This window comes from Camellia sinensis, chromosome 11, assembly GCF_055761805.1.
Source record: "Camellia sinensis isolate YWXY chromosome 11, ASM5576180v1, whole genome shotgun sequence".
Lineage (NCBI taxonomy): Eukaryota > Viridiplantae > Streptophyta > Magnoliopsida > Ericales > Theaceae > Camellia > Camellia sinensis.
This window is the reverse complement of record NC_138971.1, coordinates 51,412,065-51,556,243: the sequence shown is the minus strand read 5'-3', so window position 1 is coordinate 51,556,243 and position 144,179 is coordinate 51,412,065. Positions and strand designations below refer to the sequence as shown.

General features: G+C 39.2%; 1 protein-coding gene, 1 long non-coding RNA gene and 1 pseudogene across 4 annotated transcripts; 1 reads left to right on the top strand and 2 right to left on the bottom strand.

The window, feature by feature from the left end:
* The first annotated feature begins 31,241 nt into the window (after positions 1 to 31,241).
* Positions 31,242 to 51,463, top strand: LOC145788954 (geranylgeranyl transferase type-2 subunit alpha 1-like; annotated as a pseudogene). The gene is made up of 5 exons (XR_014344566.1): positions 31,242 to 31,307; positions 43,411 to 44,124; positions 44,239 to 44,499; positions 45,836 to 46,022; positions 50,951 to 51,463. The product of XR_014344566.1 is annotated as a geranylgeranyl transferase type-2 subunit alpha 1-like (transcript).
* A 2,408-nt stretch (positions 51,464 to 53,871) lies between these two features.
* On the bottom strand, positions 53,872 to 87,280 carry LOC145803124 (uncharacterized). 2 transcript variants are annotated; one of them, XR_014345235.1, is made up of 4 exons: positions 87,170 to 87,280; positions 86,635 to 86,955; positions 54,298 to 54,428; positions 53,872 to 54,109 (listed from the first exon to the last, which is right to left on the bottom strand). It is a non-coding gene; the product is annotated as an uncharacterized LOC145803124 (long non-coding RNA). The 2 variants fall into 2 exon arrangements; XR_014345234.1 differs by lacking the exon at positions 53,872 to 54,109 and having other exon boundaries at positions 54,141 to 54,428.
* A 10,122-nt stretch (positions 87,281 to 97,402) lies between these two features.
* LOC145802326 (receptor-like protein EIX2) lies at positions 97,403 to 99,574 on the bottom strand. The gene has a single exon (XM_082895021.1). The coding sequence runs from the start codon at positions 99,572 to 99,574 to the stop codon at positions 97,403 to 97,405; it is 2,172 nt and encodes a 723-aa protein (XP_082751147.1).
* Between the last annotated feature and the right edge of the window lie 44,605 nt (positions 99,575 to 144,179).

Below are 144,179 nucleotides of genomic sequence, written 5' to 3'. Positions count from 1 at the left end.
TAATTAATTTGAAGAAAAGAGGAATTAAATTGAGAATGTCGGAATTGGATGTGTATGGAATTAAAGGGTGTAGTTAGATTCATTCATCGCTCACCTAGTTGAAATGTTGATGATATATCCATTTGGTGCATTTATTTTCGGTTTAGAAATAACTGCTTTGGGCTATCGGTGGAGGATAGTCTTGATTGTTGTAGACAATGCATGATGATTAGGCAAACTAAAACAAATCAATTAAGTAAGCCATTGAATATGGTGGTTAGTACAATACAACACTAAAATGTGTATTGATAGGTTGAATTTGTATGTGATAATTATTTATATACATTGTATTGTGTGGGAGGAGAAAGGGGCTATACTCCACGGTTTATTGGAAGAAAGGGGCTGGACCTCTAAGCCGAATTTTGTGTGACAGTGATACAACACTACAATGTGTATTAGGCTGCGAATTAGAAGTGTTTTTGTTTCATTAATACAGCACTACAACGTGTATTATTTGAGACTTATGGAAGTGTTTGTTTTGATTTGATATAGCACTAAAATGTATATCATTATCATTCGTGAAATATGGAATTGTTTATTTGATTTGATATAGCACTAAACTGTATATCGTTGAGAAATATGGAAATGTTTTGTTTGACTTAGATATGACACCAACATGTATATCCATCATGAATTTTGAAAGTGTTCTAGTGGGGAATTATGATCTCATCAAATGATTTGGCCAGGGCACAGAGCCTTGTTTTCAAACTCTAAGTTGAATAAGAAATGGAAAGTGAATTGTAACATGGACACGAATGCCATGGAACAGTAATGTAAGGTAAACGAGTGTACAAGTGTTGACCATCTATCAACTGCTAATCTTTTAGTCATTGTTCATAACTGGTTTAGTGTATTTCTGCTGGGCTGTGGCTCACCCTTTATGGGACATCATTTTCAGGTACAGGTAGCATGCCACCTCCAAGGACATAGCCTGGGAGGCTAGAGGCAGACAGACTGCTTTTGCTGTTTGCTTTATTTTGATGTATTACATGTAAATTCAAGCCAAGGGCTTAATATGTATTGAGTTAGTACTCTTCTCTTTGTAACCAAGTGTTAACTTGGAAAGCTGTAAGCCCGTAGGGCATTTGCTTTTGTTGTTAACATGTAATACTTTTGTAAGAACTGCCCTGATTAATGGAAAGATGGTTGGTTTCTTTGTATCAATGCATGTCTAAAGAGATGGATTTTATGTATTTTTTTTAGGGCGTTACAGTTGTCGGTCCCTTGTAGATTTCCTCAACTCAAGTTGTGGTGGCGGTTCTTGAGTTGAATGCTTTTCCTTAATTTCTGGCTCAACTTCATTAGGATTAGCATCATCCTCTACATCTTCAATAGGTGGCTGCACATCTCCCCCATTTTCATCATCAACTGAGGATGAAGGAGATAGATCCATGTCAATGAGATCACTAGTTTTTGGCTCCGGTTGATCACCTTTGCCAAAGTCTTCAATTGTTTGGTCTTCAAGAAACACAACATCACAGCTTCGAATGACTTTCTTATCGACCGGATCCCACAATCTATACCCAAATTCATCACGCCCATAGCCAAGAAAAATACATTGTCTTGACTTATTATCAAGCTTGGACCTCTCATCTTTTGGAATGTGAACAAAAGCTCGGCAACTAAACACTCTCAAGTGCTCATAAGATACATCTTTACCGGTCCAAACTCTTTCTGGAACATCACCATTCAAAGGATAGGAAGGAGACAAATTGATCACGTCAACCGCTGTCTTCAATGCCTCACCCCAAAAAGATCTTGGCAATTTAGCTTGTGAAAGCAAACACCTTGTTCTTTCCACAATGGTGCGGTTCATCCTCTCGGCAGCTCCATTTTGTTGAGGAGTCTTCTTAACTGTCTTTTGATGCCGAATACCTTGGCTGTGACAATACTCATCAAATGGCCCAATGTATTCACCACCATTGTCAGATCGGATGCACTTCAATTTCTGCCCTGTTTCTCTTTCAACCATGGCCTGAAAATGCTTAAATACTTCTAGAACTTGATCTTTAGTTTTTAGTAGAAAAGCCCAAACTTTCCTTGAATAATCATCAATGAAAGTAACAAAATAAAGTGCACCACCATGTGTTCTAACTTTTAAAGGACCACAAACATCCAAATGAATCAACTCCAACACATTTTCTTTTCTAGAAGCAACATTTTTATGAAAAGAAACTCTATGTTGTTTACCCGCCAAACAATGAACACAAGTTTTGAGATGTGTACCTTTCAAACCAGGTAGAAGCTCTTTCTTGAACAATGTTTGCAGCCCCTTTTCACTCATGTGGCCAAGCCACTTGTGCCACAATTCGATAGAAGTATCATCTTCAAGTGCATTGACAATACCTTTACAAATTTTTCCTTGCATCGAATAAAGTGTATGAGTCTTCTTGCACTTAGCCACTACCAAAGAACCCTTTGTGAGCTTCCATATTCCATCACCAAATTTGTTGTTGAAACCTTCATCATCTAGCTTCCCAGTAGAGATTAAATTAAGGTGAATGTCGGGAACTTGCCTCACATCTTTAAGCAACAACTTGCAGCCCAAATTTGTTTCCAAGCAAACATCACCCATGCCAATAATCTTGGACAAACCTTCATTACCCATTTGAACAAAACCATAATCTCCTTCGGTGTAGGTAGTGAAGAAATCAACTCGACAAGTCACATGAAAAGAAGCACCAGAATCAATCACCCAATTACTCTCTTGGCCCACAAAATTGATACAATCATCTTCACAAAGGACCATGAGATCATCGGTAGTAACTGTCGTTGTGTCTTCTTGCTTCTTGTCCACACTTTTGTCATGCCTTTTCTCCTTATTCTTGAGCTTTCGGCATTCCCGCTTCATGTGCCCTTTCTCATGGCAATAATGGCACTCAATGTCTTTCTTTGAAAAAGAACCATCTTTTGATTTGTCACCGCTTTGATCACGACCATGAGGAGTCTTACTCCTCCCCCTTGTTTTGCTTCGGCATCTCACAACAAATGCTTCTGAATGAGAGGAACCCGCTGATTTTCTTCTAGTTTCTTCATTCAACAAGCTACTAGTGACTTGGCCTATTGTGACAACTCCATCGGGCGCCGAATTACTAACTGTCACAACCAAAGTCTCCCAACTTTCGGGCAAAGAACTAAGTAGCATCAAAGCCTGCAACTCATCATCAAAAATAATTTTCATAGAAGCAAGTTGGTTAACAATACTCTTTATTTCATTCAAATGTTCTGGAATGGGGCTGCCATCTTTGTATTTTAAATTAACCAACTTATGAAACAGAAAAGCTTTATTTGTGGCTGATTTTCTATCATAAAGACTCTCTAATTTTTTCCATAAATCATGTGCCGAAGTTTCAGTAGCAACATGATGAAACACACTATCATCAATCCATTGACGGATAACACCAACGGCTTTTCGATTAAGCCTCTTCCATTCATCATCTTTCATACCCTCGGGTTTGCCACTATCACCCTCAATAGGCCCATACAAATATTTTCAAAATAATAGGTCCTCCATTTTAGTTTTCCAAGTTACCCAATTGCTTCCATTGAAGCTAGACATAGGGCCCACATTCCCCTCCATTGATTTACACAAATAAATAGACTCAAATAAACCGTAAGCTCAAATACCAATTGTTAGGGAAATTCAATGATTCCCCACAAGTAAATCAATCAATGGGAATAAAAACTAATGCGGAAAAATTAAATCGAAGGCAACACAAGAATTTTTACGTGGTTCCCTCAATGTGAGGTACGTCCACGGGATCGAAATCCGATTCCACTATCAACCAAATAAGTTTCAAACGATTACAAACGAGACACTAATAGTCTCACAAAACCACCCTTAGGTAAATTCTAAATAATCACAAATAAACAAGAGGAAAGACCTCACCAAATAGATGAACAAAAATCTTCAGAACCAGAGTTGTAGAAGATCCAAAATAACGAACCAAATCAACACCGAAAACAAAGCAAAGAACCACCCAAATTAATTCCACTGTTCACACACCCAAAAAATTGATTTCACCAAAGTAGAGTATGTGTAGCAGCCGTTCTCTTCACCTCGGGATGAGCAAAAACAAAATCCCTAAAATATTGTGAATCTAGGGTTTATTATCAAACCTTAGTTGTTTCCAAATTGGATTGTGTAACAACCCTCATTTTTACTTAGACATGCTTGCATACATTTATGTGTGTAACGCCCTCAAAATAATAACAATAAACCCATCAGATAAGACATGCATTTACATTTAAACTAACCGCATTCCTTTCATTTATTAGAATTCCATTACATAAGTATTACATGTTAACCTCATAACAAAATGCCCTACGGGCTTACAGCTTTCCAAGTTAACACTTGGTTACAACAAAGAGTTCTAACTCGTTTACACATTAAGCCCTTGGCTTGAAATTACATGTAATACATCAAAAGTAAAACGACAAAAACTATGCCTGCCACTAGTCTCCCAGCTATGTCCTTGGAGGTGGCATGCTTCCTGCACCTGAAAATGATATTCCCATATAGGGTGAGCCACAGCCCAGTAGAAATACACTAAACCAACCATGGACAATGACTAAAACATTAGCAATTGATAGTTGGTCAACACTGATACAATCACATAAATAACTTATTTATGTCAACGACTTACAAGTCCCAATTACTTTTCATTTTCCCTTTTTCAACAGATAAGCATGCTAGCTCTATCATCATTTCCACAGATATGTATAAAAACTATATCTCACATTCAGATAAGCATAAAAGCTATATCCACATTCTCAACAGATATGTATATCAACAATATCCACAGATAAGCATACAAGCTGTATCCACATTCTACAACAGATATGTATATCAACAATATCCACAGATAAGCACACAAGCTGTATCCACACTTCACAAAGATAAGCATATGAGCTCTATCTTCACTTCTCTAGACAAGCATATGAGCTCTGTCTACGGAGTTCATCCCCTATCTCCTCCCAATACCTATCCGGTTTAGAGGTACATCCCCTATCTTCCCCTAAACCGCGGAGTACATCCCCTATCTCCTCCTCTACACATAACGTATATAAACACATTGGTTCTATATACAATCACACAATACACACAATTAATGTATTCTATCAACCGTCAAGTTCCATGACACATTCCATTGATTAGTTTCAGTTTACCTAATCATCATGCATTGTCTACAACAATCACGACTATCCTCCACCGATAGCCCAAAGCAGTTATTTCTAAAACAGAAAATAAATGCACAAATGGATATTTAATCAACATTTCATTTCTTCATTCTTCTCAATTAATTATCCCAATTAATTAAACAATGTAGTTAGGGCAATTCCCATAATTAACATTTCAACCCTTAGGTCCCATTTTCATCAATGATTCAACAATCATTCCATTCTTTTCATGCCAAACATGCATCTAGGTTTATTATGAATAAAACCCTAACTTTTGTAAAATTACACAAAAGCCCCAAACTTTCACAAAATTACCAAACCAAGCCCAACATCTCAAAATACCAAAATTTAAAGACAAAACCCATAGAGAGGAGTAGGATATCCCTACCTCAAATTTGGAGTCCCAAAGGAGAAGACAACAAAACCCAACGTGCTCCAAAACCCGAGATTTTCAGATTAAAATGAAGCCCTCGACGATCAACAACTTTTTTGTAAAGGCCAAAGGTGAGTAAATCACTCCTACTAGATCAAAACCTAGAGAGAAGGTAGAGTCTAGAGTGAGAGGCTCAACAATGGTGATTTTGGAAAAGTAAGAGAGAGAAGAGAAAGTGAAAAAGTGATTTGAAAGTCACAATTTCGGAACTTTAACCCAGGTCTCCGCTCGAGCGTAAAACACCCCGCTCGAGCGGCCACTCACAGACTTCCGCTCGAGCGGCCAACCTCCCGCTCGAGCGCAGAATGCACTCGCCCAGCACTTTTGCAGAACCAGGCCTCCGCTCGAGCTCCCAACCATACGCTCGAGCGGCACTCAGACAACCCCGCTCGAGCGGCCAATACCACGCTCGAGCGTACAACGCTGCACAGGAAAATACTGAATGGGTGTATTACCCGCTCGAGCGCCAACACCTCCGCTCGAGCGTACAGGCCAAAAATCTGGGCAACTAGGTTTGGTTTCTAAACTCAACCAACCTGAAACAAATCCGCCCAACACATCCTATAACTCAAATACGAAGTAAAAGGATGTAAACAAAATAATAAACAACTACCAACATCCACGGACACATGTCCGGATCACGGTATAACAAGGGTAAACCCGGGATTGCTATAATGTGTGATCTTGTTTTTGATATGTGCATTTGCAAATCTTGTCTTGTTTTGCTCAAATGTTGCTCGCATGCTTTGTTCTTGCCTGGTGTATTGCCGTGGTTATCTTGAGCCTAGACCCCTTGGAACCTTTCCACACTTAGAACTATCTTGGAACCCTATCGGTTGACCTCCATCTCTACCCTGGCATATTGGCTGAGATGTCACCATCTAGGCCGAGGTGCACGTCGCCTAGGCCAAGATGTGCATCATCTAGGCCGAGATGTTAATATCTAGGCGTTCTAGATCCGTGATCCTTGCATTAGTGATTTTGCTCCTGGAATGGTATGACCTAGACCGAGGTGTGGCACATCTAGGCCAAGGTGTGCCACAGTTTAGTCAAGTGTTGTCCTTTCAAGCTGATGTCCTTGCCCCTTGATTGTCGGAGTCATGTTGTTAGCCGATGTCATTACTTGCCGGTGTGTTCTTGACGTCTAGCTTGTTGAATACACTTTGCCTTGGTCTTGTCTTGTCAAGTCAGTCACCTTTTTGAGTAGAGCCAACCAGCCGATGCCACGTGTCCCAGCAGAGGGATTAAGTCAGTGACTGTTGGGAGAAACACATCATTTTGTATCAAATCTTGCCTTTTAGATAGAGAAACTCTAGGAAGAAGAAGGAGAAGTTAGAGCAAGAGAGAGCGAACTTCCAAGCTTGATCGTTGGAGCTTGAACCGTTAGATTCGAGTTTTGAGGTTAGAATCTTAACCTACTCTTGTTGTCCTTATTGATCATCAAGTTGCATTGCACGATCAAACTTGTTCTACACGTCATACATTGATTTAAAATTGGTTTTAGAAAGAGAAAATGGTTTTCATGTGTTCTTGAAGAAAAGCCTCGTTTGATCCGAAAGTTTGCATTAAGGCTCATGTCTTTGTGTTTGTTTTGATAAGATCCTTGAGTATGGGTACCCAGGTCCATGTTTTTGAATTCATAGCATGAAATCTCAGCTTTAGTAATTGCAAGTTTTGATCTTTGCATTCATCTTCCTCATGCTCATGTTCTTCATGTTTATCAAGAGGGAAACCCAGATTTTCCCGACTTCGCTTTTGAATGTGGCCATCGAGGCTACACCTCGGCAAGGAGGTGTGGGACCTCGGTCTAGACCTGGTAGTTGCCCAGCATGTTTTTCCAAAGATAAGAAACTGTGTTTTGATTTGATTTGACTTAGTTTTTGAAGAATGCCGAGGTCATTTGCATGTATGCTAGGCTTGTTTTGAGTAGTGCATTCGATAGACTTTGCCATGTGTTTGTAGGACTTGGACTTGCCTTGACCCCGACATTTGTAGAACTCTGTGAGTGGTATTTTTAATAAAGCTATGTTATCAATGTTTTGATGAGTTCTGCTTTGCTTTGCTTTGTTTTGAAAGGTATTTGTTAAGCATGAATGATTGTCCCTAGTCTTGTATCCCGTATTCCACTTGCTTTGAATGACCTTTTCGGAAAGCCCCTTATGCTGGAGGACTCTAAACTTTCGCAGTACATCTCGTTTGAAAAGTCCCTTGTGTTGGAGGACTCTAAACTTTCGCAGCACATCTCGTTTTGAAAGTCCCTTGTGCTGGAGGACTCTAAACTTTCGCAGCACGTCTTGTCTTGAAAAGTCCCTTGTGCTGGAGGACTCAATACTTTCGCAGCACTCTCGTGTTAAAAGGCTACGGGCCTTTGTAACATAGGTCCCTTGTGCTAGAGGACTCTAAACTTTTGTAGCACCCTCGTTTGAGATGTCTCCCTTGTTTTGTCTTGTTTTGCCACTGACAGTTTACCGCGTGGATATGTTTGCCGGAATGTTATCATTGTAATATGTTGATGCTAGTAAGCATCCCTTGAAACTTTGAAGATTTGTTAGATGGACGAGGTCCATCCCTTGTTATCTAATGTTTTGACTTGTATTGTTTTGAAAGGACTTCGGCTATTATTCATGCAAACCCCTTTATTATTTATACCATTCGCTGAGTATCCAAGCTCACCCTCTCTATATATATGTAGGTGATGAGCAAGAAGGCGATGACGCCTAGATGTGATTCTGGAGCTTGTTTTGGATTTTTGATTATGTCGGCTTGACTTGTATTTACGTCGGCAGTCTTGAAAATTATGCTTCTCGATTTGTAATACTTGTATGTTGCATACGTCGGCTTGAGAAGCCTTTTGATCAAGATGTGTGCTTTGTATTCATGTTATGTCGGCAGTGAGGATGTCGGCAATCCTGAAGATTATGCTTTTAGCTGTATTTCATGTATTTTGTTTATGTCGGCTTGGGAAGCCCTTTTGTAATATGTATTTTTGGTACTCCATTATATTTGTATTTAAGTTGTAAAGCTATGTAAAGTTGTATGCCATTCCATCTAACTTATGCACTGCTCTTATTGACTAATCTGATTTGAATGTATCGTTTCCGTACTTGTGAGCCCCATATAATTATACTCTATTGTGTGTGGATTTTGAAAGTTGGCCTTTGGTAATCTCGGATTACTGACCATCACGGCACCAAACTACTAGGGGCGGTTTGGGGTCGTGACAGATTGGGTCTCCACAAATTAAATATAATATATAAAAATATATTATAATTAATACTAAACCAAATTAAACTCTTTTTCCAAAACCAATTGGGTCCCACACTCTAATAAGGAGGTATACCCAACAGAGAAGACCAGAGACGAACTTGAAATATGAGATTTCCAGGTGCTGCAAACCAGATGCAAATGAAGAAATCTGATCAATTCGGGAACTTAATTTTGATTTCAGAGAGAAAAACTAGTTCGTAATACAAGAAGCAAGATCGTGATGGCTTTGGATCGCGACTACCAATTCTAGGTTCAGTCCTTGATTGCGAAGTCAAATCGAAAGTCTTCGGCTCGACTGGCTCGAAAGTACGTTTTCTCTCTCCTCTTTATCTCTTTGGCTTTTCTCTCTTCTCTTCTACTGTATTCTCAAATGAAAAAAAGGATTGAAACACTTATCACTATCACCTCTCTCTCTGCTCATCCACCTCTCTCTCTACTCATCCCTCTCATTCCAAATATCACTCTCACCTCTCTATCTCTACTCATCCCTCTCATTCCATAGATATCTCTCATCCCTCTTGTCTCTGGTAAACCTTCCTATCGCTCTTTGGTTGTGGTAAAAGGACGAACGAACAAGGACAGATGATGACGGAGCAAGACGAAGAACGACAAAGGACGAACAACGGCCTACGGCAGCAATGGCGGACGAAGGCTTAAAAAATGTTTGATGTTTGATGTTTTCAAACAAAGTAGTTTTCATTAAAAAAAAAATTGGAATCAGTTCACTGATCTGTGCATAAAAAATGGTCCATATATGTAACTTGTGAAGAAAAAAAGAACAATTCTTGAACCCCTTCAATAGGTACCAAGCACAATTCTTGAACCCCTTTGTTTTGAAAATTTAAACACTTAACTGTTTGATGTTTCCTAACAAAGTTGTTTTCATTTAAAAAAAAAAAATTGGAATCAATTCACCATTTGGAATCAGTTCATCATAGCAGAAATGTGTTTGGTAATAGCTACCTCTCTCTCTCTATTCTACCACACGGTGCTCTTCTCTCTCTCTCTCTCTGTGTTCTATTTTTCTTTTTCTCTTCTTTTTTTTCCAAATGAAATGTCTGGGTGTGTTGACCAGCAACAACAAGTTGAGTACAAAACTAAATTCGGGCCTCTCGAGCCATCACATTTTCGAGCTACGTAGCGGCACCGTCAAGTCAATCAGACTTGTGATGGCAACTTTTGGTGAGACGATCTAGGGTTCGCACCCAAGAATTAGGGTTTAGATCCAGAATTAGGTATGTACAATTAGGAACAACTAAAATAGGCCAAAAAAAAAAAAACAAAAAAAAAAACAAAATAAAATAGATTAAAAAATTAATAAGATAAAATGTCACATCCAAATCATAATCATTTTATTTTTTCTTTCACAAAAGTAAAAAAAACTCATCCTAAATCAGGCTTTTTATCCCTGGACTAAAATAGCTAAAAAACCAAAAAGTCAACTCACATCCCAAACGAACCCTTAGTCTATTTATTATACTACATCACCTTAGAGCATCTCCAACAGTGTATTTCTTTTTTTTTTTGGCACCAAATTTGAGTAAAAACTCCATTTGATATCAAGTGTTGCAATGGAGGATTTTGAGCTTCCATCAAAACACCGATTGACCGTGCGAATGTTCAGTCAATCAACCGGCCAGTTTATTTTTTTCACAAATTCTTTCTAAAGGTGGTCATCCGATGGGACATTCGAGGGGACATCCAGTGGTGAAAATCCAACACCTATGAACAGTGATTTGATGAAAGCTCCCAAGCGTCCTCAATTTGATGATAGATTTTTGATATCCTCGATTTGATACTCATTTGATGAAACCATTAGAGCAAGAAAAATATTGTTTTTTCATCAAATTTAAATTTGATGTCAGAATTGATGAACCATTAGAGATGGTCTTACATACTAATAAAAGCCAAAAAAATAGAAATATTAAAAAAAATAAAAAAAAATAAAAAAAGCATTTACACTCTACTTTTAACATCTCATACTTAATTTTTTTATGTGATGTAAGAAGACTCTCGGGAAAAAAATGTATAATTCTATACATACTAATAATTTTACTAAAAATACAAACGTTCAAATGCGATTGTTGTAAGATATTGGGGTTTGGCCCAATGGTCTAGTAGTCATACCTTAGGATGTGATAAGGGGGATGTCATACCTTAGTATGTTAGGGGTTCAAGCTGATGGAACAGTGGTGAACCTTTTTAGTTGTAATTTAACTATACCAACATACTAACATTATCTTTTTTATAAAAAATATATATATATATATATAAATAAATAAATTATTGATTGTTGTAAGAAAACTATAATACTTTAGAAATGCGATTGTTCCATATTTATCAACAATGAAAATTGTCCATAAATAAGTGTGTGGTGTAGATGAAGAGTTATTGTGTTGTGGACCATATCCAGAATTAATTTTATCCACACAATTTGAATCTGGATAAATTCTATTTGTTTGTTTTGTTTTTGTTTTTGTTGTTTTTTGGTGGAACTATAATGTTGCTCATAATATTTAAACCTCCAATGATATTTGGATATGAATGCTTTTAGTAAGATTATTTGTAAGATTTTAGGTATATGTAGCATTGCTAAAAAAAAATGAGTCAGTGTATACAATGATGTTAGGCATCATGAAATAAGTATCATGAAAAGCCTTTATAAAGATTCTCCACTCTATTGTATATTATGCAATCACCCTTTCCCTTGAATAATTTGTAGTGTTTATTGTATGTTATGCAACTACCCTTAGATTAATTTCATTAAACTTTTCATGATACGTAGCATTACTCTAATATGCTTGGTCCAGGAGGACCAAGGGCATTTGTTTTTTTTAAAGAAAAATTCTAATATACACCCCCTAAAAAGGGTGTATCATATATACACTTAGTTATGTCATTTTGTTTTTTAGTTATAATTAATTTTCTTCTTTAGTTATGATATTATTTTAGTTATGACTCGTGAGTTTTTTAATTATGCCTCATGGTGTGTTTAGTTATGACATTTTTTTTTAAAATGATAACTCAAAAAATATGAAATTATGTCATTTTCTTTTTTAATTAGAGAAAATTTGTGATAAATCTAATTTAGAGGATATCCAAGGCATTAGATTCGATGCATTTTTTTTTTATTGGCGAGAGATCCACGCTTTGTAAAATAGTTTAGTAAGAGGTCCTTTTACTTGTTTTGAAAGATATTTTGTTTTCAATTTTACTTTTTAATTTATCTGTTGACTTTTTTCATCTGTTGACTTTTTTGTCTATCTGTTCAAATTATTTTCTATCTGTTCAAATTTTTCATCTATCTGTTCAAATTTTTATTTTCATGTTCAAATTTTTTAAGTATTTGTTAATTTTTTTTTTAACTATCTATTCAAATTTTTCCTCTTATATGTGCAAATATCTGTTTAATTTTTTCATTTATCTGTTTAAATCTATTTATTCCAATTTTGTTATCTGTTCAACAACAATAACAAATCTATCTGTTGAAAATCTAACAATAACAAAAAAATCACTCTGTTAAAAATCTATATCTTTTCTTACTATCTATCTGTTCAAATTCAACAACTCTAATCGATCTTTCCTTACTGAAAAACCACTAACTACCTGTTCAAACCAAACATATGGATCTGCAATATGTTTTATCAACAACAACAACAGCAACAACAACAACAAATTATCATAATCATTATCAACAATAACAACAACAACAATTACCAGGAAAAAAAAAAGAAAAAAAAAAGAGAGGAAGATCTGGATGATTATTGTACACACACACACACACAGATGATTCTTTACCAGATGAGTTCAAACTTATAATATATATATATATATATATAAAGATCTAGAAAAATCATATATATATATTTCTTATATTTTTTTGAAATATATATATATAAACACAGATCTCAAGGATGATGAAATAGATTTGAGATCTCAAGGATGATGAAACAAATCCATTTTTGAGCTTTGAAGATGATGATGATAACTCATAGCACTCTTCGACTACACGACGGCGAAATAGAGAGGCGGTGAGACGATTTGAGAGCTGATAGGCACAACAGCGCCCTTATTTTAGCCGCAAGATAATAGTGGACGGTGGCGAGATATACGATCGACGAGATGATCTTATAGCATATCTCGAGTCCTGGCTAGCTGCTTCGGCCACAATGAAGAGGATGGTGGACGACAGTGAGATCGTCAGTGGAGAGATATAAGAGAGAGGGTTTGAGACTGTAGGTAGATGTGAGAGAGTGAGAAAGAGAGAGAGAGAGAGATAGTTTAGGAGTTTAGGACCGTGGTGTGTACTATATATATGGAAGGGTATTTTAGTCATTTCATTTGAGCTTATCTTTTTGGACAAAGTGTTTCAATGCCTGGGACCTTTGGACAAATAAAAGAGTGATTCTACTTACACCATTACTTTATCTCTTTACACCCTTCATATGAGATGTTTTTTTGTTTTTGTTTTTGTTTTGTTTTTTGTTTTTTTCTCCCAATTTCATCTATGCGTGAAATTATCTTTAAGGACAAAACATTAAAATTAAATATATTTTATTATCTCCTTATACCCTTTAGTCTTCAATCTCTACTTCTCTTCTTCCTTTCTCAGTTTTTCTTTTCTCTTACACGTCTCTTTTTAAAAAGTGAGAATCATAGTGTTTTAATCATAGAAGAAAGCAATGGATGAAGAAACGGTGGTGAATAACCATCAAAAAAGTGAAATTATGAGTTTTTTTTATTTGTTTGGTAGGTTTTTTTTTCGTTTTTCTAGACTATTCTTCTACTTTTATTTGGTGTTTCGAAATCAAACAAAATAAAACAGTCCGTCATTACATTGCCGAACAAAAATATATATTTGGTAACCAACTGTCGAATAAAAGATACATTTCCGATAACCTAAGACCAAATGTTTTTAATTTATTCGGCTACTCATTACCGTATATTTCTAGTTTCATTTTTTTTTATTTTTTTTTATTTTTTTGCTTGGAATGATTATGCTTCTACTCATTGCAACAATGTAAGTACCACATTACTAGTGGACTCCAGTCATGAATTCATTATAAGCGAGGTTTGTTAAGTTTTTTTTATGAATACATTTTTTTCTTGTAACGCCCCCAAAAAAAATGCAACTAATCCAACTCATAAGAGAAGTGAGTATAATAGAATTAATATGCTTTCATTCATCAGAGTTCGCATTACCAAAGATAATACATGCAATATACATTCATAAATGTTCATCCTGAATTTATAGCATGTAATACCAGTTAGTAGTGAACAAAATAAATATCTTACGGGCTTACATATTTCCAAGACATTGCTTGGTTACAGGAAAAGGAAGAGTCTAACTCAATACAACTTAGCCCTTGGCTATACAAAATAAACAAAATAAAATGAAGCTCTTGCTCCAAGTCTCCCCAAACTACTGTCTAGGTAGAGGCATGTCTCCAACACCTGAAAATGGTTCCCAAGTAGGGTGAGCTAAAGCCCAGTAAAAACATACTAACATACTAACACAATATATAAGAATTAACAAGATATAAGTCTGATGCACATGTTCATTGTCCTACGAAAAAATCTTTATAATTCGTTCCAAAACCATGTTATGCCAAACTCAAATCTCAATTCATTCATTTTGATTCAATAGACACCTCTACTGCATTTAATCCATCAACAGAGGTTACACCTCACAAGTTTCCAACAGATAAAATCATCATACAAATACATTCACTTCTATTTGTCATTTTACGAAAATTTCGTCCGCGGGAATCAGCACCCATGTATACAAATGGTTTTTAGATTCCATGTTTTACAAACACTTTCATTCAATTTGAAACTCATAAGTCAATATGCATTCCTACCAATATCTAACATCTCCCTTATTGTAGATTAATGACCATCCAATAGCTCTCCTTATCTCAACAACGACATCAAACATCCATCGACCGAACCGTAACCCTTTCCTGAGACACTTACTCTTCCTATTAAATCAAGAAACCAACCTAACACAAAATCACACAGCACATAAACAATTTTTTGGGCAAGAAACCACATAATCGAGTCAAGTCTACAAGGACAACCACTTGTCCCGGAACTTCCAAGGAACTCCCATTAGAAACTACGTTGATCAGACGCATTTTCCAATGAGATCTCGAAGCAAGTTAGCCGGCTACAAGAATTATCCATGAAGCTTAACCCATGCTCACATAATGCAACACATAATGTCCTATACCTCCTATTTCTATATGCAAATATCCTCACCAAGCGAAGCCAACCCATTGTGGTAAAAACCACTTCCCACGAGCTCCAGGTATTCAAACCTGGTTAGCTCTGATACCAAGTTGTCACGCCCCGAATTTTAATTACACGAAAACATTACCAAAGCCTGTAAATTTAGGTCCATATTTTTTTATTTTTTTTCTACATATACAAATATCTATTATACTTGAGTAACAGAAATACGATAATACATGTTCTCTCTCTCAATGAATACAACAACAATAATACATGCCAATGCTTCTGCCGCGAAGCTACAAATAAATGAATACAAATACAAATCCACTTCATTTACAACTACCATGAAGTTATACAAATGACTCAAGAACTCCGTACATCTTCAATCAAATAATCGAAACATTCTTCCTGTAAAAAGATACAACAACAACGGGGTGAGCACTAATGCCCAGTAGGAATCTCACAGTTCTAAATCAATAACTAACACACAGATAAAAATGATCATGCATGCTGGGTGATACCATATAGTAGGGTGACATTTCATAATCTCAAAATATCATAAGTAAGGTATCTTTTTCTCAAAAACAATTTAAATACTTGTAAGAAAAACCTTCAGTAATTAAAAATCATCCTTTAACTTTAGAAAAACCAAAGATCCTCGTGAAACAACCGTATTTAAGAAATAACATCATTTAAAGGTTAATAACCCATTTTCCAAAATATTTCTCATTTAACTTCCATTTTTAATGTTCCTCTTTTCCTTTTATTCTACTCTTTTACTCTTCATTTTTAACTTAAAACCCCATAACTTCAAGTTCAAGTTCTTTTTTGATTTGCCAACAATTCTCCTATACTCAACTCACCCTGTTAATTACACCTGCAAAGTTTCATTTCAAGATAACACAATGTTAATAAACCCTTCCAAGCCAATCCTTTATTTAATTAAGGAACAACTCTCACAATTTACTTTTATTAACACAACTACTTCGTTAAGTTTATCATCATAATCTATAATCCTCATATCTATTTTTTTGGTTCCCATTATTTACAAATAATGCCCATGCACATTTCCTCTTTAAACCAAATTATACATCAATATGAAATTTCACAAATTCATCACAAGCAACAAAAAAAAACATCATTAACTCAACTTACCTCTCAACACATAGCTCAACACAACCCACCTTTTGCCAGCTTACTACGGTGGGATGTGGACTCCCAAAAACCATTTTCGAAAACCAACCATTCTTTTAAAATAAATTTCCAAGTTCTGTAGAGTATTCTCACAAAGTGTGTACATAATTATGCTTTTTCCTCAACACAAAAGTAAATGTAAATGCAATGCTATGCCAAGATAAATTAATGAGGAAAAACATCAGTTCCAATGCATTGTTTCAAAATCACCATGTTCTCAATGTCATCATATGATTTCATCAATTTCAAACTTCCATCATTACTTTAAAAGGGGCGGTAAATACGACACTGGTAATCCCTAGGCTGGTGTTTGCAAGTAGGCTCAACAAGCACTACCAAACTGTCATTTTTACCGGTGCTAACCGGAAGGCTCGACACCTATCTGCGCGACTTTCGGATCTTTCACCCTGGACACTCATGGCCAACTTATCAAATCAACTACACCCCCTATCCAGACTTACCACGTATTTACCCCATTCGCATTTCCATATTTCTTATCCAAATCATTTTCTATCATGAATGCAAATCTCTTGGATTTAAAACCACAATGCACAATGATAAATGATATGATATGCAAATGCAAAAATCTCCATGATTCATAACATTCCTTCTCAAATCAACCATATACCATCAACTTTCTCATTTCACAAGTCAAAGCAACATGGTCCCACCAAGGACTACACATAAAGTTTTCAAAACCATTTCTCCAACTCAATAAATTTAAAAGATTACCAATCTTGCAAAACACATTATGGAATTTACACCCATTCATCTTCTATTCAAAGAAAGAAAAGAGTTTTATGAACATTTCCATGTTCCCCAAAAATCTCTAAATTTCTAGTGTTTTCACCAAAAACCAAACATTTCCATCCCCATAAAGAAACCCCATTAAATCATCCACTTGAGTTTCAAAATAATTAAGCAAACCCACTAGGAATTTAATAAAATAATTTGAGATTAAACCCGTTTTGGAAACTCTACATTTTAGATCACAAAAACCAAAATCAACATGATTCAACTCAACACCATTAAATATAATTCAACATATTTCAAGAGAAATTCTTAAATCCCATTTCAACATTTCATGATCGAGTTTATGTCATTTATATCATTAATAAATCTTTTCCCCCAATTTCCTTTTCATTAAAACATGACTTACAATGCTCTTAACAAAGTTCATTCGCAAATTTTAAAAATAATTTTCAAGTAGAACCAAATTCTAATTAAACTTGTACATATATAATTCAACCTACCAATTTCATGATTCAACTTTCAATTTGGGCCAAATCATTGACTATCATCATAAATCAACCTAGGGTTTCAAGAAAAATCTAGAAATTTCAAGAAAAATCCAAATTTCTTAACCCATTACTTTTTGTTCCAATCTTTCCATTTATTATACGCCCTAGGTCCATAATCCATAAACCATAATCTAAACCCCATAATAGAACCCCAACATTTCAAACCCTAACCCCAAAATTTCATGATTTACACTATATGCCCAAAATATAGATTTTGCATTTATATATTCCAAAATACCACAAATCTATCTATCAATGTAAGCATTGAAGGAGAACTAGGACCCCTACCTCAAGATTCAAGCAAGAAAAGCAAGCTTTGAGAAGAATCCTCCACAAATTCGAATTTCAATCGGTTGAAAAATGTTGATCCTCTCTTGTTCTCCATCCTTGATGCAAGATCCATGGTAGGTTTGTTGATAAAAGTGGAGGAAATCAAGGTTTTGGGAGCTAGGGTTTCGGACATGGAGGAGGGGAGAAGAAGAGAGGAAAAGAAAATGTAAGAAATGATCCAAAAATCACGTTTTTGAGCTGCTGTCCCGCACAGCCCGCACGTGTGCCGCTTTTTCCGCACGTGCGGTCCTGCTTCCAGCACAGATATGAAAACTTCAAACATGCGTAAGTCTCTCATCCGGACTCCATTTTAGGTCATTCTTGTGTCCAAATTGAAGCCTCGAAAAAGGGCTTTCCAATGGTTCTAACCTCACATCCAAATTCAAAGTGTGGAAAAAGAAAAGGGCAAAAGAGTGATGGCTGATCGTAGGCGAATTATTCGAATTAAAGTTTTTGGTCCAATCTTACTTTACCATCATATTACCACCTCAATCAATACCCCAAAATAAAATAAGGAGGCTCCAAATACACTAATAAAAATGCCAAAAATGAATCCACGTGCCTCAGAAATTCAAACTCAACTAGGCGACCCGCTCGAGCGTCTAACCTTGCGCTCGAGCGCTCAGACCAACAAAGCCGTCCACTCGAGCGGAAGGAAAAATTTCTAGATCGTTACATCCTTCCCTCCTTAAGAAATTCCATCCCCAAAATTGCATCCGCTCTAACAAAATAGCAACAACCTTATACTCACCAATTCTTAACAACCCCTAGTCCAAAAATAAAGCATGAGAACATCCACAAATATCCACCAAACCTTGACAACTTTCAATTACACCTCACTTCAATTCTAAACCCAAAATACAAAGCGTTATATAATGGATGGGAGAAAGCATATATTACTTGTATTCATTAATTCTGTACATTTGTCAGCCCTGATGTAGTAACTACCAAAATTATCAATATAGACAAATTATGATAACGTGTTTGATTAATGAATGCAAATAATGACAGATTTTATGAATGTTTTTATGAATGTTTGTATACTTGATGTTTTTATGGATACTTTTTTATGTATGATTTTATGGATGCTTGAAGGAAAAAATAAATCTTTCAATGTACATCAACAGGTGGCTAGACAAATCTATTATAGTTTGGTAACATGACACTAGAGTAATCTAATTTGTATAGCAATGTATTACCGAACAGGCACTTCACAAGTGCCCCCGAATTAATTTCTTGTTATCATCCAATCGAACGACAACATATTGCTGAGAAAAAAAAAGTTTGTCTGGTAACATGGTACTCGATTAATTTAAATTTATTAGTATTGTATTACCAAACAGGCCCGGCACAAATTTAAAAATCATTGTTTGGAAGAAAGTGGCTTGTAAGTGTATAGCAACAAAATGCTAGAGAAACATATTTTTTCTGACAACATAACACCGGAGGAATGTAAATTGTTTAGCACTGTATGACCGAACAGACACTTCGCTATAGGCTACACTCACTGTCTTCCCTGCGTCTTTCTCTATTCTCTTATTCCCTCCAAAAACTATTAGTGTAAAGAGATAAAAGTGTTTTGAAGAATCTACTTTAAGGCTAGTTTTGGTAAATATAATATGTAATAAAAATCATATTTTTTTTAGTAATGTAATGAGATTGAGAGTGTAAAGAGGTAAAGCAAGGGGTTGTTTGGGGTGTCGTAAATAAGTGTATTTTTTGTCTTTTTAGACTAAAAAGTTGAGATTGAAAATATGAATGTTTGGATTAACTTTTTGACTTTTTACGGAAAAATGTGTATTAAAAAATTGTATAAATTAATGTGTAGGAGAAAATTAGTATTGAGAGTTGTACAGTCGTAATTGTTGACTTTTGGTGAATAGTGATAACTTTTTAACTTTTTAAGTAACTTTTTGGCTTTTTACCTTTTTTGAGACTTTCCAAACTTGGCCTAATTGTGTAAATAGAATCACTCCAAATAAAATTAAAATTAAAATTTTTAGACCATTCTTTTAATTATAAGGTACAAACACTTTTAAAAAATACTATTTAACCTAGATTTTAAATAGTTTTTACTTTGCCCCTCTTGGATATTCTTCTTTCCTTACCTATGAAGACAGATCAAAGTATGTAATCTAACCTTTGTTCTCTCACGACTGGCACGCGAGCTTTCAACAGTCCAACACTCTTTGCCCCCCTCCCTCTCTCTCTCTCTCTCTCTCTCTCTCTCTCTCTCTCTCTCTCTCAGCACGCAAAATACATGGTCGTCCTCACAAAGCCCCAACTCCAGAAGAAGAAAAAGCTTTAGCTCTCAAAGCTGCTAAACTACGCCCCCTCCAATCTCACTTCCTCCATTTTCATCACAACAAAATGTGACTCCTCTCTCTCTCTCTCTCTCTATATATATATATATATATCTTCGCTGTATGTATGCTTCGCAATGTATTTTATTGTATTGAACTCTGTGATCTAAACGCTGTTAAGTTTGAGCAATCTTCTATTTGTATTGTGAATTATGTATTGATCAAATTTGACATGCGAGTGCAAAATTATGTATTCGAATTGTGTTGTTTTGAACTCTGTGATCTCAACATTGATCATTTTGTACAATCTTCCATTTGTATTGTCAAAATTGTCAATTGTGTAAATTGTCTAGTAACCGGTTCAAATTTTGGCGTATTATAAATTTCGAGGCCTTTAATTTTGGGGCCTTTGCACAATTTTGAGTCCTAAAGCACATGTTTTACCTGCCTTATGCTTAAGCCAGCACTGATATGATCTAATAAACACTGATAATTTTGAGCAATCTTGTATTTGTATGTGCAAATTGTTCAGTTACACGAAAGAAGCCCTAGCGGTCATTGCGAAGCTTCTCGAGGCCAATCCTGAGTATCTCACAGCTTGGAATTACCGAAAATTTGCTGTTGAACACATTCTCAGTCATTCTGAGACTGATACAGAGATTGATCCAGACTCCATTAAATCTATTTACAGTGAAGAACTGAGAGTTGTACGTTTGTCGGAGCCACTCATATGAAAAAATATATCTATTTTTTTTTTCTGTCCATGTATTTGATGCTGTTTGGTTGCTGAAAAACTGTTGGAAAAGAAAAAGAAATTCAGCTAAACACAAGTCAACTGTGCCAAATAGGACTATTTGGTTAAATTGCGTTCAATGGAAAGTTTGTTTTGAAATTTTAAAATTTTAAATCATGAGATTTTGAAATATTGCGTTGCTTTCTTTTCTTTGGTTTTTTCAGCGGCCAGTTGTAATTATGTTGTGTATTGTGTTTGGATTCAATTTATTTTGAATTTTATGAAAGAACTCAATATATATGCAGACAGAGCGTGCATTGGCAAAGAATTATAGGTCTTATGGTGCCTGGTATCATCGTAAACGGGTCCTAAGCAAGGGCCATTCATCTGTAGATCACGAATTGCAGCTTCTGGGGGTGTTCCTGAAGAAAGATACAGGAATTTCCATGCATGGAATTACCGGAGGTGAAGATTTGGGTTCGATTTACTTTAATATATTGAAGGACTGTATTTTCAAATGGTCTAATTTAGTCTTCATTTTCAGATTTGAGGCAGCATTAAAGAACAGATTAGATGAAGATGAACTACACTTCACAACTCATTTGATAAACGAGAACTTCAGTAACTATTTTTCTTGGCATAATCGTAGGTATGCTTGTTGTAGACGTCCCCGAACGCCCCGGGAGGATGAGTCCCGTTCTGTTCATTTTGGGCTCACTACAGTTCGAACTCTCAAATTGTCACGGTTCTTAATCTGAACCAAAGAGTCCAAATCCGGCAAATCGTTTTGAGAAAACAGATTTTTAGAAAAGAAGTGCCAAACATGGATTGCTTTGCCAGATACAGAGTCGCCACCTAAATATTTTTTATGGGGGAATTTAGGAAACCCTGACTCGGTGCCAAAGGCCACGTGTCCGTCATCACCAAAGTTGCCTCGGCTCGGGAACTTGGGTACGATTGGGGAAGGTCACTTCGTGAGCACCCTCGCTCGCCCGATCCGAAGATCGGCCTATACTAACCGTGATATCCGTTTTTGAAAACGTTATGTGTTCTTATTCCGGTTATTAGCCTACAATTACTATGTTATGCGCACAGCAAACAAGTATAGACCAAATCGCCTAAATTGGAACAAAACATTTCATGCTTGGTTTGAAAATGGTTTGCTACTCGCAAGTAGGCTAAAAATGTAGATTTTGCCACCCTCAAGTGGGCTCTAGAAAAGATGATTTTGCCACTATCTAGTGGGCTTGAAACTCACAGTTTTAATGCGTTATCCCAATTTAGTTAATTCAACCTCCATCCACAGGCATTCAAGCAGTTATATCACATAAGCAGCTAGCCTCATGGTAATCATGCTATTATGGCAACACTCACACGCATGCGGTATGCTAAAGCATAAATGCTTACCGAGTACTCCAAGCCAGAACAGAAGCTAGTTAGTAATCATGTGCATGATCCTAGTTCATGTTGAGATGGCTAATGCAACACATACAAGATGCAACTACAACAGGCTCGGCTATCCTAATGATGGCATGTGAAATGTTGCAACTAACAGGTATTCAACTTGGAATTGAAATACAAGTGCAGTTAGTATGATGTACCGAGCCCGGTGCATGTAGGACAAATGTATGGATGCACGCATGCATAGCATAAGGTATGCTAATTTAAATATGCCCTAATACTAACCATCAAAAGCAGGTAAGTAAATGGGAGAAAGAAGTGGGGGATTGGAAGACATGCACACACGCACCCACACTTATTACAAGTTAGCCTTCACTCGGAGGGACCGAAAGAATAATACAATTTAACTAACTAACAAGCTAATTAAATATTACAGACCACCTAATTAATTAAGCAAATTAATTAATCTGATTTAAGCAATAAACAGCCTCGGGAAGAGGGTCCAATGCGATGCACGCTCGATTCCGCTCGGAAGTCACTGCCATGCACAAGATGCCTCTGCTTTGACTGTTCTGCTTCTCTGAAGGCTGCACAAGTCCCAGGGTTGCTTCTCTGAGTGCTGTGGAGCACCACCGGCCATGAGGAATAGTCACCGGCCATGGGGAATGGTCATCGACCATAAATCAATCAATTGGCCACTATGTGTGGCCGGTCGGTACTTAAGATGGCAGGCCGGCCAAATCTTCCAGCAAAAACTGGTTTGACAGCAGCAGAGGACAGAACTTGGCATGGCAATGCATTTCAAGCAATGTATGCACCAACCACACTCCTTATCATATTTATGACTCAAAGGAGGATGGGCCTCGATTCTCGGGTCACCAATCACGCATTTCCATGCATGATGGCCCAAAGAATCAAGTGTGCATGTTAATATGGAATGCAATGCACATAATCAAGAAAATTGAACTCAACCTCTATCACAAGCAATTCAAGAGGCGAAGCATGCATGCCAATGCAATGCAATCCTAAGCATGTCGACTAGTATGCAACGTGGACAATGATAAGAAGCATACAAGGCATACAATGGTCGTGCAAGACATAGGGCATGAGACAATGCAACTAACAAGTATACAAGGCACAATGTGGGTGTTCGAGCATGCAAGCAAGCATGTGACTTTATGCAATCATGCAACTCCAATCATGCAACAACACACAAATATGCAACAGCATACAAGGTGGGCATACAACAACATGCAAAGCGGTGGGCTTAAACTATCATGGGTAGCTTGCAAGCTTGCTAAAATCAGTGGCCAATACTATGGAAGTGAGGTCCAACACACACACACGCATGCATGCAAATATGGTCCAACACTTAAGCATATGAAGACAACTTGTAAGCACAAAAACATGGACTAATGACATGCAACATAAGCTCTGAAAATCATGTTAAAATGGTGCCAAACCAAGCCAACAAGACAAGCATATGCATGCAATTGGAGGTCCAAAACTCAAGGCAAGCTAAGGAGGTATTGAACTACCCTTAGCAAAACCAAACATGGCATGAATTAAATGACCAAAAACAGAGTTTTAGCATATTAAAACAAAGCCTAAAGACCACTTAGATGGCATCTAAATGACTTAAATTCAAAGGCATGCACAATGACCAAACATGAAGCATAAGGCACAACCTCATAAGGCATCAAAGAGGCATCAAAGGTAAGCATGCAAGCATGTCATGAGGACTGAAATGATGCTATAAGTGGTGTCAAACCACTGAAATAAATCAAACAATGCATGCTCAACACTTCACACTTTTAAAGCCTACAAGCTAAACAATGTAAAGGGGCTATGCAATGCATGCCATGGTCGACCAAAACAACTAAAGGCAGACCTTAAGCATGGAAAAACAAGTACAAAAGCTTCACAAAGCAGGGCCTAAAACATGCTTGAACAAGGGTCAAAGCCTAGATGCATGTTAAGGCTAAATGATGACATTACAAGACATGTATGCAAAGCATGCAAGGTGTGTCCAAACCAACTAAAAATAGAGGCATATTATGACATAATAAGCATGAAAATCAGCTAAGGCATGGACGACACACACTTAGACTAGATGCTCCCTCAAGAGGCAAAAAGGGGCCCTTTTCAAGGACAACAAGGGGAGGGGGTGGCCCTCTCCTTCCTAGGACCTCAAGGCACCATCCTCATCACTGAAATCCCTCAAGATTTCAGTGGTGAGGAGGCCCAAACGCAATGGTCCCGGAGCTCAACCAAAATGGCACAAAACAAAGGCCAAACAAGCCTTAAGAGGGGTCAAACGACCCCAAAGCTTGAAACACCCTTAAGAAACTATTTAAAGCAAGTAAAAACACAACTTTTATATGTTATACACTAAGCTCAAAAATAGATGCAAGATAGGTAAATAAGCTATGCAAAAATGGGGGGAAAGGGGACAAAAGTCTTACCCTTGTAGACCTCCTTCAAAAATGGTGGACTAGCTGGTTCTTTGAGCTCAAAACCAGCTCCAAGACTTCAAAACAACCCTCAAGGGCCTCAGCTCCAAGAGAAGGTGTGATGGTGAGTGTTTGTGTGTAGAACTAAGGCTAAATACACACACAAAACATAAAAGGAAGAGAGATATAGATATAGGATAGATACAAATCCTAACCTAAAACCAGAGCTCTCTAACAATGTTCTCTAAGTTGTCTAACCCTTCAAAGAGGGAGAGGAGGCCTCCTCTTATAGAGCTTCAATCTTGTAAGCTTACAAGACAAGCTAGCTAAGGGGGAAATCCCTCCATACACGTGTATGGAGGGGAGCCAAGTGCATGCCAGCTGCATGAAAATATCTGCAAAAGCAGATGCACAGTAGTCGGCTGGCCAAAAGTGAAATTGACCAAAAAAAGATAGCCGACCGGCCATCTATAGTGCCGGTCGGCCAAACATTTGGCCAGTGGAAGCAAAACACAGCCGGTGGCCTCAAGCCATGGCCGGTGATGGGTGGGGATGGCTCACAAGCCATTCCCTGCCCCTCCAAGGCAAAACACAAGTGTTTGGTGCAAAACCAGACACAAAACAGTCGAGTCAAGAGGTCCTGAGGCAAGGCGCGTAGCCGACACCTCCAGGAACTCAAGACGAACACAAACAAGGATGATCCCCGGGTGTTCAAGCGGTGACATCCAAGTCTTGAGGACGGTCAAAAATGAGGTGTCTACAGTTGCCTCTCTTTGACAGAACTCGAAAGTCATAACAATGACGGGAGTGAATGTCAAAGCCCAGAGACGACCCATTTTTGACAAGGCCGAAGACTTAGACAAACATGCTGGACAAACAAGATATGCGCCCAAAGGCAGGGCCAAAATGCAAGACAATGCACAAAGCCGAACATAGCTTATGATCATGCAAAGAAAGCTGTAACGAAGCGTAATAATGTAACAGGTTTAAGCTAGCATACATCAAAATACACTACAATGTAGAAAGGATGTAAGAGAATTATGCAACTCTCAAACGTCTCACGCAGAGGATACAATACCTGTCCGGTTCGTCTGGTTGCACCAGCCTCAAATGAACCGTACATACAATATCGTGCCTGAAAAGAAACCAAACTTAACAGGTACAATATCGTTAGCAACATGCATAACATGCAAAATGAATGCAAAATGATATGCAATATATACAAAACTATGTACAATAATACAAAAGAAAATGCAATGCAATTGGATCATGATCCAATCATGAGTGGTTCAAAACCACACAAATGTCAAATAGATTGATGGAGGTAACAAGTCCGTCTACCATAACAAAGGTCACACAAAACTATGAGCGATGTAGACGGACACAAGAACAAGTAATTGGGTGGAATGACACAAGTGAGGAATGATCCGCTAATGAAAGAACATGATCCTAATGCAGGATGCAAAAATTACACTACAATGTAATATGGATGATGGATATGGTGCGCGGGCCAAACCAAATCTTGCCTAGGGAAGGCATGGACACAAACAAACCACGTCTAACATAGAACGGCCATACAGAACTATGAGTGTATAGACGTGAAAAGTATAGGCACATACCAGACCAAGCTCAACAAGGAAAGGCACAAACCCTAGATGGAGCTGATGCAATGAATGCATGTAAGCTACAGTGCAACATCTACAATATGCAATAGAATGGATATAGTGGATTAAGGCCTACGGCCAAACCGTATCTTGCCTAGGAAAGGCATGGACACAAACAAGCCACGTCTAACATAGAACGGTCATACAGAACTATGAGTCTATAGACGTGAAAAGTATGGGCACATACCAGACCAAGCTCAACAAGGAATGGTGCAAACCCTGGATAGAGGTGATGCAATGAATGCATGCAAGCTACAATGCAACATCTACAATATGCAATGGAGTGGATATAGTGGATTAAGGCCTACGGCCAAACCGTATCTTGCCTAGGAAAGGCATGGACACAAACAAGCCACGTCTAACATAGAACGGTCATACAGAACTCTGAGTGTATAGACGTGAAAAGTATGGGCACATACCAGACCAAGCTCAACAAGGAAAGGTGCAAACCCTAGATAGAGGTGATGCAATGAATGCATGCAAGCTACAATGCAACATCTACAATATGCAATGGAATGGATATAATGGATTAAGGCCTACGGCCAAACCGTATCTTGCCTAGGAAAGGCATGGACACAAACAAGCCACGTCTAACATAGAACGGTCATACAGAACTATGAGTGTATAGACATTAAAAGCATGGTCACATACCAGACCAGGCTCAACAAGGAAAGGTGCAAACCCTAGATGGAGGTGATGCAATGAATGCATGCAAGCTACAGTGCAACATCTACAATATGAAATGGAATGGATATAGTGGATTAAGGCCTACGGCCAAACCGTATCTTGCCTAGGAAAGGCATGGACACAAACAAGCCACGTCTAACATAGAACGGTCATACAGAACTATGAGTGTATAGACGTGAAAAGCATGGGCACATACCAGACCAAGCTCAACAAGGAAAGGTGCAAACCCTAGATAGAGGTGATGCAATGAATGCATGCAAGCTACAATGCAACATCTACAATATGCAATGGAATGGATATAGTGGATTAAGGCCTACGGCCAAACCGTATCTTGCCTAGGAAAGGCATGGACACAAACAAGCCACGTCTAACATAGAACGGTCATACAGAACTATGAGTGTATAGGCGTGAAAAGTATGGGCACATACCAGACCAAGCTCAACAAGGAAAGGTGCAAACCCAAGATGGAGGTGATGCAATGAATGCATGCAAGCTACAGTGCAACATCTACAATATGCAATGGAATGGATATAGTGGATTAAGGCCTACGGCCAAACCGTATCTTGCCTAGGAAAGGCATGGACACAAACAAGTCACGTCTAACATAGAATGGTCATACAGAACTATGACTGTATTGACGTGAAAAGTATGGGCACATACCAGACCAAGCTCAACAAGGAAAGGTGCAAACCCTAGATAGAGGTGATGCAATGAATGCATGCAAGCTACAATGCAACATCTACAATATGCAATGGAATGGATATAGTGGATTAAGGCATACGGCCAAACCGTATCTTGCCTAGGAAAGGCATGGACACAAACAAGCCACGTCTAACGTAGAACGGTCATACAGAACTATGAGTGTATAGACGTGAAAAGTATGGGCACACACCAGACCAAGCTCAACAACGAAAGGTACAAACCCTAGATGGAGGTGACGCAATGAATGCATGCAAGCTACAATGCAATATATACAATATGCAATGGAATATATTACAATGAAATGCATGACATATGCATGTTGATTTTTTTTGTTTTTTTTGGTTTTGTTTGAAATGCATGTAAATGTGTGACAACGCACATCTTGTGATATGCATGACAATGCAAATGATCTTGAATGTGTGACCACGTGTGTCGCTCGAAATGCTTATGAACTTGATTGCGCGACGACGCTCATCGCTTAAAATGCATGATAATGCATGTGAACTTGAATATGCGACGTACAATGCAACTTACCAAAAGTCATTCGGGCACGACAAACACCGAAGGACTTGCACCTTCAAAGGATTTATGGTCTCCTAGACCAAGCGTATTTAAGGTCTCGCCAGACCAAGCATATTTAAGGTCTCGCCAGACCGTGGCGAATGCATAACAATGCAAGCATAATGACGTATAACTCAAACACGTGTTTGAAAAACAACGTATGTGGGGCAACTTTCGAATCTTAAAAGAGACAAAAGGATACAAAAAGGATACACCTTGCACATATTCGAGTGCCATGCACAGAAGACACGGTCTGAGGTCAAAACGGAGGCCGGTTGAGCTTTAGAAAGGCACTGTCTTGCACTATCTTGAGAAATAAATACCCCAAACTATACATCTGACCTAAACAAGGTTATAGGAGGCTCACCGGCCATCAGGGGAGGTCATCGGCCATCCACCGGCCATCAAAACATCTCACCGGCCAAATATTTGGCCGACCGGCCAAAAATGTAGCCAACCGGACAAATATTGCTGAATCGGGGCAGTTTTGTCCTTTCGCCTTGGGTCTTTTAAAATAGGGTTTCAAACCCTATTTTCTTACTTCCCTCTAGCCGAAATTTCATCCCTCTCTCTCTAGAGAATTTTTCTCTCTCCCATTCGCCGCTTTCCTCAGTTTTAGGGCCCATTTAGTTGTTTGATTCGCGAAGTTCATCGCGTTTCGAACACTTTTATCCGATCGAAACTTTGTTTCGGTGTAGTTTTTTTGATTTCCGCCTCTTGGGGTTTGTTTCCCCCAAGTTTTTCTTGATTTCATCACGTTTTCCACATTTTGGCTTTTCCGGCCATTTTCCACCCTCTCGGGGTTGACTTTTTGTTGACCTTTCGCATTCTCATCCGGTTTCCACCTTCCCAGTCATTTTCACACCACCTTTGACATGGCGGATGATATTCTATGGGGCGGGACTCCCCCGGATCACGAGGTGGACCCAGAGGCCGAGCTCCTCCCCTTGAGCGTCCGCCCGTTCGACCCGGCGACCTACAGGCCGGCGGTTCACGTGCTTCCTCCCGACGGACTTTGTCAGTTTCGGAGTTTTGCGAGAGGCGTGCCATCAGAGTTCCTTCTGCGCGAGCTGGAGTCACACCTATCATACGGCGCTTCCGAGGTATATTCTTCCCCGTTTCATTTTCCGCAATGTAGAACACTTAACTGCCATAGTTGATTTTGTTCTTTAACTGCTTAACCCGGATACATCGATACACTGTATGTTGTAGTTGACTGTGAACACACTTGCACTTGATGTCTGTTTGAATCTGAACACATGCACACACGTTGCATTGTCACTGAACCACCCAAACACACTGGCACATCGCGTGTTGTAGTTCACTATAAGCACACCGGCACCCGATGTTTGCTCGAACCTGAAAATGCATACTCACGCTGTATCTATACTGGACCACTTGGAAACACTGACACGTCATATGCCGTAATTTACTTCGAGTACACCGAAACCTGATATCTGTTTGAATCTGAAAACGTGCACGCACGCTATATTTGCATCAATTTTTTACTGTCCTTCAAAACTGTACATTGAATATTGCTTCGCAACTATTTGCTTTTGAACAGGGAGATTCCCATACTGTCCGCAGGTATGGGAATATCGCCGCTAGGGATTGGTACATGGAGTTACCTGACGCAGTTCGCCACATCATGGATCAGGCCGACTTCGGCACATTCTGCAGGGGACTCTCCCGGCTTACTACGAGCAGGCCTCTCGTCGCCGCTCTGGTGGACAGGTGGTGGGACGCCACCGACTCATTCCACTTTTCTGTTGCGGGAGACATGACGATGACTCCCTATGATTTCTCAATGCTCACCGGCATCGAGGTAGGGGGTGATCCGATCCCTTTCGACACAAACATAGACGGGTGGGAGGCCGCTCAGATCTACTTACTTGGCGAGATGCCGCCTCTCGCGCGTCCTGGCTTCGTCAGGTATTCATGGTTCGAGGTCTAGTTCAGAGTTCAGCCGGCCTTAGTTGAGGAGGCTCCGATGACCCAGGAGGTGGTGGAGTGATATGCACGCGGCTTCCTCATATTTCTGCTGGGGATGACTATCTTCGCCGATCGGGCGAACACCGTGCCCCTCTGTTTGTTGAGCGCACTGGTGGACGTCACACAGATTTTGCGCTTCGACTGGGGTGGCGCTGCTCTAACCACTCTATACGGATACATGAGCTCAGCCTCCCGTTGTAGCGGGCAGTTACTCGGGGGTTACTGGCGAGCTTGGGAGGTACACCTCTTTCTCTGTTTTACATTTCTGCCTTTCATTTTCTGTACTCTGTACACTGCACACACTACGGTCTGCTTCACACTGAATGTACACTGCACACACGGCGCACATATACCCTGCTTTACACTGACTGTACACTGCACACACTGTATACTCTGCACAATAAACTGCACAATACACGGTTTTGTAATTTCTGCTTTATTCTGTATTCTGCTTTATCTGATAATCCTGCTGGTATTTGCTCTGCAGTTGTGGGTCTACGCCTACTTTTCGAGACTCACCCCAGTGCCAGACGTGGAGACCCCTCTCGTCGTTCTGTTCTCGCGCCGCTTTGGCGTGAGGTGCATGCGGAGGCCCCGGGAGACGTTTATTTTCTTCCGCCACTACTTCGACACCATCACTCCCGCAGAGGTATGTTTTACTTGCAGTTCATTTGGCTCGGCTTTACATTGTATTTTCAATAATAATAGATAACAAACTGCATGTCATGTACAGATCACTTGGCAGGCTTGGGCTCCATTGCCTGCGATGATTCGAGATCGATTTGCTAGTGCAGAGGAGACTGCACGTTTCAGGATTTTGCTGGAGGGCCCGGTCTGTCGGGCTTGGTACCTGGGTGAGCGTTTCCTACGCCAGACCTTGGGTTTGCCGGAGCAGATAGTTCCGGGTCCGCCTCCTACCCACATAAGGGACACCGAGAGGTGCACTACCGAGGAGATGGTCGATTACACGATCGGCTGGGACGCGGAGGGCTTTAGGGGCGAGGGTGACTACTCAGAGTATGTTCGGACGTACATTATGCGGCCTCTGAGCGGTGGCCGTCGAGCTGAGAGGGAGAGGCCTGCGGCGCCGGTAGTTGGAGCGGGAGCAGGGGCAGGGACGTCGAGGACAGCTCGCGTCCGTGGCAGAAGTGGGGCTCGGAGGGGTCGGGGGGTTAGCTGGCCAGTGCTACCCACGATGATGACATGTAGAGGACGGGGCGGGGCGACTTACCAGATTCCCATTGCTCCCCCTCCGGCTGATCATGAGGTGGTCGGGTTCTATGACTTACCTCCGATATGTACTACTTCATCTTGCATCTGGCATTGTCATTTTATTTCAGTTTATCGATATTCCGCAGAATACTGATACATCTAATACTTTCGCAGGCCTCTTCTAAGTACACTCGCCAGTCCCTAGAGCTGACTGCCTCTATGATGGGGATGCTCCAGCAGAGCCTCAACCTTCTGGCGATTTACAGCATTCCGGTATGTTCCTCTGGCCGCGATCTCAAACCATACATAAACTGTTTCACACAATCTGATGCACAAAACAACACTGGATACACTGCCCTCACGGCATTCATACACTGTACTCATACACTACATTCTGCACTGATAAACTACTCATGGCATTCACACACTGTATTCATACAACTGCATTCTGCATTGATACACTGCTCACAGTATACTGATGTGTTTGCCTCTTATACTTTTCAGCCTCCTTTCCAGATTCCCACTGTGGGAGGTGTTCCAGCCAGACCTTCGGTTCCAGCCGGAGGAGATGGAGAGGGCAGAGTATTCCCCCGCACCAAGGCGGGGCACCCTCACGTCGGGAGTAGCTCGCGGGCCCCAGTCCTTGATGACGATGACGAGGAGTCAGAGGCGGAGGCAGAGTCATCGGAGGAGGAGACCGGAGACGGCTCGGACTCGGACTCATATGACAGCGCTGATGATGCTCCTGGACCTTCGTCCAGGAAGAGGACTAGGACGGGCTCCCAGGCCTGAGATCCTTTGTCATTGATCCAGATTTTTGCTGTTTTTCTTTTTCTTTTTCTTTTGTACCTTTTGCTGGTAGCTAGAGTACCTTGTACTGCCGCAGGCAAATTTTTATTTCCAAAACCATGTACTTGAAAAAGATGATGCAATGAAACAAACTTTTTGTCTGAAAAAGTGTTGCATTTGTACATTTCATATATTGCATCGCATTGCATCATGTTGCACCTCAATGTAAATGAAATTGATCCGCTGTCTGAAAATTGAACACTTGCATTGTAATAATCAAATAACAAACTAGCCAACAGCAAAACAACCCATACCAACCACTCCACATTCTGAACACTCGGCTCATACTCTACTGGGGATTAATCTGCATACAGCTCATAACACAGGGCTTGGTTCATTTTGCACACAGCGGATCCTGAACAAACAGCCCAATCTGACAAGACAGACCATGAAGGTTGAATCTACTGAAGTTGAAGCACACTCAGATGCGATCAGAAACCCAGAAGCTTCAAAGAGGCCCAGGTTTTTCTGTTCACACTTATCGGGGGTGGGCCCTGCAGTTGTATGAAAGAACCAAATCATGTTTTTGCACAAATGTGGAGAATGACACACATTCTGAGCACAAAACGATTATTTTTTGAAATTGAAGAAGGGTATTTTTTTTTTAAACCAGGGTAGTGAGCCTACAACTGGACAAAGCGAGAACGACTCAACAACGGAGACAAAAAGGTAAACAACCTAAACACAACGAGACACACTCGGAAAAGACTCAAAACAAAGGTTGAGGTAAACAAAACAAAAGACACGACATACAGACGCGTTAACAAAGACGGGGGACCTCAGATCACGAGGAGCCAGTTTCTCTGGGTATTGTTTCCCACCCTTTTCTCATTTGTGATTCTCACATCACTCTGGCACTCAAGCTCGGTTTTTCTCTCAAAACCCTTTTTGCTCACTCTTTCTCTCAACTTACACCTCTCTATTCTTTATTATCTCATTTTTATCCCTCCCCAGGATTTTTTAATGGATGAATAGGAAGTTGTGGGTTTACGCCCGACATAGTTAGCTCACGGCCGTTTTTCTGGTGGCGTTTGGTCAATGCCCCAGGTAAAGGGAACGGAGTACCTTGATCCCTTCAGATTCGTGCTTCGCACTTGGTTTCATACCTCGTTGCTCGGAGGTTAAGAGAGCTTTCAGCCCTTTAATGACAGCTTCAGTTGTGCCCTTTCTTGGCATGTATGTTGGCGATGGGGGAAAGACAGAACACCTGACTCAACTGTGCCCCTAGTTCATCAATATGACCATTTTTCTTTTGGTTTTCTACTAAAACAATTTTGACCAATGTGAGAGTTAGATTAATACACTTGTTCCATTTTTGATCTGAAAACCATGCAAGTCAGGCTATGAGCACTGAAAATTTTCCTTTTTTGGGTCCCAGAAAATGGTCCAGTTTTGAAAAAAATGGAACAATTTTCGAGAAAATTAGTCAACTTCAGTAAAAATTCTCAAAAACTATTTTTTTGGCAAACGGCCGCAGCCCAACGAGCGCGTAACTTACTCTCGAGATGCATAACCTCGGATCGGAGGCAATGGAAAATTGCCCCTTGTTTGAAGGACGCTGCACGGCAACGGAAAGTTGCCCCTGCTTTGAACGGCGACTCATGGCAACGGAAAGTTACCCCTTGTCTGGATAGTGCCGCAGCATTTTACAAACAGTCATCATTAGTGATGATCACGACCAAACTCTCAGACACGGAGAAGACGAAGATGGTCAAAACCAATATATGGACACAGTCACTTTGAAAGTGCGTAGGACTGGACTTCAGGGCGAAGCTGCCTAGATATTCCAAACATGGGAATCAAGGATGATTAAAAACCATTGCATGGACACAATTGATTTAGAAGTGTTTGTGGATGGACTTCAGAACGAAGTTGCCTACGTATCCCAAAGATGGGAATCAAGCCTTACGTAGTTCGGGTTTAAGGTACACTCGGGTATTAACCTTCACTTTTTAGGCTCTAACTTTTGCCAAGGCGCCCGTTGCGGGTTTTCGACCTTACGAGCTTTATTCTTCTTTTCTTTTCAATTCTTTTGTATTTTCTTTTTTCTTTTTCATCTTTTCTTTTTATTTTCTTCATTTTTTTTGTCTTCTTTTTTTTGCATTCTCCTTTTTTGTATTTTTCTCTTGCTCTAACTTTTGCCTAGGTCGCCCTTCCGGGTTTTCGGCCCAACGAGCCTCTCAATGGGTAAAAGTGTAACAAGTCCATGTCAAATGGTTTTGAGATCCTGAAGTCATCTGAGTCCAAGAAAATGGTTGTTATTCGCTAACGATGCAGGAGTCCATCCAATAGGGGGTTGAATTTTCCATTAGTGTTGCGGATAGGAACTCAGTTGTTCTTCAGCAGAAACTGTCTTCTTTGCTCCCTTCTGGGATTTGGCATTCTTGCCAACCTTCTTTGATTTGTGGAATGATCCATCTTCGGCTCCTCGAGCACATTTGAAATCCTTTGCCCCTAGTTTGAAGGGTGCTTCTGATCTAGCTTTGCAAGCTTCTTTTGATGACATCTGATCTTCTTGATCTGACTTTCTTGCCTCTTGTTCGAGGGCTGCTTTGAATCTGGCCACACAGGCCTCACGTTGTAGTTGACCATTGAACATTTCTGAACTTAAGTCCAAGGTTTGACAATGAGGGGTCGAGTCTTGAGGCTGAGAGTGATCCTAGACTGCACAATCTCAAGAGTGATTCCACACAGGTCTTCGCAAGATCGCGCAAAATAGTTTTTGAAATCTTTTAAGAAAGCGACAAATCACTCGCACTGAAGACAATGTGGAACCAATCTGGATCAAGTCAGGATCCTTCTCAGTACTCACATTAACAAGCATGATCTTGATCATTAAGGGCTTAGCATGCCTCTCTTTCTCTCAATTGATCAAATTTTGGAAAAGCCGAGGAATTCCTTCCTTTTCGTTTTTATCACAATGTTTCGAAAAAAGTTTTGGAAAACTTAGGTCGATGCAATGAATTCAAGGCACAGAAAAGACACAGCTTCTACTCAAATACTGCCATCTTATTTAGAATTTCTGTCACAACTGGCACACGGCCGAAGCAAACACAAGAGTGCGAAAATCACTGTTGTTCCATTCAGATCTGTTGGCGTAACTGGCTCCAAGGAAGAAACAGACTCAAAAGAAAGCAAAAAAAGACAAACACAAAACAAGCAAGTGATGTCCAAGGTAACACCCCCGAAATCACCCGACTCTAACAAAATAGGACTGACTCGATACAACAAGACAGACCCGACTGACTCAGTAAGAAAAGACTGACTCTATACAAAACAACAAGACTGACCCAATACCCAAGTCAGAAAGCATAAAGACTAGTATTCGCAAAATGCTCAAAACATTGCGTGCCATACGCCACATCCGGAGTAAACTGAGCGCCGCCCGCAGGTGGTTCATCCCTCGATCACATCACATTATCCCCCACAAGTTCACTGATCAAGTGTCGATAGACTTTGCAGGACCTGGTACGGGAATGACCTCGTTGTCAATTAGATTTTGTATCTCGTGACGAAGACGGACGCAACTGTCAGTGTCATGACCGGTTTGTTGATGGAAAGCACAATGCTTATCCGGGTCATGCTTTGTAGGGAGAGGGTTAGGTAGAGGCCGTTGTTCTAATGGTTTCAGATGTCCTTTCCTGAGTAAGACCCCTAGGGCTTTAGACAAAGGCATATAGAGTGGGGTGAAAACCCTCTTGCCTCGGGGTAGATAGTCTGAAGTTCGGGGGTTTGAAGTGGATGTACCAACAAAGGGGGAGGCTACTCTTGGTGTGGTGGTGGTGACCATGCCCACTTCAGAAGATTTTGCAGCTGCATCACCGCTGGTGGCCACACTGGAATTGCGGGAAAACACCCTCCTAGGCTGCTCCTTCTCCTGGTCAATGAGGTCGTGCTTCATATCGTCCTCGATCTGTACTCCCATCTCATGCAAATCTGAAAAGGTAAGGAAGGGGAGCACGATCATTTTCTGCATCAGTTTGGGCTGGAGGTTGCGCACAACCATCCGTATTTGATCCTTATCCGTTGGCCTAATGGTCATCATTGAGGCCTTGGCCCTCCAGCGGGCCACGAATTCTGAGAAGCTCTCCTTTGGCTCTTGGCGGGTGACTTCAAGATCACGAGTTGTGACCTCAATCTGTGCATTGTAGGAGTATTGATCACTAAAGGCCTCAGCCATATCTTCCCAATTCTGTTTCACAGAGTTCTCTAATTTTGCATACCAGATTGCGGCTATCCCAGACGGGGTCCGGACAAACAATGATAGCTTCTGTAATCTGGTGAGGCCCATCGGCCTTAGTATGTCCGAAAACAGCCACAAATGTACCTTGGGATCCCCAGATCCATCAAAGCGGTCGATGTGCGGCATCTTAAATCTATCTGGCAGCGTCACGGCTGCGTCGGTATACCCATCCTCAATGTCCGGGATGGACTTGACGCCCTGAGATTTCTTGAACAGCTTTTCAAGCTTGCTCACCTTCAATGCTGTGGGGTCCACCTCGGACTCAAAGGGAGAATCCGGCAGGTTGGTGGGTGCTTTGGATAATTGGGGTAGGATTGGGGGCGGAGCCGGTCTTGTTGTAATGTCCGTATCTCCCTGGATATTTGGTACCCCCTCGGGTGCTAGAACTCTTGGTGGGGGAGGGGCTTGGTGCGAAGCAGACGCTCCGGTTTGCTGCTGTAGCCGGGTAATTAGCTCTGCCTGTTGGGCCATGACAACGGCCTACTGTTTGGAAAATTCTGCTTAACGAACAGCGTCCTCCTGCATGGCTTTCATGCTCTCCTGGAGCTGACGTACCATGTCTTCCATCCCTGGCATATTGCCCCCTGACATACTGCCCTGATCTAACTGATTTGCCGGTGTATCTATCTCTGTAAAAACAGATATCTCAACCTAACTGCGCACAGATGAGATGGAAAATGACCGCTGATCCGAAGACTGTTGCACTGATGATCTGTGCCTGATTGGCCCTTTTACCTTCCCTCTGGCAAATGGACACTGATTTCCTTTGAACTGAATCTCTGACATGACAAAGTCTATCAGCACAAGTCCGATTAACCTCAGGGGATATCGGAGCCTTTTGAACCTATGGTTCCAAGACTACCCCTAGCAAAAGAGAAAACATGCAGCATCTCAGCTTGATTTCACCAAAACAGATATGAGCAGCCGAATAACTGTGTTCTCTGCTGAATTCTGCCCAAAAGTCCGCCTGTAAACTGATACCCTCAGGTAAAACTGATTCCCAAATACTGATGCCCGCAGGCCTGATACTCAAACTTGCAAACTGATACATGCAATCCTGTAGAGGCCAACTCTAAAGCACATAACAGATAAGTGAGAGCCAAAACACCCCTATGTTGGGGTAGGGTTTCCCTGTCCTATTTTGTCAGGAGCTAGGGTTTCACTACGCACACAGCGGTTTTCAAACAACCTAACATCGGGTAAGTAACCTGTCCTAGTTTAGAATAGTCACTATGGATTTCGATATGCACTAGGTCGAATGGTCGAAAAAGGTGCCCCGGTAAAACTAGGGTTTGTGTTCCCATACTGTCAAAGCCCAGAATCGGTCAGCCTTATGGCAAGCTTTGATGAAGTCAAGCCTCCAGCAAACCGTTCAGGAATGGCAGATGGCAAACACAGTGTCCTAGGTGCACCAATGCACATGCAATGCAAAGAGACACATAAATGAAATCAAAACAGGATATCATGAGTTCGAGTCAAGCTCTCTAAACTCCCTAGCGGAGTCGCCAGAAAGTGTAGACGTCCCCGAACGCCCCGGGAGGACGAGTCCCGTTCTGTTCGTTTTGGGCTCACTACAGTTCAGACTCTCAAATTGTCACGGTTCTTAATCTGAACCAAAGAGTCCAAATCCGGCAAATCGTTTTGAGAAAACAGATTTTTAGAAAAGAAGTGCCAAACATGGACTACTTTGCCAGATACAGAGTCGCCACCTAAATATTTTTTATGGGGGAATTTAGGAAACCCTGACTCGGTACCAAAGGCCACGTGTCCGTCATCACCAAAGTTACCTCGGCTCGGGAACTTGGGTACGATTGGGGAAGGTCACTTCGTGAGCACCCCCGCTCGCCCGATCCAAAGATCGGCCTATACTAACCATGATATCCATTTTTGAAAACGTTATGTGTTCTTATTCCAGTTATTAGCCTGGAATTACTATGTTATGCGCACAGCAAACAAGTATAGACCAAATCGCCTAAATTGGAACAAAACATTTCATGCTTGTTTTGAAAATGGTTTGCTACTCTCAAGTAGGCTAAAAATGTAAATTTTGCCACCCTCCAGTGGGCTCTAGAAAAGATGATTTTGCCACTATCTAGTGGGCTTGAAACTCACAGTTTTAATGCATTATCCCAATTTAGTTAATTGAACCTCCATCCACAGGCATTCAAGCAGTTATATCACATAAGCAGCTAGCCTCATGGTAATCATGCTATTATGGCAACACTCACACGCATGCGGTATGCTAAAGCATAAATGCTTACTGAGTACTCCAAGCCAGAACAGAAGCTAATTAGTAATCATGTGCATGATCCTAGTTCATGTTGAGATGGCTAATGCAACACATACAAGATGCAACTACAATAGGCTCGGCTATCCTAATGATGGCATGTGAAATGCTGCAACTAACAGGTATTCAACTTGGAATTGAAATACAAGTGCAGTTAGTATGATGTACCGAGCCCGGTGCATGTAGGACAAATGTATGGATGCACGCATGCATAGCATAAGGTATGCTAATTTAAATATGCCCTAATACTAACCATCAAAAGCAGGTAAGTAAAAAGGAGAAAGAAGTGGGGGATTGGAAGACATGCACACACGCACCCACACTTATTACAAGTTAGCCCTCACTCGGAGGGACCGAAAGAATAATACAATTTAACTAACTAACAAGCTAATTAAATATTACAGACCACCTAATTAATTAAGCAAATTAATTAATCTGATTTAAGCAATAAACAGCCTCGGGAAGAGGGTCCAATGCGATGCATGCTCGATTCCGCTTGGAAGTCACTGCCATGCACAAGCTGCCTCTGCTTTGACTGTTCTGCTTCTCTGAAGGCTGCACAAGTCCCAGGGTTGCTTCTCTGAGTGCTGTGGAGCACCACCGGCCATGAGGAATAGTCATCGGCCATGGGGAATGGTCATCGACCATAAATCAATCAATTGGCCACTATGTGTGGCCGGTCGGTACTTAAGATGGCCGGCCGGCCAAATATTCCTGCAAAACTGGTTTGACAGCAACAGAGGACAGAACTTGGCATGGCAATGCATTTCAAGCAATGTATGCACCAACCACACTCCTTATCATATTTATGACTCAAAGGAGGATGGGCCTCGATTCTCAGGCCACCAATCACGCATTTCCATGCATGATGGCCCAAAGAATCAAGTGTGCTTGTTGATATGGAATGCAATGCACATAATCAAGAAAATTGAACTCAACCTCTATCACAAGCAATTCAAGAGGCGAAGCATGCATGCCAATGCAATGCAATCCTAAGCATGTCGACTAATATACAACATGGACAATGATAAGAAGCATACAAGGCATACAATGGTCGTGCAAGACATAGGGCATGAGACAATGCAACTAACAAGTATGCAAGGCACAATGTGGGTGTTCGAGCATGCAAGCAAGCATGTGACTTCATTCAATCATGCAACTCCAATCATGCAACAACACACAAATATGCAACAACATACAAGGTGGGCATACAACAACACGCAAAGCGGTGGGCTTAAACTAACATGGGTAGCTTGCAAGCTTGCGAACATCAGTGGCCAATACTATGGAAGTGAGGTCCAACACACACACACGCAAGCATGCAAATATGGTCCAACACTTAAGCATATGAAGACAACTTGTAAGCACAAAAACATGGACTAATGACATGCAACATAAGCTCTGAAAATCATGTTAAAATGGTGCCAAACCAAGCCAACAAGACAAGCATAAGCATGCAATTAGAGGTCCAAAACTCAAGGCAAGCTAAGGAGGTATTGAACTACCCTTAACAAAACCAAACATGGCATGAATTAAATGACCAAAAACAGAGTTTTAGCATATTAAAACAAAGCCTAAAGACCACTTAGATGGCATCTAAATGACTTAAATTCAAGGGCATGCACAATGACCAAACATGGAGCATAAGGCACAACCTCATAAGGCATCAAAGGCAAGCATGCAAACATGTCATGAGGACTGAAATGATGCTATAAGTGGTGTCAAACCACTGAAATAAATCAAACAATGCATGCTCAACACTTCACACTTTTAAAGCCTACAAGCTAAACAATGTAAAGGGGCTATGCAATGCATGCCATGGTCGACCAAAACAACTAAAGGCAGACCTTAAGCATGGAAAAACAAGTACAAAAGCTTCACAAAGCAGGGCCTAAAACATGCTTGAACAAGGGTCAAAGCCTAGATGCATGTTAAGGCTAAATGATGGCATTACAAGACATGTATGCAAAGCATGCAAGGTGTGTCCAAACCAACTAAAAATAGAGGCATATTATGACATAATAAGCATGAAAATCAGCTAAGGCATGGCCAACACACACTTAGACTAGATGCTCCCTCAAGAGGCAAAAATGGGCCCTTTTCAAGGAAAACAAGGGGAGGGGGTGGCCCTCTCCTTCCTAGGACCTCAAGGCACCATCCTCATCACTGAAATTCAGTGGTGAGGAGGCCCAAACACAATGGTCCCGGAGCTCAACCAAAATGGCACAAAACAAAGGCCAAACAAGCCTTAAGAGGGGTCAAACGACCCCAAAGCTTGAAACACCCTTAAGAAACTATTTAAAGCAAGTAAAAACACAACTTTTATATGTTATACACTAAGCTCAAAAATAGATGCAAGATAGGTAAATAAGCTATGCAAAAATGGGGAAAAAAGTGACAAAAGTCTTACCCTTGTAGACCTCCTTCAAAAATGGTGGACCAGCTAGTTCTTTGAGCTCAATACCTGCTCCAAGACTTCAAAACAACCCTCAAGGGCCTCAGCTCCAAGAGAAGGTGTGATGGTGAGTGTTTGCGCGTAAAACTAAGGCTAAATACACACACAAAACACAAAAGGAAGAGAGATATAGATATAGGATAGATATAAATCCTAACCTAAAACCAGAGCTCTCTAACAATGTTCTCTAAGTTGTCTAACCCTTCAAAGAGGGAGAGGAGGCCTCCTCTTGTAGAGCTTCAATCTTGTAAGCTTACAAGACAAGCTAGCTAAGGGGGAAATCCCTCCATACACATGTATGGAGGGGAGCCAAGTGCATGCCAGCTGCATGAAAATATCTGCAAAAGCAGATGCACAGTAGTCGGCTGGCCAAAAGTGAAATTGACCAAAAAAAGATAGCCGGCCGGCCATCTATAGTGCCGGCCGGCCAAACATTTGGCCGGTGGAAGCAAAACACAGCCGGTGGCCTCAAGCCATGGCCGGTGATGTGTGGGGATGGCTCACAAGCCATTCCCTGCCCCTCCAAGGCAAAACACAAGTATTTGGTGCAAAACCAGACACAAAACAGTCGAGTCGAGAGGTCCTGAGGCAAGGCGCGTAGCCGAGACCTCCGGGAACTCAAGATGAACACAAACAAGGATGATCACCGGGTGTTCAAGCGATGACGTCCAAGTCTTGAGGACGGTCAAAAATGGGGTGTCTACACTTGTATCTCAATGTTATTTTACCATTTGGATCATCATAATTAAAATGTACTAGTGGATGAAAATGCTTTTTTGTGCCATTGTTTGATTCTCTTAATGCCAAAGTCATACTGTTTTATCTGGCGTCATGGTTCAGTTATAATTTGGTATTCATAATGTTTATGATGTATCTTATCAAGTTTTTTTTTTTTTTGGGTGAATTTGTATCTTATCAAGTTAGCACTGATAATTCTTTAATTGTGTAATCCTTAGATTCTTTTGCAAAAATTGCTTTAGGAAAAATGTGTTGGAACTTTGAAATTAGTTCTAGCTTTGGTTTCGTTAGAAGCAAAATTTCTAGTGGTAGTATGCATAGTTATATAGAACATAATTTTTTTTTTTGTGGATTTTTTGCAACATAAGGGGGTTTTTTTTATGACATTTTAGTTAAAGACAAAATATTCAAATATCCACTTTAAAACATGTGACTTATTGTTTATGTAATAAAAACATTCAAAATAGGTAAAGTAGGACAGACTGGGTATAAGTTATCTTGTAATGTCAATGTTGATAAGATATTGATGGCATGCAATGTAATATAAAACATCCACTTTAAAACATGTAACTTGTATTGATGGTATATTGTGATGTAAGGTTGCAAAATGTCGTCTCCTTTCATGCACCTTGTGGAATGGGGGAAAAATTATTCATTAGTTCTATTCCTTATATCAAAAGTTGATAAGCACTTCACTATTTAAATGGTCATTAGCCTGACAGATTCCAAAAAAGAAACAAATGGTGTTTATTTCAGATTAATCTTCAACGGCATTTTTCTGTTTGTAATACTGTTTAAGCAGCTTTCTATGTGTGTATATCTGACATGCGATGTTATATAAAATTGTATAAAATTGTAGCTTGATCAACTTTTAACTTTGCTTTGGAGTCAAATGATCAATTCTTATGCACATTAATATTATAGTGGAAACTGCATGATGAAACACCTGCTACCTTTTGATATTCTATCTATTCTAGCAGGATTAGAAAATTAAGTTTCTTATCCAATTGTGCCTTTTGTTTTTCTTTTTCAACCTACACAAACATGCATGTTGCTTTGAGTGCATGTTTTACCTTGTGATGTCTCTGTCCGTTTGCTTAAACATATTTCTTGTTTTTATTCTACTTTACCTTACCATAAATGTTCTGCAGTGTAATTCTGTCTCATTTACTGGAGAAAAGGGTTCAAAGATTTTCTCAAAGGTGAAAGTTCTGACAGAGGAGTATGACCTTGTACACCAAGCTCTTTTTACTGACCCGGATGATCAAAGTAGATGGTTTTATCATCTTTGGCTTCTTGAGCAAACAGTTAAAGTGGAGAATCCTCTGTTGGTTTCTACCTGGCCACCTCATGGTTCTAATCTTAATGTATCAGTAGATGGTTTCCTGGATACTTATGTTTCATTTCCTATCACTGGTTTCCATCTTAATAGTGGGATAATTCCACTCATTCTTTATTTTAATGAAGCAGTTGAAGGTGTGAGCTCATCTACAATAACTGTGCAATCTGTACATAACCCAAATAAAGATTTAATTTGGTCACCACTTTCAACAAACCACTCTGGGAGTTCCCAAGCTTGGGTAACACATTTAACTTTTCATGAGGAGAATCTCCCTTCTTTACGAACTCATCCAGTAAAGGTCAGCCTTGGACATTCTAAGGGAATTGTGTCTCTGAGTGGATTTCACCATAGCCATCCTACTCATTTTGAATTTACTGTTTTAATACAACCTCATGGTTCGCAACATGCTGAAATGAAAAGTGCAGAGATGATTTCATGGGGAGATGAAAATTTTCATACTGGTGAAACACGTATTCAGGAACGAACCCAAATTAAAATTTTTGATCAACGGAGGAATAGTGAGGTGAATGAGTCAACAGCTTCTAAGTAGAGCGCTGAGACTATAGTTAATGAGATAGCTCTTTTCTGGGAATTGCTGTCAGAGATAAACCGGTATGTGGAATTCATTCATGAGTAGCTTTGCAGCATCAAAGCAGCTTTATTGTTTGTCCAATGTCCTCTTATTTCTACCGCTGGTTATTGTAGTAAAATTGGAAAGCTTATGCTTGCAAGATTGTTGACTGCACATGATGCAATGATGTCATATGATAAAACTCCAGAGACATGCAAGATGGTCCATTCTGAAGAAGTTAAAGAATTATATAATGATCTTATGACATTGGATCCGCCACATTCTCAATACTACAAGGATGAATACAGCTTAGTCATGTTAAAGCAGGTGAATATCTCCTCTCTTCTATTTTACTATGTAGGAAAGCACAGTCCATTTAGGTTCATTTTTCATTGTTATGATGGATGTATGAGTAGTATCTCTTTAATATTTCATGTTCTTCTTGAGGAGAGCTAGAGCTTTGAACAATTGCATTTCGGAGTAAGAACAAGCTGATCTGAGTTGAGCAGCAAACAATGTATTGCGTGTTTGTGCTTAACTTAGCAGGTAAGGAGCAGTGCTTATGCCTGGTTCTAGTTCGGTTGAATTTGTGCTGTTATTGTTTGAGCTCAGTTTGGCCAAAACAGACAAGCTACTCCAGTGTGTCTCTGCTTATTTTGTGAATACCATCAGATTTTATTTCCTGGTGGTTTTAATATCCTACTGACGTATTGATTACTTGATTGGCCAGCATAGATGTCTTACATGAAATTATGCCCCAAAGCTCATTATATAAAGTCATAGATAGGCTTAAAATATACTAGTAAAACAACACTTAAAATGAAAATATTTGTTTTCAACTTAACAAGCCCAGGTGGCAAAGTCCCATGGAAACAGTCTTCTTCAATTGTCCCTAATATACAAAGGCATGTTGTCACAGGCTCAACCCACACACCCTCTTAGGCTAAAGTCACCTTCAACTTGGGTCATATCATTCCTACATACTGCTATGTAAATTGGTCTATGTTACACATGACTGATTGATAAGCCTTTCATCTAACTCTGGACACGTGAGGTTGTCACCACTTATCATGCTTGCATCAAATTAGAATCTGATAATAGCTACTGAATGCCCTCGTATTAAAGAATGTAAATGTTATTAGGTTTGAGGGCTTTGCTCAACATAGTGAAGAGTTTTTCACACTTAAACTGAAAGAAATTAGCTCAGCTCTTGCTTAAGCTTTCACTCATTTTGCTTAAGAACTAGGTCAAATGACCCTTTAGCTGTCCAAAAGTCCAAATAGTTGTACTTGTATTGCACTCCTACAAACATGATGTTTTACATGCTCATTTAAGTAAACAGATGGGCATGCTTCTTCAATAAGTTCATCTAGAATTCAAAGTAAAAGCAAACTTAGTTCAACTATTTAGTGGCTAATCTATTCATATAGTAGGTTTATTATTATTTTTATTGAGATTAGTCAAACTAACTATATAGTTATGTTCATTGGAATGATGAATGTCTTGTGTAAGAATATCTGATAGTTCTTTTCAACACACACCCAAAGAGATCTCTAGTCAATAATATTAGTAAGAGTTAGTGTTGAAGATTTGCCTTGAACCTTTGATATAGATTACTGATTTTTCTATAACATAGATTCTCATATTTTTTGTGTTTCTACAGCTAACTTCCAGTCCGGAATCCTTGCTGAGGCATTGCTGTCATTACAGGGACTCAGCATCATTAGGCACCAATAATTATATCTGTTTACGACTCAGTAATCTTTCGTTGTCACATATTGGGTCTATTGAGAAATTACTGTGGGTCCAAATGTTAGACCTCAGCCACAACCAACTTAGCTCAATTGAAGGTAAACTATAATTAATTCTTTAAAATTTTCATAGTCACTTGAATCTGTTTTTTTGGTTTCGATTATCAATTCATTGTATTTCTATATCTATCTATCTATCTATATGTCTGTCCATCTATATGTGTGTATTATGTCTTCATATATACAATATTTTTTTTTTTTTGATAAATAACAAGATTTATTAAAAAGCATCAAGATGATACAAAGAATACAGGAGCAGCAAAAGAGCAAGACCAAAACCACTTAACCAACTACAAGATCCATAAAATCTAAGAAAGAAAACAAATCCGGATCGCCCTTACACTCTAACCAACTATACATGGTTACTAAAAATCGATTTTGCAATCATAACACCGACTGCTCAGTATCTTGGAAAGTTCGCCTATTTCGTTCCAGCCACACTAGCCACATTAAACAAGAAGGCACTAACAACCACACTCGTCGTTGACGCCACTGAACACGAGCCCCCCGCCAACTCCACAACATGTCCACAATTACTGTAACGCCCTCAAAAATAATAACATTAAACCCATCAATATAGACATGCATGGATATATAAAAGTTCCACATTCTTCTAATTCATCAAAGTTCCATTACCAAAAATATTACATGTTAACAACAAAAGCAAATGCCCTAAAGGCTTACAGCTTTCCAAGTTAACACTTGGTTACAACATAAGAGTACTAACTCAATTACACATTAAGCCCTTGGCTTGAATATACATGTAATACATCAAGAAACTAAACAACAAAAGTCTGCCCGCCTCTAGCCTCCCAAGCTACGTCCTTGGAGGTGGCATGCTACTTGTACCTGAAAATGATATTCCCATATAGGGTGAGCCACAGCCCAGTAGAGATATGCTAAACACAGTATGAGCAATGACTAAGACATTAGCAATTGATAGATGTTCAATTTTCATAAATCAATTCATAATCCAATTCCATTTCTTATCAATTTCACAATTTCCATCGATGGCTCAGAACCTGGCCAACCACTTATATGAGACAAAGACTCATATTAAACATTTTTCATTTTTACAATAGACAATCACCCTGATTATATCAATATCTCAACAGATAAGCATACAAGCTGCATCCACATCTCAACAGATATGCATATTAGCAATATCAACACTTCCAATGACAAGCATATGAGTTGTATCAACACATTATCTGACAAGCATATGAGCTGTATCAGTGGAGTCCATCCTCTATCTCCTCCCAAACAACATCCGGTTTAGAGGTCCATCCCCTATCTTCCCCTAAACCGTGGAGTACATCCCCTATCTCCTCTCACACACACAATGCATATACACAAAGGTCATATACACAGTCAATCAATACATAACGTTAATGTATTCTATCAACAGTCATACTCTATGACATATCCAATTGATTAGTTTTAGTTTGCCTAATCATCATGCATTGTCTACAACAGTCAAAACTACCCTCCACCGGTAGCCCAAGCAATTATTTCTAAACAGATAATAAAAGCTCCAACAGATAAAATATCAATGTTTTCAAAAGCGAGCGATTTATAAATCCAACTCCATCATTTCACAACATAATGAGCCAATTTGATTATTTTCAACTCAATTCCATAAGTTCACAATTTTCCCAAATTAATTATACCAATTAATTTTAAACAACAAATTAGGGCCTTTATCCCCAATTCTCGATATTAACCCAAAGGTTCCAATATCACCAACCAACAATAATATCATCATTTTGAAACCCAAAATACATATTATGAGCCCAAAATCATAAAACCCTTTTTACACATTTAGAAACCCTAAGTCCCAAATTTCCCAAGTTCAACACTCTATCAAAACAACTAAGAATCTAGGTCAAAGACCATAAGAGTGAGTAGGAATCCCTACCTCAAAGGATGACAACCAACGAACAAGATGATGAAAACGAACTTGCCCCAAACCACGAGTTTCTCGGATCAAAAGATAGCCCTCGACGATCAACAACCCTTTTGTAAAGGCCAAAGGTGAGGAAAACACCCTAGCTAGATCAATACCTAGAGAGAAGGTAGAGTTCTAGAGTGAGAAGCTCAACAATGGGGTTTTTCGGAAAGTAAGAGAGAGAAGAAAAGTGAAAAAGTGATTTAAAATGACCCAACGGATAACTCATATACGCATGACCCGCTCGAGCGGAGAACACAACGCTCGAGCGCCAAGAACAAAATCTGGACACGCTCGAGCGCAATAAGGCCTGCTCGAGCGCCAAGACACAAGAATAAAGCACTTCCGCTCGAGCGCGAAAACCAGTCCGCTCGAGCGTAGATTTCCCCCTCCCATAACTTATACCCAGAAAGTACTACCCGCTCGAGCGCCAATAAACCCGCTCGAGTGCCACCGCTCGAGCGTAAAGAAACCCGCTCGAGCGTAGAAATCACATCTGCAGAAGTTTTGCAGGAACACGAAATACTGGAGGTGTGCAATCCCCGCTCGAGCGCAAGAAGATCCGCTCGAGCGGATCGCCTAAAAACTGGGCAACAAGGAATTGAAACCAAGGCCTAACCAACCTGTAACAACCCTACCCAAAACATCCTAAAACTCAATCAAGTGGAATTAAAGGACGACAACAAGATAGATACATCAACCAACTTCACGGAACCGAGTCCGGAATGCGACAGAACAGTAGAGGGACAACCGAGATCGCTATAACTCCCTTTGGTTGCACCCACATAATCCCAAAAAGGGAACATGCTAGCCCCCAAAGTCGCGAAGCAACAGAACAATGAAGAAATAAATGGTCAACAGACTCTACTTCCACACAACACATACAACAACGATTGACTAACACATGCCCTCGGCCAAGAAGATTATCAATTGTAAGATTTCGACCTAAGGCAGCTGTCCATAGAAAGAAAACCACCTTACAAGGAACACAAGGCACCCATATACTCTGCCATAGAAACACACAACCCACTTCCCCCACCAAACTCTGATAAAAGGAACGAACAGAAAACCGACCTTTGGCACCCACTGTATTCCAAACCAACACATCTTCTCCCATTTCCAAGAAGCCCAAACCATATAGAAAGCCAAACAACTCCCCCAGCTGACCCTCTTCCCAATCCTGAACTTCACGCCGAAGCTGAATATCCCAAACCATCACCTCCCCACCCCCCAAATAAGAAGCAACCATAGCCTCCCGGTCCCTTGCAATACTAAAAATCAAAGGGAATTGCATCTCCCAAACCACCTCCCCACACTATCTATCCTTCCAGAATCTAACCTTCTCCCCAGTCCCCACTCGAAAATTCACCCCCTCCCAAAACTCCCCCCTCCCCAACCAAATTCCTTTCCACAAACCTCGCCCATGAGACCCCAACACATCCCCCGACCGCCAATTCCCCTCAACAATCCCAAACTTAGAGGCCACAACCCTACGCCAAAAGTGATCCCGCTCACTAGCAAACCGCCATAACCATTTTCCTAACAAAGCCCTATTAAACTGCACCAAACTCCGCACCCCCAAACCACCCACCTCCTTAGGGTAACAAATCTGCCCCCAATCAACCAAGTGATATCTGAAATCCCCACCTCCACTTCGCCACCGAAAATCCCGCTGAAGTTTCTCTAAGCGAACAGCCATAGAGACAGGAATAACATGCAATGACATTAAGTAAGTCGGAAGACTGCTCAACACACTCTTAATCAAAGTCAACCGTCCCCTTTTCGATAAATATTGTCGCTTCCAGCCTGCCAAACGACGTTGAACTTGCTCTACCACGCCATCCCACACCTCTTTTGCCTTGAAACCAGCACCCAAAGGCAAACCCAAGTATGTCACTGGTAAATTGGCCACCTAGCATCCTAGAACCACCGCTAGTACTGGCAACCTCTCAACCTCTCCCACTGGAATCAACTCAGACTTAGTTAAATTAATTCATAAGCCCGAAATTGCCTCAAACAAATCAGAACACATCGAAGATAGCCCAACTGCACCAGATCCACATCACAGAAAACCAAAGCATCATCTACATACAGTAAGTGAGACACGCCCATTGCTATCCCTGATGACGAGCCCACCCGAAAACCTTGCAACAAACCTTCATAAACAGCCCTGGACAGCAATCTACTAAAGGCCTCCATAACAAGGATAAACAAAAGAGGAGATAAAGGATCCCTTTACCAAAGACCCCGATAAGTCAAAAAGAAACCGGCCGGAGAACCATTCACCAACACAGACATCCGTACCATGGAAATACAGAACTTCACCCACTAACACCATCTATCACCAAAACCCATCCGACCCATCATATAAAACAGAAAATCCCAATTCACATTATCATAGGCCTTCTCGATATCTAGCTTACAAATCAAACCAGGTCGCCCGTCCCGGACTTGAGAATCAACACATTCATTAGCCACCAAAACCGCATCCAAAATCTGCCTCCCCCCGACAAAAGCATTCGGGGATTCAGACACCACATCTAACAACACACCTCAAAGGCGATTCGCCAACACTTTTGCCAACAGTTTATACACATTGCCAAGCAAACTAATAGGCTTGAAGTCCCTCACATCCTCAGCCCCCCTTTCTTCAGAATTAAAACTAGGAAGGTCGCATTAAAGCTCCTCTCAAATTGCCCGGTCATGAAAAAACCTCAAACATTGCCATCACATCCTGCTTAATATCATACATAAACACATTTGTATAACATTAGTTTATTGCATGGCCATCTTTATTTTGTGAAATGGTGCCAGTCAAAGTCTTGATAGTTTCATGGTGCATTTTGATGCTTAAAGGGCATTTCTAATGATTATTTAAATGAAATGGCCATCTTTAGTTTGTAAAATGGTGCCAGTCAAAGTCTTGATGGTTTCATGGTGCATTTTGATGCTTAAAAGGAACTTCTAATGATTATTTACATGAAAGTAACTGAGTGCTTTTTATCGGTCTTTATGACAGGATTGCAGGCTATGCAGCTTCTTTCTTGCTTGAACCTTAGTAACAACAAAATGGGTAGTTTTTCTGCCCTGGAGCCTTTAAAACTGCTAAAGTCATTGAAAGTGTTGGATATCTCATACAACGAAATTGGCCCACACGCTGTCGACACAAGAAGGTACTTGTGCTCTTCTCCCCTCTCCCATACAGTAGGAAGTGATTGGAATTTTGGTGAATTTGCAATTAGTGGTGTCAATGTGACAAATTACTAGGAAGCGTTTGCAATTTTTAAAGACTGGAAGTTGACACAATTAGACATTATTGGGAATGTTGTTGCTGAAGAAGAGTTTAAGTTGTTTCTGGTTAAGCTATTACTTGCGCTTAATTGGCTCGATGGTGTAGAACTGCATTGATTCTACATTCCTTATCCTGTCTCTCATACGTTTAAGTTGTAGCTTGTTTTCATATAATTTACCAAAGAACAGTTGCTGTTTTATAAGATAGTGAACATTTGCTTATAGACACTTTTAACCCCAACTATTTTGCCATATGGTCTTTTGGTAATTTTATAAATTTATCAATTGGTCTCTATTTTCCCTGTTTAATTATTCGTGGTTCCATATTAAATCAGTGAAATATTTAGCTAAAATTTTCATCCAAGGAGATTGATAGAAAAATACGGAGGAAAAAGAAGAAGAATATGCTTGTAGTTTTTATGGATTTTAGGGGCGGGGGGAGAACTTAAGATGGGTTGTGCTTAGAGATATAATATGGTGGGTGTCAGAGAAAAAAAATATTGACAAAGAGGTTATATTAATGCGATGAAGGGCATGTATAATGGAATTGTGACTACAATTAATTCACTTGCAAGAGAAACAAATGAATTTCTGATTACTTGAAGATTACACCGAGAGTTAGCCTTAAGTTCGTACCTATTTGCCTTAATTATAGACGAATTGGTTAGACATATTTTAGGTGATGTCTTATGATTTATGTGATTTACAGATGTTATTATCATAGTGGATGAAATTAAAAGAGGAATTAACACTAAATTAGAATTTAGATAGAATAGAAGCACTTGAGACGTTAAAAAGCGTTTTAAAATAATACTGAAATTGTACACATGGAATATTACTTCAATGACAGTAGAAATAGAAATAACAGACAAGTTGAGGTTTAAAAGCAGGAGATACCAAAGGGTGAGCAATTTCGTTATGTAGGTTCGATTATTAATAAGAATGGAGTGAGGTTGAAGATGATGCAACCTGTAGAATCAAAGTAGGCTCAAATAATGCTATCTCCATTTGAAGTGACCCTCTCCATATGTGTCCAGGTTTCTTTAGTGGACTGGATAAAAGTAATTGTGGTCCGAAATGTTGGGTTGTTGCAATTGTGTTAGTTCAATAGCGATCGATGACAGCATTTTGGCTCGAATGAACTTTACAAAGAGATTAAACAAATCAAAATCAAGAGTACATCGAAGAAACTGATTGAGTCAACGAAACCCAAAATAGCATGGGTGTAGTCGAATGTGCAGGCTACAGTGGCCTCAAGTATCTGAACTGTAAACATTTGGCAATGGAGAAATGGAGAACTTTGATTGTTAAAGTGATGAAGCCATCATGAATCCTCCTGCCACAATGTTGTATGATTGATCTGTACATTTGGATTTCAAATTGTCGATTAGGAGAAGATTAAAAATCATAAGATTGAAAACTAAAATGAGATGGAAGACATGAGAATTATCAGTTTTTATTTATTTATTGTGTTTCATTTTTTGTTTTTGTTTTCTAGGAAACACAGGGTTAATTTTTATAGAAATGAGTCAAAAAGCAGATACCAAATATTTAGATAAATATGAAAAGTGAAACAAATTCAAACTCACCAAATTTATTCTTAAAGTGATATGTGTTTTCTTTCCTCCAAATTCCTTGGACACACATTCAAAAATAAGCCAAGATAGACACTAAAAAGCATTACTAGGAGGGCACAAAGGCACACAACCCTGCTCATCCTCATAACCTTTGACACTTGAGTATTGAACTCTCCCATTTTGTTCTCTTTTAGGCTCTCTTTTTGGAGTAACTAGTTCAACCTTTTTGGATCAACTTATTTTTTTATCATATACAGCAAGGTATATTTATGGGTGTCTTATTAAGTCAACCTTAGAATTCTTGCTTAACACTCACAATTTCTTAAGCTTAGGTATTTGCCTCGTTTTAGAATGGTATTAGTCAATAAACAATGGGGCAAATTACGATGGTAGTTCTTGTATTTTGGTCATTGTGAAATTTTAGTCCTCTTAATTTTAATTGCACTACAAGAAATTGTACTTTTGGCGATTAAATTTTTAGTCGCCAAAAGTCAGATATTAGTTGCCGAAAAGTTTTCCCCGACTAAATAGTTTGGTCGCCATCTTGATTGTCGTGGAAGGTATTGGCGACTAAAAAATATTTAGTCGCCGAAAGTCCTAAATTGGCGACTAAACAATTAGTCGCCAAAAGGAAAGGTATTGGGAAATAATTTTTTTTTAGTCGCCAAAAATTAGCAATTGGCAACTAAAAATTTAGTCGCCCAAAGTTTTCAATAAATGTATTTTTTTGTTTTTGTTTTAGCGACTAAAATATTTAGTTGCAAAAAACGTGACTCCTTTTTAGCTACCAGTTTTTTAGTCGCTAAAATCATGGTACTCCTTTTCAGCTACTAATTTTTTAGTTACCAAAAACTTTTATTTTTTTTGGCTACTAACTATTTAGTCGCCAATAAGTTCTCTTTTTATTTTTTGGCTACTAAATGTTTTGTCGCCAAAAGCTCTATTTATTAATTTTTTAAAAATACATAAATTGAATCTTTTTCATTAATTTCTAAATTATATGCAGTCCATTATCAATGCAACTTGTACATATACAGAATAATACATCTATCAATTATTATCTAAATCCATTATCAATAATATTACTCATTTCATTATCAACTATCCAAAAACTTTAACTTGTAACATCATATTCCAAATATCATATAAATCTACACCAACCTAGTATAATCCATCTAAATTAAATATTATATACAAAAACAATGTATTTCCAAAATAGGGAATTGTACAAAAATAAATATCTTCCATATCAGAACAAATGCTCTTCGTACACAAAAATAAATATCCACAATAGCCCACGCAAAAGCAATCTGTTAATAAAAAAAAAAAATCCAATGGCACTTATTCAATAAAATTGACATTTCAAATTATAACAATTATAAAATTAATAATTTTGATATATTATACTCTGCAAATTATTGTGGTCAAATAGACAGCATGTTATTGTAAATGAAGTGCATGGTATGGTTTACCTAAATCAATGGCTTGCAAAAAATACCATTAGAATTTGAAAGGGAAGTGAAAGGCAAATGATTCATAGTGCTTTGTCAAGAAACTCAAGATCACCCAAACTAGCAAAAACTCAGGGTCCCCCAACCTCCAGTTCCTATAGTGCTTTGTCAAGAAAAACTGCAATAGCAAACAAACAACATGATTAGACTTTCCCAAAAGGATACTAAAGTATTCACGTACAAGTATCAATGTTTACATGTCCACATCTCTTAAAAAAAATTTGTCTCATAAACCACCAAAATAGAATGAGGTTCCAAAGTGGAAGCTTATTGTGAAAGAAGAAATTGAACATTTAGAATGGATGCTACTGAAATGCTACCAAACAGTTGTTTATGATCCAAACACTAATTGCTAACAAATCATTTGTATGAAATTGCTAACAAATCATTTGTCACCCTGGCATCGGCAGCTCACTCATATAAATACCAGAATAGTGGTGATTAATATCCCAAATTACTCCAACAAACATGGGAGGCCCAACTCCAACCCCAACCTTGTAGCAATGCTAAGACCACCATGGATAGACACTGCTTTAGCTTTGTAACTCATGGTAACAACTCTTGGTTTGAACACAAATATTATTTCTTTCTTACAGGTGAAACAGAAATACACATTTTTTATTTCCATGAATCAACCAAAAATTTGGAAATTTACACCTAAACCACAATTTACATTTTTTTGTAACTGGTCAAATTTGTTGAAACTTAAGAATGTCAAGAACTTCATAATGAATTTACATGAAGATGAGATGTAAAAATTGGTTACAATTTTTATCCAAAATTAAAATTTTCATGCTCATATATGACAAAAAAAAAAAGAAGTGATGCTGTATTTTATCAAAACTGTTATTCAATATACCCTATGCCAAAGTTGTTAAAGCATCAATTGGCTCAACTGACTGACTTATCAAAATTATATCACGAATATATATATATATATATATATTGAAAGGAAAATTTTGCTCTTCCCTTTACTTCAGTGCAAAAGAGTAAGTGAACCCATGCTAAACATTGCCTCTGTTTCAAAACTTGCTCTTAAAAAAAAAAAAACCATGATTTGGTACTGATCAGTAAAATTACTGGATGAGATATCATGGTATGTTGATCACCAAGCCTAATACGTCGGGAAAGATCCATATGCAAATAGTCAGTAAGCATTTCCTGGATTTATTATATAGAAACAAGCTTTCACAAATATAAAGAGTAGCATGGCAAACATCAACAATATACCCAAGGAACGGAGTGCCATATTTAATACATATGGTTTAAGATCAAAGATTTCAAAGGAAAAAATAGAGAAAAGTTTCAGAATACTGGGATCAGATATTTGTCACCCCAGATACGATCTCATAGAACCCTAGAGAAAGAAAGAACACAGAGAGCATTGCATACATTGTGGGTATAATTTCCATCCATAGAGGAGGAAGAAAATGAAAAGGAACCCCCAGCTAAAATAGAAGTTTGGATTCACAGTCAAGGAAGACCCAAATTTAGAACCACCAGCTAAACATATTTAGAACCCAACATACTCTGGACAAAGAAGACCCAAATTTCCATTGATTGGACACACATTAGAGACATATAGGGCCCCAGAGAAAGATTTTAGAAAGCAAAAAGGAAACAAGAGTTAAAAATTACAATAAGAAACGTATGGAGTTAAAAAAGTAAGAGACAACTTAATTGATTCAAGCTCTCTCTCCTCCCAAATCAGAGTTAGAGTGAGAAGAAAATGGCAACAAGACCCATTCCAATTAGACAACAAGCCATTTCAGCCACATGAGTTATGGCAAACCACCATAACTTTATACCTTCTTTTTTCTTTATGTTTCCTCTTTTCTTGATTCTATGATTACCCTCTCTCTTTAAATGTTTCAGACTTTAATTGTCAGATATACTTATTAATCCCATCTCAGCACATTTTAAAAACTATTATAGTTGTAAGCAAGCATTAATAAAGCTAAAGTTACATTAACAAGTAATTCACATACCTTGATCTGAATAAGCTGGGCTTCAATTGTTTCAACACCAATAAGCTCACTTGAACAGCCAAGCTTCATCAATTAACTTTTAATTAGAATGCTCACAGGACATTTAGATATAAATTTATAAAATAAAGATAAAATGATTTTAATCTCTCCATACACTTGCTAAGTTATTGTAACACCCTCAAAATAAACCCAAAATATCATACAATCAAGATATAGAAAAGAGATAGTATATTACAATCATCAGAGTATTACTTACAAATATATTACATGTTAACAGCAAAAGCAAATGCCCTACAGGCTTATAGCTTTCCAAGTCAACACTTGGTTACAACAAGAAGAGTACTAACTCAAATACATATTAAGCTCTTGGCTTGAATTTACATGTAATACAACAAAAATTAACCAAAAGAGTCTTTAACTCCCACAACCATCCAAGCTAAGATCTCGGGGGCGGCATAGTACTTGAACCTGAAAATGATGTCCCATATAGGGTGAGCCACAGCCCAGTAGAAATATACTAAACCAACTATAAACAATGACAAAAATAACAGCATTTGATAGATGGCTCACACTTATATTCCAACTTATATCGTATTACAGTTTCATGACAGTCATGTCCATGTTACAATTCATTTTCCATTTCTTTTTCAACTCTAAGTTTGAAAACAAAGCTCAGAACTTGGCCAAACAATTTAATGAGATTATAACTCATCATTAAAATACTTTCAAAATTCATGATGGATACACATTTTGGTGTTGTATCAATAACATATAAAATCACTTATATACTTCACAAATGATACACATTGCAGTGCTGTACCAATAAAACAAGAACACTTCACAATTGATACACATTTTGGTGCTGTATCAATAAAACATAGAAACACTTCTATACTTCACAAACGATACACATTGTAGTGCTGTATCAATGTCAAACAAGATCCGGTTTAGAGGTCCATCCCCCATCTTCCCCTAAACCGTGGAGTACATCCCTCATCTCCTCCCACACAAAACAATGTATATAAGCAATTATCATATACAAATTCAATCAATCAATACAAAATTTGGTGTATTATGCCAACCGCTATATTCGATAACATACTTGTAACGCCCTCAAAATAAACCCATAATAACCATAACATTAACATGCATTTATAAAAGAAAAAGAATCATTTGAGTTAGTCATCAGAGTATTCTTATTGACAGACTTTACTTGTAACATCCTGCAACATCAAAATAAATGCCCTAAGGGCTTACATCTTTCCAAGCTAACGCTTGGACACAAAAAAGGATGAGTACTAACTCATTTACAAGTTAAGCCCTAGGCTTGAATGTTTACATGAAATCCCAAAAATAACAAAATAAAACATATAACTAAAGACAAGTCTTCAACATCCCAAACATCAAATCCTTCCAGGCTAAGTCCGTGGAGGTAGCTTATCACCTGAACCTGAAAATGATGTTCCCATAAAGGGTGAGCCACAGCCCAGTAGAAAAATACTAAACCAAATATAAGCATTGAATAAAGCTATAGCATTCAGTAGATGGTTAATCAAGATAATCAATTTTATTATTAAACAGTCTCATGACACTAATGTCTAAGACACATTTCACTTTCCATTATTATCAACATGGCTCAGAACCTGGCCAAACTTACAACAGTGAATTATATATCATAATCACATTTCTTCCAATATCAACAAAACAAATGAGACTCATGCTCATATCAAAACACTTCATACTTCCCATTTGATACACATTTTAGTGCTGTATCAATAATCATGTAAAAACACTTCAATATAATAAGCACACATAAAAATGGTGCTAATGGAGTCCATCCCCTATCTCCTCCCAAACAAAAATCCGGTTTAGAGGTCCATCCCCTATCTTCCCCTAAACCGTGGAGTACATCCCCTATCTCCTCCCACACAATATGCAAATGCAATGCTCAACCAATACACGTATTTTCAGTATTAATTCAATAGTCAAATTAATGACTTAACCAATGTGATTAGTTTCAGTTATTCCTAATCCACATGCAATGTCTACAACAATCATGACTATCCTCCACCGATAGCCCAAAACAGTTATTTCTAGACTAGAAATAAATATATCAACAATTTAATAGGTGAGTGATTTAAATCATCCAACTACACCATTTAATCTATGAATTCATCAATTTCATGAATTTAACCAAATTCCCCAATTCCCTTAAATTAATTTTACAAATTAATTAATTAATACAACTAGGGTTTTTCCCAAAATTATCTAAGTGACCTCAACATCTTAAAATACCAAAACTTAGAACAAAGCTTATAGAATAGAGTAGGAAATCCCTACCTTGAAGATCACAACTAAAATAGAGAAGATGGAGATGATGACCCAAAATCCAAAGTGCTCCAAATCCTCTCTTTTTCAGATTAAAAGAAAGATCTCGTGAAGCTCTACCTTTCTTCCAAAGGAACTAGGGTAGAAGACCACCGGAAATAGATCAAATCTTGGAGAGAAGGTAAGAGTAGAGAGAGAGACTCTCAAGGGGCGGTTTTTAAAAGTTAAGAGATGAAAAGGTAGGTCAAAAAGTGATCAGAAAAGTGAAATCACGGACTGATGTAGTCGACTCTACGCTCGAGCGTAGAAAGCCCCGCTCGAGCGTAAGACACAGAATCATGCTCGAGCGTGAAGAAAGCCGCTCGAGCGTCGATTGCACCCTTTCAGAAGTTTTGCAGGCGCTGCACCCGCTCGAGCGTCAAACTCCCCGCTCGAGCGGAGGAGCAAAAACAAGGGATCACGCTCGAGCGTAAAAACTACCGCTCGAGCGGAAGAACTGCAGAGCAAAATACTGGGAGATGGAAAATCCCGCTCGAGCGTCAAAACTCCCGCTCGAGCGGAGAAGCAACAACGAAGGGCCCGCTCGAGCGTTAAAACCTCCGCTCGAGCGTGAAGGCCAAAATCTGGGCATCACCTATTGGCATCAACAATCAACCAACCTGTAACAGACCCGCCCAACACAACCTATAATTCAAATACTAAGAGATTAAAGGACAACAACAACCAATAAGTAATGACAGGATCCACGGAACCTAAGTCCGGATACAATAATCTAAAGAGAAAAGACCGGGGTCGCTATAACCTCCCCCCCTTAAAAGAATTTCGTCCCCGAAATTAAGCACAAGGTTTTAAAAACAAGTTTTCTCAAATTCCAACAATATGTTAACTCAATAATAAACAACTTGACCCAACACCGGCCATTCCATCTCTCAACTAAGAGGCATGCCACAATATGCAAAACAAACATATATTTCAACCTGCATTAACACTATGCAATTTTCTTTCAATTTCAACAATTTTCAATATATTCAATATATACAATGTTCCATTAAACTTCCATTTCGAGGTAAGTTCCAAAATATTTCCATTAACCAAAACATTCTAAATGTTTTACAGCTTAAGACATATATAAAAAGCTTTAAGGTTTGACAATATTACAAAATCTAACTACAAGATTACAAATCATTAAACATGTCCGGATATTTCTCGCGGACTTCCAACTCACGTTCCCATGTGGCTTCCTCCACCCCGTGATGTTTCCACAAAACTTTCACCAAAGGAATGGTCTTGCCTCGCAAGACTTGATCCCGCTTATCCAAGACCCTAACCGGTCTCTCTTCATACGAGACATCCTCATCAACCACTAAATCGGTCCAATCCAATACATGTGATGGATCCGGCTCATACTTCCGAAGCATACTCACATGAAACACGTCATGTACTCCGGACAACTGCGGCGGCAAAGCTAAACGATAAGCAGTCTCGCCAATCCTCTCAAGGATCTCAAAAGGACCAATGAATCGAGGGGACAACTTCCCGTTCTTCCCAAACCTCATCAATCCCCGTCTTGGTGATATCTTCAAAAAGACGTGATCACTCACCTCAAACACCAAAGGTCTTCTCCTACGGTCGGCGTAAGATTTCTGACGACTCTGGGCTGTAACAAGCCTCTTACGGATAAGCTCAACCTTCTCCGTCGTTTCCCTCACTAACTCCGGACCCAACAGAGGTGCATCACCCACCTCGGCCCAACAAACAGGAGACCTACACGGTCGGCCGTATAAGGCCTCAAACGGTGCCATACCGGTACTAGACTGGAAGCTGTTGTTGTAGGCAAACTCCACCAAAGGCAAGTGCCTCTCCCACGACCCACCAAAGTCAAGAACACAACCCCGAAGCATATCCTCAAGGATCTGAATAGTACGCTCGGACTGCCCGTCAGTCTGAGGATGATAAGCTGTGCTAAAGGTCAACTTAGTGCCTAAGGCACTCTGCAAGCTCTGCCACAACCTGGCAGTAAAACGAGGATCTCTATCTGAAACGATCGTCACTGGAACCCCGTGTAACCTCACTATGTCCCGAATATATAAATCGGCCAGATGATCAACTGAATCTTTAACACGCATAGGAATAAAATGCGCCGACTTAGTCAACCGGTCCACAACTACCCAAATAGCATCACTACCCCGTTGAGTCCTCGGAAGACCCACAACGAAGTCCATAGTGACATGTTCCCACTTCCACTCGGCAATAGGCAAGGGTTGCAACAAACCCGCTGGCCTCTGATGTTCGGCCTTCACTTGCTGACAAGTAAGGCACTTAGATACGAAAACTGCCACATCTCTCTTCATACCCCGCCACCAAAACTGGCGACCCAAATCCCGATACATCTTAGTACCTCCCGGATGCACCGCAAGGCGTGAATGATGAAACTCTCGGAGTACCTCCTCTCGATGAGACTCCGGCACAAATAGACGGTCTCGGTATCTCACACTCAGGTCGGGATACACCGTCAAACCTTTCTCAACCTTCCCACCAGAAATCTTCTCACGGAGAGATTCTATCTCAAGGTCGCCCCTCTGAGCCTCTAACACTCGAGTCACAAGTGTAGGTTGTGCAACACCAGAAAACAAGGCCGCAGCCTCAACGGATTCGCCCAGAAGGAAATCAAACTCTCCAAGTGCACCTAACATCTCCCACTCTCGGATGGCTATACTAGCTATGTCACTAACAGGTTTCCTGCTAAGGGCGTCGGCCACCACATTGGCCTTTCCCGGATGATAATGCAATTCAAAGTCATAATCCTCTATGAACTCCATCCACCTCCTCTGTCTCAAGTTCAAGTCTTTCTGTGTAAACAAATATTTCAGACTCTTATGATCCGAGAATACCTCAAATCTCTCACCATAAAGATAATGCCTCCAAACCTTCAAGGCAAATATCACAGCTGCTAACTCTAGATCATGCGTAGGGTAATTCTGCTCGTGAATTTTCAACTGACGTGAACCATAGGCAACTACTTTCCCTTCTTGCATTAATACACAACCCAGACCCTCTCTCTGGAATAATCAATACTGGAGCGGTAGTCAGTCTAACTTTCAACTCCTGAAACGACTTTTCACAAGTCTCACTCCATACAAATTTAACTCCCTTCCGAGTCAGTCTAGTCAACGGTGATGCTAACCTGGAGAAGTCTTTCACAAACCGACGGTAATACCCAGCTAACCCCAGGAAACTGCGGATCTCAAACACACTCTTAGGCTGTGCCCAATCTTGCACTGCCTCTACCTTGGATGTATCAACAGACACTCCTTCACCGGATACCACATGGCCTAAGAATTTGACTTCTCTCAGCCAGAACTCACACTTCCCAAACTTGGCATACAGCCTATGGGCTCTAAGTAACTCAAGCACCACCCTCAAGTGTGCCTCATGCTCCTCCTCAGAAGGCGAATAGATAAGGATGTCGTCCACAAAAACGACTACAAACTGATCCAAGAATTCCCGGAAGATCCGGTTCATCAAGTCCATAAAGACTGCCGGTGCATTGGTGAGCCCGAATGGCATTACCAAAAACTCATAATGGCCATACCGCGTACGGAATGCCGTCTTCGGAATATCCTCCTCCCTGACCCTCAACTGGTGGTAACCCGATCTCAAGTCTATCTTTGAGAAACAACGGGAACCCTTCAACTGGTCAAACAGGTCATCGATACGAGGCATAGGGTACTTATTCTTAACCGTAGCCCGATTCAATTTCCGATAATCTATGCAAAGTCTCAAAGCACCACCTTTCTTTTTAACAAAGAGGGCCGGTGCTCCCCACGGCGAAACACTAGGGCGTATAAAACCCTTGTCTAGTAACTCCTGGAGTTGGATCTTCAACTCAACTAACTCGGCTGGGGCAAAACGATAAGGTGACATAGAAATCGGCGCCGTGCCGGGCATTAGGTCAATAGAGAATTCAATCTCTCGATGCGGTGGCAAACCAACAAGATCCTCGGGAAAGACGTCCGAGTACTCACAAACCACCCTTGGCAACACAACCTGGGTCTCATCATCCTCACTAATCAAAAGGTTAGCAAGTAGCTCACTAAGCTCACTCCTTCCTCGTCGAACATACCCCGGTGGCAACACATCACCAACCCGGTCCCCCAGAAAATGAAAATACTCTCCGCTCACGGTACAACAAGTGACCCTCTGGCGGTAGCAATCAATAACTGCCCGGTATGACGATAACCAGTCCATACCCAAAATAACATCGAAACCTCTCATAGGCATAACTACAAAAGAAAATGGGATTCTATGGTAATCAACCTCTATATTACAACCCCTAACACCGTGTTTCAAAATCAATTCACCCCCAAGAGGTTACACTACACAAATAGGAGATGCCAACTGTGCTAACTCCAACTCCAAAACAGATGCAAATGCAGCAGACACAAAGGAATGAGATGCACCCGTATCAATCAAAACATTAGCAACCGAGTTGCAAAACAAGAAAGTACCTCTCACAACAGATGGAGCCGGTACAAGATCCTACGCGGTAACAGCATACACGCGCCCAGATGACCTCTGATCAACCTGCTCACCCCTAGGAGCATAAGATTGCTGCACCGACTGAGATGATGAAGCCCCCTGATTAGCCCTCGAGGCCTGACCCGACTGAGCTGGCTGTTGACCCTGAATCTGCCTCAAACCAGATGCACCAGGTGTGCCACCCAACTGGGGGCAATACCTCTTCATATGCCCTGGCTGACCACACTGATAACACGAGAGTGGCTGACCTCTACCCTGACTCTGGCTCTGAGATCGAGCCGAAGAAGATGCTGCTCTCTGAACTCCTCCCCTCTGAGGACAAACTGGAGACTTGTGGCCCAACTGGCCACACTTGAAACAGGTAATGTCTCCCTGACTGCCTTTCCCCGAACTAGCACTCGGTACAGGAAAAGTCGATCTCGAAAAGCTACCATGAGACTGCTGGGGATTAAAACCCTTCTGTCTCCTACCATCACTCTGACTATCCTGACTCCTCTTGGAGCCCTTCTGCCCTTCCTCCTCCTCTTGCATCATGATCTCCATATGGGCTGCAGCATCAACCATACGCCCATAATCCCGAATCATAGTTCCCCCAACTCTCAGCTTGAGGCCACGCCTCAACTTCCTCTCAAACTCAATACAACGGCGTTCCTCAGACGCCACCAATTCAGGTGCAAACCTGGATAAACTAGTAAATGCAGCCTCAAACTCGGCCACAGAAGAACTCGACTGCTTAAGCTGACAAAACTGGTCTCGCAGCTTCTCCCTAACTGCCGGAGATAAAAACTTCTCCTGGAAAGCATTCACAAAAGCCTCCCACGTACCTCCTATACGCCCCTTAGTAAACTTCCACCACTGACCCGCATCCCCCTTCAACTGGAAAGATGCCAAGGTCACTTTCAACCCCTCGTCTTCGATGCCAAGCATCTCAAACGTCTTCGTTGTCTGTTCGAGCCATTCATCTGCCTTAAGTGGCTCTTTAGGATCACCCACAAATTCATCCGGATTGGACCGGAAGAACTCCCTCTTCAGAAAGGAAGGTCCTGCATCCGCAATACCAGCCTGAGCTTGATTCTCAGCTCTGAGAATGCCTACTGACTCCCTGAATGCCCCCGCTATCTCTCGAGCTAAAGCGCCCAAAGCCTGCTGGCCTACTGGCTCGGCCACATTGGCCTGGCCAATTCCCTCCTGAACTATCGGAATCTCCTCTGGCACAGGCACCTCCTGCCTACCCGGCCTACCACGCCTACCGCGTCCTCGTTCTCGTCCTGACATCCTAATAAAGGAAACAAAGACATTAGCACATTAATAAATGTGCCAAAGCTTAACACTCGCGTCCTAATACAATGGACAACAATAATTCATTCCACGTAAGCACATAATCACATAAGCACCTACGAATTTCATTCCCGGATAATGATAGTCCCAATGCGTTACTGTAGTTCCGGTTGGAAGCAGCAGTGATCAAGTGCCTTTCCAACAAGACTACTAGAACTCAAGGGTCCAATCAACATCCTAGAAACTACATTCCATACCCACATAATCACATAAACATGTTATCATATAAGCATATAACGTTACACTACGTCTCTAACAAACGAGACGAACCCATTGTGATACTAATCACTTCCCACGTACCCAAAGTATTCAAACCCGGTACGCTCTGATACCAAGTTGTAACGCCCTCAAAATAAACCCATAATAACCATAACATTAACATGCATTTATAAAAGAAAAAGAATCATTTGAGTTAGTCATCAGAGTATTCTTATTGACAGACTTTACTTGTAACATCCTGCAACATCAAAATAAATGCCCTAAGGGCTTACATCTTTCCAAGCTAACGCTTGGACACAAAAAAGGATGAGTACTAACTCATTTACAAGTTAAGCCCTAGGCTTGAATGTTTACATGAAATCCCAAAAATAACAAAATAAAACATATAACTAAAGACAAGTCTTCAACATCCCAAACATCAAATCCTTCCAGGCTAAGTCCGTGGAGGTAGCTTATCACCTGAACCTGAAAATGATGTTCCCATAAAGGGTGAGCCACAGCCCAGTAGAAAAATACTAAACCAAATATAAGCATTGAATAAAGCTATAGCATTCAGTAGATGGTTAATCAAGATAATCAATTTTATTATTAAACAGTCTCATGACACTAATGTCTAAGACACATTTCACTTTCCATTATTATCAACATGGCTCAGAACCTGGCCAAACTTACAACAGTGAATTATATATCATAATCACATTTCTTCCAATATCAACAAAACAAATGAGACTCATGCTCATATCAAAACACTTCATACTTCCCATTTGATACACATTTTAGTGCTGTATCAATAATCATGTAAAAACACTTCAATATAATAAGCACACATAAAAATGGTGCTAATGGAGTCCATCCCCTATCTCCTCCCAAACAAAAATCCGGTTTAGAGGTCCATCCCCTATCTTCCCCTAAACCGTGGAGTACATCCCCTATCTCCTCCCACACAATATGCAAATGCAATGCTCAACCAATACACGTATTTTCAGTATTAATTCAATAGTCAAATTAATGACTTAACCAATGTGATTAGTTTCAGTTATTCCTAATCCACATGCAATGTCTACAACAATCATGACTATCCTCCACCGATAGCCCAAAACAGTTATTTCTAGACTAGAAATAAATATATCAACAATTTAATAGGTGAGTGATTTAAATCATCCAACTACACCATTTAATCTATGAATTCATCAATTTCATGAATTTAACCAAATTCCCCAATTCCCTTAAATTAATTTTACAAATTAATTAATTAATACAACTAGGGTTTTTCCCAAAATTATCTAAGTGACCTCAACATCTTAAAATACCAAAACTTAGAACAAAGCTTATAGAATAGAGTAGGAAATCCCTACCTTGAAGATCACAACTAAAATAGAGAAGATGGAGATGATGACCCAAAATCCAAAGTGCTCCAAATCCTCTCTTTTTCAGATTAAAAGAAAGATCTCGTGAAGCTCTACCTTTCTTCCAAAGGAACTAGGGTAGAAGACCACCGGAAATAGATCAAATCTTGGAGAGAAGGTAAGAGTAGAGAGAGAGACTCTCAAGGGGCGGTTTTTAAAAGTTAAGAGATGAAAAGGTAGGTCAAAAAGTGATCAGAAAAGTGAAATCACGGACTGATGTAGTCGACTCTACGCTCGAGCGTAGAAAGCCCCGCTCGAGCGTAAGACACAGAATCATGCTCGAGCGTGAAGAAAGCCGCTCGAGCGTCGATTGCACCCTTTCAGAAGTTTTGCAGGCGCTGCACCCGCTCGAGCGTCAAACTCCCCGCTCGAGCGGAGGAGCAAAAACAAGGGATCACGCTCGAGCGTAAAAACTACCGCTCGAGCGGAAGAACTGCAGAGCAAAATACTGGGAGATGGAAAATCCCGCTCGAGCGTCAAAACTCCCGCTCGAGCGGAGAAGCAACAACGAAGGGCCCGCTCGAGCGTTAAAACCTCCGCTCGAGCGTGAAGGCCAAAATCTGGGCATCACCTATTGGCATCAACAATCAACCAACCTGTAACAGACCCGCCCAACACAACCTATAATTCAAATACTAAGAGATTAAAGGACAACAACAACCAATAAGTAATGACAGGATCCACGGAACCTAAGTCCGGATACAATAATCTAAAGAGAAAAGACCGGGGTCGCTATAACCTCCCCCCCTTAAAAGAATTTCGTCCCCGAAATTAAGCACAAGGTTTTAAAAACAAGTTTTCTCAAATTCCAACAATATGTTAACTCAATAATAAACAACTTGACCCAACACCGGCCATTCCATCTCTCAACTAAGAGGCATGCCACAATATGCAAAACAAACATATATTTCAACCTGCATTAACACTATGCAATTTTCTTTCAATTTCAACAATTTTCAATATATTCAATATATACAATGTTCCATTAAACTTCCATTTCGAGGTAAGTTCCAAAATATTTCCATTAACCAAAACATTCTAAATGTTTTACAGCTTAAGACATATATAAAAAGCTTTAAGGTTTGACAATATTACAAAATCTAACTACAAGATTACAAATCATTAAACATGTCCGGATATTTCTCGCGGACTTCCAACTCACGTTCCCATGTGGCTTCCTCCACCCCGTGATGTTTCCACAAAACTTTCACCAAAGGAATGGTCTTGCCTCGCAAGACTTGATCCCGCTTATCCAAGACCCTAACCGGTCTCTCTTCATACGAGACATCCTCATCAACCACTAAATCGGTCCAATCCAATACATGTGATGGATCCGGCTCATACTTCCGAAGCATACTCACATGAAACACGTCATGTACTCCGGACAACTGCGGCGGCAAAGCTAAACGATAAGCAGTCTCGCCAATCCTCTCAAGGATCTCAAAAGGACCAATGAATCGAGGGGACAACTTCCCGTTCTTCCCAAACCTCATCAATCCCCGTCTTGGTGATATCTTCAAAAAGACGTGATCACTCACCTCAAACACCAAAGGTCTTCTCCTACGGTCGGCGTAAGATTTCTGACGACTCTGGGCTGTAACAAGCCTCTTACGGATAAGCTCAACCTTCTCCGTCGTTTCCCTCACTAACTCCGGACCCAACAGAGGTGCATCACCCACCTCGGCCCAACAAACAGGAGACCTACACGGTCGGCCGTATAAGGCCTCAAACGGTGCCATACCGGTACTAGACTGGAAGCTGTTGTTGTAGGCAAACTCCACCAAAGGCAAGTGCCTCTCCCACGACCCACCAAAGTCAAGAACACAACCCCGAAGCATATCCTCAAGGATCTGAATAGTACGCTCGGACTGCCCGTCAGTCTGAGGATGATAAGCTGTGCTAAAGGTCAACTTAGTGCCTAAGGCACTCTGCAAGCTCTGCCACAACCTGGCAGTAAAACGAGGATCTCTATCTGAAACGATCGTCACTGGAACCCCGTGTAACCTCACTATGTCCCGAATATATAAATCGGCCAGATGATCAACTGAATCTTTAACACGCATAGGAATAAAATGCGCCGACTTAGTCAACCGGTCCACAACTACCCAAATAGCATCACTACCCCGTTGAGTCCTCGGAAGACCCACAACGAAGTCCATAGTGACATGTTCCCACTTCCACTCGGCAATAGGCAAGGGTTGCAACAAACCCGCTGGCCTCTGATGTTCGGCCTTCACTTGCTGACAAGTAAGGCACTTAGATACGAAAACTGCCACATCTCTCTTCATACCCCGCCACCAAAACTGGCGACCCAAATCCCGATACATCTTAGTACCTCCCGGATGCACCGCAAGGCGTGAATGATGAAACTCTCGGAGTACCTCCTCTCGATGAGACTCCGGCACAAATAGACGGTCTCGGTATCTCACACTCAGGTCGGGATACACCGTCAAACCTTTCTCAACCTTCCCACCAGAAATCTTCTCACGGAGAGATTCTATCTCAAGGTCGCCCCTCTGAGCCTCTAACACTCGAGTCACAAGTGTAGGTTGTGCAACACCAGAAAACAAGGCCGCAGCCTCAACGGATTCGCCCAGAAGGAAATCAAACTCTCCAAGTGCACCTAACATCTCCCACTCTCGGATGGCTATACTAGCTATGTCACTAACAGGTTTCCTGCTAAGGGCGTCGGCCACCACATTGGCCTTTCCCGGATGATAATGCAATTCAAAGTCATAATCCTCTATGAACTCCATCCACCTCCTCTGTCTCAAGTTCAAGTCTTTCTGTGTAAACAAATATTTCAGACTCTTATGATCCGAGAATACCTCAAATCTCTCACCATAAAGATAATGCCTCCAAACCTTCAAGGCAAATATCACAGCTGCTAACTCTAGATCATGCGTAGGGTAATTCTGCTCGTGAATTTTCAACTGACGTGAACCATAGGCAACTACTTTCCCTTCTTGCATTAATACACAACCCAGACCCTCTCTCTGGAATAATCAATACTGGAGCGGTAGTCAGTCTAACTTTCAACTCCTGAAACGACTTTTCACAAGTCTCACTCCATACAAATTTAACTCCCTTCCGAGTCAGTCTAGTCAACGGTGATGCTAACCTGGAGAAGTCTTTCACAAACCGACGGTAATACCCAGCTAACCCCAGGAAACTGCGGATCTCAAACACACTCTTAGGCTGTGCCCAATCTTGCACTGCCTCTACCTTGGATGTATCAACAGACACTCCTTCACCGGATACCACATGGCCTAAGAATTTGACTTCTCTCAGCCAGAACTCACACTTCCCAAACTTGGCATACAGCCTATGGGCTCTAAGTAACTCAAGCACCACCCTCAAGTGTGCCTCATGCTCCTCCTCAGAAGGCGAATAGATAAGGATGTCGTCCACAAAAACGACTACAAACTGATCCAAGAATTCCCGGAAGATCCGGTTCATCAAGTCCATAAAGACTGCCGGTGCATTGGTGAGCCCGAATGGCATTACCAAAAACTCATAATGGCCATACCGCGTACGGAATGCCGTCTTCGGAATATCCTCCTCCCTGACCCTCAACTGGTGGTAACCCGATCTCAAGTCTATCTTTGAGAAACAACGGGAACCCTTCAACTGGTCAAACAGGTCATCGATACGAGGCATAGGGTACTTATTCTTAACCGTAGCCCGATTCAATTTCCGATAATCTATGCAAAGTCTCAAAGCACCACCTTTCTTTTTAACAAAGAGGGCCGGTGCTCCCCACGGCGAAACACTAGGGCGTATAAAACCCTTGTCTAGTAACTCCTGGAGTTGGATCTTCAACTCAACTAACTCGGCTGGGGCAAAACGATAAGGTGACATAGAAATCGGCGCCGTGCCGGGCATTAGGTCAATAGAGAATTCAATCTCTCGATGCGGTGGCAAACCAACAAGATCCTCGGGAAAGACGTCCGAGTACTCACAAACCACCCTTGGCAACACAACCTGGGTCTCATCATCCTCACTAATCAAAAGGTTAGCAAGTAGCTCACTAAGCTCACTCCTTCCTCGTCGAACATACCCCGGTGGCAACACATCACCAACCCGGTCCCCCAGAAAATGAAAATACTCTCCGCTCACGGTACAACAAGTGACCCTCTGGCGGTAGCAATCAATAACTGCCCGGTATGACGATAACCAGTCCATACCCAAAATAACATCGAAACCTCTCATAGGCATAACTACAAAAGAAAATGGGATTCTATGGTAATCAACCTCTATATTACAACCCCTAACACCGTGTTTCAAAATCAATTCACCCCCAAGAGGTTACACTACACAAATAGGAGATGCCAACTGTGCTAACTCCAACTCCAAAACAGATGCAAATGCAGCAGACACAAAGGAATGAGATGCACCCGTATCAATCAAAACATTAGCAACCGAGTTGCAAAACAAGAAAGTACCTCTCACAACAGATGGAGCCGGTACAAGATCCTACGCGGTAACAGCATACACGCGCCCAGATGACCTCTGATCAACCTGCTCACCCCTAGGAGCATAAGATTGCTGCACCGACTGAGATGATGAAGCCCCCTGATTAGCCCTCGAGGCCTGACCCGACTGAGCTGGCTGTTGACCCTGAATCTGCCTCAAACCAGATGCACCAGGTGTGCCACCCAACTGGGGGCAATACCTCTTCATATGCCCTGGCTGACCACACTGATAACACGAGAGTGGCTGACCTCTACCCTGACTCTGGCTCTGAGATCGAGCCGAAGAAGATGCTGCTCTCTGAACTCCTCCCCTCTGAGGACAAACTGGAGAATAAAGGGGACAAACCCGGGATCGCTATAACCTCCTCCCCTTAAAGAATTTCGTCCCCGAAATTAAGAAAATAACACAATCACAAGGTCAACCGACCACAAAGCACTCAACCCCCGAGCATTTAGGGAAGAAACTATTCTTTCAACAAATTTGTAGTTAACTCTCACAAAAGTAAGGACTAACTAAGGGAACACGTTCCAACGACAACACTCAGGCACAAAAGACCTCAACAAAACCAAACTCTACCCGAGATAGATCACCAAAACACCTGACTAGCGCTCCCAGCTAAGTCACTTCTCAACAATTATAGTTCCAAATAAAACAACCAACGCAAATCTTATGTATAAATATAGAGGAAATTATTCTCTTGCTCATGAGGCATTTTTCAAAGAAAATCAAATTTTCAACGTTGGCATTCTGAAGTAATAAAAAAAAAATTTTGCAATTCTCATGCGAAATTTAAAAATTTTGCAAACATTTTTCATAAACACGTTGCCACCCATAACGCATGACCATCCACGATTTAAATTAAATCAATTTCTCAACAACATTACAATTCAACTATTAACCACTTGACCCATTACTGGTCACCCTGTCTCTATTCGAGAGGCAACCTACAGTATACATTGCAATACGTATTACCCACATGAATTTCTTCCAAACCCAACGATTTCCAATATACATGATTCACAAATTCATATCATAGTCAATGTTCATGATATGTTTCTAGTTCTACAATACGTTCAACACAAGCAATGTTACATTAGACTTCCATTTCAAGGCAAGTTTCAAAATACTTCCGTAAACCAAAACATATGCAATGTTTTTCAACTTAAGACATATTCAATGTTCCCTAAAGTTTTAACAAAACAACAAGAATGCAACACGTGCTCAAACATCCACAAATAGATCCGGATATTTCTCTCGGACCCGAAATTCACCTACCCAAGTGGTTTTCCCCAACCCATTATGTTTCCACAGCACCTCACTTAATGGAAGGGTCCCGTCCTCCAAGACCCGATAACAGTGATAATAGTAAGCCACACGCAACCACTACAGTGTTCTAAGACATCCACTACGTCTCGACTACCGACAATGCTCAAACCAATATTCAGTACTTACTACCCCAACAAAGGGAATACGAAATCATTTTTTTTTTACACAAGGCTTCCAATCGACTTTCATAAAACATGAACGCAAGACGAAGCAAGGGTAAGGAACAACATTACGGCCCAATTACACCCTAAAATTTCAAGGTCTGACCAAAGGCACACAACATGTAACCAGCAACTCAAACTAGGTCACACCTAACTTCTCACAACATATTCCATTCAGGTTAAAGAACCTGCCTTATTGCTCCGTTTGTTTCAAAGCACTCATTTTTTTTAAGGTATACAGACTTATACCGTCACTACTTAAGTACGCCACTTACAACTGGCCACAGCCGAACTTAGAGGTTCTCCTCAAATTATTTTCTGAAAACAAGGATCGTAAACTCATGTTTCGATTCAAAATCATTTTAGTTTATGAAGAGTGCTCGATGTCCCTCAAGCGAATCACAATGTAACCAACCCACAAAACCCGCCATACTCACAGTGATGACACAATCCCCAAAAACAGTACTCTCACGATAGGGACTCCTAAACGTTTGAAACTCCCAACAACACAACAACATAAAGGATAACTTTGCACACCCCCGTGCCTTACAATGTAGAAACAAGGACCGAACGAGTCAAAACGACTTTAACGGAGTGCCTCACTCACTCTACACAACCTTACTTCCTCACTTGTACTATTACAATTCAAACTGGATGATGGACACATATCAAAGTGACCCAAGCTTGCCAAACTTCAAACCACCATACCATTGTGACTCCATCCACGGGTCACATCCTAACCACGGGCTATACGCCCAACCAACCCCTCCGATAGCATCTCCTGACCTAGCCAGTGCTAAGGTACAAACCTATCGCATTTGATCATAACCAGCTGCTCACAACCCACCACTCTCCGATGGCAACAACCACAACCTTATATAGAGACTAACACTCCCTCAATCGAAACGACCAGTCAGTACATATGCAAATTTAGCAACGTTACCTACCACGAAGGTACAAGTCTATTCCTAACTAGGTTATGCACTATGCCCTCGTAAAACACCATGTTAAATACATACTACACCTAGTATTAATCGCACACTTCACATCTCAATAGATCAACTTCACTATCATGCATAAAAGATCAATTAGATAACACTAATGAAATTCTGAACACCCGGCAAGTATAACTGTTCTCGCCCCCCCCCCCCCCTTTCCTAGTAATCCTGACTAGGATACGCATCCCTCAGTAATCCTTCCACATTTGAAAACATGGCTCATGAGCCCTCATTTTTTTCCCAAACCAAATCGCACGCATACAAATGCATTATTACCAAAAATTTTATGGTCTCACAACAACTTACTACACTAATAAAACGTTTAGAGCCACTACATGCTCTAATCTGCCCATTTCAAGAAAATAGATAAGCACAGGCACACAGAACTATATATATATATATATATAGAAACAAACAACCTTGATGTTCCAACATTTTCAAAACACATTGGTTACACAACAAAACCCAATGATTACAAAATGATAATTCACCAATTACAAAACGGATTAGTCAAAACAAAACCACCCCATCGGTATTACCACCACTACCATCCCTCGCTGGACCGCTAAAGTTGGTCATCCTCAGACCCAAGATATCCTATGAGCTTACAAGCCACGGACAAGGAATACTGATGTGCCCCATCCGGCCACACTTGGAACAACCGCGAACTTCCCCAACTGGGACTTGGGAACTCGACTCTCCTGAGGCCCTCGAAACCTGGCCTAACTGTCCCCCAGAGTGATACTGCCCTTGCCCGGTCGAATAAAACTGAGCCCGACTAGGTTGAAAAACCCCCCAAAGAAGCCCCCGGCTGAGTACAGAAATGATGGATATGACCCGGCTGATTACACCCCCAACAAGTAAGCGGCTCCCGAGCATGAGACTGGTTCAAAGTCTGAGCTGATGAAGACCACAACGACTGCTTCCCCACTGAACATTCAATCGAATCAAAACCTGGCTAGCTAGAAGATTTTGGTAGTGCAACTACTGGTCGGACTACCAACCCTGCCCTCTTCCCCTGTGGGCAAGCTGGGGACTTGTGGCCCAGCTGACCACATTTGAAACAAGTGACAGCCTTTCGTTCACCCTTTCCCGAATCTAGACACGGCACTAGAAAAGTAGGGCCAGGCTGAGCTCTCTAAAATTGTTATGGATTAAAACCCTTCTGCCTCTAAAAAGGCCTACCAACACTCTGAATCATAGGAGTTGCCGAAATGGCCTCCTCCCTATTTTGGCCCATAGCCAGCACCGCTGCCTCCACATGAGTCGCAACCCTGACAAGTACACTGTAACTCCTATGCCAAGACCCCGCAATCCTTTCACGGATGTCATCACACAGCTTACTCTCAAACTCTGAACAACGCAATTCCTCCGTCTCCACTAATTCTGGAGCAAACCTCGACAGGTTAGCAAACCATGTTTCAAACCATACCAAGGGTGTAGTACCTTGGCGTAACTCCACAAATTGTTTTCGTAACTCTTCCCGTGTGGAAGGAGGGAAATCACAACTCCCTCGTCTAGGCATCCTAGTAAAAATAACAAGGTATTAGCACAATAACCAGGGTGCCGAAACTATTTCACTAGCGTCCTAACATGATGGACAGCTGTAATTCATTCCACGTAAGCACATAAACACATAAGCACTTACGAATTTCATTTCCGAACAATGATAGTCCCGAGGCGTTACTAGAGTTCCAGCCAGAAATAGCATTGATCAAGTGCTTTTCCAACAAGACTCACAAAAACCCAAGGATCCAATCAACATCCTAGAAACTAAATCTATCACGACCCCATTCCGCCCCCAGTAGAATGGTGCCATGATGGCCAGTAATTCGTGATTACCGAAGGCCAACTCTCAAAATTCACACACAATCAGAGTATACATATGGGGCTTACAAATGAGGAAGCAATAAATTCCAAACTAAGTAGTCCATAAGAGCAGTGCATAAGTTTAAATGGAATGGCATACATCTTTACATAGCTTTAATACAACAAATGAAGTACAAAATACATCTTGACCAAAAGGCTTCTCAGCCATCAAATACAAAATACAATGAAATACAACTAAGAAGCATAATCTTCAAGATGCAGTAAAAGTGCAAAGTCCAAAACAAGTGGCAAGTACATCTAGGCGTTACAGCCGTCCTGCTCGTCACCTACATATATATAAAGAGGGATGACCTTGGATAATCAGTGAATGGTACAAATAATAAAGGGGTTTACATGAATGACATCCGAAACCTTTATCAAATCAAAGCATAACACATCTTGTACAAAATCCAAGGGCAAATCAAGTTTATCTAACAAATCTTTCAAGTCTCGACAATTAAAGTCTTTCAAGGCTTTCAAGTTCCAAGGGATAACATTAACAAAGGTTGTGCTACAAATGCTTATAGTCCCTTAGCACGTACGAACTTTCAAGATTGTGCTACAAATGCTTATAGTCCTCTAGCACGTACGGACTTTCAAGATTGTGCTACAAATGCTTATAGTCCCCTAGCACGTACGGACTTTCAAAGGTTGTGCTACAAATGCTTATAGTCCCCTAGCACGTACGGACTTTCAAGATTGTCATTCAATACAAGGCTAATACTTGATATACAAAATAGGGGTCATCATTCATGCTTCACAAAATACTTTTCCAAAACAAGCAAGGCAAAACTTTATCAAAACTTAGCAACATAACTTTATTAAAAATACCACTCACATAGCTCTTCAGACGTCGGGGCTACAGGCAAGGATCCAAGTCCTACAAGCACATAACAAATCCCATTGAATGCACTATCAAACAAGCTTTATATGAATGCAAGTGACCTCGGCATTCTTTCAAAACCAAGCTAAGTCAAAACATGACACTGTTTCTCATCTCGGGAAAACATGCTGGGCGACTACCAGGTCTAGACCGAGGTCCCACACCTCCTTGCCGAGGTGTTGCCTCGATGGCCACATTCAAGGAAATGAGGTTGGGAAAATCTGGGTTTCCCTCTCTTGAAGAACATGAACATGAAGAACATGAACATGAGGAAGATGAATGCAAGATCATAATTTGCTATTACAAAATCTGAGATTTCATGCTATGAATTCAAATACATGGACCTGGCTACCCATATTCAAGGATCTTGCGAGAACAAACACAAAACATGAATCTTAAGGCAAACTTTCGGATCAAACAAGACTTTTTCTTCAAAAACACATAAACACTATCTTCTCTTTCTAAAACCAACTTTAAACCAATGCATAACATGCAGAACAGGTTCGATCGTGCAATGCAGCTGGATGATCAATAAGAACGACAAGAGTGAATCAAGAATCTAACCTCAATACACGAATATACCGGTTTGATCTCCAAAAATCAAGCTCGAAAGTCTACTCTCTCACTCTAAGACTTCTTCTTCTTCCTAGAGCCTCTCTCTCTACAAGGCAAAGATGTAATACAAAAAATGTATATTTTCTGGGCCTGTCTGCTGACTTAACACTCAGCTGGGACAGGCGGCACTACCGGGTTGTTTCTCTTCAAAAGGTGGCTGAGTGAAAGACAAGACTATGACAAAGTGTGTTCAACAAGCAAGATGGCATGGGCACTCTGGCGGGTAATGATCTCGGCTAAGAACAAGACATCGGCAAGCAGGGGAACAATGATCTCGGCTAGGAAGGACAACACTTGACTAAGCTGTGCCACACCTCGGTCTAGGTCATACCACTCCAAGACAAGATCACTTAGGTGCAAAGGTAACATCTCGGCCTAGATAATACACATCTCGGCCTTGGTGATGAACACCTCAGCCTAGATAATGACATCTCGGCCAATGTGTCAGGGCGAAGGTGGAGGTCAAACAACGTGGTTCCAAGATAATTCTAGACTAAAGATGACCTCGGCTAAACTCACACCAAGCAAGGTACAAAACATGCGAGGAACACTTAAGCAAGACAAATCAAGGTTTGCAAAGATGCAATATATCAAGACAAGATCATGAATATATGCAAGCATGACTAGGGTAGAGTGAGGGTTGTTACATCCTACCCTCCTTAAAGAAGTTTGGTCCCCAAACTTAAATCACCTTGTTCTACAAATAATCCCGGATGATGGATCCTCATTTCTTCTTCCATTTCCCATGTAGCATCCTTGCCATAATGCTCTTCCCATTCAATTTTCACCATTGGTATCGATTTGTTCCTCAACTGTTTCACTTGTCTGTCAATAATTTTTATCGGCTTCTCCTCGTAGTCTAAATCTTCACTAACCACAATCCCGGAATGATCGATTACATGCAGTGGATCCCGAATATACTTCCTCAGCATCGAAATATGGAACACATTGTGAACTTGACTTAGTTCTGGTGGCAAAGCTAGTCTATAGGCAGCTAGGTTAACTTTCTCAAGAACTTCAAAAGGCCCGACGTAACGGGGTGCCAATTTACCCTTCTTCCCAAATCTTGAAACTCCTTTCATCGGCGAGATCTTTAGGAAAACATGATCCCCAACTTCAAACTCTAACTCCTTTCTTCTCTGGTCGGCATAACTCTTTTGTCGACTCTGAGCGGTTCTGATTCTCTGTTGGATAAGCTTGATCTTTTCGGTTGTCATTTGAACTAGATCGAGGCCGATCAAAGCCTTATCTCCTACTTCGGTCCAACATATCGGCGATCTGCACTTTCTTCCATACAAGGCTTCATACGACGCCATGCCAATGCTAGCTTGATAACTGTTGTTGTAAGCGAATTCTACTAATGGCAAATGCTCTTTCCAGCTTCCTTGGAAGTCCAATACACATAGTCTAAGCATATCTTCAAGTGTTTGAATCGTTCTCTCTGTTTGGCCGTCGGTCTGGGGATGAAAAGCTGTACTAAACCTCAATTCGGTCCCCAAAGCCCTTTGTAAACTCAGCCAAAATCTAGAAACAAACTTTGAATCTCGGTCTGACACAATGGACATCGGCACACCATGAAGTCCAACAATCTCATTCACATACAACACAGCAAGTCGATCCGCATTAAACAAAGTTTTAACAGGCAAGAAGTGTGCTGACTTAGTTAATCTGTCGATTATAACCCAGATCGAATCCATTCCTTTCTGTGTCTTCGGCAAACCAATCACAAAGTCCATGGAGATGTGTTCCCATTTCCACTCAGGAATTGGCAAGGGTTGGAGAAGTCCCGCTGGCCTCTGATGTTCTGCTTTCACTTGTTGACAATACAAACACTGGATACGAACTCGGCTATCTCTCTTTTCATATTTGGCCACCAAAAAGTCTATTTTACATCTTGATACATCTTAGTGTTCCCTGGGTGAACTGTAAATCTGGATCCATGAGAGTCTTGCAAAATCTTTCCTTTCAACTCTGAGACGTCGGCCACGCACAATCTTCCTTCAAACTTAAGCACTCCATTCTCAAGGGTGTAACCTGACCTCGGCCTGGTGATAATCTCGTCGGCTACCTTCTTCAGGAATTCATCCTCTATTTGCCTTGCCTTTACTTCCCCAATAGTAGACGGCTCCACTGAAATCATGGCTAGGCATGCCAAACTTCCCACTGACTTTTTACTCAATGTGTCGGCTACCGAGTTTGCTTTACCTGGGTGATACCGAATCTGCATGTCGTAATCCTTCAATAATTCTAGCCATCTTCTCTACCTCAAATTCAGTTCCTTTTGAGTGAACAAGTACTTCAAGCTCTTGTGATCTGTAAAAACTTGGCAAGAGGCTCCATACAAGTAGTGACGCCAAATCTTCAAAGCGAACACCACGGCTGCTAGCTTTAGATCATGGGTTGGATAGTTCTTTTCATGAAGTTTCAACTGACGAGATGCATATGTTATGACCTTGCCCCCTTGCATTAATACACAACCCAAATCCTTATGTGAAGCATCACTGAAAATCTAAAATTCCTCATTACCTGATGGGAGTACAAGAACTAGTGCCGTAACTAACCTCGTCTTCAACTCTTGGAAGGCTGATTCTCTGTCATCGGTCCATTCATATGCTGTTCCCTTCTTGGTTAGTTGTGTCAATGGTACTACAATCCTTGAGAAGTCCATCACAAACTTTCTGTAATAACCTGCCAAGCCCAGAAAACTACGAACCTCGGACACGTTGGTCGGAGTCGGCCAATTCACAATGGCTTCAATCTTACTGGGATCAACTGATATACCCTCTTCATTAATCACATGCCCTAAAAATGAAATGCTGAAACGCCAGAACTCGCACTTGCTCAGCTTGGCGTATAACTTCTTGTCTCTCAAGATTTGCAGGGCAAGTCTCAGATGATTCTCGTGTTCAATTGTACTCTTGGAATAGATCAGTATGTCATCAATAAAAACAACTACGAACTCATCTAGATACGGTTTAAAGACTCTGTTCATCAAGTCCATGAATGTTGCGGGAGCATTGGTCACTCTAAAAGGCATTACCAAAAATTCATAGTGGCCATACCTTGTCCGAAAAGCAGTCTTCTCAATATCCTCGGCTTTAACTTTCAGCTGGTGGTAACCCGACCTAAGGTCAATCTTGGAAAAGACTCGTGCTCTTTGTAGTTGATCAAGCAAATCATCAATCCTAGGCAATGGGTATTTGTTCTTGATGGTTACCTTATTAAGTTCCCGGTAATCAATGCAAAGGCGAAGTGTGCCATCCTTTTTCTTGACAAATAGAACAGGGGCTCCCCATGGTGAAGTGCTCGGCCTAACGAATCCCTTATCCAACAATTCTTGTAGTTGCAATTTTAGTTCCTTAAGTTCAGCTGGGGCCATTCTATAGGGTGTTTTGGAGATAGGTTGCGTTCTCGACATGATGTCCACTATAAACTCTACCTCTCTATCGATCAAGTGGCCAGGCAACTCATTTGGAAAGATGTCGGGGAATTCCTTAACAACTGGTATGTCGGCTAACTCAACACTTCCATTCGAATCACTTAGCATACTGCACAAATAACCCTGACACCCTTTTTGGATCAACTTATAGGCTTTCATGGATGAGATTAAGTAAGGTGGCGGCACTACTCCCTTACCCTGGAAAATAACCTTGGCTTGGTTTGGGGTCTTCAATGTGACGCTCTTAGTAACACAATTAATGGATGAATGATTCGCTACTAACCAATCCATTCCCAATATGACATCGAAGTGAGCCATGGTTAACAACATTAAATCGACTAACAATTCTACACCCTCAATCGCAACAACACATGCCCTAAAAATGGATGCAACAATCATAGCTCTCCCAGATGGAGTAGACACATATAACACATAGTCAAGGGGTTCTTGTTCTCTATTTAACTTCTCGGCAAACTTAGCAGATACAAATGAATGTGTAGAACCCGAATCAATTAATATGTATGCATCTTGAGAGCAAATTGGGAGTATACTTGACACTACTGTCTCAGCATTCTGAGTGTCTCCTGGTACCAATGCAAAAACTCTGGCCTGTCTCGCCTGTGCTCTTCCGATATTATTTCTCTGTGCATAGCCCGAGGTACTCCCATTCTTCTTACCATCATCAGTCCTTGCCTTCGGGCAGTCTTTCACACGATGACCCATTTCACCACATTCAAAACAGGCTCCCAATGCCCAACGGCAAACTCCGGAATGCGGCTTCCCATAGCTTGCACACGTCCGCCTATTATTTCCTTCTTGGTTCGAGTTGCTGGAGCTGCCCACATTCGCCTTCTTCTTGGCGTTAAACGGAGCTCGGCAATTATCATAGTTCTGCCTCTTCTTCTGATTTTCTCCTGAGTTCTGATATCGGTTTAAGTTAGCCTCTGCCAAGATGGCCTTGTCCAATACTCCGGCGTAGGTCGGCATATTGAGCATGTTAACTCGATCCTGAATTGGTCCACGCAATCCACTTTCGAACTTCTTGGCCTTTCTGTATTCATCATCGACCATGTGAGGCGCGTATCTCGCCAACTCGGTAAAAGCACGGTCATATTCTGCCACCGTCTTGTTGCCTTGTGCCAAGGTCTGAAACTCTGTGGTCTTACGGTCTCAAACACTAAGGGGGAAATGCTTGTTGTAAAATAATTCCAAAAATCTGGCCCAAGTCAGACCTGGGTTGCTTTCTCGGGTCATCATCCACCATCTTCGTGCATCGTCGTCTAGTGTGAATGTTGCCAATGACACCTTCTGGGCATCGGTACTGGGAAAGATCTCAAACAGCTTCTCCATTTCCAAGACCCACGCTTCGACCTTCATCGGTTCAATACCCCCAGAGAACCTCGGCGGTTTCATCTTTTTGAACTCTCTGATCAAGGCTATGGTGCCATCCCCATATAAAGCTTGCTATGGAGGCACTTGTGGCACTAGAGGAGGTGGAGGTGGAACTGCCTGTCGGCCGTTTGTCTGCTCGGCCTAGGTAGAAGTGGTACTAGTGTCTTGTGGCCTAGGTTGTCTTAACTCACGGACCAAACCTTCGACCAATCTCTCTAATCTGTCCAATCTGTCTTCGGGATGATCTCGGCCAACCGGTGGTCTACCCCTTCTCATGATGCTAAGAGTATGCAAAACGTGACTTTAAAACAAAACAATCAAATAGACATGTATGCAAGTAACAAACAGTCAAGCTGAGATGATGCACACTTCGTCAAATAGCAAGCAACATGATGCAATCCTAACATCTTTCTAAGGGAAATCCTATGCTCTTTAGGACTCAAGGTGTGTGAATAACGTACTATGAGGAACTTGGGCTCTGATACCAATATGTCACGACCCCATTTCGCCCCTAGTAGAATGGTGCCATGATGGCCAGTAATTCGTGATTACCGAAGGCCAACTCTCAAAATTCACACACAATTAGAGTATACATATGGCGCTTACAAATGCGGAAGCAATAAATTCCAAGCTAAGTAGTCCATAAGAGCAGTGCATAAGTTTAAATGGAATGGCATACATCTTTACATAGCTTTAATACAACAAATGAAGTACAAAATACATCTTGACCAAAAGGCTTCTCAGCCATCAAATACAAAATACAATGAAATACAACTAAGAAGCATAATCTTCAAGATGCAGCAAAAGTGCAAAGTCCAAAACAAGTGGCAAGTACATCTAGGCGTCACTGCCGTCCTGCTCGTCACCTACATATATATAAAGAGGGGTGACCTTGGATACTCAGTGAATGGTACAAATAATAAAGGGGTTTACATGAATGACATCCGAAACCTTTATCAAATCAAAGCATAACACATCTTGTACAAAATCCAAGGGCAAATCAAGTTTATCTAACAAATCTTTCAAGTCTCGACAATTAAAGTCTTTCAAGGCTTTCAAGTTCCAAGGGATAACATTAACACAAAGGTTGTACTACAAATGCTTATAGTCCCCTAGCACGTACGGACTTTGAAGATTGTGCTTCAAATGCTTATAGTCCCCTAGCACGTACGGACTTTCAAGATTGTCATTCAATACAAGGCTAATACTTGATATACAAAATAGGGGTCATCATTCATGCTTCACAAAATACTTTTCCAAAACAAGCAAGGCAAAGCTTTATCAAAACTTAGTAACATAACTTTATTAAAAATACCACTCACATAGCTCTTCAGACGTCGGGGCTACAGGCAAGGATCCAAGTCCTACAAGCACATAACAAATCCCATTGAATGCACTATCAAACAAGCTTTATATGAATGCAAGTGACCTTGGCATTCTTTCAAAACCAAGTTAAGTCAAAACAAGACACTGTTTCTCATCTCGGGAAAACATGCTGGGCGACTACCAGGTCTAGGCCGAGGTCCCACACCTCCTTGCCGATGTGTTGCCTCGATGGCCACATCCAAGGAAATGAGGTTGGGAAAATCTGGGTTTCCCTCTCTTGAAGAACATGAACATGAAGAACATGAACATGAGGAAGATGAATGCAAGATCATAATTTGCTATTACAAAATCTGAGATTTCATGCTATGAATTCAAATACATGGACCTGGCTACCCATATTCAAGGATCTTGCGAGAACAAACACAAAACATGAATCTTAAGGCAAACTTTCGGATCAAACAAGACTTTTTCTTCAAAAACACATGAACACTATCTTCTCTTTCTAAAACCGACTTTAAACCAATGCATAACATGCAGAACAGGTTTGATCGTGCAATACAGCTGGATGATCAATAAGAACGACAAGAGTGAATCAAGAATCTAACCTCAATACACGAATCTAACGGTTTGATCTCCAGAAATCAAGCTCGAAAGTCTACTCTCTCACTCTAAGACTTCTTCTTCTTCCTAGAGCCTCTCTCTCTACAAGGCAAAGATGTAATACAAAAAATGTATATTTTCTGGGTCTGTCTGCTGACTTAACACTCAGCTGGGACACGCGGCACTACCAGGTTGGTTCTCCTCAAAAGGTGGCTGAGTGAAAAGACAAGACTATGACAAAGTGTGTTCAACAAGCAGGATGGCATGGGCACTCTGGCGGGTAATGATCTCGGCTAAGAACAAGACATCGGCAAGCAGGGGAACAATGATCTCGGCTAGGAAGGACAACACTTGACTAAGCTGTGCCACACCTTGGCCTAGATGTGCCACACCTCGGTCTAGGTCATACCACTCCAGGACAAGATCACTTAGGTGCAAAGGTAACATCTCGGCCTAGATAATACACATCTCGGCCTTGGTGATGAACACCTCGGCCTAGATAATGACATCTCGGCCAATATGTCAGGGCGAAGGTGGAGGTCAAACAAAGTGGTTCCAAGATAATTCTAGACTGAAGATGACCTCAACTAAACTCACACCATGCAAGGTACAAAACATGCGAGGAACACTTAAGCAAGACAAATCAAGGTTTGCAAAGATACAATATATCAAGACAAGATCATGTAATATATGCAAGCATGACTAGGGTAGAGTGAGGGTTGTTACAAAATCCCATACCCATATAGTCACATAAACATGCTATCACATAAGCATATAACATTACATCTGAGTCTCTAACAAGCGAGACAAACCCATTATGATACTAATCACTTCCCACATACCCAAAGTATTCAAACCCGGTACGCTCTGATACCAAGTTGTAACGCCCTCAAAATAAACCCAAAATATCATACAATCAAGATATAGAAAAGAGATAGTATGTTACAATCATCAAAGTATTACTTACAAATATATTACATGTTAACAGCAAAAGCAAATGCCCTACGGGCTTATAGCTTTCCAAGTCAACACTTGGTTACAACAAGAAGAGTACTAACTCAAATACATATTAAGCTCTTGGCATGAATTTACATGTAATACAACAAAAATTAACCAAAAGAGTCTTTAACTCCCACAACCATCCAAGCTAAGATCTCGGGGGCGGCATAGTACTTGAACCTGAAAATGATGTCCCATATAGGGTGAGCCACAGCCCAGTAGAAATATACTAAACCAACTATAAACAATGACAAAAATAACAGCATTCGATAGATGGTTCACACTTATATTCCAACTTATATCATATTACAGTTTCATGACAGTCATATCCATGTTACAATTCATTTTCCATTTCTTTTTCAACTCTAAGTTTGAAAACAAAGCTCAGAACTTGGCCAAACAATTTAATGAGATTATAACTCATCATTAAAATACTTTCAAAATTCATGATGGATACACATTTTGGTGCTGTATCAATAACATATAAAATCACTTATATACTTCACAAATGATACACATTGCAGTGCTATACCAATAAAACTAGAACACTTCACAATTGATACACATTTTGGTGCTGTATCAATAAAACATTGAAACACTTCTATACTTCACAAACGATACACATTGTAGTGCTATATCAATGTCAAACAAGATCCGGTCTAGAGGTCCATCCCCCATCTTCCCCTAAACCGTGGAGTACATCCCATATCTCCTCCCACACAAAACAATGTATATAAGCAATTATCATATACAAATTCAATCAATCAATACAAAATTTGGTGTATTATGCCAACCGCTATATTCGATAACATACTCAATTGATTAGTTTTAGTTTGCCTAATCATCATGCATTGTCTACAACAATCAAGACTACCCTCCACCGATAGCCCAAAGCAGTTATTTCTAAATAGAAAATAAATGCACCAAATGGATAAAATATCAACATTTACCTAGGTGAGCGATAAATTAATCCAACTACACCCTTTAATCCCACACCATTCTAATTTGAATATTTCCTATTCAATTTCTCATTTTCCAAAATTAAATATACCAATTAATTTATCATGCAATTAGGGCTTTTTTTCAAATTCACAATACCAACCCTAAGGTTCCTTTTTCATCAACAATCCAACACCAAGTCCATTTTCCAATGTATCACATACATAAGAGTTTATATGTTTAAAAATCCATCTTTTGAAAATTACACAAAGGCCCCCAAACTTTCTCAAAATTACCCAACAACCCCCAACATATCGAAATACTAAAATTTAAAGACAAAGCTCATAAGATGGAGTATAATATCCCTACCTTGGAGTTAGAGCTCAAACGGAGGAGAGGACCAAACTCAAAGTGCTCCAAACTCCAAACTTTTCGGATCAAAACGTAGCCCTCGACGATCAACACACTTTTTGTAAAGGCCAAAGGGTAGAAGAATACTCTAACTAGATCAATCCTAAGAGAGAAGGGAGATTCTAGAGAGAGGAGCTCTCAAAAATGGCTTTTCAGAAAAGTAAAAGAGAGAGTGGAAGTTGAAAAGTGATTCAAGAATGCACAGCTGCCAACTGATATACGCATGATCCGCTCGAGCGGAGAATAGAACAGTCGAGCGTCAAGCACAAAAACTGGACCCGCTCGAGCGCAAGAAGGCCCGCTCGAGCGCCAAGACACAAGAACAAAATACATCCGCTCGAGCACGAAAACCAGTTCGCTCGAGCGTAGATTACCCCCTCTCAGAACTTTCACAGACAATGAACACCCCGCTCGAGCGTCAACAGACCCGCTCGAGCATAAGGAAACCCGCTCGAGCGTGAAAAACACATCTGCAGAAGTTTTGCAGAGGCACAAATACTGGAAGTGTGAAAACTGCGCTCGAGCGTGATATGGTCCGCTCGAGCGTACAACCAAAAATCCAACTCCGCTCAAGCGCAAAGGTACCCGCTCGAGCGTACCACCAAAACTCTGGGCAACAAGGAAAGGGACTAAGGCTCAACCAGCCTGTTCGAAACACGCCCAACACATCCTAAAACTCAGACATACGGAATCTAAAGGATGACAACAGGACATACAACCACCAACTCCACGGAACCTAAGATCGGAACACTATACATAAAGGGGACAAACCCGGGATCGCTATAGTTATTTTTAACTAAAAGTGAAAGTTTTCCATATATAAAAAACATGAAGCATTAATTAAGTACATATGGAAAAGCACTCAGTACAACTACTAATCAGTTTTCCATATATAAAAAGCATTAATTAACTCCAAATACTAACCAAGATCACATGAATGCACCATCCATATGCTACTATTGTTTTCCATATATAAAAAGCACTCAATACCCAATTAAGCTTCTGGGTTCAGTTCCAATGCTACAATGAATATCAGACATCACTCTTATTTGAACAATTTGTGGTAATTTACCTGAAAGTAATCAGTTTCAGCAACTGAAGACAACAATTCCAACAACAAACAAGGCCAATCAGTCGCAAAATTGGCCAAACTCCTCGAAAACCCACCAACACGATTCAAATCCTTAACAGCATTAGCTCTCCACCCTTACTGAATCCTAATAACCTCCTTGGCCAATTTCAACACCACAATCGCTTCCCCAAAATACGAAGCTTCTTCAACACTGACACTCTTCCCCTTCTCGCCCAACCCAAGAACCCCATCAATCTCTTTGACATTTGATCGAGCAGATAGCGCGAATACAGCCCAACTCCAAAGCACCGAACTCGAAGCCTTCTTAGACACAAAAAGTGAATGACCCAATAGATAGAGTATTATGCATTAGAAATCATATCTTCTGACTATATGAAGAACCCATGTGTGTGCGTGTATGTGAAGCTCTGTGGGTTTTTCTAAGTGAATGGTGAAAGAAAGAGAGACAGAAAAACAGAGCCGAGAGAGAGAGAGATAGAGAGAGTAAGATAAATAGAGAGAGGAAGATAAAAACCTCAATGTTGAAGCAATGCAATGCGAGGAGCTGTGAGGGAGGAGCCGCTGATTGAGCTTCCATGGGTGATGAATCTCAAGCGACGGTGACCAACAAGGAGGTGAATCGATGCTCCAGTTGCCGGCGAACCCAAGGAGGAGTAGCGGTGAGAGATGGAGGGAGAGGAGCAGCGGAACGGAAGAGGGACACTGAAGAGAGAGAGAGAGAGAGAGAGAGAGGCGCTGGTTCTATTTAGGGTTTGGTTTAGAGATGGGATGAGAGTAAAGATGGCAGTCGGAACCCGACCCGACGGGGACCCGATCCCCCGACCCCGAATTGAGTGGTTATTTCCCAAAAAATACCCCCGACGGGCCAGGGGTGGTATTAAAAATTGAATCCCCAATGATATTCGGGCCAGGGATGGGGGTTCATGTTTCAACCCCGGACCTGGCCCCGATCCCCGCCCCATTTGATCCGAGATGTGAAATTACTATTTTGCCCTTGTTTATATATATATATGTGTGTGTGTGTGTGTGTGTGTGTGTGTGTGTAGGGTTTGGTTGAACACTCACTCTCACTCACACACAAACACAAAGCTGCTCTTCTCTCTCTATCTCACGGTCTCACCGTCGCTAGTTTAGGGTTTTGCCTTCCTCTCTCTCTTACACGACGACTGCTGCTCCCTCACTGCCGCTCCTCCCTCACCGCTGATTTTCAAAGGGTATCTCTTTCTCTCTCTCTCTCTCTCTCTCTCTCTCTCTAGGGATTTCGATCTAGGATTTACATATATATATATATATATATCTGTGAGTGTATAGTATCAAGTTTAGAATTATTTTTTTTTTCGATCCAGGGATAACAGATTATATCAAGTTCAGAAATAAGAAATTATATAAAAAAAATTTATTTTAAATATATATATAATCTGTTATTTGTATATATATGTATGATCTGTTATATACTCTGTTATTTGTATATATATATCTCTGTTTTTTTTCCTGGTATTTTAAATATATATATATATATATATATATATATATATGATCTGTTATTTGTTTCTCAATTTTAAATCCTTGAAAATTTGTTTCTCAGTTTCTCAATAATTTGTTTTAAATAAATTGGGAATTAGCTTAAAATGGAAGACTTATGGCCTATGAGATTTTGTCAACTATGAGATTTGTCAACTATGAGATTTTGATAGATGAACAGGGTTATGTTTTGAAAGATTATGTTGAAAGATTAACAGGGTTATGTTGAAAGTTTATACAGGGTTATGTTGAATAGTGTGGAATGTTGAAAGATTATACAGGGTTATGTTTTGATGATATAAAGGTGTCAAAATTGAGTAAACCATATCATAATGGTCAACTAAATGGATGATATACATTCTGCTAGATGCTAAAATGATGTGTAGTTTCAATTTTATTAAGCCACTTAAGGCTATGATTGTTACTACAGGTTAGGAAAAGAAATTACAATGAATATTAGTGAGTATACTGATTTTGGGTGATGGTTTGACAAAGTTTAAGCTTTGTCATTTTGTTTGGATTATATACTAATTTTGGCATATGGCATATTTAGAATTTCTGCAGCGTGGTTAAATTTAGTATTGGTTAATGATTTGTTGTTTAAGGACCAATTTTATGTTGCCTCTGTTAACGTTAATTCAATCCATATTTAATCCAATTTTATGTTGCCTCTGTTAACATTAATTCAATCCATATTATTTTTATAAAGGTTAAAAATGTCAGATGTTAACTCTCATGCACCAATTAACTCTGAAGTACCAGTTAACTCTCAAGTACCATTTGAGAGTGACGCGTCACAACAATCATCGCCAGCTACCAACTCACCTACGAACTCACCGTCACGCCCCTCTAATCAAAATGTTATTGATTTAGAAGAAGAGTCTAATATTTGTGGAGGAAGAAATAGAAAACCTAGTGTTGTGGAGGAACTAAAAGAAAACCTAGTGTTGTGTGGGAACACTTTAAGAAACAAGTCAATGGGGTGTGGAAGGCAAGATATATAATTATTGTAATAAACATCTTGGAGGTGATTCAAAAAATGGAACTAGGCATTTGCATGATCACCATAAGAGTTGTACTAGGAAAAAAGTGATGGACATGAGGCAAAAAGTTTTAACAAACAATTTTAGTAGAGTCCAAAAATGAATTCTTATATTTCTTATCAAGATTTTGCTAGGAAAGAGTTGTCACATGTCATAATATTGCATGAATATCCCCTCTCTATTGTAGATCATGTTGGTTTTAAACGATATTCAGCAGCACTTCAACCATTGTTTAAAGTGCCTTCTCGAAATACGATAAAGAGTGATATTTTAAAGATTTATGATTAAGAGAGGGTGAAGACATTGAGTTTGGTGAAGCATAATAAAAGTAGGGTGGCAATCACAACTGATATGTGGACTGCTAGCAATCAAAAGAAAGGATTCATGACTGTCACCGCACACTTTATTGATGATTCATGGACATTGCAAAGTCGCATTTTGAGATATATATATTTGTAAGTTTGCAAATCATGTAAAAGTTCTATCTTATTCAGTTCAATTTGCATGTTATTAATACTTGTTCATGAATATCATATTTTAGGTTTATTTATGTTCCATGTCCACACAAAAGAAGTTCTTTGTGATATTTTGCTTGAGTGTATGATGGACTGGATTATTGATAGAAAAATCTCTACTGTTACTGTTGATAATTGCTCCACAAATGATGCCATGATTACATGTTGATGGATAAATTGAGTAATACATCCCTTTTGTTGGGTGGTACTTTGTTTTATATGCGTTGTTGTGCGCATATTTTGAATTTGATAGTGAAAGATGGATTGGATGTCATACGAGTGGGCGTGGAGAAAATTCGAGAGAGTGTAGTTTATTGGACAACAACACTAAAAAGACAAGAAAAATTTGAAGAAACAGTCAATCAATTGTGTAATCCACATACTAAGAAATTAGGACTTGATTGTGCGACTAGGTGGAATTTAACCTACTTGATGCTTCAAATTACCTTATTATATAAGGATGTTTTTTCTCAGTTGAAAATTAGAGAGCCCCAATATAAGACCGTGCAAAGTGAGCAAGAATGGGAGTTTGCTAGAGAGATTAGTGGGAGGTTTAAGATATTTTTTTGTATCACAGAGTTATTTTCTGGTACTAAGTATCCCATAGCCAATGTTTGTTTCCCAGCTTTATGTGAGATTAGGATGACACTGTCTCAACGGCTCACTTGTGAAATTGAAGTGATTAGAACAATGGCATCAAAAATGGTGGAAAATTTTGATAAACATTGGCTAGTGATGCATGGTGATATTGGAGTTGCTGTTGTACTTGATCCTAGGTATAAGATGAGTGTATTGGAGTTTTATTTTGAAAAACTTTATGGAGACAAAGCTGAAGATGAAGTTAATAGGGTTCGTCAGATTTGTTATGATTTGTTGCAAGAGTATCAGCACCGAGTTGGTATGGAGACCGATGTTGTTGGTGATTCTTCTATTCATCCAGAAATTGTTACAGAGACCCTTTCAGAATTTGATTTGATTATTAGTAGAAAGAGAAGTAAAAAAATGAAGAATGTAAGACCAGAGTTGGACCATTATCTAGAAGATGATGTTTTGCCAAGAACTTCAGGTTTTGATGTTTTGAATTGGTGGAAAGCCAATGGACCAAAGTATCCAACCTTGCAGGAAATAGTTAGGGATATTTTAGCCATTCCTGTATCCATTGTTGCTTCTGAGTCAGCATTTAGTACTAGTGGAAGGTTGGTGAGTCCACATCGTAGTAGACTTCATCCAAACACATTAGAAGCATTAATGTGTGCACAAAGTTGGTGGGTGCAGAGATGAATGGTACTCATATTATTATTTCATCCAATCTACATATTATTATTTCACTTTTATATTACCATGGAATAATTTCAATACTAAATTTATATTCTTTACTTTTTAGAAAATTCAACATTGGAATCGGTGGGATATGCGACTATATATGATGATGATGAGATCGACTCGAATGAGTCGTGTGTCACTTTTGTGTAAGTTGTCATCTTTTTTGTTTTAATTGTTAACATTTTTTACGTCTTATTATTAGTATTGATTATTTGTTTTTTTTCTTTTGTTATTTAACAAGAATTCAAGTTGAAGGAGATGATGAAAGTTGTTGTATAGTTGTATGAGTATTGGAGAAACATTTTTTTTTTTTTTTTTGTCTTTTCCCACAATGGATTTAATTTTTTTATATTGCAATGGATTTGTTTTTTTGTTTTTTTTTTTAAATTTTATTTTTTGGGTAGCCTATCCCTTGCGGGCTATGCTTGGGACTAATTATTATCTTTGCAACTTGTTGAATTTTTCTTTGTGTGTGGGCTGCTGGACAGATACAATTTTGTTGTTTAGGATATATTGATTTGAATAGGATGCTATTCTGCTGGATAGAGCTATTGAATAGGATATATTGACAGATGCTATTTTGTTGTTTAGGATATATTGATTTGAATAGGATGCTATTCCGCTGGACAAAGTTATTGAATAAGATATATTGACAGATGCTATTTTGGTGTTTACAGATTTTTTAATTTGAAAATATGTTGACAAATATGTTTGAATAGGATGTAAATAGATTTTTTAATTTGAAAATATGTTGACAAATATGTTTGAATAGGATGTTTATAGATTTTTTAATTTGAAAATATGTTGACAAATATATTTAAATAGGATGTTTACAGATAAAAAAAAATTGATATAATTCGGGGATTTTTCAGGGTTAGGGATAACCGATCCCTGATCGGAGGCGGGGGCGGGGGCGGGCGATGGGTTCCCGCCGAGGATTGGGGGTGGGGGCGGGGGTGGGGACAGGGAATTTATCAAGTTCGGGGATCGGGGATCGGGGACGAGGAGTGTATTCCCCGGCCTCACTCCGTCCCGTTGCCATTCCTAAATGAGAGAGAAGAGTGAGAGCTAAAATTATTTTATATAGATGCTTATTGGCGGCAGAAAATTTTTTAGTCGCTGAATATATTTTATAAATCCTTCCAAAATATTTGAATTGTGTCGCTCCAAAAATTTTAGTTCTTTGGCGACTAAAATTTTTTTTGTCACTGAAAATAAACTTTTGGCGACCAAAATTTTGGTTGCTAAAGATAAAAAATAATTTATTATTTTTCATTCGTAGACTAAACGGTTTTAGTAGCCAAAAAATCAGTATATGGCGACTAACATTCTTTTTTGTTGCTGAAAATAAACTTTTGGCTATCAAAATTTTGGTCGCCAAAAGTAAAAAATAATTTTTTATTTTTCATTTGGCAACTAAACGGTTTTCGTAGTCAAAAATCAATATACGGCGACTAACATTTTTTTTTATTGTTGAAAATAAGCTTTTGGCTACCAAAATTTTGGTTGCCAAAAGTAAAAAATAATTTTTTATTTTTCATTCGGCGACTAAACGGTTTTAATAGCCAAAAATCAATATACAGTGACTAACATTCTTTTTTTTCGCTGAAAATAAACTTTTGGCTACCAAAATTTTGGTCAGCAAAAGTAAAAAATAATTTTTTATTTTCCATTCGGTGACTAAACGGTTTTAGTAGCCAAAACTCAATATACGGCGACTAAAATTCTTTTTTGTCGCCGATTTTGGCATTTTTAGCGACTAATTTTTTTTTTAAGTAGCCATTAACCAATATACCCCAACTAAAAAAAAATTAGTAGCTAAATATTTTACTTTTGCCAACTAAAAAAATTTTTGGTCGCCAATTCCACAACTTTAGCGACTAAATTTTTTTTAGTCGCCAGTTTTGGTCGCCGAAAGTGCATTTTGTTGTAGTGTTGGTTCGATTCTAACCCTGAATTTATGACTTTGTCTTAATTTGGTCCAATTGATTTGAACTCTCAGTATTTTTTATTTATTTATAGAAAATATGCACTCACCTGTTATGTGTCATATTTTAAAGAGTAAAATTATAAACTTACTCAACTTAGTGAGTTAACCTCAACCAATTTAGTGATAATTTTCTTTAAAAAACACTAACAATATTATCAATTGGACTAAATTGACACAAAATTTAAAATGAATGGTCAAAATTGAGCCAATTGAAAGTGTAGGGACCAAAATAACACAAGAAATAAAATATAGGGATTACTGGTATAATTTGCCCTAGACAATAAGTCAACCAACCAAGCATTACGACAAAACCAATAAACTAAGCCTATGTAGGCCTATTGTAAAATAATTTAAGCTTATTTCAACTTAATTCAGGCCAGATTTTAAAAAGTTTGTTAAGCCATCTTCGGCCCTTATATCTTCACTCAAATTTAAGAAAAATTATTCATCCACATAATTCCCTCCCCCCAACCCTCCCCCCAAATGATGTGACAAGCAAAATTTGACCTACATTCAAATATTTCATCAAAACTCTCTTTACATGCATTTTGTTTTTGTCACCTCATTAAGGAGATTGTGAGGGGAAGAAATTGTGTGGATGTAGTATTGCTACAAATTTAGCCGTGTTTTGGAAAGATGGTTAAAAGCTAATTTTTTGACTTTTTAAACTTTTTTTTACTGTTTTATGTGAGAGGTGATGTGACCAAAAATGGGTTAAAAGCTAATTTTTGGCTTTTAACCCATGTTCCCAAAATAGGCCTTAATTAAAAATCTAAGTTTGATTTGATATGACATTCCAGTGGATAAACTTGGGTTTGAACGTAATTTGAGTAAAATTTCAGTAATGGCAGAGTGGTAAATTTCAAAATTATAAAATGATCTTGAAAAAATTCGAGTATATATTTAAGTCTTCTTTAATTTGGGTTAAAAAAATGGGTAAAACTCAATTTCATATATATTTGAGTTAATGAGTGGAGAGGTGTTTTGCAAGATTTTTATTCGAATTTCAATTTGATAAACCTTGTTTGACATTAGACTAATATAATTAAAAAGTCACTATAAATTATTACATCACTTTTTTTACTTTTCATAAAAAATTAAAAAAATAATCACTTCTCAAACTATAGGGGTTGAAAATGTCCTTAGATGGTGGTTTTCAACTTTTGCTTGTGTGGGAAGATTTTTTAATTGGAAACTTGCTTAATTATGGTTCCTATATGAACAGTTTCCCCACTTATTTCTCTCATACTCTCGAATCTCTATGACTAATAAGGAAAAAAAGGATAATTACACAATGGGGGGTGATGGAACCAACTTAACCAATGCAATCATGAAAGCTACATTGGACCCACTCTTCAGAGTAAGTAAATCTCGAATTCTTAAAATTGCCTGTAAATCATATGTATCGGTTAAGTCTGTGAAACACTACTGAGAGTCAAACTCAATATGTTTGGATTTACAGTTCATTTTTAAGGTCTATCCTTTTTGCCACTAGGCAAAGTCATTCATTTACATGATCACATTTTTTACCATCTCATTTTTCACAATTACCTTGAAATTGTCACTAGTGATGGAACCAACTTAAGCAATGCAATCATGACCATGAGATGGTAAACTAAATCTCATTAAAAAAAAAAATGTAGTATTATTGGCCATTCATTAATCATATAGATAAAAAAAAATTATTATTATATCTTTATATTAAAATGTATGTTTTATTAGTAATTATTTTTTTGTTTACGTTACCTATATTAGTTGCGTTTCCCCCCCTCCCCCCTAACTAGATCATAATATTTATCTGAAACTTCTAAGATTACTAGTGACAAACGGCACTTGTCTTTTTTTATTGGACAAATTACATCAGTAATCTCTAATATATTCACATTGAATCAATTCCATAATATCTTAGCAAAACACCATTGACAAAAAGACCTTTTTCAAAGTAATATAAGAAAATTTACAAACAATTCCATAAAGAACTTGGTTGAGTTTTTATTTATTTTCAGGAAGAAAAACTTGGATCAATTCTATTGTTCAAAATGGTTAATAGCAGCAACAGAGATAACGAGGTGATGATGAGAAAGATGAAATCTCAGTAATGGACACCAGTCGAATCTCACGGCCTTACCCTAACTGGGCCCCACCATTGAACGAACCCCCTTTACTTTTTCTCGATCGAACCATCTGTTAAACAAAAACCATCTCTTCTCTTCCACAATTGAGATCCATATGTGTGTTTATTTGAGTGAGTTAACTCATTGAGTTGGCTAAATAATGTACAAAATTTTAAATTTACAATTTTACCCTTTAAAATAAGGCATGAGACATGCACATGGCTAATTTCCGTCAAAAAACTTAACTACCATTTTCAATTGCGACAAAAAGAGGCAAAATATAAAATTCAAGGTTAAAATTGAGTAATTTGAAAATATAGAGACTAAAATGGCACAAAAGTATACCATATGCATCATTTTAAGGGTGAACATCATAGCATCTTCCTTTTCTTTATGCTAATTGTTGGTATGGTGTGTGGGATTGGCTGATGCCTATTGAAATTGTGATAATTGATTTAGATCCCCTTTGGGTCATTGTATGGACTGCTGAAATCAATTTTTAGTTAGGAGCTAATCATCTGTATTTGCATCTGCATATATGGAAACTTAAAATATTTTGGTTACATTCACAGTTTTATTGCTTTGGCTTGTATTAATGTATGGCATTCACCTAAAAAAGGAATATATATATATATATATATATTTTAAATTTTAGAGATTTTTTTTCCTTCTAAATTATGTCCATTTTTTTTAACTTTTTAGGTTTGTCTTGTGTAGATGAATCTAAAAAGTGAAAAAAATAAAAAAAATCCTAAAGACAAAAAAAGTCAACTGTTTTTTATTTTTTTTAAATCCTTTTTGGAATTTTTTTTTTTTCAAAATTTTCAATTTTTTTTTTTTTTTTGATCTTTTCTAATTTCTCTTGTCGAGTAGAATTCAAGAGTGTAACACTTTCTAATTTAAAAAAAAAAAAACAAAAAAATCATTAAAGATGAAAAAAAATCAACAAAAAGTTATTAAAAAAGCCAACTACAAACTCTTGTAAATTGGTTAAAACTCAACAGACACAAATAGATAGAGAGCAAAACACACACACACACCCACACGCACACAAAAGTCTTTGGCAAGGATTAAACATTAACAAATTAAATAAAAAGTAGTGCAAGTTGAGAAACATACTTGTATATTTTGATGTTCTATACTTCTCCTAAATCATTAAAAGCTTTGACACAAGTAAAGATTACGACAATGTGAAGAAAAACATGAATAGTTGAACTTATAAGTGATTTATTTATTTATTTTTTTTTATTTTTTTATTTTTTGAAACTAGAAGTTATATGTGAATTTGACTGTTGCACAATAGCTCTTTGTTTTGATAAGGTTTTTCTTGGTGATACCATTACTATATGTATATCATTGTTGGATCATTTTGCTCAATTCTCAAAATTTAAACTAGAATCTATGGCCTCAATTGGCAAAAATCATAGAATTCACCAATAAAAAGAGAACACATATGTATGCAAAACACAGTCTATAACATATTCTGGACAATACGATATTTCACAAATCATTTATTTAAGGAAAGACTTACTTTAGAATATTTTACAAAAGGCACAAAAACATCAAACCCCACCAACATATATACTAGAACTATAGAATTATTCAAACTTGTCTCTTTCCAACAACTCAAGAAAATACATAACATGATCTCAATGTTGCTTTCCTCTGAAGGTCCTTTCTCCAGCTAAATACAATACCCTTTAATGACAGCAAAGCATATAACAAGCATATTAGTGGATGTTAACATGGTTTCTCTGAAATAAAGCAACAAATGACTTCTGAAAAAAAAAATTGAGAAATGTATTTACATTATTTGAACTATATAGCAACAAACCAGCATTTGTTTCAATGTTTTTAAGCATGTGACGAAGAATTTTGGCGCTTTTGGTAAAGAAATTTGGTGGAATTTAATCTGTACTTTGCTATATGATCTTGAATATAAGACATGTTTTGATGATAATCTGGAAATATCACTACCTCCACTTCAAAATATGAATCGTCATTCTTCAAGTCGTGATGTTCCAAAAATCATTCACATGAATAGCATTGTTATGTTAATGACGGTAAGGAATTGAAAAAAATTCGAAAGATTCATGCAAGATAAATAATGGGTTATGAAGATGTTGATTTGAAGCACACATTGCAATCATGACAAGATAGAGAGGTAATATAGGTACATGATGAGAGAGAGAGAGAGAGAGAGAGAGAGAGAGAGAGAGACGAACCAATTGGGTGATAAATTCATCCTCCAAATTTGACTTTGTTGAACTTCCTCCTCAGCTGAGCGAACTTGATTGCTATGCTTATTGATATCCAATTGTAGTTGTTTTCGATGAATTGGAAGTATGCATACCTCCAAGATTTCTTGAAATTCAAAGTGCCACAGACCCCCAAGAAGCCAACCAAGAAACCAGGTCCAATGCCAGTGTAGAACCACAAAAAATCAATTTCATCTGCATCTTTACTCTCATCAGCATATTTGTGATCACCATCATATGGTTTATCATCGATGCAGCTATTTAGTGGTGCACCACAAAGGCCATTGTTGCCTCTATAAATGGAAGGATCGTCGAGAGTTTGAAGTTGATTTCCTGTTGGTATTCGCCCTAATAAATTATTGAATGACATGTTCAAATGACTTAGGTAGCTTAAACTAGACATACTTGGAGGAATGGGACCAGAAAGTTTGTTTCGAGACAAATCAAGAGATTCCAATTGTGTCAAATTGCCAATATTATTAGGGATCCTTCCTTTTAGATGATTTCCAGATAAATTCAAGTTCAGCAACCCAAAAAGATCCATTAACTCTTCCGGAATCTCTCCAACAATGCCATTGTTCGAAAGGTCCATGGAGACGAGAAATTTGAGTGTCTTGGTGTATTCCAGTTCTCTTCCTTTCATTGCATCCAAAATGTTCTCTTCATAATTTGCTCCAACATGATAATAGAGAGTTGGATTGAAAATGTACCCGCGATCTAGTGCAGCCATGGCAGTGAAGTTGCCAAAACAACGAGGGATATTTCCCGTTATGTTATTTTGTGCCAAGTTCAACAATTGCAAATTTTGGAGATGACAGAGTTGTGAAGGAATATCACCATAAAAATTATTTGATTGAAGATTGAGAAATTTAAGATTTGTTCGGTTATATCCAATCCATGGAGGGATATTATCGGTGAACAAATTTTCACCTAGATCAATGGTGAAAAGAAGTGTCAAATTCTGTAAGGACAAAGGAAGCTTCCCATAAAACTTATTTTTACGCAAGTGCAAGGAATTGAGAAATTGTAAGGAACCCAATGAACTTGGAATTTCACCATATAGACTATTATTCGTCAAATCTAGCACCGACAACCGATCCAACTGCCCCAAGCAAGGAGGAATTTTTCCTGATAATTGATTGTTTGAGAAATCAATAAGAGCTATATTCTTTGCCTTGCACAAAGACACTGGAATGACACCAGTCAAATGGTTATTCGAGAGAAGAAGAATTGTCAACCTCATCGTTGCATTATCACTCTTAGTAATAGGTCCTGAAAGCAAGTTGTAAACATCTGAAGGAAGCAGTGTTAGCCATTTTTGAAATATTGGCACTTTTCCTTTGAACTGGTTGTTGGAAAGATTCAAGTTTGTAAGGCCACAATAAATACTGTCAAACCAATCAGGAATGACAGCTGAGATGCTTGCATTAGACATGTCTAACTCTGTAACATTTTTTTGAGTTTTGAGCCATTGAGGAAATTGGGGTCCTACTTTGATGGATGCCAATTGTATGACTTGGAGTTGAAAGGGAGGAACCCATTGGGAGGTCACATTCAAAACTAATGAATTTGAATGCAAGTACAATTCATTTAAACTCTTGAGTTTGGCAAAGTGAAGTTCAAATACGGTGCCAACAAATGCATTTTTTGACAAATCTAGATATTTTAGTTTTGAAAGTTGTCCAAGACTTATTGGAATGCTCCCATTCAATTGATTATCTCCAGTATCTAACACTCTCAAATATGATAGTCTTCCGAGTGATGATGGCAGCGGACCATAAAATGAATTCATGCTCAAGTCTAGGTAATGCAAATGATTTAAATCGAGTAAGGAAGGACTTATCTGACCACCCAATTTGTTCATTTCAAAATTTGGATCATAAATTGGATCATGAATTGGATTATGCAAATCAAGCTTCACAACATGGCCTGTTTTATTGCGACAACCAACTCCCTTCCACGTGTAACAGTCCTTTCCGACCCACGAGGATAAACGGTTTGCAGAATCTGTGAGATTTCCTTTGAATTTCATCAGTGCTTCTCGCTCACTCACTATGCAACTCACATTTGAATTTGTACTACTACAAATGAACTCAAGTCTTTCAATGAAAAAAAGAGCAAATAACATCACAAGAGCACTAGAGGTTGTGCCCATAGCTTTTTAGTGTGGAATGTAATTTTGATGCCAGTGTTGGAAGATTAGAGTTTTATAAACTGTATAAGAAGACTTGATTGTTTTGAAAAGTCTCAAGTCATGAGCACTTAGTTATAATTATTATTATTATAATATAATGTATATAATTAAAAATTATTAAAATATGTAAATAAGAATACATTTATGTCCAAGTCAAGTCATCAGTGGATGGCCATTTTGTCTTCTTGGGGTAGAAACTCTGAGCAAGGATCCTCTCTTTGGATCCTCTCCTTACCTCTGCATTTGGTAGGTTAGTGGGCCCACTTTTGGATTTAATTTTAATGATTTAAATTGTTTACATTTTAGGATTTGTCATATATATCATACCTGTAAAAAATCAAGTTGATTGAATATCGAAAGAACTAAAAATCGTCTATTAAAAAATATTTAATAAACAATTTTATTGTTCAATAAAACTTTCGTTTACATGGTTTTCAATATCCGATCGACCTGATATTTTACATGTATGATATACATGACAAATCTTAAAATGTAAATTGTTCGGATCATCAAAATTAGAGCCAAAAGTGGGCCCAATGGCCCACCAAGTAGGAAGCCAAGGAGAAGATCCAAGGAGAGGATCCTTGCTCTAAAACTTTGGTCTCTAGTCCTTGGTGTGTCCGGTTCATAGTGGACAAAATGCAATGCTAGAATTATTAAATAATTCATGAAAAAAATTACTAAACACTCATATAAGACCATCTCTAATGATGTATTAAATTTATCATTAAATTTAAATTTGATAAAAAGTTGTCTCTTTTCCTGCTCCAACGCTTTCATCAAATACATATCAAATCGAGAATATCAAAAATGTTTCACCAAATTGAGGACTTCTGGACCTTTTAGCATTTCGCTGTTCAGAGCCGTTGTTTTTGGGCACCAGACGACCGAGCGGATGTCCACTCAACCTTTCGCTTAGTTGAAAATGAAGGGAAAAAGAATTTTCAGATTACACCGGTCGGTCGACCAGCCGGACTTCCGCCCCCTCATCCTCTTAGTTGACCGATGTTTTGATGACAGCCCACAATGCTCCGTTGGAAAGTTGGATATCAGATAGAGCAATTACTCATTTTTTACTCAAATTTAGTGAAATAATTGATACACAGTTGGAGATGCTCCAAAGTGTGAGATAATGATACTAAAAAAAATACATTTATGTCAGTTACATATTGTTCAACTATTTTTTGCAAGTAAAATTAATGGTGCAAGTGTTACAAATTAACTTAAAACCATGTGAGGGGTATATGGTTATTTTTAAAAAAGATAGTTAGAGTCAGTCAAACGAGAATGAGGTAAAATATTATATCTAAACGGCCTATATTTTAGTGGGGTTTTAGGGGTTCCTAGCCTACTAAGTTGGTGGGATTGCTAAGATATAGGTATAATATTTTGTAGAATTGTTAAGAGTTTTTATAGTGTTAATACAAATAATTATAATTATGTTACGAAGGGATGCACCATAAAAAAAAGTATTAACTACAAATTATTATGGTTATATAATAAACTAATATGATAATGTTATGAATATTAAAATATTACATACTATTATGGTGAAAAAGTTATTTGACTATTGTGTTTTTGTTATCAATTATTGTAGTGTAGTTTTGAAAAGGCATACCGAATGCACTTTTAAGAGTGTACCATAGGTGTGTAGACACCCCATTTTTTACCGTCCTCAAGACTTGGACGTCACCGTTTGAACACCCGGTGATCACCCATGTTTGTGTTCGTTTGGAGTTCCCGGAGGTCTCGGCTACGCGCCTTGCCTCAGGATCTCCGAATTCGACCGTTTAGTGTCTGGTTTTGCACCAAACACTTGTGTTTTGCCTTGGAAGGGCAGGGAATGCCTTGTGAGGCATCCCCACACACCACCAGCCATGGCCAAAGGCCACCGGCTGGTTTTTGCTGCCACCGGCAATTTATATTTCCGGTCGGCACTATTTGTTGCCGGTCGGCATTCTTTTTTGCCAAAATGTCATTTTTGGGCAGCCGACTACTGTTCATCTACTTTATGTAGATATTTTGTGCCAGCTGTGATAGCTGGTGCCAACTCTGCTGCCTTCCATACACGTGTATGGAGGGATCTCCCTCTAAGCAAGCTTGTTGTATAAGCTTTGCAAGAGGGACTTCTATAAGAGGAGGAGCCTTCTCCTTGTTCTAGGTTAGAAACTTTGAAGGCAAAACCAGGGCTTACACATATAGATACACCCTCTCTCTATATTTCCCTCTCTCTCCTCCCTTGTGTGTGTTTCTTGGCCTAAAAGTGTGATTTTACCTTACTTTTGCACTAATACACACACTATTACACCTTGCTCCGAGATTGAGGGACTTTGAGGGTTGATTCTTGAGTTTTGGGGCTATTTTTGATCAGAAGAAGAGGGCTGCATTGGTTGTTCTTGAGGTGTGCTTCAAGGGTGAGCATCTTGCTTTAGTTTCCCCAAACTTGCACTAGTCTTTTACCTATCTTTCTTGCTGATTTAGTTTTTGTGCATAACATAAAAAAGGCTTATATTTTCATGCTCTAGAACTTTCATTAAGGGTTTTTAGTGGTTTGAGTTCAAACTCACCCTCTTAGGCCCCATTTGGCCTTTTTTGTTGCCTCCTTGGTAAGGCCTTATTTGCTTAAGTGTTTTGGTCTCCTCACCACTAAAAACCAGTGGATTTTTAGTGGTAAGGAAGGTGGTTTGAAGTCTTGCATAGGGGAGGGACACCCCTCTCCCTTCATTGTTTTATTTCCTTGCATTTTGGCTTAAAGGGTAACATGCATGCTTAATTGGTTTTAGCCCTTTTTCAGAGGTTTTTGTGTGTTTTTAGGTCATTTGTAATCTCTATTTTTAGTCGGATTTGTGGCTTTTTGCATGCTTAATATACTTGCTTTACATCCCCCCTTTTGGCCTAGAAATGCGCCTTGTGTTTAGGCCATAATTCTTGCATGTGTTGGCCTAGTTCCATGAAGGTTTTGGCATTATTTTATTATGCTTGAGGTTTGTTGACCATCTATTTCAGTCATGCTTGCTTTGTTGGTGTCGTCTCTTTGTGTTTTGGCTTGTAAGCCTTGAGCATATTGACCTCTAGCATGTGTAGCTATGACCATCCTCATGATTTGGCATCATTTAGGACCATATGCCATGCTTAGGTTAGCTGAGCCTACTTCGATTGCATCCTGTATGTGTTGCATTAGGCAATTTAACATGAGCTAGGACATGCATGTTTGCTAACTAGTTTATTGTTTTGGCACGGAATACGATGTAAGTATTTATGCTTTAGCATCCCGCATGCGTGTGAGTGTTATCATGACAGCATGCTTACCATGTGGCTAGATGCTTATGTGATAAACTGTTTGGTTGCCTGTGGGTGAAGGTTGGATTGTCTAAGTTGGGAAAACTCGTTGAAATCCGTATTTAGCCTACTTGCGAGTAGCAAATTCCAAAGCGCTTTTCAAAACAAACGGATATGCAATGCTTGTTTCCAAATTAGGCAATCTAGTCTATACTTGTTTACTGCGCGTATAACATAGTAATTCTAGGCTAATAACTGGAATAAGAACACATAAAGTTTTTGAAATCAGATATCACGGTTAGTAGAGGCCGGTCTTCAGACCGGGCGAAAGGGGGTGCTCAAAGCTAACCTTCCCCAATCGTACCCAAGCTCCCGAGCCGAGACAACTCCGGTGATGACAGACATGTGGCCTTCGGCACCAAGTCAGGGTTTCCTAAATTTCCCCATTAAAAAATATTTACGTGGCGACTCTGTATCTGGCGAAGCAGTCCATGTTTGGCACTTCTTTCAAAAAAAATCTGTTTCTCAAAACGATTTGCCGGATTTGGACTCTTTGGTTCAGATTACGAACCGTGAAACAAAATCGAGTCCGAACTGTAGTGAGGCCCACGCGGGCGCGTCTACAGTTTCTGACGACTCTGCTGGGGAAATTAGAGAGCTTGACTCAAACTCGTGATATCCTGTTTTGATTTCATTTATGTGTCTCTTTGCATTGCATGTGCATTGGTGCGCCTAGGAACACAGTGTTTGCCATCTGCCATTCCTGAACGGTTTGCCGGAGGCTTGTCTTGTCAAGGCATGACCATAAGGCTGACCGGTTATGGGCTCTGACAGCATGGGAACACAAACCCCGGTTTTACCGGGGCACCCTTTTCGACCATTCGACCTAGTGCATATCGAAGTCCATAGTGACCATTCCGAACTAAGACAAGTTGCTTACCTGATATTAGGTTGTTTGAAACTGTTGCGTGCATAGTGAAACCCTAGCTCCTGACAAAATAGGACAGGGAAACCCTACCCCAACATAGGGGTGTTTTGGCTCTCTTTACCTGCTATGTGCTTTCAGTGTATCTCTACAGAGGAACGTACATGGCAGTTCGCAAGATTGAGCATTAGATCTGGGGGGATCAATATCAGTTTATAAGAATCAGTTATCCGCGGATACCAGGTTCAGTTTTGGGAACAGTGGTTTTGGGGGAACAGTGATCAGTATCGGAGAACAGTGTGTTCGGCTTACCAACTGTGTATTGTGAATGCCCAACTGCGCGTTGTATGTGTTTATTTTATGCCGTTGTGCCGTCCGATTGTTTGTTTATTTACTGCTTTATTTATCTTTTTGCTAGGTAGTTTAGCACCATTGCTTCCAACCCGGTAGACATTCCCCAAGCACTCTGGATTAGAGGTCGTCGGCTCCATCGATCTGAGGATCTGGTAGACGGACAACCAGTGTACCGCTCCCTACCCCCGGTTACTAGACGGAGGACAGCTAGGCAGAGGACATCAGTTCAACAGTCAGTTCAGAGGGCCTTATCTACCCCACCTGAGTTCAGTAGGGATCAGGGTCCTGTTTCACCTACAGAAAGAGAACATATACCAGTAATTCAACCAGGGCAGAATAGTATGGCTAGCTTAGAGGAGATAGTGCGCCAACTCCAAGAGAGCATGAAAATGATGCAGCAGGATGCTGTTCGGCAGGCAAAGTTCGCCAAACAGCAAGCCACGGTTGTGAGCGAACAAGTAGAGTTGATTGTGAGGTTACAACAGCAAAACGGAGCATCTGCTTCGCAACAAGTTCCTCCCCCACCAAGGGTTCCGATACCCGAAGAAACACCGAATGCCCGAAATATCCAAGAGGATACCGACCTTCCAACGGGGCCAGCTCCGCCCCCGATTCCGCCACAACTATCCAAGGCACCCACGCCTGTCAATATATCGGACTCTCCTTTTGAGTTCGAAATGGACCCCACAGCCTTAAAATTGAGTAAGTTGGAAAAGATGTTCAAAAGATCCCAGGGAGTCAAGACCATCCCTGACATCGAAGATGGATATACCGACGCAGCCGTGACGCTGCCTGACAGATTCAAGATGCCGCACATTGATCGATTTGATGGGTCTGGAGACCCCATGGTGCACCTAAGATTATTTTCAGACATCCTAAGGCCGATGGGCCTTACTAGACTGCAGAAACTGTCTCTATTTGGCCGAACCCTGTCGGGTGTAGCGGCTATATGGTATGCCAAATTGGAAGATGACGTCAAGAGGAGTTGGGACGAGATGGCTGAGGCCTTCATCTTACAGTACTCATACAATACACAAATCGAGATTACAACCAGGGATCTCGAGACAACGAGACAAGAACCCAAAGAGAGCTTCTCGGAATTTGTAACCAGATGGCGGGCTAAGGCTTCGATGATGACCTTAAGGCCCACAGACAAAGACCAGATTCGGATGATTGTGCGCAATCTTCAGCCGAAGTTAATGCAAAAGATGATTGTACTCCCCTTCCCTACCTTTTCTGATCTACATGAAATGGGGGTGCAAATTGAGGATGCCTTAAAACAAGGATTGATTGATAATGACCGGGAGCAGCCCCGCAGAACTTTCAATCGTAACACTAATGCAGGCCCGAGTGGCGCTGCAACTACCAGGACCTCCGAAGTGAGCATGGTCACCACCAACCCTCCCCCGAGAAATATGGCAGCCGCACCATTCTCCGGTGCGTCCGGAAGCAGCCCACAAATAGCCAAATACCTTCCCAAAAATACCAGAACCTTCGCTCCGCTTTATATGCCCCTGTCCAAAGCTTTGGGGGTTTTGATCAGAAAAGGGCATCTAAAGCCCCTAGAGCCGCGGCCCTTACCGGAAAGACTCCCCGCTGCCCACAATCCGGCCAAGTATTGTGCATTTCACCAACAGCACGGTCACGACACCGACCTGTGCTTTCGATTGCGTCATGAGATTCAAGATCTCATTGATAACGGGGTGATTTTACCTCCTGAGAAACCCAATGTTACTATAAATCCTCTCCCCACACATAACCAAGCTCCACCACCTAAAAGAATCAATTTCATCCATACTGGGGTCGTGTCCTACGATCCTAGTATCTATATCACACCTTCCTACCTACCTAAGCCGGAAGTCTTCCTTCCTGATTGCACCGATTTGTGCATGATGGACGTCTCCATAACCCAACCCAAGCCAGCGGTGGTGACCATCGAGAGCAGGAGAGAGAAGACTCCAAAGGAGAAGGGGGTTGTCGAGCCAGAGTCTGCGGAGTCTGGGAGTGATGTTGGGAATGCTTACAGTCCGAGTGACTACATTTCACCGATAGGCCAGAATAGACCAGATGTGAAGTTTCCAGCAGGGGGAGAGCTGTGTGCAATCCAAGGGGACAATCCAGGACAGGGAACGGATGATTTGACAGCTGTGGAAGAGGATCTTACTAAGTTCCAGTTTTACAGTAACCAAGATCCAGAAGACTCAGCCGTCAACTGGTTCGATTATGAGGAATCGGCAGAGGCCACGGGATGGTTGGACGATCAGCCAGATGTGGTAGGAGAGTTTCAGTCAGAACAAGGCCCGGCAGGGGCAGGAATGTCAGTAACAGCCGGGAACGTCGAAGAACAGAGTACATCGCCGGGGAGTGCCGGTGTCGAGAGTTTCGCTCGGGAATGGGGCATTCTGAGTACAGGGATTATTGAACAATCTACTGCATTGACACAGTCAAAACGGGAAAGATTCGAAGATTCCGAGAGAATCAGGAAGGCAAAAGCCCATGTGGAGGTTGAGACCGCCGCAAGTACAGAAAGGGAGAATGCCGCGAGCATAGGGATAGAAGATACTGCGAGTATGAGAACAGTCATGCCAGAACCGGACAGGTGCCTGTCAGCTGCAGATGGAATGTGGTGGGAAGACGATGATCTATGTCTTGCCCACACGGACGAAGATTGGGGAAGTAACCAACCAGATGATACCTGGTATATCGGCGAAGTCGATCACGTTACCAAGAGTGGACGGTATTTCAAGCCTCCACATCTGGATCAACCAGAGGCGTCTGGAAAAGATAGGGAGGCAGAAAAGCAAAAGGAAAAACAACTCGAGGATGAGGCCGTATTGAGACAATTGAAAAAGATACAAGCAGACATCTCCATTTGGGGGCTGCTTATGGCTTCTCGAGTACATAGACAGGCTGTCCTCTCAGCCATGGACAAAGCTAAGCTTTCCATAGACACCACGCCCGAACAGCTGGTGGGCCTAGTTTTTTCTGGAGGGGCCACCCCGATGTTGACTTTTTCTGATAAAGAACTGTCGCCTGAGGGTGCGAACCATAACAAGCCACTCTACATCTCCGTGGAATGCAGAGATAAATGGATACCCGTGGTGCTTGTCGACACAGGGTCCGCCATCAACGTCTGCCTGGCAAGGACAGCCTAAGCGATCGGTTTAAAAGTCGCAGATTTTGTGCCAACAGCCCAGGTGATTCGGGCATACGACAACACAAGCCGGGAAGTAATGGGGACAGTTAAGATTCAAAAAAAGGTTGGGCCGGGACAGCACGAGATAGATTTCCATGTCTTGGAGGTTCCCGCAACGTTCAACCTGCTTTTGGGGCGGCCGTGGCTGCATCAGGTAAAGGCGGTCTCCTCTACCCTACATCAAGTGGTGAAATACCCCTATGGGAAGGGAGTAGCCATTGTTTTCGGAAACTCATCAATTCATCCGCCACCGGAGGTGTCTACGCCTGTTCTAGAAATCGAGCACGGTGTGGAAGATGTGTTCATATCGGGTTTTACCTTGGCTGAGGCTCGGGTTGTACAGGACATCATGGCAGCTAATGAAGGGGTATATGTCAGTGCCCAAGCAGTCTATCTCATGAACAAACTCCAGCACATCCCCGGGATGGGATTGGGGAAGAGCGGCCGGAAAGGCGTCGCGACATTGGCCGAAGTGCCACACAACCCTCATACCTTTAGATTAGGTTACCTACCCACCAAAGAGGACTGGATAAGGAAAGGAAAGGAGATGGCCGGAAGAGCCAGAGCAAAATAGATGGGGAAGCCCTTTGACTTAATGCACCGGCCCATTCAGGGTACCCTAAACGGACGCTTCGTCCGGGAGGGGGAGGACTTTCCGTTCTGTGGCTTCCCAGAGCCGTGGCTGAACACAGAGGGGAAACGCGTACCAGGGTTTGAGATTTTCTTTGACCTGCAGCTACCTGAGAACGACATTGCCGAAGAGCAGACAGACTCATTAGCCGAGGCTGAACAAAGTAAGGAAGTGCAGTCTGAGGACGCTGAAAATGAAATGGGGGTAGCACTGGCCTGTCTACTTTCAGATCCTCCGATCGAACAGAAGTGCTTGGGGAATAACTCCTCGGTATGCATGATCGGGAATGAAACGGCTGCGGGCCTACCATCAACTATTTTGGATGCATCCATCGCACCCTCTCTCGTCTGGCAATATGAAGAAGGATTTTTGTCCAGCGGCACCGGGTCAGGTAGTGAGCCGGAATCTGATTCCACTGAGTCTTGTGAGTCGGAATCAGGTTCCAGCTCGACTGAGTCTGAGTCCGGTATTCCTGGGGGTGACAACCCGGATGCCACAGTCCTGTCTAGGTCATCATTTTCTTTCTCTTTTGAGTCTGTTGTAACAAAAGAATCGGACGGCTTGGAAGTATTTAATGAGAATGACGTGGATGTGGTTTCTGAGTATTTTTCTGTGCCTTTGATTTATTGCTTAAATCTGGATTTTCAAAATTTTGATGAAAACGACGAGGAAGAAATTCCTCCGGTTTTGCAACGATTAATTGATCAAGAGCAGGAAAGATTTGTTAAACCCTTAATGGATGAAATCACTACTGTGAATGTTGGTACTGAGAAGGACCTGCGGCTGGTCCAGATCGGGTCCACGTTGTCTTCGGAGGAACGCGAGCGCTTAGTCGCTTTATTAAAAGATTTCAAAGACGTTTTCGCGTGGTCCTACGAAGACATGCCTGGAATCGATCCTGAGATTGTACAGCACCAGATCCCTCTCGACCCCGAGGCCCGACCTGTCAAGCAGAAACTCAGAGGGATCCGTCCTGATTGGGCCATTAAGATCAAGGAAGAGGTCACCAAGCAAATCGATGCAGGCTTCCTGCTGGTATCCGAATACCCGACTTGGTTGGCCAACATTGTTCCCGTGCTGAAGAAGGATGGCAGAATTCGGGTATGTGTAGACTTCAGAGATTTAAACAGGGCCAGTCTGAAGGACGATTTTCCCTTGCCGCACATTGATGAATTGGTGGATTTCACGGCAGGACATGCCTTGCTTTCGTTTATGGATGGTTTCTCAGGCTACAATCAGATAATGATGGCACCCGAAGACCGGGAGAAGACTGCTTTCACCACCCCGTGGGGGACATACTGTTACAGAGTGATGCCGTTTGGGTTGAAGAATGCTGGAGCCACATGTCAACGGGCTGCAACCACGATACTGCATGATATGATCCACAAGGAGGTTGAGGTGTACGTGGATGACATGATTGTCAAGTCCAAAGAAAGAGAAGGCCACTACACCGCCTTACAAAAGTTCTTCCAAAGGATCAGAGAATTTCAGCTGCGGCTAAATCCTCAGAAGTGTACATTCGGTGTTACAGCGGGGAAAATGCTGGGGTTTCTGATTACACAAAGGGGCATCGAGGTCGACCCTTCTAAAATCAAGGCCATCTTGGAAATGCCACCACCAATGACTGAAAAGGAGGTGCGAGGCTTTCTAGGTAAAGTGCAATTCATAAGACGGTTTATCTCAAAATTAACCATGACTTGTGAACCACTTTTTGGTCTCCTGAAGAAAGGGAAGAAATTCCAATGGGACGGCCGATGTCAAGCAGCTTTTGAACAGATCAAAGAATATTTACAGAACCCGCCCGTGTTGTCACCACCAGAGCCGGGGAGACCGTTGATATTGTACCTTTCAGTAACTGAGACTACCATGGGTTGCATGCTCGCACAAGAGTCAGAGGACAAGGTGGAGAGGGCCATCTACTATCTGAGCAAGAAGATGCTGGATTACGAGACCCGCTACACCCCGCTGGAGAAGGCTTGCTTGGCCTTCGTATGGGCCACCAGGAAGCTGCGGCACTACCTGTTAGCTCACTCTGTAATGTTGGTTTCACGCTTGGATCCCATCAAATATCTTTTCGAGAAACCGGCACTTACGGGTAGGCTAGCTCGCTGGCTGCTGTTGCTTTCTGAATTTGATCTGAAGTATGTAACACACAAGTCAGTGAAAGGAAGAGCAGTAGCGGAGTTCCTTGCCGACCACCCGGTTGAAGGGGATGAAGCGGTTGAGTACCTGTTCCCAGATGAAGCCATTCTGCATATCGAAAATGAAACTTGGACGATGTACTTTGACGGAGCGTCAAACCAGTACGGGTATGGGATAGGGGTGTTGCTGATAGCGCCTGACGATTCCCGTATCCCCTTAGCATTCAAGCTCCGGTTCAAAGTCTCGAACAATGAAGCAGAATATGAGGCATGTATTGCTGGCCTAGAAGCAGCCCTAGAACTAGGGGCAAGACGGTTGGACGTTATTGGGGACTCGAACCTCGTTGTATCTCAAGCAAAAGGAGACTGGAAAGTCAACGAGGAAAGGATGATAATTTACCACCAAATCTTGGATTTGTTAATTCCTCGATTTGAGAAGCTAAATTTCACCCACCTAGTAAGAGAAAACAACAGGTTCGCAGATTCACTAGCAACTCTATCTTCCATGATAGACATCCCGTCTGGAGTCCGGATGCGTCCAGTCATTATTGACCAGAAGTTTGCGCCAGCATACGAGTCAATTTCTGCCATAGATGAGGTTCAGGACGACAACCCCTGGTATTACGACATTTGGAACTTCTTGGAAAGGGAGGCGTATCTACCAGGGGCAAATGCCAAGGATAAAAGGGCAATCAGAAGAATGGCTGTTCAGTTCATCATCTGCGGGGGTAAGCTGTACAAGAGGGGCCATCTGGGAATGCACAAGCTCTATGTAGAAGCTGAAGAATCGAAGCGCCTGATGGAGGTCATCCATGGAGGAGAGTGCGGTGCACACATGAATGGAGTAATGCTGGCCAGGAAGATCCTCAGACAGGGCTACTACTGGTCTACAATGGAAGAGGATTGTATCGGTTTTGTTCGGCGATGCCACAAATGCCAGATCCATGCAAACCGCATGAACATCCCGCCGTCAAAACTGTATAACATGACTTTGCCATGGCCATTTTTGGTTTGGGGAATTGATGTGATCGGGGCTGTTACTCCGAAGGGATCGAATGGGCATGAGTTTATTTTGGTCGCAATAGATTACTTTACAAAGTGGGTCGAGGCCTAATCATATGCCGTGTTGAAAGCGTCGCACGTTGCAAAGTTCATCAGAAACAACATCATCTGCCGCTACGGAGTCCCAAACGAGATTATTTCGGATAATGGTTCCCACTTTAAGAAGGAAGTAATTGACTTGTTGGAGAAGTATAACGTGGCTTTTCATAAGTCATCCACATACCGGCCGCAAACCAACGGAGCAGTTGAGGCCGCCAACAAGAACATCAAGCATATACTACGGAAGATGGTGGAAACCTACCGGGATTGGCCAGATAAGTTGCCGTTTGCTCTGTGGGGCTACAGGACTTCAATTAGAACTTCTACCGGAGCGACTCCGTATTCATTGGTCTATGGGATGGAGGCCGTTCTACCTATCGAAGTTGAGGTTCCGTCATTACGAGTATTGGCTGAGTGTCAAATAGCTGAAGCAGATTGGCAGCAGAGCAGATTTGAGGAACTCATGCTCTTTGATGAGAGAAGACTGAGAGCACTGTACCATGTTCAAAGTTATCAGCGCAGAATTGCCCGGGCTTTCAACAAGAAAGTTAAGTCCAGGAATCTAAAGGAAGGAGATTTGGTGCTCAAAGACAACCGAGCTCCCATCTACGACCCAAGGGGAAGTTCAGACCTAATTGGACTGGTCCCTACATCATTAAAGCTATCTGGTCAGGTGGAGCCATGGTTCTGATGGACCTAGATGGCCTGGAGTTCTCCCAACCGATCAACATGGACAAGTTGAAGAAATATTACCCTTGAGAGGCTCGCTAGGCCGAAAACCCGAAAGGGCGACCTAGGCAAAAGTTAGAGCACAAAAAATTAGAAAATATAAAAACTGAGCTCGCAAGGCTGAAAACCCGCAAAGGGCGGCTTTGGCAAAAGTTAGAGCACAAAAGGAGAGTGAAAATACTCGAGTGAACCTGAGCCTGAACTACGTAAGGCTTGATTCCCATCTATGGGATACGTAGGCAACTTCATCTTGAAGTTCAGCCATGACTCTTTTCCCCGATCAACTTTGTCCATGTGATCATCTCGGTCATCTTTGTCTATTCAGCATTCAAGGGTTCGGTTATGATCTCCGGTGCAGCGCTCTTCAGACTAGGGGCAACTTTCCGTTGCTATGCAGTGCCGCGGTGCTATTCAGACTAGGGGCAACTTTCCAGTTGCAGAGATCCGGGATTGTGCATCTCGGCAACAGATCTCAGGCGTGTCCAGTTCTGATCCACATCGAAAATGTTTTTGAAAAGTTCTAATAAAAGCTGACTTTGTTCAAATTAATCTTTTTACGACTTTGACCATTTTTGGACCAAAGCGGAAAATTTTCAGTACCACAACCTTCAATTTCATTGATTTCAAAACAAAGTTCTCCTGCTCTTGCATACAATCGAAGTTGCTTTTTATTACATTCATAAGGAAAACTTGAAAGTACTAATAAAGCAATAAATCCGCGGCATAGTCAAGTCAGGTGCTCCTGCGCCCCCTCCCAGAGCTGGTCGAAGCCTCTGGCGCTAAACTGGGCCCGACCTGTGCCTCCTCATTAAGCCAATCCAAGCACTCGTCAGACAAAGTGCAACTGAAAGTAGGAGCAGGGGCCAGGAGTTCTCTCATCCTCCACGCAGTGGCCTGCCAAGCAAGCTGTGCGCCTCAGGCTGGGAATGCAGCAGGATACTCTATCCCTTCTGGCGGGCAGGTCTGATCATGGCCAAATTGGCGTCGAATCCGAAATGGGAAGTAGAATACACAGTGAGTAAGACCAATCAATTGAATCCCAATCTGCCGGGGCATATTGTAACTCATTGCCGGAAGGCTCAGCCAAGGGCACCGCCAAGCAATACGGTCTACAGACAAGTGGCACATCCAAGCGGACCACCATCCTTCGTCCAGGGCATTGACTAGACGGTGCCGGAAGAAGTAGCTGCGAGCTGAATATGCTGGGCAAGAGTCCACAACCTGCAGTTTGTCCATCAACCATACCTGGGGAGGGATGAAACATGAGAGAATAAAGAATAGAGAGATGTACGAGGAGAGAAAAGTGAGAATAGGGTTTTGTGAGAAAAGACCGAGCTTGAGGGCCGAGTGATGTGAGCAATGCATATATATGAGATTGTGTGGGAAACATTACCTGTAGTAGTAGTGGACTCCCTGCTAATCTGGTCGTCTCATGATGATAAAAGACGTCTAAGCCCATCAACGTCTCAGCCAGAGTCATGGCAATACTCTTGCCCTCCTTCAAGCCTTGGGCGACCTCGATCAGCCGGACGCTGGACCCTCCAGAGCCTGAGACAAATAAAAAATGAGATAGCATGCACAAACAGAGGGCATGTCGCCGGAAGCCTTGCCAGTGATGGTTGTCGCGATCGCCGGCATCGGAAAACTGATCGATCAAACTCAGAATATCCAGCATCCCGTCACAAATCAGAGACCGAGCGTCACGCATACTGAGTCCACACATTCGCCCTAAGGATTGGGCATGGCCGAAATTAAGTTGGGGTAGGAGCTCCTCGTCGCGCTCGGACTCCATTAAGGCTCGGAAATCCTCAAAGGTAGGACATACCTCCTGCCCAGCGAAGCTAAAGACATGCGTCACCGGATTCCAAAATCTTGCCGCGGCATGAAGAAACGGGAGGTGCAATGGGGTACGACCCAAAGTGAATAGTGCATTTATGCCGAAACCCCGAAAATTCAATTTTTTCGAGCCATCCAAGCTAGCAATCCAAGCTGTGAGATTTTGAGCAAGAAACTCTTCCATTAGAACAAATCAGTGTGAAAGTGAGAAAAACTACGAAGCTGGGGTCTTTTGTAGGAGATAAGGTTGAGTGGAGGACAGGTGTCAACATTCTGGTGATTCCCTCATTAACAGCCGACCGACCAAATATTCTGCCGACCGACCATAATATTCTGCCGACCGAACGATCTTATGGCCGGTGGCCATTCCTTGCAGCCGGTGGTTTCTACCCCTGGCCGATGGGCTTCCCCCTGGCTCCATGAAGCTGTTTATGCTAGGGATTGGGGAACTCCACCACCTCCGATCCCTTCCCCGGCGATCGATTCTTGCGGAGTCACACCTGTCCGCTTGCCAAGTTATTGTACATTTGCTTATCGAGTTGTATTTCACTCTCTTTGGGCTCTTGATTTGTTTATCGAGTTGTACTCACACTTGTTTGGTTATATCGCGTTTTTGTTTTGCTTATCGAGTTGTAAGTCGGTTCACTACCTGATTATTACGATGCAAATTTTCAGTGTTTAAAATAAGTTCAAATTCGTTCACATTGTGGTGTGATACCTTGCGATGCGATGCACAGAAAGTTTACAAATGCATCATCTTTTGAACAAAATGGTTGTTTCATTCCCATAACGTGTTTTGCAAAATGTGTAATTTTGAGAAAAAAATAAAAACCTGCCCGAGGCAGTGCAATGTGCTTAAACTACCAGTAAAAAGGAAAGTAAAACATGGAATGACAGGGTAGCAAAGTACCAGAATTGATACCAATAAAACTCCCCCTTGCGGTCAACGCACCTTCCGCACCTTTGTTCGGGATAACTGCATGGTTTGACACCCTCGTCACTCAAGACAATGCGGGAAAACACACCTTTGAAACGTAAACCTTCAAGTTGACCTCAGGCCACAACTTCTGCGAGCGATGCTCGATGCGTGCAAAGAATGTCCCGTCCCGTATCCTTTTTATGCCTTGTGAATTCCACAAATTGTTTCAATTATGCTGTGTAACAGTACTTTACATTCTAGCCGCATGAATGACACGTTTCTACTTATATGTGTACATTCAACTCTAATCAATTTCATTACTTGCGTAGACCGCATGCCAATTACATTACCTGCGTAGACCGCATGTTTGTAATCAATTTCATCACTTGCGTAGACCGCATGTTTATTACATTACCTGCGTAGACCGCATGTTTGTAATCAATTTCATTACTTGCGTAGACCGCATGTTTATTACATTACCTGCGTAGACCGCATGTTTGTAATCAATTTCATCACTTGCGTAGACCGCATGTTTATTACATTACCTGTGTAGACCGCATGTTTGTAATCAATTTCATCACTTGCGTAGACCGCATGTTTATTACATTACCTGCGTAGACCACATGTTTGTAATCAATTTCATCACTTGCGTAGACCGCATGTTTATTACATTACCTACGTAGACCGCATGTTTGTAATCAATTTCATTACTTGCGTAGACCGCATGTTAATTACATTACCTGCGTAGACCGCATGTTTGTAATCAATTTCATTGCCTGCGTAGACCGCATGCCAATTACATTACCTGCGTAGACCGCATGTTTGTAATCAATTTCATTACTTGCGTAGACCGCATGTTAATTACATTACCTGCGTAGACCGCATGTTTGTAATCAATTTCATTGCCTGCGTAGACCGCATGCCAATTACATTACTTGCGTAGACCGCATTATTGTTCAATTTCATTACCTGCGTAGACCGCATGTTTTGCTTGCGTAGACCGCATTATTGTTCAAATTCATTACCTGCGTAGACCGCATGTTTTGCTTGCGTAGACCACATAATTGTTAAATTCATTACTTGCGTAGACCGCATATTCTACTTGCGTAGACCGCATGGTTGTCCAACTTCATTGCTTGCGTAGACCGCGTGCTTATGATCAAATTCATTGCCCGCGTAGACCGCGTGCTCCATTTACACATCTGTACCTTCACAGCATTGTTATGCTCCCCACTTGCTTTGCGCTGTCACGCATTTCGAGTACACTACTATGCATGCTTTTAACAATATTGTACCTGTTAAGTTTGTTTTCTTTGCAGGCACGATATTGTATGTACGGTTCATTTAAGGCTGGTGCAACCAGACGAGCCGCACAGGTATTGTATCCTCCGAGTGAGAAGTATCGAGAATTGTATAATTCTCTTACATCCTTTCTGCATTGTAGTGTAGTTTGGTGTATGCTAGCTTAAAGTTGCCGCATGTATGCTTCATTACAGCTTTCTTGGCACGATCAGAAGTTATGCTCGGCTTCGTGCATTGTCTTGCATTTTGCCCCTGCCTTCGGGCGCATACCTTGTTTGTCTTGCATGTTTGTCTAAGTCTTCGGCCTTGTCAAAAATGGGTCGTCTCTGGGCTTTGACATTCACTCCCGTCATTGTTATGACTTTCGAGTTCTGTCAAAGAGGGGCAACTGTAGACACCCCATTTTTGACCGTCCTCAAGACTTGGACGTCACCGTTTGAACACCCGGTGATCACCCATGTTTGTGTTCGTTTGGAGTTCCCGGAGGTCTCGGCTACGCGTCTTGCCTCAGGATCTCCGAATTCGACCGTTTAGTGTCTGGTTTTGCACCAAACACTTGTGTTTTGCCTTGGAAGGGCAGGGAATGCCTTGTGAGGCATCCCCACACACCACCGGCCATGGCCAAAGGCCACCGGCTGGTTTTTGTTGCCACCGGCAATTTATATTGCCGGTTGGCACTATTTGTTGCCGGTCGGCACTCTTTTTTGCCAAAATGTCATTTTTGGGCAGCCGACTACTGTTCATCTACTTTATGTAGATATTTTGTGCCAGCTGTGATAGCTGGCACCAACTTTGCTGCCCTCCATACACGTGTATGGAGGGATCTCCCTCTAAGCAAGCTTGTTGTATAAGCTTTGCAAGTGGGACTTCTATAAGAGGAGGAGCCTTCTCCTTGTTCTAGGTTAGAAACTTTGAAGGCAAAACCAGGGCTTACACATATAGATACACCCTCTCTCTATATTTCCCTCTCTCTCCTCCCTTGTGTGTGTTTCTTGGCCTAAAAGTGTGATTTTACCTTACTTTTGCACTAATACACACACTATTACACCTTGCTCCGAGATTGAGGGACTTTGAGGGTTGATTCTTGAGTTTTGGGGCTGTTTTTGATCAGAAGAAGAGGGCTGCATTGGCTATTCTTCAGGTGTGCTTCAAGGGTGAGCATCTCGCTTTAGTTTCTCCAAACTTGCACTAGTCTTTTACCTATCTTTCTTGCTGATTTAGTTTTTGTGCATAACATAAAAAAGGCTTATATTTTCATGCTCTAGAACTTTCATTAAGGGTTTTTAGTGGTTTGAGTTCAAACTCACCCTCTTAGGGCCCATTTGGCCTTTTTTGTTGCCTCCTTGGTAAGGCCTTATTTGCTTAAGTGTTTTGGTCTCCTCACCACTAAAACCAGTGGATTTTCAGTGGTAAGGAAGGTGGTTTGAAGTCTTGCATAGGGGAGGGACACCCCTCTCCCTTCATTGTTTTATTTCCTTGCATTTTGGCTTAAAGGGTAACATGCATGCTTGATTGGTTTTAGCCCTTTTTCAGAGGTTTTTTGGTGTTTTTAGGTCATTTGTAATCTCTGTTTTTAGTCGGATTTGTGGCTTTTTGCATGCTTAATATACTTGCTTTTACATCCCCCCTTTTGGCCTAGAAATGCGCCTTGTGTTTAGGCCATAATTCTTGCATGTGTTGGCCTAGTTCCATGAAGGTTTTGGCATTATTTTATCGTGCTTGAGGTCTGTTGACCATCTATTTCAGTCATGCTTCCTTTGTTGGTGTCGTCTTTTTGTGTTTTGGCTTGTAAGCCTTGAGCATATTGACCTCTAGCATGTGTAGCTATGACCATCCTCATGATTTGGCATCATTTAGGACCATATTTCAGTCCAAAAATCATGTTTATATGTGTGCATGTGTGACCTCTTTCATGCCTTGAGGGTGTGCCCTCTTATGCCTAGGAATGAGCTTCGGTGCATGCGTCTTTTTGGAGCCACCTAAGCTGTCATATTAGGAGGTTTTGGAGTCATTTTTTTGCCTGTAAAAATTCTGTTTTTACTTGTCTAATTCATGCCATGATTGGTCATGTTGGTAGTAGTAAAGTGGTCCTTTTTGTGCCTTAGCCTTAGGACCATTGGCTTGCTTGTTGGCATGAGTATTTGTCCACCTTTCTAGGCACTTTTGGCCACTGTTTTGGGGTGGATCAAGGTCTGTCCCTTTATGGTTCAAAGCCCTCTTGCATGCTTGTCTCATGTCCATTGCATGATTGCTTCATTAAGTGTTGTAATATGCTGATCCCATTCCTTAAATGGTCCATGTTTGCATTGCATTTGCATCTTGCATGCCTAGCATTACATACTTGTCATATTAGTTGCATGACATTTGGCATCCCTTGCATAATTAGTATCATGTTGCATTTTGAGCCATGTGAGCATAACATGCATTGCATTACTTGGTTTGGGGTGTCCAGCCAATTGTGAGGGTCAAGGAACATTCATACTATGAGTGATGTAATGTGCCTTGATTCTCGGTCACCGGGACCCTTGACTTCGGCATGATAGGGTCTTGGTCCTCATTTGTGTGGTTGCATGCATCTTTACATCAAGTGGCAAACTTGATCCCTTGGGCTATCATGCACCATTGATGGCTCGAGGATCGAGGGCCATGCTTCCCTTAGTTCAAAGCATGATAGGAAGCATGACCATGCTTACATGTGCCTGAAATCCCATGCCATATACTGTCTGTTCTCTGTTGCTGTCAAAACTGTCTTCTGCAGGAAGCTTCTGCCGACCGGCAGAATTCAGTGCCGACCGGCCATTGGTGAATGGCTGATAAATCCAAAAACAATCGATGGAAATTCTGCACTGCCGGTGGGAATTTCCCCTAGCCGGTGGTACTCTGCAGCATGCAAGGAACCTGTCCTAGGGCTTTGATAATTTTTAGAGCGACAGGGCAGTATAAACAGAGGTGGCAGTGGTACGGTACGGGTTTTCCAGGCGAGCCGGGTTTCGAGCATGCATCATTCGCGCATCCCGAGGCAAAGGCTGCGGCCACCCTCTTCTTTTTTTGCATTCTTTCTATTAATTAATTAGAAATTCTGTAATAATTTATTTGCTTATTATTCGGACTGTAATATTTATTTGGTCCCTCCGAGTGAGGGCAATTATGTGCCTGTTTGGCAGAGCTTAATTACAGCTTATTTCAGCTTTCAGCTTAATTTAAACTATTTTGATGTGTTTAGTTTAGTTTATAACTTATAGCTTATAGCTTATAGCTTTTTGGAAGTCAGAAATTAGCTTATTCTTTGAGTGGGGCAGGAGATGCTTTAAGAATAAGCTGGAAATCAGCTTAAGCTGAAAGTTATAAGCTATAAGCTGTTGAGGCATAAGCTATAAGCACTTTCTCACAGCTCTACCAAACAGGGCTTACGTAATAAGTGTGGGTGCGTGTGTGTGTATGTCTTCCAATCCCCACTTCTTTCTTCCCTTTTATTTACCTGCTTATGATGGTAGACTAGGGCATATTTAAAATTAGCATACCTTATGCTGTGCATGCGTGCATTCATGCATTTGTCTTGCATGCATCAGGCTCGGTACATCACGCTAACTGCATTTGTATTTCGATTCTAAATTGAATCCGTGCATCAATTGATCGCATTTCATATGCCATGCTTAGGTTAGCCGAGCCTACTTCGATTGCATCATGTATGTGTTGCATTAGGCAATTTAACATGAGCTAGGACATGCATGTTTGCTAACTAGTTTATTGTTTTGGCACGGAGTACGATGTAAGTATTTATGCTTTAGTATCCCGCATGCGTGTGAGTGTTATCATGACAGCATGCTTACCATGTGGCTAGATACTTATGTGATAAACTGTTTGGTTGCCTGTGGGTGAAGGTTGGATTGTCTAAGTTGGGAAAACTCGTTGAAATCCGTATTTAGCCTACTTGCGAGTAACAAATTCCAAAGCGCTTTTCAAAACAAACGGATATGTAATGCTTTTTTCCAAATTAGGCAATCTAGTCTATACTTGTTTACTGTGCGTATAACATAGTAATTCTAGGCTAATAGCCGGAATAAGAACACATAAAGTTTTCAAAATCAGATATCACGGTTAGTAGAGGCCGGTCTTCAGACCGGGCGAAAGGGGGTGCTCAAAGCTGACCTTCCCCGATCGTACCCAAGCTCCCGAGCCGAGACAACTCCGGTGATGACGGACATGTGGCCTTCGGCACCGAGTCAGGGTTTCCTAAATTTTTCCATTAAAAAATATTTAGGTGGCGACTCTGTATCTGGCGAATCAGTCCATGTTTGGCACTTCTTTCAAAAAAAAATCTGTTTCTCAAAACGATTTGCCGGATTTGGACTCTTTGGTTCAGATTAAGAACCGTGAAACAAAATCGAGTCCGAACTGTAGTGAGGCCCACGCGGGCACGTCTACAAGGTGGTGTTTGATAAAGTTGAAAACTGAAAACTGAAGATTGAAAATTAAGTATTGAATACTGAATTTTTTAAGTTGAAAAATTGTTTGAAAAAAATGTAAGTGTTGAATTAAAAATAAGTTGTTTGATATGTGTAAGATAAAATTTGAAATTTATTATTTTTAAATTATATATTTTAATTTTTATATTGTGATGGTAATGGTGGTGGTGCAGTGGCATAGTGGTTGTGGTAGTGGCGGTGGCGGTGGTGTGGTTGTAGTGATTGTGATAATAGTAGTAGTAAAATGATAGTGATGTTCATGCCAATAATGACAATGGTGATGAAAGTGATGGTAGTAGTGGTAGTGATGATAGTGGTAGTGGCGACAACATGATAGTGGCAATAGTGGTGATAATGGCAGCGATGGCATAATGGTGGTGGTAGTGATAGCGGTAGTGATAATGGTAGTGGTGATAGTGGTAGTAGTGGTAGTGACATGATGGTGGTGGTTGTGGTAGTAATGGTGGTGACGGTGGTGATGACGGTGCCGGTGGCATGGTGGTAGTAATGGCGGTGGTGGCATGATGGTTGTGGTGGTGCTAATAATGGTAGTAGTGAGTTTATAATAGTATATGTCGATATTTATGTTTAATATTTATAAATTCAGTAAAAATTAAGTAAGTTTTATATGACTCTAAAATATGCAATTACAATTTTTTTTTTTTTTTGATCGTCTTGATAAATAAATATTTTTAGGAATAGAACAATATAAATGATTCACTTTATTCATTTTGATTGTTAATGAGTTATTTTGAAAAAATTATTGAATGCAGATAGAATTACAGTATAACCAATTACAAAAAGTTAATTTTTAATTTTACTTCTTTAAAGATTAATAAAAAATAAAAATTTTATTATTTAAATCAATCAAAAAAAAAAATACACGTAACAACACCCTGAAACATATATTCAATAATCGGTCTCTATTTTGAAGACAGCTCTCTCACTTTTTCTCTCGCACTCTTCTATTTTCCTCTTGATCACTGACGCACACACATACGTGGCTTCGATGTCGGTTGGAAGCCGATGATGCTTGTATTTTATTTATTTATTTATTTATTTATTTTTTAATTAAAGAAACCGAATGCTTGTATGGTAGATGGGGGATGCACGTGAACGTAAGCACTTTTCACCACGTGGCACCGTTACTCCTCTCTATGTTTTTTTTGGATATAGACTCTGGGGTCTTTTGAAACAATGGTAAAAAATTAGTTTTTTGGATTTTTAATTTTTTTAGTTGAAAAAGTTAGTTTTTTTATCAAAAAATAACTCAGTTTTTTATCAAAAAAGTTATTTAAAAATTTAAAAAGTCAAAAAATTAATTTTTTATCAACTTCTCAAAACACCTATATGTTTGGTTTGATAATTTATTTTTTATTTTATTTTATTTTATTTTTTGTTTCGATAAAACCCTTGGATATACGCCAGCTGTAGTGGTCGATTCTCGCACATTCACACATTTGCAAAACGCGGGATAAGGAAGTGTTATTATGGAAAGGTGGTTAAAAATTATTTTTAATTTATTTTGAGGTATATTATTTATTTTTTTTTATATGTTTTTGTAAAAAAATTAAAATGTTAACTTTTAACAATTTAGTGTTTGGGGTTGTATTTTTTTAATTTTTTTTTGAGTTATATTATATTTTTATTTATATATATATATATATTTTTTAAAAATTTTAAAAATATATTTATTTAGATCATCTTAAACAATTCTTAAGGTTCGGATTTTGGGGAGATCTGTCTCAATTTTATGTTGTAGTACTAGGTGATTTATTTTTAAAATAAAAAATTAATTTTGAATATTAATACTTTATGTGTAAAAAAATTTAATAATTGAAAGTTAAAGACAAACAGATTTGTTAATAATTGATGAAAATCATTGTTGCCATGTGTGATCCTATGTAAAATAGGCTCATAAACATAATTTCCTTTCAATATTTTTTTTTTTTTTTTTTTTTAAAGAAGTGTATTCTCAACTTGAAATCAAATTTTCATTTGTGTTAATCAAATTTACCAAAAATTATTAATTCTACTTGTATCAAAATATTTTTTTCTACAAAATAAATAAAAAGAGTGGAAAATTTTATAATATACTAGCAGGTGGCACATACGATGTGTGTATAATTCAGATAACTAATAACAAAAATAAATAATAAATAATTTAATATCATAATATGTATGTTGCTTAAGTAATAAGTATGTTCCTAGTGAAATTCAAGGTCTTGGTTCAAAACTTGCTTACGTTGTGTATAATATTTTTTTATATTTTATTTTAGCATATATAAAGTTGTCACATGGCATGAGGAGAAAAATATTTCACTAAATCAATTTAGGTCTTTACTTAATAATAGTATACATAGATAATAATATAGATAGATATAGATATATTAGAACTTAGTTATAACTCATGGTATATTATTTTGGTTATTAATCGAAAATGTCTTTATTAATTTCTTATGTTTTTAGTTATTTATAAAGTAGAAAATTGGATTTTTAATTATACTTCAAGTAGTGTTTGATTATGATCTATTATAATATTTTTATATGAAATATTTAAGTATTTTATTACACGAAAAAGTGCTTAAGGTAGGTTGACTCGAATGTAAGATTTATATTTATATTAGTAAGATTGTAAGAGTTATTCACATTTATACATAAAAAATTATAAATTCAAATCATAAACAGTATCCTCAAAGGGAATTAGGTACAAAATCTCTATAACTTTAATGATTTCAGTTCTCAAAGGGATTCTGATTCATTATGTGACACATCATAATAATTACAAAATTTTTATTCTAGCCAAATTATTTTTGTATATCTTTTCTAGTAGAGCTCATGAAGGTGGATTATCAGTAATACTATAAATTCAAAAAAATTTATTTAAAAATTATTTAAGAAACATCAATGGGTGCCTTAAATATACAGAATCTTTTCCGATGAATTATTATTTTTTAATAATATTCCACACTATTTATCATTTGACATTTGTCGATTTATCTTCTAAAAACTTAACCTAAAAAAAAAAAAAGTATTGAGTTTTATTATTTTAATCAATCAATATCAAATTAAACGCTACACGTATATATAAATTTCCTTAATTAGTCGTATCCTTGTAAGTCGTTGACAGACGTGCTTAGCTTCACCCTGTGTCAAGCACCTCACATTATTATCAGAGCCATGTTTATTACTATCTGTGTTATAATTATATTTTATTGAAATTATACATATATGGTCACAATACATCTTAATGAGTACTGCACCTACAGAGGATACAATCACTACAGTAGATAATACAGTAGCTTCTACAACAGAAGCAAGAGAGTTAGTAGCCTACCAGGATGGTAGGGAAACCTTGGATAAATGGACTATCCCTAAAGTCAAACTAGATACTATGTACAAGATATCAGCATTTGACTTCACCAGTAGAAAAATAATCAAAACTTTTGAACATGTTGTACAAATACAGAATGATGATGAGGTTATGTACCTTCTTCATATACAGGATTTATACTCATTTTTACAAAAAATATAAGTATGTCCATATAGGACTGGCTCAGATAACATTTAAGCCTTTGACCCTACTTGGGCAAAATACTAGCAAACAATGTACCCTTCGAGATAGAAGATGTCTCGATTGGAGAGCATCTCTAATGGGAGCCATAGAAACCAGTCTCTCTCATGGTCTAGTATATTTCAACATTTATCCAAACCTAAGCATAGCATTTATTGACCCTAATCTGTCAAAAGTCTTAGAGCTTAGAATCCTTTCTAATGGATATCAATACTTACCTTGATCACCACCATTTACAGTAATCTCTAGGATTCATTTAAAGGTACTGACCACTCTGAATCCTTATACCAAAAAACAGAATGAAATAGGACACACAGTTCTAATTGATACCAACCTATTCAGTAGCCAAGTCGCTGTCCCAAAAATGATACCTTGGCAGAATATAACTTTTCCAGAACGATGGTAAATCCCAAATGCTGTTCCCGTAAGACCCGCCGTAAGACAATCCTTAGATGATGTCATACAAACAGAAGGAGGTAATCTATACCTTACTTTTAATAGGCGAACACGGCCATTATCCAGAAGCATGCCTAGTGCTAGTTTTAGAACTGCTCCATCTTACAGAGTAGATCTACTCGAGTCCTCTAGACAATCTACTTCAGAACCTATAAAGTCTGTATTACAAGGAATGTCACCCAGACCACCAAGTGATACAAATCTTGAAAATTCAATAGATCCAGTTGTTCAAGGGGTCCAATTTTCAGCTAACCAAATACCACATGGAGTTTATGAATCCAGAAGGCCTTATAGTCCAACGACCAGTGATATGAACTTTGAAGTTTAATGGATTTCACACCGGGAAGTAACAATCGAAAATTCCTAAATCAGGATTTCTTTCAGGACAAGTACTAGGAATTTAGGACATGGTATTTTACAAATCATAGTCCTCTCCAGCTTAAACAGTTTAAGCGGCAATATTATTCTCATTTAGAGAAACACCAGAAACTTCAATCTTTTCCTTTATGGTATATGGAAAATAACAACATTCCAGAGACACAAATTAATGTTCTCGAAAATATCTAGAAAACTTGGTTTACTACAGATGGCCAAAGCATTACATCTGTTCATCCACCTCCACAGTCATTAGAACTAAAACCTAGCGACACAACTTCCAGTAAACCTTTAGTGATCACAACTTTTGTTGAAGCTCCAGAAAGATTATCTCAGCGAGAAACAATTTTAGTCAAAGACATTATACCTTTGATTAAACAGAATAATTATACAAATCTCTGCTGCCAAACAGTAGGAAAATAATTAACCAGGATTGAAGAAACTGTCGTACAATAAAAGACAGCTATAAGATTCAACCTAAACCTGAACCCTTGATACCAGTAACTATTAAACCAGCTTTGGAAGTGACAAGATTTAATCTTAAGTCACACAAATAAGATAATGAATTTATGGAAACCCTAGTTAAAAGAATCAAAGATATTAACATAGGGGAATCTTCATAAATTAATATGATGTCCAGCCAAAATATAAAGGATAAAGAGGAGGATCACCAAAATCTCACACTCTCCCAAATTATAGAAATCCAAGAAAATTTTCAGGAAAACCCAACATCCATAAACAAAATTAACAAAATTAACTATGGTAAAGGCACCAACAAGATGGCCTTAACCGGACCTAGTAGGTACTACTATCTAAGACCTACTTCGATGGATGTCCTCTATGAAGAAGATTTCCTCTAGACTCAGAGGTCCTATCATGGAAAAACCATTTATGAATGGAATCTTGATGGACTTTCAGAATATCAGTTATTCGAATTATTACATCAAATGATAATGCATTCTGCAGTATGTCAAAAGAATGACAATACAGATCACCAAATAGCTCGCTTTCTTGTCAATGGCTTTACAGGAATTCTTAAAGGATGGTGGGATAATATTCTCACTGAAACCCATTAGAATGAGATTTTAAATTCATTTAAAATCATTACTGATCCTATAACAGGTCATGCTCGCCAAGAGCAGGACGCTGTTTATATTGTTATCAATACTATAGTGCATCATTTTATTGGCACTACTACCGTTGGCATAGAAGATAGGAGTCGGGAACTCTTACAAAATCTTAGATATCCCTCTTTATCCCATTTCAGATGGTATAAAGATGTTTTCTGAATGAAAGTCGTGCGTCGGTCTAATGCGAACAGTGATCATTGGAAAGCCAAATTTATTGATGGCCTTCCTACTCTTTTTGCTGAAAGAGTCCAAAAAAATTACGGGATCGTCACAATCGAATGACCATACCTTATGCCGAATATACTTATGGCCAGCTTATAGGTATTGTTACAGACGAAGGACTTGCTTTATGCAACGATCTTAAACTCCAATATCAAATGAAGAAACATAATCTTACAGGCAAAAAAGAAGTAGGTGAATTCTATGACCAATTCACCTATGATACTAAAATACAGTATCCATCCAAAAACAGAAAACAAAAATTTGGAAAATCCTCAAAACATTATTCCAAAAAATACAGAAAATATAAAACTCCTAAACAGAGTTACCAGCAACAACCTCCAAAATATAATAAAGGCAAACAGAAAGCCTCTTATAGAAAGAAAGATAAGTCCACAATAAAATGTTATAAGTGTGAACAAACAAGGCATTATGCTAATCGCTGTAAAGCAAAGATCCAACACAAACTGAATGAGATGGCAATTGATGTTCATCTCCAACAGCAGATTCTTCAAGCCATGTCTGAGGAAGAATCAAATTCTAGTCCTACTTCTGAAGATGGACTTGTTGAACTTTATTCACCTTCTGAGTCCGATCTAGAATTTGACTCAACTCCAGAAATTTGTTCCTGTAAGCATAATGATCTAAATCAGATTTGAGAAGCAAACTATTGGAAAGCAATAGTTGAAATAAATGGTCTTGACCTAGGAGGACCTAGTCTTAATGTCCTTACTGACAACGAGCAGCATATGTTAAACATAGCTGACCTGATAACAGATCCATAAATAAAGCTAAAATTTTTAGAAATGTGCTACCAACAACATAAAAAGGAAGAAATTGGCCTTCCCTCTAATCATTACAATATGAAAGAAGTTTATAATCGATTACAAAATTCGTTTCTAGTTGAAAAACCTATCGCAATCCAGGATCTTAAAATGGAAGTTAATATCTTAAAAACCGAAATCAAACATCTCCAAACAGCAAATTTAGCAATCACTGTTGATATTAAGAAAATTAATACTCGACTAACTCAACAGAAAGGATCCACTAGAGATAAAGGTATTACTGAAAGAGAATCCAGTGAAGACAAACCTGACCCTTCTGATAATCAATATTTGATGCTTATGAATCAGGTTACTTTCCAGAAATGTTATATCAGAATTACTTTTATTGTAAAACTAAATTTTATAATTAAAAGATGTCGTAGCCCTTGTAGATAGTGGTGCTGATATGAATTGCATACAGGAAGGATTAATTCCTACTAAATATTTCCAGAAGACTACTCAGTCACTCACTAGTGCTAGTGGCAATTCTATGTATATTCGTTACAAACTTCCAGAAGTTCTCATCTGTAAACAGGGCATTTGTCTTCCCACTTCATTTGTCCTTATCAGAAACATGTCCCAAACTATTATATTAGGGACACCATTCCTGTGGTTATTAATGCCTATCGCCAAAGTAGATTCCATTGGCATCCATACAACTATCAATAATCAACCAATTATTTTTGAGTTTATTATAGAACCCTACACCAAAAAATTAGATCAAATTAAAGATCTAGTCAATTTTAAAGAAAAAAAAATCAATTTTCTCCGGACTGAAATTCATTTTCTCACAACCGAACAGAGGTTAAAATAATCCTCTTTACAGAATAAAATTAAGCTAATTGAAAAAGAATTTCATACAAAAATTTGCAGTAATGTTCCAAATGCTTTTTGGGAACGTAAGAAACATATAATTTCTCTTCCATATGAACCAGGATTTGATGAGCGTGAAATTCCTACCAAATCGTGACCCAGTCAAATGAAGAAAGAGTATTTAGAACTATGTAAAACCGAAATAAATACTCTCTTACAAAAAAAGTTAATCAGACCAAGCTATTCTCCTTGGAGTTGTACAACCTTTTATGTTAATAAAAATGCAGAAATTGAAAGAGGTGTGCCAAAATTGGTTATCAATTACAAACCTCTTAATGATGCCTTAAAATGGATCAGGTATCCTATTCCAAATAAGAAAGATCTTTTAGATCGATTACAGGATTCAATTATTTTTTCAAAATTTGATTTAAAATCAGGATATTGGCAAATTCAAATCGTTGAACAAGACATGTATAAAACCGCTTTTATAGTACCTTTTGGATATTTTGAATGGAATGTTATGCCATTTGGATTAAAAAATGCTCTATCTGAATTTCAGCATATTATGAATGACATATTCACTCCTTATACAGAATTTGCAATTTGTTATATTGATGATGTTCTTATTTTTTCATCATCCATTGATCAACATATTAAACATCTTAATATATTGAAGCATGTTATTATCAGAAATGGTTTAGTAATTTCTGCACAAAAAATGAAACTTTTTCAAACTACAGTTAGATTTTTAGGCCATAATATTCATAATTGTAACAACCCAAATTTTTAATTATTCTGCGAAATTTATACTAATATTATTTAATCTCAGTTTGAAAAATATGTAATTTATTATATATTATTATGCGTAATTTTGTAAAATAATATAATTATTAAAAGTTTAGGGGTTAAAATATAAATAATAATAATATAGATAATAATAATAATGGGTGTGATACAAAAATAAATAATTAATTTTTCATTAATATATGATAAAGTGTAATTTAATTAAGAATTAATTTATTTATATAATTATATTAAAATATGAAGTTAAAATATAATTATTTTAAATATTTATATAAGATATGTATAAATCTATCTCATTTATGATCAAATCTGCTGAGGATTCGCGCTGGCCACGTAATCTCCTTATCTTCTTATAAATAGGATGAGTGGGTCAAAACTGGCGGAAAAAGAAAAAAAAAAGGAAAGGAAAGAAAGAAAGAAAGAAGAAAAGAAAAGAAAAGAAAGAGAGGAAAGGAAGAAAAAATAATGGAAATTGAGAAGATTTTTGATAGTGGAAAGAAAGAGTAAGGTATTAAAATTAAGGTGAGTTATATTATACCTTAAGTCACCAAAATATATTTTACGTATATTTTGACTTACCAAAATCTATTTTAACAAGTTATGTTTTATTAGTATATTAATAAAAATTATGTTTTATAAAGATTTCAGTTACGTGGATTATTTTCTGAACCCTATTTGTGAAAATAAAATTCATGGATATATTTGTTTATATTTTAAAGAATATTTGGCTATGACCTTATATACAATTATGTTTTCTAAGTACCACACGGGAGTCCCATGCTTTGGGGGACTTAAACAACCATTGGCCTCTGTTTGATCACTTTGTGGTCCTCTATCTGTCATGGATCCATTGATCTCTGTTCTGTGCGGACCAAAGTGTTGTGTGGAGCTAAGTGCTACCCTATTGTGGGAGCCACTTCTAGAATCCGTACGAGCCACCTCTTGAATCCGTACCTCTGTTCTGTGCGGAGCAAAGTGCTACACTATTGTGGGAGCCACCTCTAGAATCTGTACGAGCCACCTCTTGAATCTGTATTTCTGTTCTGATTGTCACTTCTGTGACCTTTGTTCTATTCTGTTCAGTACCGTAGTTATGGTCATTTACTTACATAATTTCTGTATTTCAGTTTCTGTCACTTAAATGATTTGTTTACCAATGATTTATTTACCAAACTGAGTTATGTAAATGTTTGGCCTAACTAACTATCCATGGTTATTTCATGTCCCTTATACTCTTGGTATAATATTTCTCACTCTGCCATGTGCTTATAGCTGTTTACAAATTTTCAGGAAACATGCAATTCAAAAATAGTTTTTGAAAAGTTTTAGACGCGGGGTTGCGGAATGAACACACACAGCACTTTTATGACATTTTTCTATGTAAATATCGGCCTTTTGGTCAATATAATTTTGTAATAAAAATAGAAGTTCCAATGATTATTTTGGTACCCTCATTTAAATATTACTTCTGCTTGCGTTTCTTTATTTGTTTAAGAATTGACCGGAGATAACTTCAGTTACTGGCCATCACGATGCTTAACCCTTGGATACGGGGAGCAGGTCGTGACAATAATGGCACTATAATTCCTATTGATCGAAGTATTGAGTTTGCATCCAAATTTTCATATGAAATTAAAGATAAAACCCAATTACAGAGATTTCTTGGTAATCTTAATTATATTAGTGACTATTACCAACAGCTAGCACAGGATGCTGCAATCCTTTATATCAAACTTCAAAAAAATCCTCCACCATGGACACCAGAACATACCAAAGCTGTTCAAAAAATAAAGCTTAAAGTAAAGACGGTTCCTTGTCTTGCTCTACGAAATCCAGAATGGAAAAAAAATTGTTGAAACTGATGCTTCTAGTCAGGGTTATGGAGGCATTTTGAAACAATTCAATCCCAACAGTAAAAAAGAAGAACTTTTAAGGTTTATTTCAGGTAGCTGGAAACAAGCCACTTTAAACTATCCAACTATTAAACAGGAATGTTTAGCCATTGTCAAATGTGTTTCTAAATTTCAGGATGATTTATTAAATCAACATTTTTTAATTCGTGTTGATTGTTCTGCAGCTAAACAAATTTTCAAAAAAGATGTTCAGAATCTTGCTCAAAAACAGATTTTTGCTTCTTGGCAAAGTTTACTTTCAGCATTTGATTTTGATATCAAATATATCAAAGGGGAAAATAACTCTTTTCCCGATTTTCTAACCCGTGAATACTTGCAGGGTCCACATGCCCAGTAGAGGCCAAGGCCCAGGCCGAAGGGGCCGAGGAAGGGGATCTAACCATTACCATGTACAGAATCCCCATCATACAGAATTTCCAAGGCTTCAGGCTGCCCTTAACAGTATAAAAGAGAAATCTAGCCAAACAGCAAAGATGTCCTCCTTACTCCTCCAGAACTATATATCCAGAATACTATAACCAAGGAGACAGTCCTTGTGAAACTCCGGATTTTTGAGGTATTAATATTTTAGTGAGAGGTATTGGTGGTAGTTTGGTGGTGAGATATTTAGATGAGAATCTAACTTATTTTCTCCATTTATTTTATCTTTTTTTCTCTCCACCTCATTATTATTCATCTCCTTTGTTTTCTAATATTTTTTTTATTATTCTTGGGCACCAAGTAAATTTCCTTTCTTTGGCCCCAAGTCTTTATTTTCTTTTGCCCCAAACTAGTACATGTACTTTTTATACTAAAGTACCACCAAATCAATTTGTGGATCTATATATATACAATGGGAATATGTCCATAGTACTCATATATTGAATAAAATATTTCCCATTTCCCTTCCCCATGGCCGACCAACCTAGGAGAGTGTGAGAAATCAATTTTCAAGGCTTGTAATCATGGCAATCTAGAAGCAAAAGTACCAAGTACTCCTAAATCAAGGGTTGTGTTCCCAACCTAGTTCCATTCCAACTAGAGGCCAACTAAATCTTGTCTAATCACATAATTAAGTCCCCTAATCACTCCCTATTCCTTTAGACTCCAAGTTACTTTGTCTCCAAGGAAAGTTATTTTTCTTTTTCTCCAAGTACACCCCTTTCTTGCCCACCAAGTAAACTTTATTTAATTATTTTTCCTTTTCTTTTGTCCCAAGTATCCTTGCCTATAAATTGAGCTCACTTCTCAACCATTTCTATCATTCTTCTTCTTGGTCCATCCATATCTCTATCTCTCTCATATTGTTCTCTCTTAAATTATAGAAATTTTGAGTTTAGATTAAGAGTGTATAGAGTGAGTGTAAGCATTTTCGTAAAGGAGGAGAGTTGTAGATTTTGTGAAACTTTATATACCTAATGCCACTTTGGAGATTCATGGAGAAATATCAAGATTCGAGTGTTGGAGATGGAGGAGATTGATTTGAGGTAATTCGGTGGTATACAATGTGATTCCTTTAATCACTTTGCAAAGAGTGTTTATTTTAATTACTTCCAATTTGTATTCTCTTGATTATTGTGATCATTTGATAAATCCTGTGAAATCATTTTGTTGACACGTTTGAGTACTCTGGTCATTTGATAAATCCTATGAAGTTGTTTTGTGTAGTCAGTGTTGATTTTGTCTAGCTAAATGACATGGAAATGCTCCGTACATAGATCGAGTAGACCTTGCCAATAACTTGCACCAATAGCCCGGATAAGCGGTTGTGCTTGGGTGAGGTGGGTGAGGCCAGTCACTGGTCATGTACCGAGTAGGACCGGGTATTTAGTTATGGATAAATTATCATATGTCGAGTTGACTTGTTTGTGCAATTTGATAAATTGTTTGATTATCAAATCTAATCAGTTGTGTAATTGTTGGATCTCTGTTGATTTATTTTCTGTCCGAGCCTTGTTATTCATGTTGTATTGTATACTTCCCGAATTAATTTATTTTTTAGGCGTGAAGCAAATTTAGTGGCGATTGGGGTTGAAGCATCTAAAGAGATTATTTGAGTTGGAGATTTTTTTAGTTCCACAACTATATATTATTTTTGGAGATTTGTATAATTTATGTTTTGGAAACATTTTAGTTAATTATTTATGGAGACGATTTGTATATTTGAGATTATGAGTTATCTGAAATTATAAATTTGAGGTTGATTTGATTTATTAACGGCCCAGAAGTTGGGGTGATACAGAACTTTACATTAATATAGAAGGTGAACAATGGATGTCAGATCCATGGGAGATCAAAAGGAGGTATCTTACAACTCAACAATTTCTGCCTCATTTTGATCAATATAGATATATATATATATATATATATATGAACAGATACTCATGGAGACTGCTGCGATTGAGTTCAAACATACTTTGGATGATCCCAATCGTACTACAAGTCCCATCAATTTCAATAAAGCCACCATTCATAAGATAATGCCTATGGCCGCTTGGGGTATGCATCCCCATGTTACCAGAACTTTGGATATTCGTAATAAGGAATCCCGTTATAGTTATTGGGATTATATTGATGCATTTACTTATGCATTCTACTATCAGAATCCCCCACGATGCCATTCTTGCTTTCTCCGCATAGTTTCCAATGTTCTCAAAAACGATCTCCCTAACTGGTTTCTCGTTTGGTGGGATAAATTCGGGCTCTAGTTAGAAATTTTTCCAGAACCAATTAGGCAAGCTTTTAATGAATGACAAATTGCCTACAGCTGCCTTCCAGTATACAAGGACATTTCAATGACTAAATCAGTTGTTCATTTCAATGACTAAATCAGTTGTTCATTTTGTCATCCGCTTTGGGATTCCATGGATATGGAAGTGGGATATCCAATGCGACTACCAGAACAAAGTGGCGGTGGTGCGGTGGTAGTGGTAGTGGTAGTGGTAGTGGTAGTGATTGTGATGATAGTAGTAGTAAAATTGTAGCGACCCTAATTTTCTTAAGTCATTTATTTATTATTATTATTATATCTTATTTTATTTTTGACTTTTTTAATTGTGTAGGTTACATGAGAATTTAATGTGGTATTTAATGAATTTAATGTGGTAATTAATTAATTTAATGTGTTATTTAATTATATATAATTAACCTAAATATTTATATTTGTTTTATATATAAAAAAAAAGAAAGGTGTATTTATATTTGTTATTTATATATATATATATAATATCGTATATTTATATTTATATTTATATATATTATAAATTGTTGTATAATATTATTTAATAATTTATTAGGTTGTTATGGATGAGATTTAGGTTATATATATATATAATATGTTGTCAATTAGGTTATAAACAAAAAGAAAGAAAAAGAGAGTGTTGTGTGTGTGGAGAGAGAGAGAGAGAGAGAGAGAGAGAGAGAGAGAGAGAGAGAGAGATATCAAGAAAAGAAAACCAAGATTAAGAAAAGAAAAAAAAAAAAACCAAGAAAGCCGAGATAAGGAGGAACACGGGAAAAAGGAAGAGGGAAAAAATAAAATGAATAGGGTTTTGTTTTGGTGGCTCCTTTAGCTCTCCAAATATTTTATTGATCTTCAAAATAATATTGTGAGTACAAAATCCATTTTCTTTGATTTATGTTTAATTCACTGTTTTACTTATTTATTTATTTTTATTTGTTTGATGTTAGTTTGATTTTGTTTTACATAAAGATGATAGATTAATTTTAATTATTTTGATTAGTTGTGGATATAAGATTTAGGGTTTATAGATGATAGATTAATTTTAATTATTTTGACTAATAGTATATGTAAAGTTTAGGGTTCTTAGATAAGTGATTGATTTTAATTACTTTGATTTGTTGTGTAGGTAAACTTTAAAGATTTTTAGATGATTAATTGATTGTAATAATTTTAATTAGTTGGGTAAGAAAGGTTTAAGATTTTTAGATGATTGATTAATTTTAATTATGTTGATTAGACGTATATGTAAGGTTTATGATTTTTAGATGATTAATTGATTGTAATAATTTTAATTAGTTGGGTATGTAAGGTTTGGGATTTTTTTTAGATGATTGGTTAATTTTAATTATGTTGATTAGATGTATATGTAAGGTTCAGAATTTTTAGATGATTAATTGATTATAATAATTTTAATTAGTTGGGTATGTAAGGTTTAGGATTTTTAAATGATTGATTAATTTTAATTATGTTGATTAGACGTATATGTAAGGTTCAGGATTTTTAGGTGATTAATTGATTATAATAATTTTAATTAGTTGGGTATGTAAGGTTTAGGATTTTTAGATGATTGATTAATTTTAATTATGTTGATTAGACGTATATATAAGGTATAGGATTTTTAGATGATTAATTGATTGTAATAATTTTAATTAGTTGGGTATGTAAGGTTTGGGATTTTTTTTAGATGATTGATTAATTTTAATTATGTTGATTAGACATATATGTAAGGTTTAAGATTTTTAGATGATTAATTGATTGTAATAATTTTAATTAGTTGGGTAAGTAAGGTTTAGGATTTTTAGATGATTGATTAATTTTAATTATGTTGATTAGACGTATATGTAAGGTTTAAGATTTTTAGATGATTAATTGATTGTAATAATTTTAATTAGTTGGGTATGTAAGGTTTGGGATTTTTTTTAGATGATTGGTTAATTTTAATTATGTTGATTAGACGTATATGTAAGGTTTAGGATTTTTAGATGATTAATTGATTGTAATAATTTTAATTAGTTTGATAGGTAAGGTTTGGGATTTTTTTTTAGATGAATGATTAATTTTAATTATGTTGATTAGATGTATATGTAAGGTTTAGGATTTTTAGATGATTGATTAATTTTAATTATGTTGATTAGATGTATGTGTAAGGTTTAAGATTTTAGATAATTAATTAATTGTAATTATTTCAATTAGTTGGATATGTAAGGTTCAGAATTTTTAAACGATTGACTAATTTTTAATTATTTACATTAGACATGTATATAAGGTTTAGAGTTTTTTTTTTGGATGATTGATTGATTTTAATTATTTGCATTAGTTGGGTAGGCAAGGTTTAAGGTTTTATTTTGGGTGACTTTATTAATTCTTTGAGTGATTATTTGATCTTCAAAAATAATTGTGAGTACAAAATCCATTTCCCTTGATTTATATTTAATTCTTTGTTTTTATTTATTTATTTGATATTAGTTTGATATTGTATTTACACAAAGATGATAGATTGATTTTAATTATTTTGACTAGTGGTGTATGTAAAGTTTAGGGTTTATAGATGATTGATTGATTTTAATTATTTTGATTGGTTGTTTATGTAAGGTTTAGGGTTTTTAGATGATTGATTGATTTTAATTATTTTGATTAGTTGCATGCAAGGGTTAGGGTTTTTTTTTATATGGATTGATTTTATGATTGTAATCACACTCGTGATTATATAAAATTAAAATAAACTTAGAATCCATAGATATTGGTTAGAGGATGGATTGATTCGTTATTTTTATTTATTTATTTTTATTTGATGTTGGATTGATGTTGTATTTGCATGTAAATGAAGGATTGATTTTACTTATTTGGATTAGTTGTGTATGCCATGTTTATGATTTTTATATGGATTTATTTTATGGTTGTAATTACACTCATGGTTATATGAAATTAAAATTAATTAAGAACATATAGATAAATTCCTTATACTCCACCATGACTCCATGGATTGTTATTTTATTTGAGTGATGGGGAGAAAGAGTGTATAAAAAAGTGAGGATTATGAGAGTTGTTTAATGCCTTATGCCCGGCATTGTTATATTTGTCTCATGATGTTGATGAGATGTTATTTGTATTGTTGCCTCGTTCTCATGAGTAGACGAGTGCTTTGATTTACGCGCGTACGTATATGCTAACCATCCGGGGAGTGTGAGTCAAACTCGGGATGATATCCCCGTGCAAGTTTGGCTTCGGAGCGGTGTTAGGTATACGGGAGGCACATGGGATATATGTGTAGGCCGGAAGGGGAGGGCCGAAGTGGTGGAGTTAAGGTACAAAAATTTAATTATGAGTTTATTGATTTGTACATCTTGAAAAATAGTAATCGACCTCAATAAATTATGAAATTTGAGGAGAGGCATGTATACGTGGTTTTGGACAACTTTTGTTTTGTACCTTTTTATTAAAAAGATCGATTAGAACTTATAATCGGATGACCTTGGTTATTGTCGGTTTGATTCATTTTGGTAATGCAGATTTTATAGGCTGTTTTAACCCATGAAACGAGCTCATTTTTATTGGTTTCGCGTAAACTGAAGTAAAACATTATTCTGCACACTTTTCGTGTTTTGAAATTTTTCGAAAAAAAATCATCTTAGGGCAGTTTTGGTTCGTTTTCAGCTTCAGATTTTTCGATTGAATTCTGTCTAGATTTTTATATCAAGTTTTTCTCTTAACCTGTTCAGTTTCTGTTAAATTCGTTCGCGCTGTCTTATAGGAAATTTGATTCTGTACAACTTTCGTTATTTGAGTTTTGATCAATTCGAATTATTTAAGTATGAAACGGTGTAATTTTATATTTGTTTCAACAAGTTACTTATGATTAAATTATACTAACTTTATTTGTTTTGCAGGATGTTGGGTCTTACTAACTTTTTATGCAGGGCTGACCCACCATATTTCTATTTCTATTTTGTTTATTTTATAATAAATTTATATTGCGTTGTGTACGGACAAGAAACTAAATGCCATCGTGTCTCGAGAAACTACCCATTCGTCTCAGTGCGGTTGGAACTACTTGTCTTGTCCTGTAATAAGAATTTAATGTATTTTTTTGTTTGTGTCTGGTGGACACGTGGGTGTCAATTCTTGTACTCATACCAGTATACCTGTATACTGACCCGTTTTGTCTCTTGACAACTCGTTTTGTCTCTTGACAACTCGGGTGCGTTCTGTTTGAGCGCAGCCGAGCATCATTTGCAGGATTAGTTGAGACTATGGTGGTGACATGGAATTACTTTAGTCGTTGGACTTGTCATTTGGATTTCTTTTGTTTTCTTGAGCTTAGGGTTGATATTAGTTTATGTATTTATTATTTTTTTTTTATGACTTTAGTATTGAAATAATTTTGCATGGTTTGTAACCGTACTTTATTTAAGATCGTTTTGACTATTTATTGTTACCTTGATGTTGAGGTATTGGTTAATTATGAATTTATGGTGAATGGTTTGGTTTACGTTTAGTTTTTGTGTTTCACCCCTAGGATTTGGATAATGGAATATTGATTGGGGTTAGTCCTAATATAATATTTAATTGTCTGAATTTTGGAGCGTGACAAAAATGATGGTGATGTTCATGCGAATAATGACAATGGTGATGAAAGTGATGGTAGTAGTGGTAGTGATGGTAGTGGTAGTAGCGACGGCATGATAGTGGTGAGAGTGGTAGTGATGGCATAATGGTGGTGGTAGTGATAGCGGTAGTGATAATGGTGATGGTGGTAGTGGCAGTAGTGGTAGTGACATGATGGCAATGGTTGTGTAGCAATGGCGGTGACGATGGTGATAACGGTGGCGGTAGCATGGTGGTAGTAGTGACGGTGGTGGTATGATGGTTGTGGTGGTGCTAACAATGGTGGTAGTGAGTTTATAATAGTGTATATCGATATTTATGTTTAATATTTATAGGGTGAATTACAGCAATGGTCCCTATAGTTTGAGGCTTGTGTCATTTTGGTCCCTGACTTTTCAATTGTAAGACATTTGTCCCTGAATTTTGAATCTTGTTCCAAATAAGGACAATTGTAAATACTATTAGATTTTTCAAGGGCAAAATCGTGAATTTGAAAAAATATAAATTAATTTGACAAAAATAAATGTCAAAAAATTATTTTTAATTTTTTTTTTAAATTATTTCTAGCTACTAAAGATAAAATTATATAAAATTGATAAATCTTTTAGACATTTATTTATTTTTTTTACCAAATTAATTTTTATTATGTATTTAGATGATGATCATATAAAATTAATTTTTAAAAATTAATCACGTAATTTTTATTAATTTTTATCAATTTTACATAATTTTATTTTTGGTGGGTAGAAATAATTTCTAAAAAAATTTAAAATATTTTTTTGACATTTATTTTTGTCAAATTAGTTTATATTTTATCAAATTGACGATTTTGCCCTTGAAAATAAACAATGGTATGTTTAATTGTCCTTATTTGGAACAAGATTCAAAATTCAGGATCAAATGTGTCACAATTGAAAAGTCAGGGACTAAAGTGACACAAGCCTCAAACTATAGGGACTAATAGTGTAATTTGCCCATATTTATAAATTCAGTCAAAATTAAGTAAGTTTTATATGATTTAAAATTTTATTACCTTTTAACTTATATTTTAAGAGACACTTAAATTTTTAAGTGATATTAATTATGGTTATTAAACGGACTTAATTGATTATCACTTAATCAATTCAGTTTTAGGTATTAAATCATGTTATCAAACACCCATATAATTATACTCGTTTTATTTCCTAATCAAAAACCACCAATGTACTTTCATAATGGATTACGCAGATCAAGCTTCACAACATGGCGTGTTTTATTGCTAGAGCCAACTCCCTTCCACGTACAACAGTCCTTTCCAACCCCACGAGGATAAACGATTTGCATAATCTGTGAGATTTCCTTTGAATTTCATAAGAGCTTCTCGCTTACTTGTTATGCAACCCACATTTGAATTTGTATTACTACAAATGAACTCAAGTCTCTTAATGAAAAAAAGAGCAAAAACATCACAAGAGCACTAGTGGTTGTGTCCATAGCTTCTGAGTGTGGAATGTAATTTGATTCTAATGTTGAAAGATTAGAGTTTTTTAAACTGCATGGTCGCGTTTGTTTAGTGGATTAGGTCGAATAAAATTGTTAGTGAGAGAACGATTAGTGAAGAGATTGTTAATGCGAGGATTGTTAATGAAGAAAAGTAAAAGTATGTTTATTTTGATGATAGTTTGAGGGATGGTTAGTGATGAGATTGTTAAATTATTTTTATATAAAATAAATAAAAAAATTATTTCAATATTTAAAAAAATTAAAACAAATAAGTGCTCTTGGTAAAAAAAATAAAATTTTTATATAAAATAGATTTAATTCATTTTTTTATTTTTTATAATCTCATCTAAAATCTAATTAAGTTAATCCTCTTATGGTGGAGATTACTAAACTCGTTAGAGCATCTCCAACGGTGAATCAAATTTGGCATCAGATTTAAATTTTGGTGAAAAAGTTACTTTTTGGAGCTCCAATAGTTTCAAGAAATTAGTATCAAAATGAGAATTCATTAAAAAATTCATTAAAGTGAGAACAGGGTACAGATTTCACTACTTTACTGTGCGTGACCGTTAGATGAGACCAACCGGTCAACCAGGTCAACCAGCTGATTGACCGGCCGGTTGACCTGGTCAACCGGTTTCCTTTCAAATAGGTAGGTTCAAACCGATTAAATAGGTTCAAACAGGTTAAAAAAATTTTTTTTTTACCTTACCGATCGACTCACCGGTCGACTCTCCCCTTTTATGCACAATTGGTGGAAGAAATTCAAATTGAAAAAATTAATTTTTTTTATTCAAACTTAATAAAAAATTCAATTTACTGTTAGAGATCGTCTTGTACTATCAATTCCCCTCCTAAATTAGAAAAATGCTTGGGAACACTAATTAGTGCTCCCACTAATTAGGTGGCAGTGGGTCCTGTCATTAATGATGTGATGTTTTAGTCTTGGAATTGTATTTTTTTTTATTTTTTTTTTATTTTTTTAATACATTAATGCTATTAGTGATGATATTTTTAGTGGGATGAATCATTATTGCCTAAATTAATACCAAGTAAGCTATGATTGAGAGCCATAATCATATCAATCCAATCCCGCAATCAACGCCGGTAAACAAAATACGAAGACTTGATGGTTTGAAAAGTCTTTCAAGTCATGCCTAGTTATAATTATTATTATAATATAATGTATATAATTAAAAATTATTAAAATATGTAAATAGAATACATTTATGTCCATGTCAAGTCAGACGGCCAATCCGTCTTCTTATGGGTAGAAATTCTTGGCTCCAGTCTTTGGTGGGTCAGGTTCATAGTGGACAAAGAGGAATGCTAGAATTACTAAATAATTTATCCAAAAAAAAAAAGAAAATGAGTGAGAGTTTTAATTAGAGCAGTTATTAGTGATGCTAGAGTTTTAATTAGAGGAATGCTAGAGTTTTAATTAGAGCAGTCATTAGTGATGTGATAATGAATTTTATCCACTGTCACAGTTTGCATTGTGTTTATTTTTTTTTTTTTACTTTATCACCTCATTAATGGTGAATTTAAAACTATTAAATTAATAATCTCTAGCACAATAGAGAAAAAACTACCAAACACTCAGGTAAGGTGTGAGATAAGGATACTAATAAAAATACATTTATGTCCGTTACGTACTGCATAAGTGTTTTTTTTGCAAGTAATTTAACGGGATTAGTGTTACAAATTAATCAAAGATTGAGGTATATATGATTATTTTTTAAAGAGTTAGAGTCAGTCAAACGAAAATGGAATAAAATATTATATATAAATGTCCTCTATTTTAGTGGGGTTTTAAGGGAGTGTTTGGGAAGGAAAAGCCCAGGCTTTTTTGGCTAAAATAGCTATAAAAAACAAAATAGGCTATTTTAGCCACAAAAAACAAAACATCAAATCCAACCCATAATCATTACAATCCTCTCTCACAAAAAAAGTCAAAAAAGTCAAAAAGCCCTTCCCAAACCAGGCTAAAATAACCCAGGCTAAAATAGCCAAAAAGCCAAAAAGTCAAAAAGCCAACCCACTTCCCAAACGGAGGCTAAGTTGGTGGGATTGTTTAGATATTGATATAATATTTTATATATTTTGTTGGGATTGTTTAGATATTGATATAATATTTTATATATTTTGTAGAATTGTTATGAATTTTTATAATGTTAATATAAATTATTATAATTATGTTAGGAGAAGATGTAACCATAAAAAAAAGTTTTAAATACAAATTATTATTGTGGGGATGTATTTTCTGAATACCAATACGTGGTAAGGTGACGCCGACGTGTCAGCCGAAATGCCACGTGTCCTGGTTGAGACGCCGAAGTCATCTCGGCGAGGCCGAGGTTATCTCCGAAGATATCGGAATCTGAGATAAGCGGATAATGGATAAGGGGCAAGAATCCTAGAGTAAAGAGAAGACTTTGCTAAGATAAGGATAAAGCTCTTAGGGAGTTTATCCTTATCTCTTGAGGAATCCAAAGTAAGCTCTGAATTGGAGTCCATAGAAGTCAGGCTTCTAGTGAGACTTGGATTGAGTAAACTATAAAAGAGAGGCACCCCCGTAGGTCTAAGGTACGCAGTTTTATGCTTTGAGTAGTGAGTTTAACACTTGATTTATCTTTGAGAGATATACTGACTTGATCGTCGGAGTGCCCCCGGGTAGAAGAGCCACCGCTGGAGCCTTTTCTTTCTGTTATAGGTTTGCTGAAGCCATCTATTCTGCCGGTGCTCTCCAGCTGATTACTAGGTGGGCAGTGTGGGCAGAAAATCACTCACACAATTTGGCGCCGTCTGTGGGAAACTTAGAAGAATAGATGGCCAGTAACGGACAGAGGGAAAACATTGGGGGCGACACTCCTGCTGGGAGTGGCAGACCAATTGACCTTGACGTTGAAGGAGACAACCACAATACAGAAACTCATGACTAGGGCCACGGAGAGAAAGACGTTGGCCACGAGGGCGACGCTTCAAAGAGGACAGACCAAAGCAAGTATTATAACGAAGATAACCTTCAGGTATGGAGGGATAGGTGCCTACGGAGGGATGAGGAAGTAAAAGACTTGGCAAACAAGTTGGCAGACCTACAGTCAATGGTCAACTTCATGATGCAAAACAATGTCATGCAGCCACCATACCCGCTGCAGGATACGCCGATGCCAGCAACTAACACCCAGAAGGGAGGAAGAAGAACAATCCCCGAAGTCCCTCAGCACACTAGGAGCGGAAGGCACTCTCACCGACCTTCCAGGGAAGGCGGACGAGAGGAGCCGAGACGAGAGGAGTCCCGAAGAACATATCACACAAAGGATCCAGAGCCCAAAGAGCATCGGCATGTTCAAGGGCAGGCGCTTTGCTTTGACACAACACATGGAGAGAGATCAAAACGACCCCACCAAGAGGCCGAAAGTAGTGTGCCGAAGAGATTGAAGTCCAGAGATAGCCGAGCTCCAGGAAGGAGTAAAGAAGACTTGAGAGATTACCTCAAGAGGAAGCAACAGAATGCTGAAGCCGAGATAACTTCCCCGGTTAAGCCGAGGACACCATTCTCGGTGGAACTGGACAAATTTCAAGCACCAAGCGATTCAGTATGCCGAGGTTCCAAATATATGATGGTAAGTCAGATCCCAACTTCCACGTCGGGCTATACCTGAATTCGATGGCATTATATAGTGGGAACAAGCCGTTGCTCTGCAAAGTGTTCCCCTCGTCCTTTGGGGAAATTGCATCAGATTGGTTCCATAAACTACCGAAGGGAAGCGTAAAGACTTGGGAAGGTCTGGCCGAGATGTTTGTGCCCAGGTTTGTGACGAACAAACTGCAGCCATTGAGGGTGGACGCATTGATGGCTCTGAAAATCAGCAAAGACGAAGGCCTTAGGGCCTATGCGAAAAGGTACTATGAGGTGTTCAATCGAATACCAGAATGTAATCAAGAAGTAGCGGTCGTGTCATTCAAGAACGGCCTGAAAGACAATTGTCCACTACGGAAGTCTTTGGCAAAAACTCTGCCAAAAAGCATGGAAGAGCTCATGGCGAGAATTGAGAAATATGCCAGAGTTGAGGAGGACACGTCGGGGAGTAAGGAGGTAAAGTAGGAAAAAGGGAACGGCGAGCCGAAGCGAAGCCGAGGTGACAACGGATTTAACAAATCGGAGATAGAATTGAGAGTTAAACAGGCAGTGACGACTATGTTCCGAATCCCAGTACACAAAGTCCTGGAGCAAATTCGAAATTAACCTTATTTCAGAGCACCAGCAAAGGCCCCAGGGGAATACATGGGACGGAACGTTGGTAGGCGTTGTGCTTACCACAATGAAGAAGGGCACACAACTCAGGGCTGCAGAGCCCTAAAAGCATACTTAGAGGACTTAGTAAGGCAAGGCCATCTGAGGGACGTCGTCGACGAAGCCAGGACAAGACAAGAGCAGGCAAGATTGCCTCAAGCACCAGCGGCCCTGCCTCCCCCAGCACAGCAACCACAGGGAGGGGGACCTAGGGTGGCTAATGTAATTCATTCAAAAGTTAACGAAAACGACATTCGGGGAGAAACCCAAAGAGGAAAACACCTGCAGCACGTGAACCAGGTCGGACATAAAAGACCTCGGCCTGAAGAGTGCCAAGGACCGATGATAGCCTTCACTGAAGCTGACCTAGAGATGGTCCAGCATCTGCATAATGATGCCTTAGTAGTATCCCTCCAGGTTGGGGAGTGCCAAGTGAAACGCATCCTAATAGATCAAGGCATCTTGTGACATCA

Coding starts and splice junctions, on each gene's coding strand:
- LOC145802326 (XM_082895021.1), bottom strand. CDS start 99,574: ATGGGCACAACCTCTAGTGCTCTTGTGATGTTATTTGCTCTTTTTTTC.